Below are 144,179 nucleotides of genomic sequence, written 5' to 3'. Positions count from 1 at the left end.
GAATGAGGAGCATGCTAACAACCGGCGCTGTTAACCCCATAATGCCAGGGTCGTAATGAGGCCCAATGTGTACAGTACAGCCTCACATGAACAAGTACTGCCGCCATATGCTGAGTGCTGCCTCAAATGCATCAGGAATGCCATCTAGTACCAGTTAATGCCTTATATGCCTGGTACAGTCAACATATGTGAAGGCCTCACATGCCCATGTGCTGCCCCTCTGTTGTGCCCACAAATGCTTGCCTGCACTTATCTACAAATGGGCCATATGCCTGAGGCTCCGATATGGCTCTGATAACAGGCGCAACTGCTGCTGCTTCCACAAGCCTCTCCTCTGCTCATAGAACCAGAAATGTGTTGTTGAGACAGTGTGGTGGAAAGAGAGGTTCTCCCTCTTGCTCGCCCACCACTTTAGGAGCCAATGTGAAGCTGCTGAGGACCTAGAAGAGGGACAAGTAGTGGAAACTATAGAAAACAAGCAAAGCCATGTTTACTTTCTGTTCACAGCGCTGCCTCTGTGACCTTTAAATCAGAGGTCATAAAGGCAGCACCAGAGACACCAAGGCAGTTGTCAAGAGTTCCAAATGGTAGCTCTGGCGACCCCACAATAACATTCATGTCGTTTTAGTCCTTAGACTAATAAAATGTTTGTCACAAGGGCAGGGTCAGCCAAGGCTTGAATCCTTGGCTGAATCCCTCCCAAACTATTTAAAAGTGGAAGGCAGGAGACAGACCTCTGCAGCAATGCTCCCTTTGCTGTAAGTTTCTCTGGTAGAGAATGCGGATGGGAGTACGGGAAGTGTCAGTCGAGCAGCGGAGGACCATTTACACCTCAATGTGAAATTGTGACCTCCTGAATAGGCTGTTGCATTGTAAAGGAGGAGCCAAGTACCTCGACCGGAAGTTCCGTCCCTATTCCGCCTATATGTTGGCAACTGGATATTGCGACATTTGCAATACCAGTAAGAATTACAATACCGCGCAAAGTCTTTGAAATTAGGTATCCATTGAGAAAACCATATATGTATCCACGAAGAAATTATGATCTTCTGAAGGAAGTTCTGGAAGAAGTGTGAAAATGAAAGAAGAAAGAACTGGTGACGTCACATGAAGTTGAGGTGACGCACACAGAAGAGATATAAATTAAGTAAGAACATAAACCTTACAGAACCTGATGGCGAAGTAAGGAAGAATGTAACATTTCGCCCCTGAAATGAAGACTGCATGTGTGAAGAAGCACCAAAGAAAATGCAAAACCATTTTACAAATTTACAGACCCAGTAAGGCAAGTAGACGAAATAATCATAAGGCTGGCTACGTAGTGAATAGATTGCGGCTACGCGCCAATGTATTTACATAGGAATATATAGAATCTGGATGTTCCACAAACACACTTTAGCAAACTTGGACCCTGTGAATGGAAGAATTGGAAGTGTGGCGCAGCAGAATAATAGCTGACGTCGAGGGAAGATTCGAGAAAGGCTCGCCTGGGTCAAGAGTCAGGGCCAACGAGAGCCTTGTTGTGTACTTGAGAAGATACAAAAATGTGAAAAGCGAGCTCAGCTTCTGTTTGAGGTATAATGAAAACCATCAAGGGTGCCAAGATTTCTTCTTTTAATGCTATTAAAATACAATGAAGAGCTCGAAAAAAGTGGTCTCCAGTCACATGATCAGATGAGAATAGACTTTGGGTCGAGCTACACCGAGACCAGAAGATAAGACCATGCTTCACTCCCTTGGATTGCCAGGCGCAGTGAGCCTTTGCAAGGCCAAGTCCAAAGGTATTAATTGAATGGCAGACCGCAGGAGTGATGATGGATTTTGGGCTAATTGGGTGGGGAGGCATGACTAGTCCAAACCCCCCCAGCACCGGAGTCTCAGTTGCGTGCTGCTAGCGTGTGGAATCTTGCAGAAGGCTACAAGTGTGCCAACCAATTATAGAGGGCCACATAGCAAAGAGCTCTATAGTTTTATAAGCCAATATTATGTTGTATATTTTCATGACACGGAAGATGACTTGCCCTTGGGATGGGCTTAGTTGCCCACCTGATCTTAGAGATCCAATAACATCCTTGTATCCCATAGAAAGTATATGGAGATGTTACCTGTTGACCAACCACAACCCCTAGTAGGTTTTCTTATTTAGCCACATATCCTGACTTCACTCATGATGAATAATTTGTATAAAGGCAATGTTTTTTATGAATTATGTCAAGATAAGTCTGTGCGGGGTCCGTTGATGTCCATTGTACTCCCTGTTTTAAGGACTTGTTATTAAAACAGCTTTGACTTTTGCCAACTTCTTGAGTCGGTCTGATCATTGATGTTTGAGTAAATCCATGTCAGATACTGTTACCTCGTCTTAAAGGACCCGTGCTCAGGGGTGTTATGTGGGACCCTCCCAAGGCATACTACCCTTTTTAGATGGGTTATGGCTACGTCATGACCCGAGTGAATAAAGGAGCTTCTGCAGGCTTGCGCTGCAGAATGGCTGCAGACTCCAAAAATTGAAATGACTGAGTCCATGTTTAATTGCAGGCCTGCAGGCCCACACTATCTGAGCACAGGGTCTGCAGGCCAGGTTGCTGTGGGCCCTCTTTCCAGCAAGGTGGCCAGGGTCTGCATAGGCCTGCCCCGGTCTGCCCTGCCTCTCAGGGTCTGCCCTGCCTCTCAATAAGACTGGGTGATCCCCGGCAACCATCAGAGGCGCTGTGCCTCCAACCCAGGTGTTGCTGTCCCCAGCACCAGTGGGACTGGCTCAAGTGGCCTTGCCGGACCCCTTAACAATGGCAACGAGGTATGTGAACCCCCCACAATGTCGTGTGGCTTCCCGTTTGCCTGTTGTGCCCTGCTTGTGAATGAAGGAAATCAGAATTGGCGCCGCCACCACTGCCGTCACTGGCACCCCTGCCCAGACAAAAAAAATAAATCAGTTCTCGTCTGGAGGAGAGAATGGGTAGTGCGGCGACCAATGCCGTGTAATGGGTGGAATGTTCCCGCCCACAGAAGAAAGGAACATAAGGAAGGTGAGCGCTCCTATGGATGTGTGCCCAGCCCATTGGGGATATGACCTGCGCTCCTGTCATTAGAGCTATTGCGAGGTGTGGCTTTCTGTGCACCCCCAGCAGTGTTCCTGGAACAGTCTGTGGCGATCTTCTGGCTCCACAAAATTCATGGCTCCACGTCGGAGCGGCAGGAAAAAAAGGAAGATGGACAGTGAGTGGCAGGTCCGGCCGCCATCTTGCAAGAGGCAGCATTTTGTTTGCGTTTTCTGCCCAAGCTGGTAGTGTGAACCGGGGCGGCCAGGCGGTGACAGTTTGAAAGTAGAGCCCCTGTGCCTAGTGAAGTTCCTGGGGCCAGCTAGCGGTGAGTGATGTCCGTTCTGAGACAGAGTTTTTCAAATAAATTGAAATAATGAGAATTAGGGAATGCGGCGTAGCGCCCGCCAGCACAGTAATTTAGGCAATCTCCCACCAGAGGGGAGAAATAAAGAGGCTGTCAATGTAAAGTATGACCTGTTAGAGTAAATAAATATCTGAGACAGTGAGTAGTATGTTTGGGTTGAAAGTAGTACCCAACTCTTTATTAACAGTTTTCCTTTCTATCTTATTTTTCAGGTAAAGGATACGTCTTCAAGATGAGCCTTTTTGGTGGATTCACTGGAATGTTCAAGGTAAGTCTAACTTTCTTTAATGTTCATAAACCTGTTCCTTTCTCCCTCTACATTTCTTTTCTTCAGGCAACTTGAGTAGAACTTCAGTCTTTCTCTTTTCACTTTTCTTGCTCTTTTATTTAAGCTTCTCGATCTCTGGGGTTTCCCTTTAGGGCGGAAACATTCAGAGCAGTAGGATTAAAGTTCAAACACTTGTAATTTGGGAAATATATCCCTTTAGCAATAGGTGTCCTTTGCTTATAACTGTAAACTGATCTGGAATTTCTACTTATTCCATATACTCTTCATGTCGCCTTCACCTCCAAAGTTCTTTAATTTTCCCTTCTGGATAGGTTGGTTCCCACTTGTTGCTTAGGCCCCTCCCATTCCTTCACAATTCGTTTGCCTCTTCAACGATAGGAAAACACTCAGCTCTTAGGCTCTGGCGTCTTCAACAGTCACTCACGTCTAAATTTGTGTGCCGGCCAATGGCTGGCCAAACGGCCCTCTTCTGCGAGTAGATGAGTGTTCACACAGTGTGGTAGACGCTTTCTTTCCTCATTCACGTTATATGTTGTCACACTCAGGGCACGTAGATTAATTTGGACACTTCCGGAGCCCAACACTACTGCTACTCACAGGCTTTTACTTCTGTGCCTCCGACAGCTCGTTCCGCTTCAACTCCGCTTGGGAGCCTCACGGCGGTTTGCGGACTCCGGCCGCGTCTGGAAGTCTTCAAACGGTAGCGATTACGATCGCTCGCCTCTCTGCACAGTTCAGGGGCTACGGCCTCCTTTCAGTAATAAGCGACAACGATCGCTTGAACTTAAACAAACCACCAACTTGATTTCGCGCAACCGCGCAACTTTTTTAACTGCGAAAACTCTGCTTTCTTCCCCTTCTCAGTAAGCCCAGCTGTAACGGCTCTCCGCCTCGTTCCCCGTCTCCTGGCAACCACAAGCAGAGACAGAAAACATTAGAGGAAAGTCCATACATGTAGGACTTCCTGGATTTATACCTCGGTCACTGCAACCCTATAACATGCTTTCACATTGTCACACCCCCTCTACTAAGCCTTTACGCTCGGGAAGGGATTCAGCTCTGGACAAATAGTCAGCCTGTGTTAGTAACCTCTCAGGTTTATGGATAGTTTTAAAAGAGAAGGGCTGGAGGGAAAGGAACCACCTGAGTATTCTTTGGTTGGAGTCTTTGTTACGAGCAAGCCATACTAAGGGAGCGTGATCCGTTATTAACGTAAACTCTCTTCCAAGCAAATAATACCGTAGAGCATCAATGGCCCACTTGACTGCTAAGCACTCTTTTTCTATTGTTGGATAACTCAGCTCATGTTGTAATAACTTGCAACTTATAAAGAGATGGGCCTCTCCTCCTCTCCCTGGTTTTGGAACAACACCGCCCCAATGCCGGTACCTGAGGCATCTGTCTGAAGGAAGAATAGGGCTTCAAAATTCGGACAATGTAGAACAGCCTTAGTGGTTAGCGCCTCTTTTAGATCATTGAAAGCTTGTAGAGTCTTGTTGGTTCGCCACTCTTTCTTAGTTACCGAGGTTTTCTTGAGCAAATTTGTTAGTGGAGTGGCCAATGTAGAAAAATGAGGGATAAACCTTCTATAATAACCAACAAATCCCAAAAAGGCTCTGGCTTGCTTTGGAGACTCCGGGAACTTTAACTGCTTAATAGCTTTTACCTTCTCTTCCTGTGGTCTGACTAATCCTTGGCCCACATAGTACCCTAGATATTTGGTGTGAAAGGTGGCAACGTGGGTTTCTTTAGGATTTATGTGTAAACCAGCTTGTCTTAAGGTCTTGAGTATATTCTTTAAATGTTGTCGATGTTCTGACCAGGTCTGACTGTAAATTATGATGTCATCAAGGTAAGCTCCGACATATTGTTCATGTCCTCTTATGACGTGGTTCATTAATCTTTGAAACGTTGCTGGAGCCCCGTGTAAACCAAAGGGTAATACGGTGAACTGATACAACCCGGTAGGAGTGGCAAATGCGGTCTTCTCTTTATCTGCAGGTAACAACGGGATCTGCCAGTAACCTTTGGTCAAATCAATGGTAGTCAGGAACTTGGCTTTCCCTAGATTGTTTAATAGATCTTCGATCCTTGGCATGGGGTAAGCGTCGAATTTGGATATCTCATTCAATTTCCGGAAGTCCATGCAGAACCTCACACTGTCATCTGGTTTCGGGACTAGAACTACAGGTGAGCTCCATTCGCTATGGGATGGCTCAATAATTCCCATCTCTAACATCTCCTGAACCTCTTGGTTGAAGGCCTTTATCTTCGCTTCTGGTATTCGATATGGTCTGAGTCTTATTATACTTTCGGGTTTGGTAACAATCCGATGGTGATTAGGTTAGTCTTCCCTGGCAGGGAGGAGAATATTTCCAAAAATGTTTGTAACAAATGAGCCAACTCTTTTTTCTGGATGAACGTTAACTCTGGGTTAATGTTCAGGCCCTCTAACCCTACTTTCTCCTTGAACTTTGGAAAATGCTCTTCTGGAGGCACATCTAAACTTATCATGGCAACGGATTGAGCTATAGGGGTCCATTTCTTCAGTAGGTTTACATGATACGTTTGATATGGTATTTTTCTCCCAGGCTGTCTCACTTTATAAGTTAAAGGACCTAGAACCTCTTGTATTTCATACGGTCCCTTCCAAGTTGCCAGCATTTTGTTTTCCGACGTGGGTAGTAGTACTAACACTTGTTCTCCCACTGAAAGTTCGTAACTGTGTCTTCTGATTGTAATACCTTTCTTGGGTTATTTGAGCTTGCAAAAGATTATCTCTAGCTACCGCCTGTAATTTCTCAATTCTTTCTTGTAGCTGAGATGCATACTCTGTGAGGGTTATTTCATGCTCTGGTTTCTCCTCCCAGTTTTCCTTCAGGATATCTAGCAGAGTCCGAACCGGTCTTCCGAACAGTAATTCAAATTGTGAAAAGCCGGTTGATGACTGAGGAGTGTTCCTTAAAGTCATTAATATCCACGGCAAGATTCTATCCCAGTCTTTACTTTCAGGATTGGTAGTTTTCTTTAACATTTTCTTGATGGTTTGATTGTAGCGTTCTCCAAGCCATCTGTTTGCGGGTGGTAAACTGCTGTCTTTAGGTGTTCAATTTTCAGGGTTTTACAGACTTGCCCAAGGATATTGGACATGAAGTTTGAACCACGGTCGGTGACAATCTCATGAGTTATTCTGACTCTCCCAATAAAGGTAATCAGCGCATCACAGATCTGCTGAGTGTTTGTGCTCTTTAAAGGAAAGGCCTCTGGATATCTGGTCGCATAATCCACTATCACTATCACTAGTACATATTTATGGCCTCTCCTTGTTGGTAAAACAGAAAGTTGATGGCCGGAAGGTTTTGAATGAATCATAACCACGGGCAAAGCTCTGGGCAACCCTCCAGACCATCGTTTTTCAGCCTGCCAAGCCATTACAGAAGGGGAAAAACCATATGCAAATCAGGCTTGGTCCTACCCGAAAAGGGGCAGTCCAGCCCGAACTGCTAGGTCACATCCCTTCTGCACGAGACCACAAGCATCCCCAGACATGTTTCAGCCTTGTTGGGCGTCATCAGTGAGGAGTAGCTTGGGTCTCTAGGCCCGGCAGACTCGGGGCCCTTGTCTGGGCATACCCGTCCCACTCGGGGTGACTTTAGCAAAACAGAAAGTTGATGGCTGGAAGGTTTTGAATGAATCATAACCACGGGCAAAGCTCTGGGCAACCCTCCAGACCATCGTTTTTCAGCCTGCCAAGCCATTACAGAAGGGGAAAAACCATATGCAAATCAGGCTTGGTCCTACCCGAAAAGGGGCAGTCCAGCCCGAACTGCTAGGTCACATCCCTTCTGCACGAGACCACAAGCATCCCCAGACATGTTTCAGCCTTGCTGGGCGTCATCAGTGAGGAGTAGCTTGGGTCTCTAGGCCCGGCAGACTCGGGACCCACGTCTGGCCATACCCGTCCCACTCGGGGTGACTTTAGCAAAACAGAAAGTTGATGGCTGGAAGGTTTTGAATGAATCATAACCACGGGCAAAGCTCTGGGCAACCCTCCAGACCATCGTTTTTCAGCCTGCCAAGCCATTACAGAAGGGGAAAAACCATATGCAAATCAGGCTTGGTCCTACCCGAAAAGGGGCAGTCCAGCCCGAACTGCTAGGTCACATCCCTTCTGCACGAGACCACAAGCATCCCCAGACATGTTTCAGCCTTGTTGGGCGTCATCAGTGAGGAGTAGCTTGGGTCTCTAGCCATCACTTCTTTGTTTTTGCTTTGTCACCCCGAGTGGGACGGGTATGCCCAGACGTGGGTCCCGTGCCTGCTGGGCCTAGAGACCCAAGCTACTCCTCACTGATGAGCCCCAACAAGGGTGAAACATGTTTGGGGATGCTTGTGGTCTCGTGCAGAAGGGATGTGACCTAGCAGTTCGGGCTGGACTTCCCCTTTTGCGGTGGGGCCAAGCCTGATTTGCATATGGTCTTTCCCCTTCTGTAATGGCTTGGCAGGGGAAGAACGATGGTCTGGAGGGTTGCCCCGAGCAATGCCAGTGGTTAAGATTCAGTCTAAACCTTCCAGCCATCACCTCTTTGTTTTTGCTTTCTCTCCTTGTTGGTTCCATGGGTCCTATGATATCGATCCCTATACAGCTGAAGGGTTCTAAAACAATAGGCATCGGTTGTAGCGGTGCCTTCTTCACGTTGGCTCGATTCTTCTTTTGGCACTCCTCGCAGGATTGACAAAATGTTATCACTTGATTGTACACTCCTGGTCAATAGAACCTATCAAGTATTTTTTTAGTAGTCTTTTCCGATCCTAGATGACCCTCTCCAACTTGTATATGGGCGACTTCTAAAACAGTATTGTAGAATTTCTTCGGAATCAACAATTGCCTCAGATCTTCTCCATTCCTGGAATTGGTGACTCGATACAACAACCCATTTTCCTTCACAAAGTGGGGACCTTGTCCTGGAGGTTCTTCCGATGCTCGTTCTCGGGCGTATTGTAACAACGGGTCTATATTCTGAGCTGACCTAAAAGGTATTACCCAAATTGGTCGTTTACAATTGTTCGAATGAACAATTGACCGAATTTAAAGGGTCACAATTGACCAAATATATATATATTGGTTTGGTAATATATATATATATGGGTTTTGGGGGGTTTGGCGTTGGGTGGGGGGTTGTGGGGGGTTTCCCCCCACATATATGGTACAATTGACCTTCACAATTCGGTCAATTGTGAAAAGGTCAATTGTCATTCGAGCAGTTGTAAAACGATCAATTCGTATACAACCGACCTAAAACTATCCCCGTCCTCATCTAGTCTCCAGTCAACTGCGACAGGGCAAGCATTTTTGATTTTCCAGTTCCATTTTAGTATTCTTTTAATCTTTTTACTCTTTTGTGTTTTAAGAGGTGGGTAAAGTATTTCCTCTTCATGAAAAGGGGCCGTTTCCAACCAGCTCTTCTCAATTTCGTGGATTATCTTGGTGAACTTTGGTGCATCGGACCCAATTAATAGGGGTTTCGGCAAGACAGGTAATATGGCCACCCAGGGTCAGACTGGGACAAGAAATAGGCCCGGACAACAAAAAAAAAGTGGCCCACCCCTCGCCTCAAAAAAGTGGCCCACCCCTCGCCTCCAAAAAAGTGGCCCTCAAACCATCATCCGTGAATCGCATCAATTCATGACTTTTACAGAAAATGCTACATATTGAGGGCTCATGTGTCTGTTACATTACAACACAACTCATAAAATAACATTACTTTGCATACAGTTCTGTGACAGGGTCCGTCCACAGCTCCGAGGCGCAGGAGTGGCATGAACCAACCACCCCCACTGCGGTTTTGGGACCTGCTGCAAGTCAATGCTTATACAGGGCTCCGCAACCCCAGCAGGGAAGGAGGGTTAGGGTGACGATGGTTGGATAGGAGGGGAGGGGGGTAGGTAAACCGGAATGAGGTTTAGGGAGAGGTCAGAAAATGCTATGTATGGAGGGTTCATGTGTCTGTTACATTACAACACAACTCATAAAATAACATTACTTTGCATACAGTTCTGTGACAGGGTCCGTCCACAGCTCCGAGGCGCAGGAGTGGCATGAACCAACCACCCCCACTGCAGTTTTGGGACCTGCTGCAAGTCAATGCTTATACAGGGCTCCGCAACCCCTGCAGGGAAGGAGGGTTAGGGTAGGGTGACAATGGTTGGATAGGTGCGGGGGTAGGGAAACCGGAATGAGGTTTAGGGAGAGGTAACTTATGGATAGGTTGGGGATGTGAGGGTAAGGTTTTGATCACTGCGCATGCTTCCAGCTAGCTGTTACACTCATAGAAACACACGTCTCTGCTTCTGACTCTACACACATATACAATATCACTATAGCAGTATACAAAGGCACAACAACATAATAAACACACATGAAGCAGTGTAGCACTTAGCTTAGGTTAGTTGTCACCAGGGTGTCCCTTGTTGTCTCTTGCGATTTCATTGTGCCAGGATGTGTCGTAGTAGCTGTTCAAATGCTGCAATAAAGTGCTGCAATTAGTGCACATATCAAACACTGCCACATGTTGCTGTTCACATGCTTGTACACATGCAAGAGATTTCGAGAGGCGCCGTACGCACGTGGCTACTAAACATGCACAGTAGGGCCGCATGTGGCTCTGGTAAGTGGTGGTAAAGTGTTAGTGCATGCAGGAGTAAGCAGTAATAGTAACGCCTTAAGAAGGTGTTCTAAAATTGTGTTCACACACCTAGCAAGCCGGCCCGCTATCCAATGATTTATGGTGCTGCGCATGGCTGGGAAGCGCTGATTAGTGTTGTGCTCTGTTACGTGGCATGCAGTGTTTTACTGGTACAGTTACCTTTGCAGGAAGCAGGCGCCAGTTGTCTCTGTCTGGTGGGGCTGGCTGGGCCCCCCTGCGTGACCCCACTGCTCCCCGTGGTTATGCAGAGCGTTGCAGCACTTATCTGTGTCAGGCGAGGGGCCGGGATGTTGATCCGGTGGGGCGTGGCCCCTCGCAATGATATGAAGCCGGAGTTGCTCTGAGGCATGTCTTCTCAGCAAGAGGACTTGAGCACAAGCCCTGTGCCTTTGCTCCTGGGCACGAACGATGACGTGCCAATCCCAACGTGGCCTTCCTCTAGTTCTGGGGCCAGTTGCTCGTGCTGCTGGGAAACAGTTTGCGGGTGGTTGCCATACAAAAAGGGCAGAGAGAAGTCTTTTAAAAGTCTGGATTGTCCATTTGGGGTGCATTTTAGTTGTTGCTGTGTCTTTGGCACTATTACAATGTCTTTGGACTGACTATATATTGCTTGCTTGCCTTTCTTGCTTTTTGGGTGGCGCCTCATCTTGGCCCAAGTCCCACAAATGTCTATGAATACTACTGATATGTTCTTTACAATTACAAGCAAAAGTAATTGCAACTGTCTTGAAACTTGGCCTGGATGAAAAAAGGCTTCCCAGTTTTTTGGACACCGCTTAAGAAAGGTGTTAGGAAGAGAGGTTGAGTTAAGCTAAATACTATGCACGTATTAAGTTAGCAACCCCGCCTTGGAAACAAGACGACACGAAGCAACACAGGTTCGATCCCCGAGTCCACACTTAGAAACCTATGGGTATTAAACGCGTTATAAATACGCAACTAAGAGACATATTCCCTTAACTGCGCCTGCACCTCGATGCCCCTGGGCTGTGAGTGTGAGCGCTTTAAAAATGCAAAATAAATATTAAAAAATTATAAATAAAGCCTGAGGTACTACACCAAAAGACGCCTTCCCTGTGTTCCACATTTCCTGCAGTAGCAGAAAGTTTGGTGCCGTGTCGGCCGGGCAAGACCAAGAGGGCTGTAGCGGCAGAAGGGATCCGGATGGATCCCAAACTGTGGGCTACTGATGTGGGCTTGTATGAATTGGTTGCCCTGGTGTAATGGTTGTGCCACTGGTTTTTGCCCTTGGCACGCTATTTTAATTGTGCGCCCCAACACTTCACGTCCAATCACACTCTTCGAAGAACAACTACTGCATCTCACAGAGTAACATCAGACCCCTCCCTCCAGACAGCACCTCTACAGCCAACTTACACATCACTGCCTGTCCCTGGCCCCTTTCGGGATACCAATGCCCCTGCCCTATGCCCTCGACAAAGACACTGTGGGGTGCTTCCGAACTGCACACACTATACACCGTACACACATACGTACATACGTACATACGTACATACGTACAGTATACACAGCATACACCGCCCCGCCCTGGGCGTGGTCGACTCTATTTATTTTACAGATGTTACCTCAACCTCATGAATCCATATTGGCAAGCCACCACCAGACCTAATGTGGCAGTGTGTGTGTGTACAATGGCACACTCGTTACAATGGGGCTAAGAGGAGGGGCTGTGAGTCAGCTTCTCTGAGGCCTTCCAGGGCAAGAGCGAGGCATCGGGGAGAAAAATCATTGACACCACTCTCTGGAAGAGCAAAGGGGCTGGGCCCCAAGATAAATTCAAACGAGCAGCAAAGCCAATAGGTTTTAGTTGTTTAATGTCCATTGCAGCCTCAAATGCGGCCCCATGCACTTCATGGCATGACTTACAGCAACAATGTTCACACTTATAACAATTATTAAAGATCTTACCCAAAAATAGGTATCCAGGTGACACAGAACAAAAAAAGCAACACCCACCCAGCACTGTTTTGACAAGCTTTCGTGAAATAACAACACTCTTTCCATTACATTTACAACAGAGGCAGCCAACCACAAATAAGGGCAGGCAGTGGCACACACAGAATATTCACCTTTCAGCATATCACAAAGCCAGAGACACATACAAAGAGTCTAATGACACATTAATGATCACAACGGCAGGCTTGTATTTATGCAGATTTTACTCAAGCACTACTCATACAGATCGCATTTGCTCCACCATGAGTCATTAAAGTGACACATATGAGGCAATATTAAAAACATGTGTGTGTGTGTTTGTGAGCACAAATGCACATGTGGGTGGTATCTGGTTGGAGAGTAAATGGCCACATATCATGTAAAGCACTTCAACGTGGGGGCTCACACATCTATGTGAAGGCTGAATGGTGCATTTTGGCAGATCAAGGGGTAGGGTGGGTTGCATGGTATGCAGCATGTCTCTGGGAAATGAGTGCCAAGGGTCAATTTAAGGGAATGGGTGGGTTATTAATGACAGCAAAATATACGTTTTCCATCTAACACTTCATGCCGGATTCCTCCCACCTCTAAGTGATGTAAAATGGGCCATTATTATCACCCAATTGAATGGCGCTGTCTGAAATGTATCTATTTCAGATGGAGTCGGCTGCGCACCCCAATGTCACTCATACTGCAAAATGCACAGTACCTGAACTACAATAATACTATTAAAGCAAGAATGAGTGAGACGTACTCTATAGTACATACATGCCTACACCCCTATGATCCCTTTATGGAAGTTAAGGGAAATAAGGCACAATGAGCAAAAGTAAATTTGCTCCATATCAAACAGCGGAGAAATGAAATGTAAGCAGTAAGCACTTTCCCACTATAGCGGATTACACTTTAAACTTCAGAAAATAATACATGTTCTCTTGTTATATGGATTCAGAACCAACATACAAGAAACGACATACAATGTTTGGTGTGAAGGTGTATTTCATGGACTAGGCTAGTATAACATCAAATATCAATCTATAGTATGTTAAAAAAATTATAAAGTGAAATGGAAACAAGGTTTTCAGAAACGAAAACTCCCATCTGAAAAAAAAGAGGCAGAGTTGCCTGCACAACGATTAAACAAGCATTGGCAATGCAAACAGTTTTGGCGTTTACTGCTGTTATTTGCTTTTTGCATGTTAGGCACCAAGGTGCAAGGAGAGCACAAAGTTTGAAAGTTGCATGTGATAAGGGGTGCAGGTGTGCAATACACCGAGAAGAGGATTAGAGTAAGGGAGGAAGCCATTGATAGAGGTGCCATCGATGATGAGCAAGAGGAAATATGAGCGAGAAAAGGTATGAATGAGGGTGAGAAGTAAAGCAAGTGCGAGATGAAGGATGAGAGGGGTAAGAAGGTAGGATGGGTTGGGTGGTGGGGTAAAAAGAGAGATGGTAGGATTGAGTAGAGCAAGAGGGGGGTAGGGTGCGTAACAAGATATTGAGAGACCACCCTTAACGTGGTGAGATCCCCCCCACCCAATCAAGGTGCCACACAATCATTTATATAGTGTGTGCAGAAGGTGCGTGCAAACCACTCCCAGGAAGCAACAAGTCATGTATGCACAAGCAGGACCTAAAGCACTGTGTGCAGAAGGTGCGGGCAAACAGCTCTGAGGAAGCAACAAGGTGTGCAAGCACAAGTAGGACCTAGAGCAGCGTGTGCAGGAGGGGAACGATGTGCGTGCCTGCCAGAGGGAGTACTTGGGACCTGAAAGTATGCCCCAGGTTAGCGTGTGCAGGAGGGGAATGAGGTGTGTTGTGTTTAAATACCACTCCACCCACGGAGAGAGCGGAGGAGGGCTTATCCAATTGCAAGTTGCCCCATTTGTGGTATGAGGAGGTCTGCAAACAGCACAGTGGGAGAAGTCAGGGGGTGGAGGGATTGCAGGGTAATTACAAGCAATGAGTACAACTGCACATAGCTCTCTTACTACTGATAGTGATGCACATACAAAGTGTATTCCCCCTGACCCTGGCATACCAGAGCTCCTTCCCCAATTCTTGGAGGCAATCCCTGTGTTTGGGGCTGCAGGGCTATGGAGAAGTGCTGAAAATATGGCTATATTCTTATGTTGCGCTGTGCAGCCCACAGCGCAATAGCTTGCACTGCACCAGCAAGGGGCTGCAACCTGCAGCTCTCCAAACATTTTGGACTACGGCTTCCATAAGCCATCCCATTGAAAGTGCTGTGCTTGACAGGGCTGATGGGAGGTGGAGTCCACAGCAAGCATCTGTTCAACCAAAGGTGGCAGACCGCTACTCTAGAGTGGCAGGACCAGTCGCCACATAGTAGGTGACTTTCCGATTTTCTAATAGAAAAATGCATTGAATGTGGCACCCCTGGGGTACACTAACAGGAGCTGCAGGGCGGATCATAGAAGCAGCAAGACGCCATGCGCAGAACCCACTCATCATTTCCACAGCTACAGCCCTCCCTGACTTTACCCCAGAAGAATAACCCACGAAGCAGGGTGGGGCGGGGGAGGGGGTGGGTGTGTGTATGTGTGTGTGTGTGTGCACGTGCTGTAATAAAACCATTCATACCACACAAGTCTCCAGCTTTGTTTAATCTCAGACTATATTGTTTACTTATGACATCCGCAACATCCTCAAAACTCTGGGAGAATTTCTACAATGGTAGACTAGTGATACAGTATTGCAACCTGGACATTGCCACTGCTTGGAATGAGATCACATGATGGGGGGTTCTTATAAGAGGAGCTATTCTTATAATATTGCAATGATAGTGATAATGATGAAAGGAGGAGCATGGAGTAAAAAGAGAGACTGCAGATAAAGATGAGAGAAACGAGTGATGGGTTAAGAAATAGACAGAGACAGCAAAGGTGGAGCAAGAAAGAGTGGTCAAGGTGAGAGAGTGCTAGGGCAAGGGGGAGGGTGAGAGACGGGAGTGAGGGAGTAACAGAGAATGTAGAAAAGAGAGGGTGTGGGTAGTGAGAGAGCGAGGTACTGAGTATGAGATGGAGAGAGGGGGCAAGAGAGTGAGAATGAGAGAGGAAGGGGGAGAGATGGAAGAGGAGAGAGGGGGCGAGAGTGAGAATGAGAGAGGAAGGGGGAGATGGAAGGAAGAGGGGAGACCGAGGGGGTGGGAGTGAGCATGAGAGTGCGACAGGAATAGAAGAGAGGAGAGAGAGCGAGAGAAGAGGAAGGAATAGAGAGAGATGGAAGCAAGAGAGAGAGAAAGAGAAAGCGGGAGGAGAGAAACGAGACAAGATAGGAAGAGAAACAGAGAGTGGGAGAGAGGGGGCGAGAGAGTGAGAATGAGAGAGGAAGGGGGAGATGTAAGGAAGAGGCGACAGAGCGACAGGAATAGAAGAGTGGAGAGAGGAGAGGAAGGAAGAGAGAGAGAGAACACGACAAGATAGAAACAGTGAGCGAGAGAGAGGGGATTGCTCTCGAATGAGAGGGAGATGATAGAGAGATTGTGAGAGCGGGAGAGAGGAGAGAGCGCTCGAATGAGAGGGAGGGGGAGAGGGATAGAGAGATTGTGAGGGCGGGAGAGAGGAGAGAGCGCTCGAATGAGAGGAATAGAGATTGTGGAGCGGAAGAGAGAGAGGAGAGAGCGCTGGAATGAGAGGGAGGGGGAGAGGGATAGAGAGATTGTGAGGGCGGGAGAGAGCGCTCGGAGAGGAATAGAGATTGTGAGAGCGGAAGAGAGAGAGGAGAGGGCGCTGGAATGAGAGGGAGGGGGAGAGGGAGAGGGAGATTGTGAGGGCGAGAGGCAATGGCAAGTCGCCGCATTAACTGCGGTTGCCTTGGATTTCAAGGCTTCCCATAACTGCACAGGGCCGTGTCGGGGTGGCTGCGGGGAGGGGGGTGGCAGTCTCCGTGTGGTCGAGCAGCGCAGCCACCAGTCCCCCATAGCCACAGTCCTGCGCTTGAGACGAGGGGGGAGGAGGCTGCGGGCATCAGTGAGGCTGGAATAAGACAAGGGCCATGATTGAGTCCAATGTTCTCCAAGTGACTGCGCCTGGGCAGCGGTCCAAGGTACCCAGCCCGGCGCTGGGAGCGGGAGATGCCAAGGCCCAGGCCGGCGCTCTCACGCCTCTTCCTGTGCCCGCACGCCACTGCCGGGGGAGTCACTTATCAGCCCACCTCCCACCCCTCTAATATGGATGGAAACCACACAGTACCCGGCCCTGTGCCTCCACCCGTCTCCCCCACCCCTCCCAGCTAGTTACATATGAACCTCAAAATGCAAAGGCTTTCTGCCTACCGGTACTGCCAGTGGAGGCTGTGTAACCTATAATGCTGGCTTATGTATAACTTGCAACCTATGCCGACTCCATTATGCATAACTGGCAGACACTGCGCCAAATAGCATCTCTGCAACGACAGGCCACTGCACTTCGCGAAGCGAAAGCTAGAGCCAGCCAGAAGCAATTTAAGCAAACACTTACTTAACCGCCCGATCTACTCTGATGAGGCTTGGGGCAGCAGTAGGGCAACGTGGTAAACATTATTGTAGAGGCAATGCAATGGGTTGTGGCGCATTTTACCTCAGGACAGAGCAGAGGCTTCTCACACAGTGTGTCCGTCCAGTTACTGAACTTCGGTCTCTCTGTCTCGTCTTCTCTTCGACTTCTTCAGGCCGGGATGCTGCTGGGTGGGGTGACGGGCCGGGTCTCACTCAGGAGTCAGGACAGGTGCTCCAACTGGTGTCAGTCGTGGTGGTGACTCGTGGGCTGGCTCCACCTGGTGGCCTGCTGCCGGCGCGTCGTCAGTCACTTCACTGTGGCCAATAAATCATCAAGGGTCGGAGCCTAGGCCCAACTTATCCTCTCTCTCTCTCTCTCTCTCTCTCTTCAGAGAGTCACGTGGTAGAGTCCAATTGCGGTGACACAGAGTCTGTCAACACCGCGGCCTGACCCGCCCACATCCACATATTCCCAGGGCCCGGCAGCCCCCCAGGCACAAGTTGCTTTCAACTTTGCACAAACTTACTTCCTGCAAAGTTGAAAGCAACTTGTTGATAAGGTGCTGGGAGAGGCCAGACTGTGTGCTGTGCCCCGGGGCACAGCCCTTGAGGCTGGCCAGCCTCCAGTAGCCAGTAGGTGTTAATTTATTACATTAGCCTTTCAGAGCGAGCCAATGGTGGCCCTGGCTCTGTCTGATCTGATGCATGCTGCATAATGCATCATGCATGCATGCAACATTTGCAAATGATTTATCAAAGCAAGGTAACAACGTGTGTTGTTACCTTGCTTTGATGAATAATTTATGCAGCACTGCGTGACAGCCCCGGCGGCCCTGCCCGCCACCCTGCTGCAGACAGACCGCTTGGTGCCAGTTTCCGCTGCTACTGCCGAGGATGAGGCAGCGTCAGCGGAGACTCGGCAACACAGCAGGCCCCCCAGGCCCCAGGCCGAGTCTTCGGCTCCGACAACAAACATTTACATTACACAAAAAAAAGAAAACGGCACAGCTTGGGCCGCGGCAAGTGCCCGCGATTGACACATGTACGTACTGCAGCGCCACGCTACAGTGGCTGTCTGCCTGCGAGCTGTGACTGTGAGTTTAGTTATTATTATTATTTATAAACAAAAAACCGGCCCAGGGTGGCGTCAAGAAAAACCGGCCCCCAGGTACTCAAGGTCTATCGGCCAGTGGCCGATCGACCGACAATGCCAGTCCAACCCTGTGGCCACTCTCATGTTCATAGTTTCCCCTGCCAACTTTATTTGAACTTTCTTTGAAGGGTAAGTCTTTGAACACATCGGATAGGTATTTCCCCAGATGAGCAATATCCTTCACCTACCAGCTCAGATGTCACGGCGGTCTGTAGACTTCCCGAATCGACCAAGGCGGTGGTGGGTTTTCCATCTACCTCCGCTTCACATGTATACAGGTATTGTGGTTGCCTTCCTGGTATATGCTCATAGGTTTCACTTTCCTTCAAGACTCAAGAACACCAACATCCATTGGCTTTGTCTTTGGTTTCTTCGGGCAGAAACTGGCAAGGTGGCCCCACTCCCCGCAATCGAAACACTGGGGTCCTCGAACAGCTGTCGGAGTCTGACGACAGTTGATAGGACCTTCACTATTGGGCCTGGTGCGTATAATTTCTCCTTCAGGTTTTTTCAACATTGAGTGTGGCCATCTTGGTTGTGACATGACTTTATTCACAGTGGCATGAGCTTTAGGATTTGTTGCATAGTACAATGGTTTCCCATGTCCTGCCTTCTGATAAGCGGAGGCCACATCTACCACTTCGGACAGTGATAGGCGATGGTGTTGTCTAACCCATCTTTGGACGGAGCTGGGTAGAGCTTCAATGAACTGTTCTAGGATCACTTTCTCAGTTATTTCCGCAGGGGAAGACATAGTAGGCTGCAACCACTTCTCAGCTAATTCTTTTACTCTGTAATACAACTGCCTTGGTGTCTCCTCTCCGAGTAACTTGATATCTCTGAACTTAATTCGATACGCCTCTTCATCGTGTCCCATTCGTTCCAACACCACTTTCTTCATGTCAGCGTAATTAGTATCTTCAGTGCGGTTCGCAGCTTGCTATGCACACTGCATTTCACCGGTCATCAATGGTGCGATGTAATGACACCTTCAAAGGGATTGTGTCCTCCGATGTATTCCTTATCTTTGATAATACGTTTCCAGCTTGCTGGCCTCGGAATTTTTTTCTGTAGAGGGCGCTGCGCGTCGACGTCCGCCGAGTCGATGTCCCTCGACGGCCACGGTATCGGCGCCGACGTCACCATGCCCATAAGTAGCCATGCGCGGCGTCCGTTGCTCAGTTCCGTTTTTCCGCGCTTCGTGGGGCCTCGTAACATCGTTGCTCAGTTCAGTCAGATAATCTAATCTACATCTACTCGAATATACCAATTCATTCTCGATGGCATCTTCATCGAAACCGACAACGCCGCGATCCGGCTTCAAGAAATGTCGAGACTGCGGTAAAAAAAATGTCGATAACGGATTCACACAGGATCTGCTTGTGGTGCTTGGGAGCCGAGCACCATTGTTCGGAGTGTGAGGACTGCATGTCCATGACGGCGAAAGCCTTGAAGGAGCGCAAGGGGAAGCTCGAGAGAGGTAAGTCAGTCAAAACCTCCTCGAAAGTTTCTTCGGCTGAGCCAAGGCATTCGTCTCCTCGCCGTCGAAAACATTCCCATTCTAGATGTCGAAGTAGCTCCCACCATTCGTTGAGTTCAAGACACTCAAAGAAGAGACGTCGAAGATCCCCTTCCTCGTCGTCTTCTGTTCCCCAGAAAGGGTCTCCTGCCCCACAAAACACAGCTCTCAGGCTGAGTGGGAGAAATTCAGAAGAAAATATTAAGCGTCTTTGAGAAAGCGGCCTTGACCCCCTCAAAGACAGCTGAGGGTGATACCCCGGGTGAAAAACCCAAAAAAATAAAACGCCGCGCGTCGCAGCACCCGGCGAAACATTCCACCCGAGAGTGCCACGAGCCATCGGGTAAGAAGGCACCATCGACGCCGTTGTCGAAGGGTTCTTCGACGCATCGGTCGATCGACTCAGCGCCATCGTCGACGCCGGCATCGACGCTGATGAAAGAAAAAACCATGGCTACTCCACAGCCAACGGTGATTCCAAGAGCCTCCGGCACGACGCCGAGACCATCGTCGACATCCTCGAGTAGGATCCCGATCCTCTCGAGTTCTTCGAGGCCTCTTCCAGTTTTCTCGACGCCGTTCTCGGCGCCTTCTAAGCCTGTCACATCGGCGTCAAGGACATCAACGTTTTCTCGCCCAATAATGACGAGTTTGGCACCTTCTGCCTTAGAAATGGGTTTTATACCATTTCAGAGGTCAGAGTACCCTGGATTATCTTCAATTTATGAAGAAGGGGAAGATTCTGACCAGGAAACCTTCGGGTTGCAGAGGACCACACTACCTGTTTCAGAGGATTTCACCTCTGAGGAAAGAAGGTTGAAAGACCTACAGGAGTCATTACATGAAGCAAGTGGGCTGGACACTTCCCCAGAAGTGGATTTTGTTATGCCAGACCCAGGAGAACATGCCGAAACACCCTATAGAACCCTGATGGCAAGAATTATTGAATTCATAGGTTGGTCTGCGCCTTCGCCTGTTTTTCAACAGGATGACCTGACAGACATATTAGAGAAAGGTCCACAGGAGGATCCTGTGTTCCCCTTCCATACAGCCTTACAAAGAAAGATTGCATCTAACTGGGAAACTCCTGAAGTTATCCCTGCTGTCAATTTATTTATTTATTTATTTATTTATTTTAATTTTTGTGACGCGCCAACATGCCCGTGGGCCTCAGGGCGCACATAGAACAAAACAAGACGAGGACAAACAAGAAAGTGGAAGAGGAGAAATGAGTCAGGACATTATTCCAAGTTGAATAAGTGAGTCTTGACAGCACGTTTGAACGCGGTGTAACTCTGGATCTGCCGTATACCTGCTGGAAGTGTGTTCCACAAAAGGGGACCCTGAGCATCCAGTGTTGTGCCTCCAAATTTGGCTGTCCTGAATTTGGGATAATTGAGAGTGACCGCCAAAGAAGAACGAAGGTTCCTCACGTTGGGTTTTATGCCTACACGGGATGACAGATAGGTTGGGCTGCTAAAACTGAGGCATTTATGGGTCGTAGTAAGCATTTTATGCGTTATGCGGTGTTTAACGGGTAGCCAGTGGAGTCTTTTCCTAAAAGTAGAGATGTGTGTGCGATGTGACTGATTGAAGATGTTATGCACGGCATTGTTCTGTGCCACTTGTAAGGATTGAATATTAGAGGCTGTGGTGCCCGCCAGGAGGCTGTTACAGTAGTCCAATCTTGAATTTATCAATGCAGTGGACAATAGAGCACAGTTCTCTTCCGATATGAATGGTCGAATATATCTGATTTTCTTGTTTATAATACTACAACTAGATTTTATGCTGGAAATATGAGGTTTCATGGAGAGTAACCTCATCAAAAACTACTCCCAAGGTCTTGACTTTCTTTTGAACTGTGATGGTGTTGTTGGCAATATGAAAAGAGGCGTAGTTAGGATCCAGTTTTGCCTGGGTGTTTTTAGATGCCACAATAAGGAGTTCGGTCTTTTTGTCATTAAGGGCCAGGGAATTACAAGCCATCCAATCTTGTATGGCTTTATATATTCGGTTAATGGTTACGGAGTCACTACTGTATGAGCCACTCAACTGAATAACAACCTGAGTGTCATCAGCGTAGTTTGTATATTGCACTCCTAGTTTGTTCAAAAGATCGAGAAGGGGCCGGATGTAAAGGTTGAAGAGCAGCGGCGACAGACAGGAGCCCTGAGGGACGCCACATGTCTGAGAGATAGGGGAAGATTGTTTATCACCCACGCAGACCCTTACCATTCTGGGAACCAGAAAGGAGGCGATCCATTTGGATGCAATTGCAGAGCAGTTGGCGACCTCTCCGAGCCTTGACACTAGTAAGCTGTGATCAACTAGGTCAAAGGCTGCGGAGAGGTCCAATAGCATGAGCAGAGTAGCTTGGTTTTTGTCAGCTATGCTAGCAAGTGTAGATTTGAGATCAAGCATAGCTGTCTCAGTTCCATGACGAGCCCTATATCCCGACTGACGGGTGCCCAAGATATCGTATTTTTCAACATGGGCCTGTAGCTGTAAGTAGGCCAGTTTATTAAGTATCTTGAGAACATAGGGCACGTTAGTTATGGGTCGGTAGTTGTCATTATTGGCTGGGTCTAGGCCTTCTTTTTTCAGTAGAGGAGTGATCCATGCCGACTTAAGCAGGTCGGCCACTAGACCCTCATCAAAGGAGAGGTTAACCAGTTTGGTGATCCATGGGACCAGGGTCTCTAATGACTCCTTAAGAATACTGGTGGGGCAGTCATCTGCTGGATAAGATGTAGTTTTGTGATCCTGAATGATTTTGAATACTTCCTCTTCAGTGTAGTGCGTGAAAAAGAATGGGGGGGATCGTATTTTCACAGGTGTTGGGTGAGGTGGTGTCAGGAGTAGATTGGGTAATGACTACGTTATCAAGGGCTTTACTGATTTTTTCTTTGTGAGAATCAATCTTGAGTAGAAAGGCATCATGAATGCCCTGACACCACTTATCATCCTTGATAATGTTGTTCGTGGGAGGAGGCTGATTTTGAAATTCCGCTAAGATTTTAAATAGCTCCCCAGTGTTAGATTTAGCGTTAACTATTCTGTCATTATAGTGTGTGGCCTTAGCTTCAGTGATGAGCTTTTTATAGTTGAGGACAGATGTTTTGTATTTGGTTAGGGTGTTATCATTGGGGTCTTTCCTCCAAGCTCTTTCAAGAGCTCTTTTTTCTTGTCTAGCTGTGAGAATTTCATTATTGAACCACGTGTTCTTTGTGGTTTCAGTCTTTATTGACTTCATCTTCAGAGGGGCAAGGTCGTTTACTACTTCTTTGATGTTGGTAGACAGATGGTTAATCAATTTTGTGGGATCATCAAAGTTGTCTAGGGATTGAAGCTTGATTAACAGACGTTCAGTGAGTTTTGGTGCTGTTAGATTCTTTAGATTGCGAGACATTTTTTGAATACGTGGGTTCGTATTACGTTTGGGAGGAGGAGACGGTAGTGAGATCTTGGCTTGGATGAGAAAGTGGTCCGACCAGATGCACGGTGTAACCAGGATGTCAGAAATATTGGTATTTTGGGACAACAGCCAATCTAAGGTATGTCCCTTGCTTTGCGTGGGAGACTCCATCCACTGGGTAAGGCCAAAGGAGGTGATGGTATCCATAAGGTTGGTACCTGCTTTGTCCTGCTGGTCATTGGCCCAATAAAAGATTATCAGCCAAGTATAGGGTAGCTGCGGCTGACCTTGAATACTTATCGAAACACCCGACTCCAGAGAGCCTGGTGGTCCAAGCGGCAACTTCATCAAGCAGAAGGACCGCTTACCCAACTGTCCCACAGGATAGAGATGACAAGAGGTACGATTCTATGGCAAAGAAAGTCTTCTCTGCTTGTAGTATGGCATTGAAGTCCATCAACGCCACCTGTACGCTCGCCAGGTTCAGTCACACACTGTGGGAGTGTGCTTCATCAGCGGCTGACTCCATACCCGAAGGAGAGGAAAAGGAAGCCTTCTTTAACATTGTTAAAGATGGCAAAGATGCCATGTGCGAGTCACTTCAAACTGGCATTGATTCCACTGACAGTATCAGCAGGGCCATGGCGGCAAGTACAACAATCCGCAGGCATGCGTGGTTGCGAAAGTCTGGCTTTGCTCCAGATGTACAGGCCAAACTTTTGAATATGCCCTTTGACGGCTCTTCATTATTCGGAAAAAAGGCTGATGACAGTCGGGAAAAGTTGCAGACATCTAAAGCAGCAGCAAAATCTTTAGGAGCTGCTATCTGCCAAACACCTTTTCTCCCCTTAGGAACCTCTGGGAGAGGAAAGTCCTTTCACTATTATTCCGCATTCGGGAAAGGCAGAGGACAGCCGGCTCAAAGAGGCCAAAGGAGATCCACCCGAGGTGGATGGGTCAAAAGTACTAAGGCCGCAGCAGCAGAGGGTGCCTCTTTACCCTCGGCATCTGCATCAGCCGCCCCCAAACCACTATGAGGTCTTTCCACACAAGACACCTGTAGGGGGCATGTTAACTCACCATCTGACGGAATGGCAGGCTATAACGTCAGATGCTTGGGCATTGGAGACAGTTGCCCAGGGTTACTGCCTACCCTTTCTACACATCCCTCAGAGTCATCCACCGGGGAACAGCTCTCTAAAAGTTCCAGATCCGCTCCTCTTGCAGGAAATTATAGACCTGCTAGAGAAAGGTGCCATAGAACCGGTACCTGTAGCGGACAGGAACAAGGGCTGGTACTCCCCCTACTTTCTCATACCAAAGAAGGACGGAGGACTGAGACCCATCCTGGACTTACGAGAATTGAACAAGTTCCTCAGGAAGGACAAGTTCAAGATGGTAACTCTCTCTCAGATCCTTCAGGCCCTCCAGCTCCAGGACTGGCTGGTATCTCTGGACCTTCAGGATGCTTATTTCCATGTGCCAATCCATCTCAAACACAGGAAATACCTGAGGTTCGCAATTGGCGACTCTCATTATCAATTTCGAGTTCTGCCATTTGGGCTGACCTCCGCCCCGAGGGTCTTCACCAAGCTAATGTCAGTAGTGGCTGCGAGTCTAAGGAGGGAAGAGATCCACGTCTACCCCTACCTGGACGATTGGCTGATCAGGGCTGTATCTTCGGAACAAGCTCAGACCAGCTAGATTATGTCTGCCACTTCCTTCACAAACTGGGCTTCTCCCTCAATTTAAAGAAGTCACAGATGATACCATCACAGAGACTCCAGTTCATTGGAGCGGTCCTGGACACTTCCCTGGGAAAAGCCTCGCCACTAGAGGTGAGGGCTCAAGATATTCTGCAGATGGTCAACAAGTTTCAAAATGCCCAACGTCTCCCAGCATTCGACTTTTTGAGGTTGCTAGGCCTCATGGCATCCTGCATCTTCCTTGTGCCAGAGGCTCGCCTGAGAATGAGATCTCTTCAGTGGGCACTGAGAACTCAGTGGTCGCAATTCTCAGGGAGAATGACAGATCTCTTCCGGATTCCGGACAAAGTAGCCCGCGACCTTCTATGGTGGGCCTATCCAGAGAACATCTTGAAAGGAGAACTGTTTTGGCAACCATGGCCGGAGATAACAGTAGTGACAGACGCCTCACTCACGGGGTGGGGAGCCCATGCCAACAACTTGACCATCAGCGGTCGTTGGTCTCCATCAGAGTCCATACTACACATCAACCTATTGGAGCTGAGAGCGATCAGACTAGCGCTGAAAGCTTTCCAGGGGAGAAATGTCCTGATAATGACGGACGACACGGTGGCCATGCACTACCTCAACAAAAGAGGAGGCATAGGGTCACTGCCACTGTGCAGAGAGGCAATGCAGCTCTGGTTTTGGGCAATTCAGGAAGGAATCTCTCTATCGGCAGTCCACCTAGCCGGAGAGAAGAACTTGACAGCGGACGCTCTGAGCAGGCAGAGCACAGTCTCTCACGAGTGGGAGCTAGCTCAGGAAGTCCTTCAAGAGATCTTTGCCCTTTGGGGAACCCCTCAGGTGGATCTGTTCGCCACAAGCATCAACAGGAAGTGCGATCTTTTCTGTTCAAGGGAATTTCCCCCGAGAGGAGCTCTAGGAGACGTGTTCGTAGTGGACTGGGAGTTTCCACTCCTTTACGCGTTTCCACCAGTCCCTGTTATTCCTCAAATGATCAGGAGGTTGAGAAGATTCCGGAAAACCATGATCCTAATTGCCCCGGACTGGGCCAGGAGAACGTGGTACCTGGACCTTCTAGATATGTCCATCTGCCCTCCAATCCGTCTCCCACTCAAAGAGAATCTTCTCTCGCAGAAGGGAGGTCAGGTTCGCCATCCAGACACCAGAACCCTCAACCTTCACGCTTGGCTTCTGAAAGGGTGAGGTACAAGGATTGGGATCTCCCTGATGACGTCGTGGAGGTGTTGCTTTCGGCCAGAAAGCCAGCAACAAAGTCTTTATACCACTGCCGTTGGAACACATTTTGCAGCTGGTGTAGAGAAGGCAATATCGACCCTTTTTCATGTGGTACACCAACGGTGTTATCGTTTCTACTCTACTTGGCAAACTCAGGCCTTCAAGTTGGCACTGTAAAAGGCTATCTCGCAGCGCTTTCAATCTTCAAGCGCACTGCGGAGGAACCATCGTATTTCAAACTACCTCTAGTGATACAATTTCTCAAAGGATTAACTAATGTTTATCCTCCAAAACCATTCCAAGTTCCCTTATGGGACTTAAATTTAGTCTTAAACTTCCTAATGGGCACTCCATTCGAACCACTTCACTCTTGTTCGCTGAGATTTCTCACGCTTAAAACTGTCCTATTGGTAGCACTAACATCTGCTAGGAGGGTGAGCGAGCTACAAGCTCTCTCCTGTAAACCCCCACATACAACTTTCCACAAGGACAAAGTTGTCCTACAGGTGAAGCCTAATTTCCTCCCAAAGGTGGTTTCTGAATTCCATATTACTCAGAAAATTACCTTACCTTCGTTCTACCCTCCTCCCCATCCGGGGAAAGAGGAAGAAAGGCTACATAGGCTGGACCCAAGGCAAGCTCTAAGCTTTTACATCAGCAGAATGGCTAGGATCAGGCAAGCAGACCAACTGTTTGTAGGATACTCAGGTCACAAGTTGGGACTACCCATAACAAAACAAACCATTTCCAGGTGGATTATTTTGGCCATTCTGGAATGTTACAAACTGGCAGGGAAAGAGCCACCCCAAATTCTTAGGGCTCATTCAATCAGGGGTATCGCAGCCTCTTCGGCCCTCCAAAGAGGGGTACCAGTCAGAGACATATGTGCGGCTGCCACATGGTCATCCGCACATACATTCACAAAATTTTACAACCTGGATTCCTCCACTAGTCAAGAGACCAGATTTGGCAAGGCTGTATTACATTCGGTCCATCCCTAAAGGGATACATAACATTCTTACTCCCACCTCCAATTACATGCCACTGCTATGGGAGTCTATCAAAGATAAGAAATACGTCGGAGGACACAACCCCTTCGAAGAATAAGTTACTTCTTACCTTGTAACGTTCTTTCAACGGGATGTTCCTCCGACGTATTCCTTATCCCCCCTCCCATCCATCCCCACAGTAATACTTCCCTTGTGGTTGCAGTTTACGCTCCTTCAAGGTCAATAACCAATTCAGGCATGACTTTTCTTATGCTACAAAACGGAACTGAGCAACGGACGCCACGCGTGGCTACTTATGGGCATGGTGACGTCGGCGCCGATACGGTGGCCGTCGAGGGACATCGACTCGGCAGACAGCGCCGTCTACAGAAGATATTTCTGAGGCCAGCAAGCTGGAAACGTATTATCAAAGATAAGGAATACGTTGGAGGAACATCCCGTCAAAAGAACGTTACAAGGTAAGAAGTAACTTGTTCATCTCTCGGCGGGCCACTGTGCATTCCGAGCCACCCTTTCGAAGTTTACGAAAAATGAGCTGGGTCCTCCCAAGCCAAGTATTTTTGCAAAACAGAGGTGGGAACTTGAGGGTTGTTTCTGATATTCGTAACTTCAAGAAGTTGGGCTTGCTGCATCTGTAAGGCCAGCTGAAAGGCTAGCCTGTCAGCTTGAGCTTGTTGGTTCTGCATTTGCAAAGCTTGCTGAAGTAGTTGTTGTCCATCCGTCAATGTCTTGATAAGGTCCTCCATGGCGTTCTCAGGATCCCACTTCTGACACCAAATGTAAAGTATGACCTGTTAGAGTAAATAAATATCTGAGACAGTGAGTAGTTTGTTTGGGTTGAAAGTAGTACCCAACTCTTTATTAACAGTTTTCCTTTCTATCTTATTTTTCAGGTAAAGGATATGGCTTCAAGATGAGCCATTTTGGTGGATTCACTGGACTGTTCAAGGTAAGTCTAACTTTCTTTAATGTTCATAAACCTGTTCCTTTCTCCCTCTACATTTCTTTTCTTTAGGCAACTTGAGTAGAACTTCAGTCTTTCTCTTTTCACTTTTCTTCCTGTTTTATTTAAGCTTCTCGCTCTCTGGGGTTTCCCTTTAGGGCGGAAACATTCAGAGCAGTAGGATTAGAGTTCAAACACTTTGTAATTTGGGAAATATATCCCTTTAGCAATAGGTGTCCTTTTCTTATAACTGTAAACTGATCTGGAATTTCTACTTATTCCATATACTCTTCATGTCGCCTTCACCTCCAAAGTTCTTTAATTTTCCCTTCTGGACAGGTCGGTTCCCACTTGTTGCTTAGGCCCCTCCCATTCCTTCACAATTCGTTTGCCTCTTCAACGACAGGAAAACACTCGGCTCTTAGGCTCTGGCGTCTTCAACAGTCACCCACATCTAAATTCGTGTGCCGGCTAATGGCTGGGCAAACGGTCCTCTTCTGCGAGTAGATGAGTGTTCACACAGTGTGGTAGATGCTTTCTTTCCTCATTCACGTTATACGTTGTCACACTCAGGGCGCGTAGATTAATTCGGACACTTCCGGAGCCCAACACTACTGCTACTCACAGACTTTTACTTCTGTGCCTCCGACAGCTCGTTCTGCTTCAACTCCGCTTTGGAGCCTCACGGCGGTTTGCGGACTCCGGCCGCGTCTGGAAGTCTTCAAACGGTAGCGATTACGATCGCTCGCCTCTCTGCACAGTTCAGGGGCTACGGCCTCCTTTCAGTAATAAGCGACAACGATCGCTTGAACATAAACAAACCACCAACTTGTTTTCGCTCAACCGTGCAACATTTTTAACTGCGAAAACTCTGCTTTCTTCCCCTTCTCAGTAAGCCCAGCTGTAATGGCGCTCCTCACTCACCACCTCGTTCCTCGTCTCCTGGCAACCACAAGCAGAGACAGAAAACATTACAAGAAAGTCCATACATGTAGGACTTCCTGGATTTATACCTTGGCCACTGCAACCCTATAACATGCATTCACATTGTCACAGTCCCCGGCCGACATCATTATGTAGATACTTCCTTCCAGAAGTGAGAGAGGCAGCCCGTGCCGTGGCAGTAAGGTGAAGATTCTGACAGAGGGGGACTGAAGTGGTGCGGTATCCGCCGCTGGGGGAAACAACTAAGGATGAAGATCTCCCGCCCAGGAGAGGGATGCGAGGTCCTGCTGTGTGTGGTCCGGAAACAAAGCTCGTAAAGGTGAATGAAAAGTGCTCCTGTCATCGCAACCCTGGTGACTTTTGAAACGAAAATGCATGGCTGAAAGAAGTACACTCCTGGCAAGGACCCTGGGCCACTGGGCGATGATTTTCATGCTCCGAGTTCGGAGCTGTCAAGAAGGGGGAAACACAAATTGTGTGTGCTCAACAGTGCTGGCAGGCCCGCCCCCCCTGTAATCCTGGGCTAAGTGGCAGTGACTGTAAATGGGAAGCATCCATGATCGGGGTTTAAAAGAAAGAAAAGGAAGGCGAAGTTGCACAGCTGCCCGTACTTGTGTTCAGAGGTGTAGCCAGGAATGTCTAACAAGTGGTGCATGAAGCTAATGTAGTTGGGCCAAACGTATCTACATGAACATCTAAGAATTCTTACACAGTGCTGCTGAGTGGGCATATACAGATTTTGGATGGGCCTTGTCCGCTCAGGCCCTACCCTGTCTATGCCTCTGCTCGTGTTCTACAAACAAGCATGGTCCTTTACAGATCCTAGGATCAACAGCGATGAGGTGCATTATAATAAAACACGGGAGAAACGTGAGAAAGGAAATGCCAGCCAGCACTCTGCAGTAAGAAGACACCTTAAGAAAGAAAAGCTGGAAACAAGACTTGTATCACTCTAAGGTTGGGTGCCTTTGTGCCCGTAAGAACAGTAAATACACTGCCACACTGTCTGTAGATGGGGTCCGTCCAACCATCCCTCAGCAGAAGCAATGGTGCAATCATACTTCCACCTCACCCAGCGAGTACCTACCTCTACCAATCTGCTTGGCAAGGGCAGTGTGAAAGTGATCCTGGACTGTGTTGGAAGGTAGCGCTTAGGGGCAGACATAAGGTTTGTTTCACTAGATGCAAGGATAACTGTGACCATCTCAGATGCTGTAACAAAACGAAGCACAGAGAGTACCTGCAGCATAGCAGCTGCAGCAAATAGGGCTCATACACATCCTCTACAGTCTCATGGCGGGCAAGTGCATCTCACCAGCAGCCAAGGTCAAAGCAACCTTTCTGTCCTCAGTCAAAGGGATAGGAAAATTGAAGGGGTGCAAGATAATAAAGGGTACCACCAGATAGAGCTGAGGGAAAAATCCCGAAGCTTTACAACGTTCACGACTCACCTAGGTCTGTTCCGATATAGGAGACTTAACTTTGGCATACCTTCAGCGGCATAGATTTTCCAGGAGGAAATTGTGATGGTCATATGCCACATACCGCACTGCATCAACTATAGCGATAACATGCTTATATTCGGAAGATCACAGGAATCCCACAGCGCCATCATACTAAGAGTCTGCAAAGCGCTAAACAAGGCCAACCTCATGCCCAATAAAGAGAAGTGTGCGTTCAGTAAATCAACGCTGAAATTCTTCAGCCACATATTCTCTGAACGGGGTATAGACCCAGACCCAGACAAAATCATGGCTTTGACTGAAGACCCCCACCCATCGAATGTAGCCCAGGTTCGCTCGTTTCTAGGGCTAGCAAGCTTTTGTGGACGATACCTTCCTGACTTTGCCTCACCAGCGTGCCACTACAAACGCTAACAAAAAAGACCACAAGTTCATATGAGGACCCACACATCAAGAAGCTTCGACAAGATCAGGAGAGAAATAGCAGCAGCAGTATGCATGTCCTACTTTGGCCCCAATGTAAACACTGAGGTAACCGTTGACGCAAGCCCAGTAGGACCCAGCGCCATCCTGGCGCAACACTCAAGAAGTGACCACACCCCGAGAAAAATCATATATGCCAGCAAAAGCCTGACAGAAGCTGAACAAGGCTATTCACTAGCAGAGAAAGAAAGTCTCATCGTCGTTTGGGCATGCAAGCACTTCCACCTATTCCTCTACGACAAACCATTCACCATCATTACAGACCATTGAGATCTTGGTCAAGTTGTATCACATATGCCTTAGCCTACAACCATACATGGTCCCTGAGCTGCTGCAGATTTATTTTATTTTATTGATTTGCATTTTTAAAGCGCTCACACAGCCCCTGGGCATCGAGGCGCTGTTACAGGTATATGTCTCTTGGTAGCGTATTTATAACATGCTTAATACCCAGAGTTTTTTAAGCGCGACCAGGGGAACGAGCCTGTGTTGCTTTGTGTTGTCTTGTTTCCAAGGCGAGGTAGTTGCCACTGAGCTATCCTCCCAGGACACCATTACCCAACCAGGTCTGGGAGGAAGTGGCCATTGACTTTTTTGGGACCCTTCCATCAGGTGACTACATACTAGTAACCGTCCAGGTACCCAGAAGATGAAGTTCTACAGTCCACCGCAGTCACAGCAGTGATCCTTGCACTAAACCAAATATTTTCATCCTGTGGCATCCCGAAAGTGGTCAAATCTGAAAACGGGCCTCCGTTAACCAGTTCCAACTTCAAAGACTTTGCTCACTAGATGGTCTTTCACCCTAGAAAGGTCACCCCCTATGGCCCTAGGCGAATGCAGCAGTTGAACGATGTATGGCCAACATCAAGAGCGCGGTGAGGGTGTCCAACATAACACGTAAGTCGCCGGAGCAGATGATCTATCAACTGTAACAACACTATCGCAACACACCGCACAGCTCCACAGGAGCATGTCCCGCAGAACTGAGCTTGGGCTGCTCAGTATGGACAAGGCTTCCCCTCCACACACGCCAAGAGAGGACAGATGAGCACGATTGTGAAATCAAAACGAAAGATAAAGAAGCTAAAGAGATATCAAAGAGTATACCGACCAACATCGCAAAGCTCACACTTCCCAATTGCAGCTAGGAGATAGCATCTTAGTGAAGCAAACAGTTACATACAAGGGCATGCAACCGTTAGACCCATGACCACTAATTCTGTCAAGAATCTGGGGTGTATTTGGCAGTCAGACATGTGGTACAATCGGCAAGTGAACCAAATGGTCAAATCAGTATATTTTCTATTGAAAATGCTGAAACCACTTCTCCCCCTTATCTCAGAAGGTGATCGAGCAATGGTCGTGGGCTCACGTGTTGATGCCAGGTTGGATTACTGCAATGGCCTTCTGGTAGGATGTCCCAAATATCATTTGCGACACCTTGCAGTGGCACAGAATGCAGCAGTACGTGTAGTGTTTTCACTTCCTTGGAAAAAATCTGTTTCTGAAGTTTTAGGTAGAAACTACACTAGCTCCCTGCCCATCGATGGATCAAGTTTAAGCTACTGTGCCTGGTTTTCAAGTGCATACACAACCTCGCACCCTCTTATCTAGCTGCTAAGATTCAAACGTATACCCCGAATAGATCTTTGCGATCTACGGCTCTAAAGCAATTGGTGGTTCCCATCTCTAGGTTTGTCCATTGGGGGATAGAAGGTTTTCGGTGGCAGGCGCTTGTGCATGGAATGGCCTACCGCATCATTTAAGGAAGATAGAATCCTTGACAATTTTTAGAAAACATCTTAAAACATATTTGTTTGAGTAACATCATGTGAGTGGTGATTGATGCTTCAATGTAATATATGCAAGATCTGCGCCTAGATGTGGCTTGCGGCTTGGTTCCCCCTGGGGATTTGCGCTATATAGATCAAATCATAATGAGAGCAAATGGATACATGATCACTGTGGCGCATCCAGACAAACGTGGCGACGAGGATATGCCTCCTACTTCAGGCGAGTGAAAGATGAGCCTCAGGATGAACTGCAAGATGTTAGTGACTACAAGGAAGAAAGACGAGAGGGGTCAGGGTACACAGGAGAAGAGGTAGAATCAGCAGCGGAGGAGAATGTTGCCCACCGAGAAGAACACCCACGAGTGGATGATGGCTTTCTCAGACGATAAACCGACTGAGGAGATGGAGTGTAGAAACGGGATAGGACATTGATATTTTAGGGGGGGGGGTTGTGATGTCACATCACGGCAGTCCGTTATGTGAGGACGCGTGGAGCAGTCCTCAGTATGTGACCACAGTTCATGAGGTAAGAGGAGCTATGAATAAACGGCAGCTGATGTCAAGCCGTATATCTGTGTGGGCTCATTTCTTGCGTGCCCAAATTAGTGCTGCCCATGAGACAGGCCATTACAGGGCCAGCAATGTGTCGTGCTGGGCGAACTGAGGATGGTGGCAGATGGTGGTGTTGTTCGGGAGCAGCAAAAAAAGATGTCTTCTCTGGGTGGTGGGCCCTGTGAAGCCGCCCCAGTCTGGTTATTTATTGTGCTGGGCTTTTGCCCGCGCCTCTGTGCTTCCTCGGGTGGAGGTTTGATGGGGGCATGATGTTGATGGGACCAGCTGTGGATTTTTGACCAGATGGCAGGCTTTTCCCTTCAAGTCTGTAGGGCGCTGTTTAGCAACAGTTAGTTTCTCTGATGCTGGCACTGCTAGGCGAAGAGAGGCGCGGTGAGGCCCAAATGTTTCATGGTCGGAGCTGCAGCTAGAATTGTACTGGTAAGCACTGTGAATGGAGTGGCATGAGATCGTTTTTCACCAAAACACTGCATTGAAGACTTTTGGGGAATTACCTCTCCTTTCCTCCCGGCTCATATGGAATGCTGCAGTGTCTCTGTGACTCTTTGTGCCCCTTTTGGCCTCCGTCATAGTGGCTTCTTAACCCAATTGTTATCTTTTACTGAGGATTATTTGCAAAAGCTATGCTGCTGCTGCTACTGTGCTTGTAAACATTATTAGCACTTTAATCTTTGAACATCAAGACTTTACCTTCTCTCCCTTCTGGGCTTGTTTTCCAATTATGTACTAAAAACTCACCATTCTACATACCCTCAAACTCTGAACTAAACACAACCACGCCTCTACCGCACGCACTTCACAACACCCAACACAAAACCATACCATACACAATCATACCTCAACAGCGCACGACGGCTACCAAATGAAAACGCACCTAGGCTCATTGACCGGTGTCTCAGAACTGTAGCTGCCAGCAGCACATCAAAGCTCTCTTGCTCTTCTCCCTCCCGATCCCACTAACATATCCCTAACCCTCCTTCCATTGCAGATCTGCCAGCGCGCCAAGTGACCAAGCAAGTGGCAAGAGTGGGCGGTACAAGAACCATTCGCATTATGTGTTGCTCGCCTCGTCATTGTTCCTTCTGTTACTCCTCTATCTTCTCCCTTCTAATTTATGGTTATGGCTTATATTCAATTATTGTCTTGCACATTTCTTTATTTGCCAGACCTCTTACAGGCTGTTGGACAACCATTCCATTTTCACTTTTCTTATGGCTTCATTGTCTTCCCAACTTCTTACTACTCTACTCTATCCTGCTTTGTATTTCTCATCACTTTAATTCTTTACCATCTCATTAATTTATGTACAGCTCTGTGGCAAAATCTCTTCTCCGCAGCCCTGACTCTATTTGATATTTGAAATGTACTAAGATCATTTCCAGTCAGTCATCCCTACCTATAGAAACTCTCAACTCTACCTCTGTTCTCAAATCCCATCCAACGGCCAGATTCGCTCTTACATCTCGCTCTTGTAGTCAACTTTCCTTTCAATCGCGTTTCACGACAGATTAACAATAGGCGTTAGTACCTACATTAATGGTCCACTATTCATTGTCCTGGATGGGATGGCAGGCTGAGTTGACCCTAAAGGATTTGGACCTGTGGCTGAGCTTGCCCATATATGGCTGAAGCAAGCAGTGCCCTATCTATTTCTATCTCAATCTATCTCACGCTGCCATCTCCATCTCTTGCAGTATCTCCTACTCTCTCTTGTCTCCACTCCTGGCCGTATCTCATATTTTTCCCTCCATAACTAAACTAAACTAATAGCTGCCTTTCATCTTCTTCTCCACTTTTACCTTCTCAGCTCCTTCCATACTTCTCTTTTTGCTTCTTCCTTTCCTTCTCTTTTTAGCTCCTTTCCATTTCTTCCTTTCTCTCCTCTTTTGATTCATTGCTTATCAAAATTAAGAGGAGCATGTTTTTATCAGGACATTAGCTGACAAGAGGGAATCCCTGGATGTATGGTTTAAGAAAGAGGTGTCAGTACCCTGGTCCTTAACCCAGTAATGAGTGGAATGTATGACTCTTGTAATGAATGTCACAAAACTATGGGGTGGCAATTGGACCGTGCTGTAAATATTGCAGTAGCATGGAAATCTTTAGTTAATAAAGCTTATGCCTGGGACCGAATGCGCAATATTAAATATTTATCGGCCAAATCATTATATCTTTATACCAATCAATCCTTCCTGTACCGGCTGCCTTTCAACTATTTGATAGTAATTAGTGGACAGAATTTGAGACGTTTTATTATGAAACTGAGATTTAATGTACTCCCTTCTCTTATGGTGGTGGGAGCTCGAGTGCACATTCCTGCGGAAGATCAGAGGTGTAGAACAGGAGGGAAGGAACTAGAACCTGTCGGCATTGGCGCACACAGTTGGCCGAATGAACAGAGATGTACAGAAGAAGTTATGGGCTTTTTGTTCACCATGGAGAAGGTTTTCATGAAAATCAATACTGCTCTAATGTTATTAGTGCAACTTCGAGAGTTCTATAGAATACAGTGTTCTTGGTACGGAGGCAAATAGTATGATTGCTAATGTGGATACATGAACAACCACTGCACTACTGACCACTTGATTGGTGGGGTTAATTGTCTTTTTTAAGTGGTTTATTGCCTTAAGAATTTGTAATATTGTATATTTATTTGTGATGTTGATTATGTATTTTAACTTAGTATTTTGTGTAAAGGCTTGTTTAAAAACCAAATACACTTATAATTGTAAAAAAAAAAGATAATTCCACTACTGGAAAAAAAGTGATAGTAACGGAATTACTGCCACTTTGTTACCGCACCCCTACACTTATAATGAAGCCCACATGTCTTTTGCTCTCTGTTTGAATCTCCTGCGATCATGCTTTCTTTTTCTGTTTCGTATGTTGGTGCAAAACTAAAGATGTAATGGGACAACGTGTAGTCTACAACCCGCAACATTGCAAACTGTGCAACCAGAAAATATTCAGCCTCAGTTGAAGACAGGTATTGCATGTATGTATCTGAAACATGAGAAGGAACTGGTTGCCTGGCCTGCAGTTTACCTCTGCAGTGCATGCATTAACCCATTTTAATGCATGCACTGCAGAGGTAACCTGCAGGCCAGGCAGCCAGTTCCTGATGGCAAGGTGTCCTGTTCGACTGCCAACGCAAAAGACGTATCAATACTAACCCCCATGCTTCAATTTTGGTCCTCAAAATGTTCAGGCCAGTTGGCAGCCGGTTGTCAGCTGATATATACAAAGGGTTACCCAGGCCAGAGTACACAACTTGAGGTGAACCTGTGTTTTTAAGCAAGGGCACACGTTGGTGTTACACGTGTGGGCACCTAAAAGGGCGTTGGATATTGGATCATCATAATTCTCATACAAACATTTCTTATTGATTTTTCTTGTACAGATCCTATCAGAATCTTATAAGGTTTTACAAAAGTCCTACTTAAAACATTTTAGACGTCATAGGAATTTAATTAGAATTTGGGTACCATAGAAGTTCTTAAAAGGTTCTTAGCCGTGTTCCCAAAACCCCACTTGTTTCTCACAAGTTATCATAAGCTACTTGTGGGGGCCTCACTCACAACCTACAAAAAAAGAAAAAAATTCAATAATTGTATTTATAACGCCTGGTGTGTACACTACAAGCAGTTATCGTGCAGATATCAGTTGTGTACAGTTATAACTCACATCCCACTTTTTCAAAATTGTCCTTCAGCCCATCCCCCAAACTTTTGACACTCTCTGCCCCTGGGTTGTGCGATTAATACAATACAAAATTATGTTCTGAGGTCTTGCAGCACATTTTTGAAAAGTTGCATTTTGTGGGCGTAAGCACAAAATCACAGTCAGCTGCGAATAAGATTATCTTAATGAATGGAGTTCAAAGCTTGCACTTCACAAATGTACCTCAAATTATTGCTTGTTTATAACTTGCTGTTTATTGGCTGTAACGCTTTAAACCAATTTAGTGCTGATAAAAACGAGAGAAAAAAGAATTGTGAACAAAAAGAGTGACTATTACTGTTTTTACATGGCGTGTTTTTTGTGGGATTTATTTATGGAATAGCAATTTTGCCTCATTATGGGTTGGGCGCTGCAGGGTTAAATGTGGCGTTACCATATACTGCCGCCAGAGGCGTTGCTAGGGGGGGATTGAGGGGGCTATAGCCCCCGATAGAAGATCAGAGACTACACCAAAAGGCTATAGCTAGCCCCGAATCCAGCCAGTACGGACATTAGCTTAGCCCCTGATCTTTTCCAGACCTAGCAACACCCCTGACTGCCGCATTACTGCACCAGGATTCACCTCCACCTATGGGCTGGAAGTAAATCTGCTGACTTTCTGCCCATTTTCGGCAGAACTACCACTGTGGAATTACTGCCGCAATGGAGCTGACGACGGAAAAATCAGCTCAAGTTGGAGGAGGAGGCAGGGTAACCCCTGCGGGGTCATGCCGCCAGGACCTGGGACCCTCCCCTGGGGGTCAAAAGGCGAGGGGCGGAACGGCGCCAAAGGCCTAATGGCCAAAAAGCCCGCGAAGGGCTGAACAAAGGAAAAGGGGCGGGGCCATCAGGATTTAAGCAGGCGGGACCGGGGTGCCAGGCATCTCGCTCCTGCACTGGGACCCGGTCGCCGCCTCGCAGGTGGAAGAAATTTCGTTTTGTTTCTCGTTTGATAGCGAGGACTTCGTGGGCTCGGCTTCCCGTTCCTGTTTGATGGCGTGCTCCGGTTGCTGGTGGGTTTCCAGTTAAAGGGCTGGTCCGGCGAAGTGTTTTCAGCGCTGAAGGAACGGGGTCTCAGTGAAGAGGGAGCCACGAGCGCAGGAAAAAATGCGCGGTCAGAGGTACGTGTGGGGGAGGGGCAAGGAATAAGAAAGTTTCCTTGGCGGGTCGGGCCCTTATGGCCCTCGGGTATCACCCACCCTACCTCTGCTTACCTCACGTTAATAGGTATGGGCGCAAGGGCATTAATTTGCGGTATGGTCGCAGCTACGAGCGACAAGTGAGGGTGGAGATATGCGCTCTTGCGAGTGCGCAGCAAAGAGGTCAAGCCTTGCATGTGCGGCATGCACAGGGCATTAGGTGATAGAGGGGCCAGGAAGATCAGCGCGTGGGGGTAGCAAGCAGGATGGATTTAACCACTCGATTAGCCCAGGTGGGAAGCTTAATGGGATTAAAAACGGGGCGGGTAGGCTTCCTGCGAGTATCGCGGAAGTTTGACCGAACCGCCTTGGGTTGCAATCGGTGGAAATGTTGATTTTATGGCGGGGCTTGTCGAGGCTGCATAGAGGTTTAATTTTGGATCACGTGCATAGATAAGGGGGTTTGCGGTTGCATCGTTCTGGGTCTCCTTTCGGGCGCGTTGCACAAGTAAAAGTGTGTGGACGATAAACACGGGTGAGTCGGGATTGGCATCTCTCACCTAGGGTATGGGCACCGGTTCGAATATTACCAGCTGGTCAGGTGGCACAGGGAGTAGGGCGCTAGCTTTAACATCCGCGCAGAGCCTGCTAACGCAGGTTCGAATCCCCGCAGGGCCAAAGCACCGTGGTTAAGGTCCTGGGCTCGGCACCGAACAAATGGAGTCATTTCTAGGGGCACGTGCTAAGGCTGGTGTACCGGCCATCTTGGTATGAGTTAATAATAAGCAGCGCTTAGGTACCTGAGGTTTCGCAGCACTATATAAATGCCAAATTATTAATAGAAGGCCTCTGTTTTGTCGTGCCACAGCGAGAAGTGTGGGGTAAGAGTGGTCGTGTTGCCGGTTTTGGGCGCGACGTCTCGGTTAAAGGCAGTTCGGAGGAGTAATGCAGCCGCCGTGCGGCACTGGATTGCGGCTGCATGGATTGCATCTGAATTCTGTAACAGGCGGTACTTTCGGGTACTGCATGCATTTTGATTCCGCAATCTATGGCTGGCCAATTCCAGGGGCCTCTAAATGCATAAACAACTGGTTTGCCCTCGTTCAAGTAGTACTGTGTAATGCACCATTGGGGACACGGGTGCAGGGAAAGTATTGAAAATGTACATGATAGAGTAGTGGTAAATGCAAACAGTATTTTGTACATGGGTTAAAGAATATGGCATGGGGCATCACCAATATCGGGAAAGGTGCATGTAAAGTAGTGGTAAATGCGAGCAGTTTTGAAGAGGGGATAAGAAGGATGACTGCCTATTATAGTGTTTAGTTGTATGAACGCACACCAAACGAGAGACCTTTTAAGGGAATAGGGACAGGAGAGATCAATGCGAGCAAACAGGTATCAGGCCTGGCATATCGTTCCCGCGGGATGGGGTGACTCCAGGGAGAAGCAGCATGAGGAGGAAGGTTGGTTAATGAGTTAACACAAGTAGAGTCTGTTTTTATAGGGGTATGCGGTGCAGGTCAGAGCGAGGATCAGGGTTTATTACAGTGGCCGGAAAGCGCGCAAGATTCAGGATGAACCAATAATGTTGCAAACGCGAGCAGGTCGCACCGCCTTCCACCCTTAGCCAAAATTGTCCCTGGGGGCACTGGGGAGATAGAGGTCTGCCCTTTTGTGGGGTGTGTCACTAATAAGGGGTTAGTTGGCACAGGGGGCATTGCCGATTTGTGTTTGAGGGAGTAAACTGAAGGGGCGAAACCGGTAAATGCGCAGTTGTAACAAGATGTATCTACAGGATAGTAGGCTGGTAATTTATGTTTGCTTGGTCCTATTGCTCGACTATGGCATTTTCTCTGGTCGGCCCAGCGTTTGGTTTTCTACTGCTAAGGGGTGAAAACAAGTGTGGATTTATTTCAGAGGCGAAGAACGATGGGACGGAACGTGTAATTGAGGCTTGGTTATAGTCAGCAGGGCATGGGCTGCCAGGAATTAATAGTCGCCCTTGGGAAGCAGTTAGCAGGCTTTGGTAAACGAAGGGGGTAAGCCATGTGGATTTCTATGGTTTATTACTCCATTGTTTGCAGCGGGGGCATAAGAAATGTATTGGTAAATAAGGGCAGGAGGTGGTAGTTGGGTTGGAAAGTATGAGCAGCCGGGATGGGGTTCAGCTTGTACAGCGGCGCGCAACCCCAACCATAAGAGGCCATGGGAAAGGATGGGTAGCGAAAGCCTTGCGCGCGTGGGTAATATCACCCATCTGCTGGAATGGTAGCTGCAGACATATCGCTTGTTATGATGTTGCGCAACATTTGGGGCTCCCCTCGTTGTACTGTTGCGCTACGGCTTATTTAGAGTTTTTGAGGGCGTACACATCGTCCCATCTGGAAGGGGTAGGCCCAGGACAGGTGGACTTAACGGGCATGTTTGCCGCAGAGGTACAGGTTACGAGTTGTACCTGCGGGACGGCAATGTATTCATTGCCGCGGGCCGATGGTGCAGCTTCCGTCGTTAGCCGCAGCTTGTTAACTGAGGAGGGGTGAAGAGCAGAGTTCAGGTTGGACCCGCAGCGGGCCTAAAGCAAGCAGGCGTGGGGATGGTCTGCGGGTGGGGAATACAGCTTGGTAGCTCAAGTCTAATTGGACAAACTGTGCCCCCATACACCTCACTCGGGTGTGGAGTGGGAAGGGACCGATACTCAGAATCTCTCTACACATGGAAGGAGGGTAGATCTCCACATTGCTTTGCGGGCCGGGGCCCCCCAGTGGTGGCATTCTAGAATCAGTTGCGCTAAGGAGCCACTCGGCTGCCTGTATGGGGGCGGGACAGGATAGCCGGACACCTCAACTACCGTTCTTGGCCTCCCAATTTCAGAAAGTGGCAAGTGGAGGACACAGGCTGGTTATCAAGGTTCCAAAGGTTTAGGAACGCATGTCGCAATTGATGGGGGCACATTGTAGCTGAAAGGGGTCGGGGCTTGGCAGCATGATCACCCTTTGAGCAAGAGGAGAGGGAACAGCACACGTGCAGACACCGAATAAGCTCGGTGAAACTTCTGGGTATTAAGCATGTTAAAAATAACGCAGCATAGCAGATACCGATGGAGTTCAGTTAAGTTTCGGTTAGTGCTTTTGCGTTCAGGGCCCTTCCTTCGCTCCACCCACACCCGGGAAGGTGATAAGGGCACGGAGGTAGATGGATACCTTTTTAGGCGGCCATAGTTGAGCAGAAACTGGTGTTCTCTGTAAAGGGTATATTTTAGTTGACCAGGGGGTAAAGGCTGCGCTCTATGGTCAGACATTTTGGCGGTGGTACGGATTATTAACGCAGGGTCATCCAGCAATCTGAGGGTTTTGAGGCTCCTGTTAATGCTGAACATTGAGGTTAGGGCACGGCACATTCCAGGAGTGAAAAACACGGCCGCTGATTCTCTGCCTCGCTTACAGTGGGACCGGTTCCGAGAAAGCTTCCCCGAAGAGAGGGAGGAGATGACCCCATTCGAGGAACAGTGGCGGGGGAGGATTGGGGCGATCTGACCTCGCTGGTAGAGAATGCCCTGGATTCAGGTACAGCCAAAAGGTACAGGGCTTGTTGGGATCGTTTCATACAGTTCCAGGAAGAGGTGTTGGCAGGTGGCCGGGGGGAGAACCCGGTGAGGGCATTCATAGGCTGGTGCTGGAAGACAGGGAAGATCCGGGTGTGGGTGGGCTACCACCTGGCGGCCTTAGCATATTACGCGAAAGTAAAAAGGAAGAAGGACCCCACTAAGGAACACTACGTCTTGCTAGCCATGAGAGGCGGGGCTAGACAAACCATAGCAAAGCCAGACGAGAGGCAGCCAATCGATATTGGGAAATTGCACGGGTTGGTTAAATGTCTAGGTGCAGTGTGTAGGCAGGAGGCAGAGAGATTGCTCTTCACGGCCGCCTTCACGGTGGCGTTTTTTGGGGCTCTCAGGATCAGCGAATTGGTGCCGGAGAACAAGGCCGGCAAAGGGAAGGGGTTCTTGCGCGTCAGGGACGTCCAAGTGGGAAGCGCTCAAGTCGTCATTTATGTAAGGAGATCAAAAACGGATCAGAAAGGAAAAGGGGCGGCGTTGACCTTACAGGCAATTCAGGCAAGCAGGGTTTGCCCGGTGGCGGCGGCGGAAAACTTTATGCAGTAGCGGCGGCCATCAGGAGCAGAGGCGCTGTGGCTCACGCACAGGGATGGGTCCGCACTAAGCCACTTTCAGCTCAGGAAAGTGATGGCGCTAGGTTTGGATAACATGGGCCTGGCAGGGGGCCGGTTTGGGACGCATTCATTTCGGATAGGGGCCGCCACCTCCACGGCGGTCGGGGGGGTTAGGGGCGGAGGACATCAAGAAACTGGGGAGATGGTCTCCAGGATGTTATAAAAGTTATGTCAGACCAGAAAAAATGTAAAGATAACCATGGCGTTCCCTTCATTTCATTTCCCAGCAGTGCGCCAAAGGAAACTACGCACAGTGTGGGTAGTGGGGCATTCATTCATTTCAAGGGCAGAGGCAAGTGTCCCAGAGCTGGCCCACCCTGGTTAAGGTGGAGCAAGATGGAAAGGTGGTAGGGGCAGAAGTGTCCCCGAGCAGGCATGGCCGGAAGACATCAAAAAATTGGGGAGATGGTCTTCAGGATGTTACAAACGATATATCAGGCCCGCAAAATATAAGTTAACCATGCCGTTCCCTCCTTTTTGTCATTTCACAGCAGCACAAGGAAGGAAGAAACGTACCGGGTAGGTAGTGGGGCACTCATGCATCTCAAAGGCTAATGCGAGCTGGACTCAGCAGCAGGAGGCGCTGACGGACGGCGAGCTCAAGAGTGAGTGGCACGGGGTGCCAGGGATGAAGTGGGCTCAGCTAGAGGGGCAACTATGGAAATTGCTGAGTAGGCGGCAGAAGCCAGAGGTGTTGGTAATACACTTGGGAGGGAACGACCTGACCAGCCTGGGGAGGGGTGTCCGGCTGAGGGACATTACGAGCTCATTGCAGGAAATAGCAGCACAGTTGGGCGAAACTGAAATTGGATGGTCGGAAGGTATTCCCCGGGCGCAATGGAGGGGGGCAGAGAGCCATGCAGCAGTTGAGAAGTCAAGGAGGAAGCTGAATGGGGCCGTGGCAAAATTCTTGCGGGCAGGGGTTTCCATCAGACCAGGCATGGCTTGATTGATGGGAAAACACCCGAGTACTTCCTAAATGGACGGATGAAAACTTGTCCACGAAGGAAACAGAGCTCTTTTTCTGGGACATCTCTACCAAATTACTGGAATGGGAGAAGGAGACAGGAAGAAGGGGAGCCACAGTGGGCGAGAACCCACTCAGTGGCGTGGCGGTGTTTGGGCAACCAAGCACAAATGATAGACTCCGGACGAGCCAGAAGGAAACGGAATGGGTCTTCGCTCTGCCGGACCAGCGCCTCTTGGGGGCCTAAACGGCGGGGGCGTCTGGTAGGGACAAATAAGGCTCAGCTTCCCCCAAAAACAAACGGCGCTCTCCCCACCCACGGACACCTGCACGGGCAGGATTGGAACAGGTACAATGGGTCGGGGGAGTTGGGGGCCTACTATACCAAGTATAGGGGGAAGCAAAGGAAATCCGGCAAGCAAGCGCCACACGGACAGAATGAAGTTCACAAATGTGTACAAATAATTCTGTTGTCATGGAAATAAAACTGCGGCCAAGTTTGCCATTTGAAATTCTGTGTCATGCCAATTTGTGGGGATAAGGAGTAATGCATTGGGGTGCATGCGCAAAGAATAATTGGCAGTAAAGGCAAATGGACGGCTGCAGGGGTTATGGAGCTGACGACGGAAAAATCAGCTCAAGATGGAGGAGGCAGCAGGGTAACCCCTGCGGGGTCATGCCGCCAGGACCTGGGACCCTCCCCTGGGGGTCAAAAGGCGAGGGGCGGAACGGCGCCAAAGGCCTAATGGGCCAAAAGCCCGCGAAGGGCTGAACAAAGGAAAAGGGGCGGGGCCATCAGGATTTAAGCAGGCGGGACCGGGGTGCCAGGCATCTCCCTCCTGCACTGGGACCCGGTCGCCGCCTCGCAGGTGGAAGAAATTTCGTTTTCCACCCACCCACCCACGAAATACAAGCAAGAAGCAGGAGACCGGGGGCGTTGCTGTTGCAGGACACCCAGGCCAGGATATGACAAGTTGGCGGTGTTTGGGCAACCAAGCACAAATGATAGACTCCGGACGAGCCAGAAGGAAACGGAATGGGTCTTCGCTCTTCCGGACCAGCGCCTCTTGGGGGCCTAAACGGCGGGGGCGTCTGGTAGGGACAAATAAGGCTCAGCTTCCCCCAAAAACAAACGGCGCTCTCCCCACCCACGGACACCTGCACGGGCAGGATTGGAACAGGTACAATGGGTCGGGGGAGTTGGGGGCCTACTATACCAAGTATAGGGGGAAGCAAAGGAAATCCGGCAAGCAAGCGCCACACGGACAGAATGAAGTTCACAAATGTGTACAAATAATTCTGTTGTCATGGAAATAAAACTGCGGCCAAGTTTGCCATTTGAAATTCTGTGTCATGCCAATTTGTGGGGATAAGGAGTAATGCATTGGGGTGCATGCGCAAAGAATAATTGGCAGTAAAGGCAAATGGACGGCTGCAGGGGTTATAATTCCTCCGAAATATCCCCATTACCTGTGTGTAAAATGGGGGATTTAAACCGCCACTTGTAATCCGGCTGTAATACCGACGTAACCAAGGGGCAAGAACAGTAATACAGTTGGATGTATCTGGGTGGATTTACCAATTACCGCCCCGATAACACCAAACTCGTAATGAGGCCCTGTAGACACCCCGTGCCGTGTGTGGTATCGACCTTTCATTATATGTTTTTCAGGGCTACAATTAGACGATTCCATCCGTTGATAGCCACTCAACCACTCGTGTTTAGCTTAAATTACGGAAAGAAAAGTCATTCATACATTTTTCCCTTACATAATTATAATGTATTTTTATTGCAACATGATGCACAGGTGCGGGAATGGCCCTCGCGCTGCTGGTGTCCGCTGTGTTGTAACTGCATTTCCTCTTTGTTACAAGACGCATGACTGAACTATTAAGAACAATAGCATTTAAACCGAGACAAATGACACGTGTCACCCGTTCTTTTTGCATGACACTACTGTGATTCGAGCGAAAACGGAAGTTATCTCTTGACTCTGGCGGACTCGTAAATTCGAAACCCACGCAGGTCATCACATTATTTAACACTTGGTTGATGTGACAGGTCGCCTTGGGAGCATTGCTGGGAACAGTCGCTGCACCTGTTCTTTCCATTAGTGTAGCCTTTCATTTGTCCTGCTCTGGATTTAGCTCTTCAGGCGCGAGATACTCTTCACAGGACAAGAAAAACACACCATAGTCAGCTGCCTGACCAGCATTCTTTATAAGGAAGTGCAAGATTGAGACATGCTTTTAGTACAGAACACACGCGGGTGGATTATAAACATTTGGTAAGCATGAAGAAATGGGACCGATGTAACTGGTCTGTTCACAGGGCAGGCAGCTTGGCACTGCCCGCCACGCACAAGAATCATACTGGTAGGGGTAGTACAGATAACTGAGTGTCTGCCTCGGACCACCCAGCGTGTCCTCACAAAGATTGACATTGTCCCCACTACCGTTGCAACACCACTTCCCTCACAAAACATAAACTTTGCTTATCCTATTTTCCATCATAAAATACATTGGGCATTATTTCCAGTTTGGTGGTCATCCGGCAGTAAATCTGCCAAATTACCGCCAAACTCGGTTAATGTTACCACCACTTGGTCCTATGAATTTACAGCAGGAATGCAAGTGGTGGTGGGCCAGTGTAAGTCACAATTTTCAGAGTCAGTAGGACGCCATGGGGATTTTGGCAGAATTGCTGCCGGTGGTAACTGAACCAGTGGTAATTCTGCCGAATTTGCTATTTGGCAGTATAGTGGAGGATTTACCTCCAGCTTTTTGCTGGAGGTAAATCCTCTACCTTATCACCAATGTTGTAGTACAGCAGTGCAGTAATGCAGCAGTAATGTAATGCTGGAGGTAAATCCTCAATTGTCTAATTCCAGTGACGATCTTGGGTCCAACTTTTAACTGGCTGATTGGCTTCCATCTGTCTCTGCTGAAGATGATCATCTATCACTGGCAATTGTCTCAAACTGTGCACCGGTATTACTGTCCTCACCTTCTTACCCCAGAACGATTATGCTAGAAATACCTGAGTTCATGAGATTGGTTTTTCAGTTTGCCATGAGAATCTGCACAGTGTTGGTGTAGAGGGAGACCTAAACGTGGCCCTCGTTGCACCTAACCCACTCTCATCACGGCGGCAGAGAAACGAAAGGTGTTCATTGCTCCTGTTCCCCTATTCCCCATCTTCGATGTATCGCAGGTGTGAAAAACGCTAGTCACTCAGACAACTATTCAGACCCTAACCGGATGACAGTGCTGAAGACTGTAACCTCGAAGAAGCTGATGACGTCACGACTGACACTCAAACATAGATGCGTTAGACATGAGCCAGCACATAGGCATGAAGTTACGCAGACACGTTAGATCGATTGTTGATAGATACAAAGAACATGCTTAAGACTCGCTGAGACAAATGACCAACATGCACTTTCACAGAGCAGAAACCAATAGTCGCACAAACGTACATATAAACTGCATGCTCACGCTTAAACGCAACTAACATGGGCTGCCATGTGAGTCAAGATGGAAAGCACAAGTACATTGGAATGGATGGAAACTGCTTGCTTACGCTTAAACGCAACTAACATGGGCTGCCATGTGAGTCAAGATGGAAACCACAAGTACATTGGAATGGATGGAAGGAGCAGAATGGGCTCGAGTATACAGAAACAAACTGACAGGCGGATCTCGCTGAAATACACAGACCAGGCTCCCAGTGCAGCCAACATGCACAGCCTTGCCAAGGACACTGAGAGAAGGAAAGTTTCGAGCCACCAGAAAAGATAGTACACCTGCAAGGAATACAAGCAGAAAATCCTACTAATTGCATGCAGGATAAGTTAATTCTGTGGTCCCTACACACGTGATATGAACCTGCAAGACAGAGCCTATTCATTTGAGCCAGACTGAGGTGGCTGTTCCCATCGAACTGAATGCAAGATGATACAAAGAAATATCAGGTTCAAAGCCGAATTTCTGTCTCAAGGCCTACAAGATTGAAGATGGTAACTTGTTGGGAACATACAGCACCTTTGGGCCGTTCCCACCACCTTGGGTAGTTGCACTTGGCCTGGTAACTTTCCAAAGCTCCAAGGCTGAGAAGACCCTCTTTGCCGAATCCCTATCCACCTTCCATGTTAAGCTCATACTGTGTTGCATCCTCCAATCACCACACACTAACCTGCAACATTTGTACTCGCAACATTTAGAGGTGAACGCAGGAGGAGCCACCAGATATGTTTTACCCAATTACCCCTCTAACACCTTATAGAATATGTGTATAGTTTACTTTACAGTTGTGTATAGTTTACTTTACGAATGAACCCCTAGTCCTGTTAGGTTTTCTATGATGTAACTTGATTTTGTAATGTCACGTATTAACAAAACTGGACAGCAGTCTCAAGACCGACGAACAAGCGTGGAGAATGCTGAATTGTTCATGCTTCAATCTGTCATTAAAATTTTCAATGAACGCAGAAGAACTTTGTCCTGTTGCTGGATCTTACATTTCTTGGTGCAGGGAATTTCCTTGGCCCAGTTTCTCTTGCATGTAATTGGGGAGCTTGATAACGAAACCCCAGTGCCTGTTATTCAGGTGGTAGCAGAGGAAGGTCGCTAAGACCCCCAGCAATTAAAACCATTTCCCTGCTGCGTGCCCGAAGAGATACGCCGCAACCCGCGTGGACCGGAGTGAAAACCATGCATGGATACTGAGAGGTCATCAGGAGCCACGTCAGAGAAATTCCTGGTCACTCCCCGTAGGACACCAAGCAGACCAGACGGCACAGAGTGTAAGTATAGACACAGCCATACAGCAAATATGGGGAGGGAAATTGTTGGTTGTGATTTGTTTTGTGTTTTTGTGAAGGATCCCTGTTTTCAGCCATTTAGCTAGGTTATGGATGAATTATGTATGGATACCTGTTTCTAGGCTGTCCACTTAGTTTACAAATTGATTATCTATCGAACCCTGTGTCTAGGCACTAGTTTGGGTTACTTAGGTCGCGGAAGGTGGTTTCTTAGTTTATCTTTATAGATGTATCCCTATGCTCCCATATAGATGAAATACCACATATTTTGTTGGATTCCCCTGTGATTTGAAAAGCGGGAAGACAGCTGTATGTCATTGTGTCGTTGTGTCTTGGGGTATCATGGGATTTGAAAGTGCACTCAAAGTATTAGGGCTTTTGCCTTAGGCTTGTGACGTCACATAAAAGCTTGTTAATAGGACATGACCTGTTGATGCGGGGGTGAAGACCTGTAGTGGGCACAGATGTGTTGGTGAGAGAAGACAAAAACAAATCTGGGAGAAAACAGTGTTTTTTAACGTGACAAGGTGATGTTGAAATTGTAAAAGAGGATTGTACCTACCATTTGGGTTGGGCTCGAGGAGCATGTGGAAGGATTGTGACTTGGCCTTGAGGGTGGAGAGTATGGGCAGTGCATGTAGCACGCTCCTGTTGGTGTTGGTGAGCAAAAGAGGCCGGTGGAATATTTCAAGAGCTGGTGTGGATTTGAATTTTTTTTTTATTGCGAATTGATGATAATTGTTTGATATTTGTTTGCAAAATTGGTGAAACATGTAGAAAATCCCGACTTGAGGTCAAGTAAGTATTGTCAGTCGGAGTGATGTGCCATCATGCGGGACACTCCCCTTAAGCATTTAAGCACTTGTGCAAGTCTCTTCCGTGGTATCAAGACAAAATATGCAAGTGTAGCGTGGAATGGACTTGCGACACAGAGGCCAAAATGGTGGTGGAACACATGACCATGTATTTACATGCCGCATAGAAAGGGAATAAAATTGAGTAACCTATTTGGAGCTATGGAAAATGTTTGAGGACAGGGAAGATGACCCACCAAAGAAGGAGTGGATGCTAATCCAGCATGATGCGTGGGACGAAGCACCCAACATTCAAGTGCCTTAAGAATGCAGCACCTCGCTACTTGACAGAGAGGTTCAATAGAAGACTTATGTTCTGACCTACCAGAGCGGCCTACACCAACTGCCTGGCAGTCCCCTCCTTCAAACTGACGACAATCGGTGGCAATAGCTACCCTGTCAAAGCTGCCCAACTCTGGAACTCCCTTCCTCCCATCCTCAGGGTGGGCCAAACTTACCCACACTTCCGACTAAATATCATCAACTGGTTTAAAACTAATGATCTTTAACCTCAGACCAGCCAATTCCTTTAAACCTCTCTACTCACTGAAACAAGCTGCATTTGGTATCCTACAGTCTGCATCAAATGCTTATGGTGACCCTATTGTAACTAACATGCTGCTCTGCATTTTATCTGTGTAATATTTGTGTAATCCTGTAAGCTATGCTATATCCTGTATCGTACCTTGTAACTATGTAAGCCAAAAACCTTCCTTATCCTCGTGCCCTGATACCCTTGGGTCTGGTGCGTGTTACAAATAAATAAACAAACAAACAAACCACGGCTCTTCCTCCCTCTCCTCAAAACCCTGATCCCACGACACAAGGCCTGGATTTTGCCCCTTGAAAGAATTGAAAGCAGCAACAGGGTATTCCGCCCTGTTTATGCACAACCTGTGTATGACGTGAAGCAGGCGAATAAGAGTATAGGGGCCACAGTTGCTGAGCCCAAGAAGCGCAGCCACCTGCGAGTGAACCTGGCAGGAGATGACAAAATGGCACCGGGACTCAGTGGGGATAACGAAGTGACGAGTGGGTAGGAGGACAGATACTACTCAAATTAGACAGAAGGGCTGCAGTAGAGCACACAAACGTCGAGGAGGAAGCTCAGAAACACAAGTAGAAAGAGGAAGAGGGCAGAGAATGGGCGGAGATAGTGGAGGAAGTGAAGAGAAGAGAGGGGGACGAGAAGGAGAAACAGGAACGGTCGAGAAGGGAGGCAAAAAAAGCACAGGGAAAAGAAAGAGAAGTACGAGAGAAAAAAGGCAGTAGGAAATGGAGGAAGGGGCAAGAAGAAAGGCAGAGGAAGAAAAAGAGAGGCAGTTGCAAGTGAAGAGGGAAAGGGGTAAATTGGAAATCGAAAGGCTTGTTAAAGAGCGTCATCGTAGAGAGGAAGGGGGATACAGAGAAAAATAGGGGTACTGTATAAGTGCAGGAGGGATAGCACCTCTGTCCCTAAGGCAAGCAGGAGTATAGCAGGGTCCCGATGAGGGGGTGAGTGACTCACTGGACAGAATAACAGGGAGACGACAGGGGACATGCATGTTAAGGAAGCTCAACTTTAAAGACGACGAGGACAGTGGTGACAAGATGGGAACCATGGGGTCAGATGAAGACACAGGGAAAATGGCGAGGATGAAGGGAAGAGGCCATGTCACCACTCCAGAGAAGTTAGCCCTGAGCGGGAAACACGGGGGTGGAGAGAAAGACACTGAGAAGGGCAAGTTAGAACCCGAGGGATGCCTCGAGCATTCCAAAGGCAGATTGCTTAGCACCGACAAATTTACTCCATATGCACAGAGGTTGAGAGCATTACTGGGACGAAAAAGAGCCAGTATGACGAGAGCATTGACTACCACAAAAGACTCTGGAAAGGGTGACAGAGGAGTAGAGCTGACACAGTTTCCTTTGATAGAAAAGGATAGTGGACAACCACAATATATACTGTGGCAACACATGGGCAAGTACAATTTGAGGTGCAAGTTAACCTCATTGACTGCAGGAGCAGGGAAGTGGATATATGAGTTAGAAAGACTGACGGCAGGAATGACGTTGGTGAGCCCTCTAACTGGTATTTGTCCCAAAAAAAAGAGACACCACACAGTGGTTGTGGTATGCCAAATGCAAGCTAACACAGTTTTATTGCAATATTGACTGGGGTAAAAGCAAGATTAAAAGCCAAGCTCCAACTCATGAATTTTACACAATTCAACAGGAAACAACATGTTTTATAGGAAATATGATGTCATAGTTATGAAAAACTATTGCTCCTGGTCATTAGCTCCTTCTACTAAGCTACATATATAACCCTATATGTCCCCAACTAGTGATTGGTCGCCCTTCTCTAAGATCCCACCGATAAACATTTTTGCTACTCATCATATTTGAATATTATTGGTAGGCCCTAAATTACATCTGTGGTGAAAAAAAAAGACATGTGCTCATCGGTTAACAGGCGGTCACACTCTCCATGAACTGGCTGCATGATGACAGATGAGAGGAGAGAGAGGACATGCGTATCACCTTTGAATTTGAATTAAATCAAACAGCCCATGTTATCTCCCCTGCCATGGTCGCCGAGTCTCAAGGACTTGTTCTCGCAACAGTGGTCGCGCCATCCTGTTCTTGACACATTTATGAATAACTATTTTGTGAGTCATTCTGCTTTCACCACGTGCGCAGTAATAACTTGTCTTTTTAGTCACCTAACGTACCTCTGTCACGCATAGCTGATCACAGAGGATTTAATCTGCAAACTACTTCTGAACTTCCTGGGATGTTCAGTATGTCCCATAGACTTGAAATGGTCTGCCGTGTTATCGTAACTTAATTTACCTCGACAGCTAGATGCACACAATGGTTTCTTGTTTCTACCATGTAACACTCCCCTACAAAGCCTTGGGTTTTGACATTCCTTTGAGGCAGCTATCGTCTAGCTCGCTACAGTATTTCCCTGAATTAAATGTATTTGTTCGAGTGTGCTTAACTGATCTTTTTACGTTAAAGCTGTAGAGCTCAATTCTCCGCTGTGCTGGTGCAAAAAATGACAGCAGCCTGTCACGTTATGTTCCTCTGCGGTACACATTTGCTCTGCATTTATTTGACTATCTACCAAGTCCTGGTGCATGCCTGGCACATTATACCTCTACCTATGGGTAAGCTGCAACATAACCCTACCTATAGCCATGCTGCCCTACTTGTGTAGTGAGCCCCTATCCTGGGTACACGCCTCCCTGTCACCTAAACTATTCTATTTAAAAACACACTAATTGTTCAAGTTAATGCCTTATCGGCACCCTACTTGTGTAGCAAAACTAACTATTCTTTTGCCAGCTGCGTTTCCAGGAGGATTTAAAGTACATTTTAAAATGTGTCCTTTCTGATTTTATAATTCCGTTTCTTCTGAGGAATGCAGGGTGGCACATTCTCTCTAGTTAACAATTGCCCCACTACATTCCCCCACTGATCGAGTCATCGACCATGTCTTAATTTTCTCTCATCATATTAAAGCCATCCTTGGGCAGCCACACTCTGGTGACCCCTCCTCAAGTTACCTCGTTGTGCTGAGTATTCTGCTGGACTGCATGTCATAAGCCAGTACTCACCATTGTTGTCACGTTTCATCCAATGCACATTGTAGTTATGGGTATCTTTTGGGCAAGTTAACACTGCACCAGGTTGTCTATATGGCAGACCCAATGGGTATATGGGACAGTAAACTTCATCAGTTTGAGTGCAGTGATGTACGGTGTCAGACACATTAACCATTACTGTCATTTGGAGTGCCTTCTTGCCAGTCTTTTTACATTGGTTTATTGCTATTCTCAAGATGCAAAACGCCATTAGGACCAGTACCAAAATTGACAACAGAAATTTGAATGCATCTGTCAGCCAGGTAGGAATTCAGGAGAATAGATATCTGACCCAGCTATCATGATCAATGGCATCCACTTCCTCCTCCTATGGGCTCTGTCAAGGTCCCATTCTTCTCATCATGTACGGGTATATATATGTACAGCAACTTGGCCCTATCTTGGCACACACTCCTCCCTTCATGGCTCTGAGGAGGTCCAGAACATACCTGTTCTGTAGGGTCATCAATCTGACCGCTCTTAACTCCTCCTTGACGGCATTAAAGTCTTTTATTGTGGCATCAATAGTTTATAACAGTTCCCACCTAGCTATCTGGATCCAATGTGCATTTGCTGCTGCTTGCAGGACAGGTATTAGAAAGGATGTGAAGAATGTTATCATTTTATGACTCTCTGGGATTTCATCTAATGCAGCATTGGCTTCTTTGGATAAATAGTTTGTTCTTTTTAGGCCTATGGATCTTTTCTTCCTGGTGTGTTCCATTGAAGGAATAGTCCCAATGTCAACCTCACTTTGTGGTATTACTAATGATGGTGCATTTAGTAGCACTATTGTCCATATGCCACCCCAGATGGGTGGAAGCTGCATATAAGCTCTTGTACCGCAGGCTCAGTAATGGTCCATTAGTACATCTGTGACAACTTTCATACCTATTAAATCCATAATGTGTGTGAACCCTTCATTGTCACCAGGTTTTACTAAACCATTATTTCTAAAGCAAAACGTTGGTGCTTGTAGTTTGGTTATGGGTAGTGGTCCTGCCTCATCTTCCACCTATGTCAAAGATTTTGCAGTTTCTTTCCATTCCTCACGCATACTCTGTCTGTGTTTGTATCACTTCTATTGGTGCAGTCCATACTGCCTCTACTTTGCATCCCATTATTCTATCAACACATCCCCCTGCGGAATATACTTTCCCTTTTATTTACAATTGTGGTCTGTCGGCACAATGAGGTATCAAATTAAAATGGGCATCTGTACACCTTAATATTTGGTGATCCACTACTTCAACATCTACTCTTTTTGGACCTGATAGTATGTACTTGAGCACCTTACTTTTCATTCTTATACTCTCCATCATGTGTGCCTCTTTTACATAGTTGTCTATGTATGGGAATTCTGTTCCTGTGAGATACTTCATCATGGCTGATTGTCCGTGAAATTGTTCTCTGGTCTGAAATACTGCCAGATGTACTAAGCAGTGTGCTCTTTACTCGGGTACTTCTTGGGGTATAAATATTCGAGAGGCTGTCCTGGCAAAGGGGATAAGTGAGCAAACAAAGCAGCTTTCCCTTGATCTCTCTCCCTCTCTCTCCCCACCTTCTCCATTAACCTATACCATGAGTTTTGTTCAATATCGTTACGGAATTATCAAAATACCTTCTTATGAAACACTCATCATCTGCAATACTGCTCCTAGCCCTTACTGTCTCTGCAACTGGGGGGAATACCATTTATTGTTCTAACTGTAAATCTACTTGTTTTTTTAACTTCTTCACTAACATTATGCCATAGGGACACATGTATCTTGTCATAATCAGTTAAGTGCAGTGTGAGATAAACTAAGAAATAAAAACAACAAAACAGAAAGGAAAACAGAAGGACCACAATAGCCACAATGTCTGCCGTGTGTCGATATGTCCTGCAGCATATTGATCAGGGTTTTATGAAGATATCAGGAACATAAGGATATGAAAACATTTGTACAGTTTACTTAGTATCGGGCAATTGTAGGTTATTATTTTTCAATGGTGAGTGAGGCGAGCTGTATATACATTTTTCAAAACATTTTACAACCACTTTTCGTGACAATAATAAAAGATTTGATTGATGATTTTCAAACCGCTTCCACTATTATGTGGTTCATTGAAAAATATAAAAATAGTGCTGATAAAAAACATAAAATATAAAAATGTGGAAGAAATAGTCCCAACAAAAATGTAAAGATAGACAAGTAGAACAAATAATCTATTGTAGATGTATGCTCTTGTGAAAAATAGTATAAAAAATAGTCCCAATGCAATATAAAAATAGAAAAGTAGAAACAATTGTCTGTTATAGATGTATGTTCTTGTGAGAACTAGTGTAAAAAAATAGTCCCAATAAAATGTAAAGATAGAAAAGTAGAAAATATAGTCTCTTATAGATATATGTTCTTCTGAAAGATAGTCTTCAGCATCAACAGAAATACTGTGCTGGTGATGTATTCAAAAAGTCCTCAGCATTCCTTTCTTACTTTTTCAGTGATCGTTCAGCATCAGTGCTCCTGAAGTGGTGCAATGTGATTTATATCTTCTTTATTCTTAAGTTCTTTGTTCCTTTTATCTTCTTTCTCAGCATGCACTTGAGCGCTTGTCTTGGGTCTGGTTTCGTTCTCTTCTCCCTCGGGATCCTGGTATTTGGGCAGGGAGGCAGCACTCTTGTATCATCTTATGTTGACTATGTTGACCCACAGGAAAGTTGACGAATGCATTGGCATTCAATTCTATTTCGTCTTTTTCTCCCCGCCTTTCCTTTCCTGTCAAGAAACGAAAGAGAGGTATTTAGTTGTGGACATTAAATAGTCATGTAACTCATTTACAAACACAGTCACAGTGCTTTGGGCATCTGTCTTTGCACGAATAATACAGCTAGTCCTTATGCAGTGTGTCACTCAAACTGTTAATCTTGCTAACCCGTGGTGCCTGAGAGTTTTCTGCATTTTATAAATGTAAAATAAAAAAATAAAAAAATAAATAAATCTCCACAACACTCCGTGAAATGTTTTCACTATGTATACAGCAGTGTTGCAAGGGGATTCTGATGGCACTATAACTCCCTGCTTAATGAGCAAATGTATTGTTTCATAAACACCCTCATCTGCTTCTTTGGACATTGGATACAGTTTTATTCAAGGTGAAATTCCCCCTTTCTTTAATTTTATTTGTACTGCTCCAATTCCTTTTAACACCCCACATCATATGGACTGGTCATCCATAGTGTGCCGGGTACCCTTGCCAAATCTTCTTCCATAGATGGTGGTACCTTTTTAAACTAGCATTATTTGTTGTGGCACTTCTGTATACTCTATTTTCAATTGACATCGTATATGTACCTCAAACAATACCTTATCATCACAGTCACTGTAGTCAAACAACTCATCATCTGTCAACTGGGTCAGTCTATGTGATGCGTCAAGTGCTATTACTGTGCGCCAACTCACCCCTTCCTCATCAGTGCTATGTAAAATCACTCTATCCTCCCTCACTACAGCCATCTCTAGCTGAATTTGAACTGTTTCCCCTTCATTTATATCTGTAGGTATCTGTGTTCTGAATGAAACATCTGTGGGTAGTCTCAATAACTGTACCTCAATGCGGGGAAGCCATGCTAACATCACTTGTACTCCACAGAAAAATACTTCAGGGTCCACTGGTACTCCCCTCTATACATTCTGCTCATGAAAGGCTTGTATGTATTCTTTTGCTGTCTGGAAATATATGCCTGGTGTAGAGCATATTATGCCGTCCTCTGTGAATGATATTGACATATTGAGTTTGGCCATAAGATCTCTTCCCAACATGTTAACATGTCTTCCTGGAATACAGCAATGGGATAGCTACCGTCTGCTCTCCTACTGTCACAGTATTTTGTTGTCACATTGTCAACTATGAGGGAAAGAGTCTGGTCGCCTATAGGTACCTCCACACTCAGTTCCTGCTCAGTGTCTGTGGTTACTGATAGGACAGGGCACATTAAGCTATTCTGTGAGCTGTCTTATTGAGGATACATGTTCAGTCCTGTCCGTATAAAAGTGTACCCCCAAATGCTGTCACTCCTCCTATTCGTGGTGTCTGTGTCTGTGGCAGAATATTGGTATCCCACTGAGTCACTGCTGTCCCCCACCAAACGCGAATCCTCTCCCTCTGTGAACAAATCCTCTTCCTCCTTTGGGGTAAAAACGACTCTCCCCTCTTCCTGCAAAATAACCACCCATGCCCTGCTGTGGCATGACAACTCCCTGTCTATTATTCCTGTGTCTTGTATTTATCAATACAGCTCCTTCTACCGGCATTTTGAATAATTTCTTCTGTACCAATTTTGCCTCTTCCTTTTGCCTTTCCTCTACTTTCTGTTGATCCTTCTCCTCCTTTAACCTACAGTGATGTACGATAGTTAATTGTATCTCTGGCCATGGTCTCATTTCCATCCCCACAATCTTTTTTAACTGTCTCTGTACTTCTTCAGGTAGTACCTGACATAGAATGTGATAAAACACTGGTATATTTTTATCCCAATGGTCTTTAGTTTCCAAACGCCAACGTTCTTCAATGCCTTGAATATAGGCCGCAGGGTGCTCAGTAGGCCCCATCTTTCTAGTCATTATGGCACTCATGTCAGATTGATCTGAAAATAGCACCCTCGGTGCCTTCCATACATTAGCTCTGCAATTATTAAATTGTGACCCGTCATAATTAGTGGTGTTATGTTCTGTCACTGCAGAATAGCCTGCTAGCTTCCACACGTCCTCCTCCTTTTCACCCAATATGAATGCAAATAGGCTTTTCATGTCACCTATAGCTAATGCTATCCCAGCTGTCTCTTGCTCTAGCTTGCAGATTCACCGGCCCACCCCTGCTGTCAGTGATAGCAGCTTATCCATAAAGTAATTTTTGTCTGTCTGATTCCATGGAGTATAGTGGGGTTGCCCTAATCCCTTGTGGATCAGTGGGAATTGCATTACCCCTTTCTTGCGCAAGGGTGATGCTGCGCAAGTTCTCCTTTTCAATGTCTCTGCTACACGATGTTGCTGGCATTCTGGCAAGTTTCTTAAGAAATATGGTGATTTATGGTCTTCATTTATGGGCAGTACTGATGTGAGGGGTGGATACAGGCTTAAGTTTGGCCCCAGTAAATCTGCTATCTCTCCTATGCAAGGTCCCGAAGTATCAATTTGTGGGCCTTGCGCTGCTTCTTCTCGCCCCTCTTTCACCATCAATGTCTACCAAATCTGTCTCCCTGTCACTTTCTCCACTCTCATCATCCTCAAATATGAGATCAAAACTCACTCCCCTAGAAGGCTACCTTACATATGTTCCATTTATTATCTCTGGAAACACATCTCTGCCCCTGGTCTCTGGGGTTATTCTCCCACTCCCTTCTCCCCACAACTCTGTTATCATATTTCTGCTCATCTTTTGGCTCATCTCCTTCATCATTTTTCAATTTCTTCCTTTTCCCTTGCCATTCTCCTATTCTTCTCATTTAGCCTCTTTAAATGCTCATCCCTTTCGCCTACCTCCCTCTTCCTTCTTTGTCTTTCCTGTGCCTCACTTTGCATCTTCTCTGCTGCTTCTCCCGGTCCCCTTTCTTTCACCCTTTGTGCATTTTGCTCCATATTTTCCTGTGTCTCACTCCTAACTTCTTCTCTGGCTGCTTCCTTAATTTCTTCATACTCCACTACCTTCACATAACTATTTTCTGTGCCTTTCCCATCCAGTTTCAACAATATTTTCCTCCTTCACATAACTATTTTCTGTGCCTTTCCCATCCAGTTTCAACAATATTTTCCTCCTACCCATTTCTCTTGTTCCATCATAGTCTCTCCACTATCTCCATTACCTATGGGTACGCTTCTTGCCCTGTGACCATCTATCTGCATGCCTCTCACCCCCCGGAGCTCTTCCTTAGCTGCTCTTAGCTGCATTTCTAAGCTATACTCTTCCTCATCCCTTAACTAGGTTTCTGAGCTGCATCATACTTCATTCTCCATTTGTACTAATGGGACCTTTCCTTTTACCAATTTCACCCTTCTCAGACTAGCATCACTTTCCTCATCAGAGGATTCATACCTGGGATTACTATACCCTACAGCTGCTGCTTGTACCAGGTATATTCCTGGGATGGTTGAAGCGGGTGTGCTCTCCTCATAAGGAGGCAGTACTGCGAATTGTGTGTGGATGCCTGCCTCAGCTGGTGATGGCAGAGCTGTTGGCTGTGTGCAAGTGTTTTCCTGAGAAGGAGGAAGCGGTGGCGCTGTGGGCTGCTCGTGCTCCCCCTGCCACATATTAGGCATCCATTCCTTCTTAGGCCCCTCGGTTTGTTCCTCAAAGGCCTTCCAGAGTTCTAATACGCCTAGCCTGTTCTTGAGCTTCCTGCCCTTGTGTGTGGCGTGTAATTATGTGCACATGTGTTGGAGTACATTTTTACAGTGTGTGCCCTCTTATGGCCATGACAGGTACATCTTCCCAGCGGTCCCTTTCACACACTCAGCATGAGACTTGATTTTGGCACTATATCTAGAGAATGCTTTGCATAGGTGAATTATTGGGGTATCTGACATGGTGACAACTTTTAAGCAGCGTGCAGCTCAGCACTTACACAGAATAAACAATGCAAAATAGTGGTCAGCTTACCAATAATTAGAACAGAAATAGTCTTCGCAGTTCTCTCACACTTTTCCCTTACTCACACTTCCTCCCTACTTCAAATATACACCACCTATTCAATCGGTTTTCATTGTCTAGGGCCACGCCCCAATATCCAAATCCTACCTCTGGGTCACAACAAAATCCGCTCACAATCTAAATGTTCATACTTACCCCGTCAACCTCTATCAAACAATACTCTCTGCTAATCTCACAACACACACAAGAAAAACCACCTCTACAGGACCTGCCTCACAACACACCTAATTCCGGCAATCAACAATTTCATCAATAAAACACAATACAGCACAATAAAAGACAGCTGTCTTCTGGTTTCTTTCTTTTGCCCCGGGGTATCCTTATCTCTTTGTCTTTTTAACTCCACACTCAAAAGAAGGTTGGGCCCTTAGGGACAGCTACTGTGCAGTCTTCCAAGAACTTGTCTAGGGCTATCCTTTATCACTTTAGACTGTTTCTTAAATACCATAAAATACATTTCCCACCCCCTGTTAGCCTGCGCATAGCACACTCACTTTCTTGCGTGGACATTTGAGGATTGTGGGTCCTGGGGTAGCCTCAATTTGCCAGCTCCTCCTGTTGCTTCCAGCGGGCGGTGGGAGACCAGGCAGGGTTCCACTCCAAATTGGGCCCTGGCTGTCCTTCCTGTTAAATTGTGCACAACCGAAAAAGAAAATCTTCTCCCCTGACCAATCTGCTGTCCAAAAGGGAGGGTGGCAGGACACCTCAACATCCACAAGCTCCAACCGTCCTCTGCTACCAGATGAAAACCGGAGGGCAAAGCCATATTGCCCTCTAACTGGTATTTGTCCCAAAAAAAAAGAGACAACACAGAATAAATGTGCTAGTCATCATACTTGAATATAATTGGTAGGCCCTAAATTACTTCTGCGGTGAAGAAAAAAGACATGTGCTCATCGGTTAACAGGCGGTCACACTCTCCAGGAACTGACTGCATGATGACGTGTTTTATGTAGATGAGAGGAGAGGGAGGACAGGCGTATAGCCTTTGTATTTTAATTAAATTAAACCGCCCATGTTATTTCCCCTGCCATGGTCGTCGAGTCTCAAGGACTTGTCCGCGCAACAGTGATCGTGCCAGCCTGTCCTTGACACATTTATGAAAAACTATTTTGTGAGTCATTCTGCTTTCACCACGTGCGCAGTAATTACTTGTCTTTTTAGTCGCATCGCATTCCTCTGTCACGCCTATCGGATCGCAGAGGCATTCATCTGCCAACTACTTCTGAACTTCCCGGATGTTCAGTATGTCCCATAGACTTGAAACAGTCTGCCGTGTTATGGTAACTTAATTTACCTCAACAGCTGGATGCACACAATTGCTTCTTGTTTCCACCATGTAACACTCCTTTACAAAGCCTTGGGTTTTGACATTCCTTTGAGGCAGCTACCATCTAGCTGGCTACAGCATTTCCCTGAATTAAATGTATTTCTTTGAGCGTGCTTAACTGGGCTTTTTTCCTTAAAGCTGTAGAGCTCAATTCTCTACTGAGTCCTGGTGCATAAAATTGCACCAGCTTTTCACGTTATGTTCCTCTGCAGGACACATTTGCTCAGCATTCATTTTGCTATCTACTGAGTCCTGGTGCATGCCTGGCACATGATACCTCTACCTATGGGTAATCTGCAACATAACACTACCTATAGCCATTCTGCCCTACTTGTGTAGTGAGCCCCTCTCCTGGGTACACACCTCCCTGTCACCTAGTCTATTTTATAACACACTAATTGTGCAAGCTAATGCCTTATATGGCCCCTACTTATGTAGCGAAACAAACTATTCTTTGTGCCAGCTGCATTTCCAGGAGGATTTACAGGGTAATTCATGGAATAAATGTGCGCCGAAATTTGTGGCGCACGCTGGCACAAGCGTGAAAAAGCTAGTGCACGTGCATGCGTGCGATTCATGGAAGGCCCTGCGCGTGTTTTTCCCGGGATGTGCGCCAAATCCACGCGTGGCGTACACGTCACTGCGGCATCCCAAACGATGTGCACGACGCGCACAGCGAAAGCACACAACGTGTAGTGCACACACCAAAAAGGGGGCAGAACACGCAGAATGGGGAACAACGTGTGAAAATGAGGGCGTAACTGGGAAAGTATGCTGGGAAATACACAGAACGCCCACACGCACGCGAACAACACGTATTCATGGAATCGAATAGGGAAAATCCGTGCAAGTCAAAACACACGCACATGCACAAATACGTCCGCCACATGAAAGCAGGCGGAAGCATCCCTGCGCAGTATAAAAGTGCGCGCAAACAACAAACACGTATATACAGCTACGATGAATGTCCCATTTCTTGCAGCACTGATCCTGGGACACTGCAGGAGGAGGAGAATAGCCAGGCCCTGCATTTTTTTGACCAACACCAGACTTTTTGGGATGCCTGATGACCAGGTCTATGGCAGGTATAGGTATCCACCTCATATCATCTTAGACCTGGTCACTGAGTGGGGGAATGAACTCACATCACCCAACCTGTGCTCCCAAGCATTGAGCCCCTTGGAGAAGGTGCTCAATGTACTGCATTTTTTGGGCACTGGGTCATTACAGCGGACAACTGCCATAGTGGGGGGCGTCTCACAGCCCGCACAGCCACGTTGCCTACACCAGGTGTTGGCAATCATCACTGCATGCCCCTCAGTCCGCAGGCACACCCGCAGAAAGGCAGGCCATGGTCCTGGACTTCTATAGGGTGGCACACTACCGCAAGCACTGGCATTCCATGAACGTGCAGGTTGTATGCGATGCCAAGGGAATCATCACTTCTGTCCATGCAAACTATCCAGGGTCCACCCATGACAGTTTCATATACAGAATGTCCGCCCTGATGCGGGCCCTGGAAGCTGGGAAGCATGGCGACACATGGCTCATAGGTTAGTACAAATGCCTGTGCACATGCATGCATGTCACGCACAGACAAATACACAAACCCAACTAATGACAACCATCATGACCTCCCCAGGGGACAGTACCTACCCTCTCAGCACCCACATGATGACGCCAATACGGAACCCCACCACACCCCCCAGGTAAGATACAAATTCAGAGTGCTCAAGTCACGCCTATGCTCCCTTGACCGCTCTGGCGGCCATCTACTATATGCACCCCCAGTAGCTTGCAGGATCAATGTGGGAGCATGTGCCCTGCACAACGTTGCAACGCGGCGGGGCGTACCGGTCGACATGGTGGTTCCCCCACATTCCCAACCACATTCACAGGCGCTGCTCATGGGAGAGGAAAGGGTAGGTGGCGAGGCAGCACGGACCCAGCTTGTGGACACATTTTACACCTAAACTCCCACTCCTGCGGAGTGCACACAGGCCTGGCACATACAAGGTGATAATCGATGATGACAAAGAGACAGTCAGCTGTCACAACCTTAACACCCTGAGAATGTTTGCACAGAAGTGCTACATTGTGTGCATCCCTAGCTACTTAAACATAACCAAAAGGAACACATGCAAGGTGAATATCCCACATCCCCCCTGCAAAACAGGCCATGTAAATCACTGCTATGTCACCCAAACCCTCCCAACACCCATGACCCCTGTCCTCCATGCCATGCCATGGCATGCAACAGCTGAACAGCCAACCAAATGCACAACACATGACACAATCGTCATTAAGTGCAACGTGAGAAATGTAAACAGGCATGAGACATTCACACCTGACATGGGACCTGATGAACTCACTTGGCAAAAATCTACCACACATACAAAGGAGGTCATTATGGGTATGGCGGTACGCCATAGATGGTGCTGGTACGTCACTGGCACCGTCCATACCGTACCGCCATATTACGAGTAACCTTGGCGGATGGCGGTCTGTGTGGTGGTCGCCACAGCTACACCTGCAGCTACCACTGCCGGTGGGCCCATGTCAGCACATGTTATTTACTGTCGGGTCGCAAGGGTGCCAGGGCCTGATGCAACAGCAGCATCACCTGGAGCCGCAGGGGGTGGTGGCATGGCTGCACCAGCATGTGGCTGGAAATCCTGCCTCTGTGGTGCACCCCTGCCTCATCGCGCTCTTCGGCCACCCTGGCCACCCTGGACTCCACGTACTCCCTGGTCACCCCGGCCACGTGCCCGACCACTCCCAACACTGGCAGGACATCCAGCTGAGCCCTCCATAACCTTTGGCGGCCTCCCAACCATGGCACGGATGTACTACTGCCAATGGGAGGTGCACTGAACAATTGTCCTGGTCCATTGGGGTGAAGGGGGCAGGGTACGTGATCAGTGCTCCTGCAAGGCTGCCTGTGGACCCTGGGGATAAATGACGTTCACGCAATGCTCAGGCCCCCGAAAAATACAAGAAAAACATATACGCAACTCCTGTAGCCCACGTGCGTGTAAAAAAGAACCTCATGCAGTACGCTGTGGCACCCAGGAACACAAAAAAGCATACGCGATTAACATGCGGGCTACTATGACGTCAATAAATGGGGCATGCGACAAACAGGGACACCCGCAGTGGGAAAAATAGCGTGTACAACTCACCGTCTGCATGGAAAATAAATACGTGTAGGCACTGTAACCGCTGTGAAGTAATCGCGCATGAACCCCAAAATAGGAAAAACACCCAGGTCGGTCTCCACTGTAAGCATGTACAGCGCGCTGCAGACCCGCGCGGACCATTTACACATGCAGAAGAAAACGCCTGCGTGCATTATGTCACTTACGTGCTAAGGCCCTTTCCTCGAATTACACGCTGACGTGCTGTTTGTTCACGTTCCAATTCACTCTGCATCAAGCTGGCCACGCAACAACACACGGAAGACCATTCTCCTGCCCAGAAGGCCATTTTCCTGCCCCCCAGAGTCCCGGGGAGCCTCCTACAAGCCATCTGCTTCTGCCGGCCTGCCTGCTGCCAACAGTGCCTTGCCATTTGGTGCCTGCACATCAGCCATCTGCAGAGGACCAGTTGCTGTGACCACCCCTGCTGGAACAGAAGACTCCCGACTGGTATCCCATCGCTCCACAGCGCAGCCCCAGGACCCAGTTGCCCAACCACACCTGCCTCGGGGGTTGCCATGTCCGACACAACACCATCCGGCACCAGTGACAACCCCCCAGCAGGGAGGCAGAGGGCTGCCAGCTTCAGTGCTAATGAAGTTGGCATCCTGGTGGAGCAAGTCCTGGGGCATTATGATGCCCTCTTCACACCATCGCGGGCCGACAAGGAAGGACGGAAGAGGATCTGGAAGGACACAGTGGGTGCCATCAACGCGGAGGGAGTGGCACCCTGTGACATCAAACACGTCCAGAAGCGCTGGGAGGACTACATGTCCAGGACCCTCAAGAAGGCCTCTTGGATGCAGCGGATGCAGTGGGGCGCCGGGTGCACCTTACTACCCAGCAGATGAGGGTCCTGGACCGCATTCGCCCAGTGCTCCATTACCAGATCCTCGAGCGGTAAATGCCCATGCACTCCCGTTTTAAACAGTGCATGTTGCAGTGTGGTGGTAGTTAGCTACTTGGCTGTATGTGTGACATGGGTCATGTATGGATGTGTGTGTGCAGGGACATGATGGTGCTGCATGTGAGTCCAGTCAGGCATGAGGCACAAGGATGGTGTATGTGTTACAATGCATCATGCGGAGCGGCATGCGGAATGCACACATGTATGCATGCCTTTGTCTGTACTTGGACATGTTTGCGGTGTGAGAGATGGGTGCTGCTGTCATGGACATGCATGGTGTACATGTCTGTGCGTCTGAGTAGTGTGTGAGTGACTAGTCAATGCCATGGATGCATGTCACATGTCTGTGACGATGTGTTTATTCACTGATACAGCCTAGTCATCCTTGTATCCACTGTGTCTAGGGTTTTACAGGGCCAGATGCATGACCCTCCGGTGATGTGTGTGCATGTGATCAGCATGTGCCACAATGCATGTGAGTGTCAGCCCACCATTGGATGTTTCTACGGTGCCTTGGACATGGATGCAAATGTATGTTGCATGTGCCATGCCTGTTCCTGCATGTGTGTTGCCTGCACTGACCCATGTGTTGTGTAGGGACATGATGGAAGTGACGGTTGACAGTGCCACTCATGTGCTATTGGTTTCTGTCTAGGGGACTATTGTACAGTACCCTGATGCTTGTGTTCAATGTCTCCCTTTACACAGCAGCAAGTGAAGAAGAGGGCGGAGACGGCGCTGTGGAGGAAAGCAGCAGGGATGCCTCCACCGGCTGGCGACGCAAGGCCCAGCCACCCTCCCAGGAAATTCCATCATCCGGGAGCGAGGGGACTGGTGCCGCGTCTGCCACTACGGCTGCAGCAGAAGGGGTGGGTGAGCCCCCACAGGGGCTTGCGACGGCAGAAGATGGTGCAGAGGCATCCAGGTTGGTGGTGTGTATGGAGGAGTAGGAGGCCGCTTCAGAGCCGCACATGGGGCCTGGTGGGGGTGGTACCACTGGCGCAAGTGGTGCAGGGTAGGGGCAGGAGGCAGCACAGGTCGCCGCGGAGGGGCCTGTGCATGTCACTGTCCCTGACACTGTGACTGCATCACCATGCAGGGATGCCCCGTCCCAGGCCTGTCCGCAGGTAGGGGGGGAGATACACCTCATCTGGCACTCCTCTACCTGCGGACGTGGGGACCCGTGACCGGATTGAGTCCGTCCTGATTAGTGTCGCATTGCGTACATGTGACATTTGTGATGACGTGCGTGGTTCCTGTGAGGACCACGCATGTCATCACAAAGAGCTGTGTGGCAACATGGCCCAGTTGGGAGGGATCATGGTCGGGGGTTTCCTCCATGTGTCGGCCAGTCTTGTGGCCCTCTCCTCCTCTCTGCACACTATACGCCAGTCGTTCCCCGTGCTGTCTTCCGGCCCAGATGCCACCAGGGCCCCCTGTGGATCTGCCCCAACCAACGCAGCCAGCCTGGTGGAGATCCCATCCCTGCCACAGTCGGGAGTCGGAGGTCCAGCAGGGGTGGCCACCCCACCAACTGGACCCCAGCAGATGGAGGATGTGCCGGCCTCATTGGGCAGGGCTTGTGCACGACGGCGCCGGGGGATTCCATCAGCCCGGAGGCCATCGTGGTGGCAGAGGCAGTTGCGTTGGAGGCAGCAGCAGGCTCAGCATGGGAGGCATCATGGCTCGGGGCTATCAACACCCTGGGGGTGGGCATCGGCCAAGGGGCAGGAGGACCCCGGACAGGGAGTGTCTTCCGTGTGGCAGCGGTTGGGCCAGAAAATAGATGCAGAGAGGCGGCGGGCGGAAAGGGCACGGCTCAGGATGGTCAGGGCGGAGAACTCCATGCACCGGGCTTTGAGGTGGGCAGAGGGCCTTGAGGAAACTCGCAGGGAGTTGAGGGATTCCATGGCTACATCCCTGCGAGACCTCGAGGCCAGGGAGCAGGTCTGCCTCCGGAACATCGACGTGGAGTTCGATGATGCCCTGGCCCGGGACATCGTTAAATGAGCCATGGGACTGGCCCGCCGCCATTGTAAATAGTTGTAGGTGTAGGTTTCCTTTCTTATCGATTTTTCTTTGGGGCGCATGGACTATGCCCCGCTTTTTTGTAAATATTTATTAGGTAGGTTTTTGGTTAGGTTTCCTTTGGATTGTTGGGCTCATGGACCCTTCAATATTCATTTGTATATAGTTATGGACCTGGATTTAATTTATTTTTGGACCCATGGAGGAATGCTTTGGGTTTTTTTTGGAACTTTTTTTTTTATGGAGTGAAGCTTTGGGGCCATGCCATTTTACTTTGGATTTTATTGTTTTCAGCCTTCATTTTTTTGCTTAATTTAAGACATCAGGACTTGGATTTATTTTTTGTTTTCTTGTGTGCTTTCCTTTTATTCATTCAGGTTGGTATTTAATACATTTTTATTTTCTACTTTATTTATGTGGTCTTCTCTCATTGGTTTCGTGCATGTCACAATGTGGGTTTTCTCAGTCATGTGTCGCCATTGTGTGGGTCTGACAGACATGTATTCATGGGCATGCTGGTTATTTGGTATCTATCATGACATGGGGAATTCAATGTGGAGTGGACGGAATGCTTGGTTGGGTGTTTGGACTGGGGTGGCCTGGGGTGGGATTTGGGGGGCCATGGGCCTGGATTGTGATGACGTACTGGGTGTGGGGACATGAGTCAGGGCCTGCTGGCAGGTTGCCGTCACTGGGGATGGGGGGACATGAGTCGGGGCCTGCTGGCAGGTTGCCGTCACTGGGGATGGGGTGGGGGGGACATGAGTCGGGGCCTGCTGGCAGGTTGCCGTCACTGGGGGGGGCATGTGTCAGGGCTCCCAAGTGCATGGTGCCATGGGGCCTGCCTGTGGGGCATGCCCAGGGGTGTAGGGTGGTCCCCTGTGGTGTGGGCTGCCTGCAGAGCATGCTCTGGGGTGAAGACCCTGACCATGCCCCGCAGGCAGCCCATCCACCCTGGGCATGCCCCGCAGGCAGCCCATCACCCCAGACCATGACCCACAGGCAGCCCACACCACAGTGGGGACATTTTCCACGCAATTTGCCTGGCGCAGGCGGAGTACGCGTATTCAAGGGGGTGCGCAAGTTGATTTCCACACATTTTGGCTGCAACGAGCGGGGTGCGCGTATCGATTGGGGTGTGCAGGGAGATTTTAATGTGTTTTGGCTGCCGCGAGTGGGGTACCCATATTCAAGGGGGTGCACAAGTACATTTTCGCGTGTTTTGGCTGCTGCAAGTGGGTACCTGTATTCAAGGGGGTGCGCAAGTACATTTTCATGCTTTTTGGCTGCCGCGAGCGGGATACCCATATTCAAGGGGGTGCGCAAGTACATTTTCATGCGTTTTGGCTGCCGTGAGCGGGGTACACGTAGTTTTTCTCACGATTACAGTGTAGTGACCCTGTAAACTGGTCCAGGGTTAGCGCGGCCCTTTGCGACGTATTGGGGATTTCGATGGCTTTTCCTTGCGCAAGGGGCGTACTTGGGGGCGTAACTGGCGCTGCGGGATGTTCACTGCGCCACGGCTCAAAATGGCTTGGGAAATCCATGAATACGCGGTGCGCCAGAATGCTGTTTAGCGCACACGGCTGGCGCACGCTACCTGTCTGCGCTGAATTCTCTGAATTACCCCCTTAATGTGCAGTTTCAAATGTGTCCTTTCTGATTTTATAATTCTGTTTCTTCTGAGGAAGGCAGTGGGCACATGCTCTCTAGTTAACAATTGCCCCACTACATTGGCATTGGGAGAAATGAAGAACTTACTCTCAGCCATTCTCTGGTAGCTGACGATGTTTGGAAAAGGGCAGGGTATACCCTGGAGTGACAGCACAGAACACAGTGCACATGATGACACACGCTTCAATAACTGCAGAGCAGCCGTGTGGCAGGCTCTGAGAGTGCAGTACCCAGACACATCTGACAGAAGTGCGATTATGGCACGCAAAATGCGTGAGGATGAGGACCCACTTCAATATATTCAGGAGATATAGGAACAATGGTGTCTATAGAGGTGGAAACCGTGGGATAAAACAGTGGGCTTATTCCACCACATATTGAGCCAAGGGTTACCAGAGCAGGTACAGAAGCAATTAAAGAAATTAGTGGGGATGGAGGTGAAGCCATGGTCAGAGATTCAGTTGACTATAGTACATTATTGTCGACTGATGCAGGAAAATGCGAGAAAGAAACGCAAGGAAAGAAAACAGGAAAAAGATATCAAAGTACACAATGGAAGGGGTGATGTTGATGAGCGGAGAGGGAGTAGTTACTCAGAATATGCAAAACAGACAGCATGTGGCAGGGGGGCATTTTTGGGTAGAGAAGATGCCAACTATTGGCCAGAGTGAAGAAGAGGGGTGCTCTGGGGAAGAGAAGTTGAGTATCCAATGCAGCACGGTGGAGACGGGTTTAACAGGGGACAGCCTAGAATTATGGGAGGTCCACGACAATGTTGGATGTGCGGGAAAGTGGGCCACATATCGCAAATGTGTAGGAGCAGGAGGGGAATGCAGCAGAATGGAGGAGACCTATCAGCCAACATACCAGGCCCAGCAGCCTGACTATTATGCCCAAGATCACACGGTGTACACACAGCAGACACAAGGGTACAAAGAGCCACCACAAACAGCACAGCAAGCAAGCGAAACACGCAGACTCCATGATACAGTCTCCCATACAGAAACTAGTGTGGTGACTGTAGTGGGGGCAACCCCTTCTAGTGACGGGGTTACTTAATACCCACAATAGGACAGCCCCCAAATGGACTTGATGTGTTCAATCCTATCTGTTACATCCAACCCGAACGAGGAACCACGTGTAGGGGTAACCATAGGTGACAAGATGTTCTTTTTTCTTCTGGATATGGGGGCGACCAGATCCTGTATTAGGGAGGGGAGAAACCCGATGACAGGCATTGCCATGAATGCGCAAGGAGTCTCTGGGGCTACAGATTTGCTTCCTTTCACTGATAAACTTCCAATTTCTATAGGGGAACATGACCTTACCATGCCACTGTTATACTCTCAACAGACACCAGTTAACCTAATGGTAAGGGATATGATGAGCAAACTTAATATGACCATCTCATTCACAGAGCAGGGAATAGTGTGTTCAACCCCAGGAATTCACTACATGACAGCACAAACATTTATTCTGGTCTTTCCTGGTCAGACTGTACAGAGGCCTGTAGACCCTCAGTTGTTCCAATATGGAGTGGGAGTACTGTTGGCATGGCTTCCAAAGTTACAGGGCAAACTGCTTTGTCTGCCCAATGAGTATTTGTTCAGACCAGAGATACCCATAGACGAGAAAGAAGTGAAGGTGTTTGCACTAGAACTAGAGATGGTTATTGTAAGGGACCAAAGGATAGTATTTCATGGGACTGATAATACAGGACGTGGAGAGCAGTGGGAGAAGGGCATAGACTGACTGACTGACTTGATGGACGAAGAACTGTTCAGAGATGACTATTCGGATTTGGAGACAGTGTTCTTTATGAGCATTACTTACTGGTTGAGAATTAACTACAGGGAAGTACCGCAGAGAATGGCCCTACTGAAAAAGAGACCAGCGCGGGGAAGAACTAACACAAGTACTGAGTATTTTATGGACCAAAAGCCCATATGATGTTGCCTTATTGAAGGGAGTGGGGGCTTTAAAATCAAGTTCAAGCCAGGGGCAATTTTACCAAGGGAAAAACAATACCTTTTATCCAGGGAAGCAGATGCAGACATTTTCAAGATAATTTCCGCACTTGTGCAGCAAAGGATTTTGGTGCCATCAGAATCGCAGTGTAATACTGCTGTGTACCCAGTGAGAAAGGCGACAGGGTAATCGCAGCATTTTATTCAGGACTTGCTCCCTTTGACTTACATTGGTGAAGCAGAGTTTCCGTTAGTTCCCAATCTAGTGACAATATTATGTAGCATTCTGCCAGAAGCTACTCATTTCACAGTAATAGATTTGAAGAACACCTTCTTTTCCATCCCACTTCATGAGGAATCACAGGACCTGACCTCCTTTCTATAGAGAAATAAGAAGTGGAAACATACAAGACTCCCACAAGAGTACTGCGAATCACCTTCTACCTTCAACCAGGTACTTCAAATGGACCTAGGAAACATAGATTTGGACAGCACGGTTATTCAGTAGGTGGATGATATTTTGATATGCAGCAGGTCAGAAGAACAGTGTAATAAGGCCTCAGTATAGTTGCTGACAGTGTTAGCAGATAAGGGTTACAAGGTGGAACCTTGTCCAGAGCTACAACATTGTCAGAGCGAGGTCTTGTACATTGGACAGTTAATATCACAGGAAGGCAGGAAAGTAACCCCTAAAGGGCAGAGGTGATCTTTAGGATGCCACCACCACAGACTGCGAGGGAAATGCAGCAATTTTCTGGGTCTCTGCAACTATTGCAGGGCATAGGTGTTCCATTAAGCACATACACTAGACCTTTTACGCAGGCTTCAGGAGGCCCAGAGGGGGGACGGTAAACTGACTTGGACAAAGGAGATGACTGAAGCATTTGAAGAACTGAAAGGTGCAATCTGTACAACCCCAGTGTTAGGCATTCCCAACTACAGTGACTAATTCTACTTGTTCTCACACTCCAATGGAGTGGTGATGATGGCAGTGCTCACTCAGAAAACAATAGCATACTACAGTGGGATTTTAGTTCCAGTGATGAGGGCTCACTAGCCTTGCGAAAAAGCATTGGCTGCTGCTGCCTTTGCAGTTGAAAAGTCAGCAAATGTCACAATGGGTTGTAGGGCCATACTGTACGTGGAGCATGCCCTTTTTGCTATTCTTGAAAAGCCCAAGAGCACATAAACCATGCAGAGAGCATCTGGATACAAGGTAATTATCTCGATTCCCGCAATAAATGTAGTAAGATGCAAAGTTGTAAATCCGGCGACATTCATAGCTGAACCTGCAGAAGAAGAAGACTATGTACACAACTGTACGACATACACAGAACACTATTACAACATCCCCAGAGCAAGAGAGAATGCTCCCGGGAGAGGGGAGGTACTTTTCATTGACGTGTCCTCAACCAGTGACCAGGCGACAGTAAGATACAGGGACAGCAGTAGTAAATAGTAAAGTTGAAACCCGTTGAAATAGTGCTGAATGGGAGATTGCCCTCACATTTTTCAGCGCAATCGGCAGAATTAGTGGGTCTTATAATGGCATGAGAAGTGCATAAGGATGAGGAGAGCACTGTGTACTCCGATTCCGCATATGTGACATCAACAGTACACTCAGGACTGTCACATTGGAAAAGGAAGGGCTACTGTTGTGCTGACGGTACACCGGTGCAGCATGCATCTCTATTGGCTAGGCTCATAGACACGCTGCAACTCCCATGAAGCCGCTGACACAGAAGCAAAGCGAGCAACATATTTTACATAAATAAATGAGTTTGACACACTGCATAATAAATGCATACGGGTGCTTAGCTAATATTGCGAGAATGATGCAGTTCATTATCTATTACCCAAATAGTGGAATTTCTGGGGCGAGCACCAGTAGAGGAGAAAGAGCTATGGATATCGAGAGGGTGTTCAATATCCCCCATAGATGCACTGTGGTAACAGGAAAGTACAGGAAAGCTAGTGATTCCCTCAGCATTGCTGCAGATTGCACCCACGCAGCTGCACTGTCCTACTCATCTCAGTAAAGATGATCTTGCAACATATTTTGGGGAAGACTGATTCTGTCCCAATTTGGTGGAGTATATCGCCATCTTTATGAATAGTTGCATAGTGTGTCAAAGGTATACTGCGGGTCACACGTTGCGCGTAGTGTGAGGAGCAATACTGTGCTCTAATGAGCATTTCCACCATCTTCACATAGATTACGTGGACATGATCCAAGTTTGCAAGGGGTACAGATATATGATTATTGTAGTATGTCCCTTTTCTCGCTGTATTCAAGCTGGTCCATGCTCACACCCCAACGCCCTTAGTGCTGCAAAATTCCTCATCAAAGAGCAGGGGGTGCGAGGTCTTGCGTTCAGACAATGGACCTCACCTCGTGAACAATGTTTTTGAGCACATTACAGCCCTGCTGGCGATTAAGCATACATTTTCCTGTGTTTATCACCTGCAAGCAAATGAGGTTTGTGAAGGAATCAATGGCTTTCGCAAAGAAAACATTACCAAAATAAAAGCAACACTAAAAAAGGGATGGCTTCATTGCCTGCCCTTAGCCTTGTCCGCATTGCGTAATCAACCTGGATCTGATCACCATTTAACCCCTTATGAGGTAGTGAAAGAACGACGCATGTGACTCCTGATTGCTCCTCCCACTAGAGCTTTGACAGATGCCCAAAGTAGAGCCACTGTTCTGGTTGATGAAATACGTGAGTATCTCACTTCAATGATGGCTAGTGCTTCTTTTATCTCTCAACAGCACATGTCCTGGTAGGGGAGGTCAAAGAAGGATGAGGAAGGCTACTCACCAGTAGAACAATCTATACTGCTTAGGCAACCACCCCTTTATCCGGGAAACTGAGTGCCCTGAGGAATTTTGTTCGGTCCTGGGACAAGCCCAGGTTCCATGGGCCTTTCACCGTAGAACAAGCAACTGACAAGGCTGTGAAGTTGGTAGGGAGGAAGGCCTGGAATTACCTTGGAGATGTCATGCCGTGCAGAGGTGAGACCCCCTCGGCCCGACGCGTAGATGATTTGATGCAAGAAGAGCAAGAAGAAGAAGAAACACAGCAGCAAATTCAGACACAATCAAAGACTAGAGCTAGACAAGAGGAAATCGAAAAGCCAGATTAGGTACACTGGGCCTCATTACGAGTTTGGTGATACCTGGCTGGTAAATTGAATTACCGTTACCGCCACTTGGTCCGGCAGTATTACCGCCAGATTACAAGTGGTGGTGTAAATCCTTATTTCTGTTACTGCCAATTTTGTCCCGCTCCGCCATATTTGTACAGAGGCCCAGTCACTATCTTTTCTGTACACTAGCTAATCATCGTGAGTGTTTGGACTGACTTTGCCATATATAATTTCATACCTGCACAACAGCTGAATAGCAGTTTTACAAACTTGTAGCAGTTTCCGGACAAATGATACCACCTAAGGTGTTCCTTTATGCTTTCCTTGTCTACATAGCCTATACTTATCCAGCATTGACAAGAGAGGGCACACCGTCTTTACATTGCTCAATAGTCCAAAAGTACGCTTTGTTTGGGAGAGATTGTTTTTCGCTGCATTAGCACAATAGACAACAGGATAACCGGATTGTTCTGACCAGTAATAACAATGAACATCAAAGGGTTTTGCAGGCAGTTTTGTGGACTCCATGGACAAAACAGGGAGCATACAGCCTTACAAGATATGGATTCTGTGGCGAGAATAGTTGTATTGATATTTCTGCATTCTGCTGTCTCTACCTCTTTACCCTGTTTGCATTACAAAAGGTTGCATTATCGCATGCACACGCTGAAGTACATGTTAACACAACCCCTGTTCCTGCTATTATTGCAGCCATAACTGGGTGAGGAACCAGCGCTACCTGAGGGGTAAAAAGGCTCAGGCAAAGCGCAGACATAGATTTGGAACACGTAAATGCATATCTAGCTGATTCGGTCCACGTCTCCAACAACCTGTGGTATCAGCATATGACCAAGGTGGGGAGACAGACAACGAAGGAGAGCTGCCATGTGTGCTCTCTCATCCCCTATGCCATGAGCGCTTCCATAACGTTTATAGCCACAGAAATCCCAACTGCCATAGCTCAATGCGCAATGCCTTATGCACCTATCACTCTGCACAACAAGCGGCCGATTTCAAGGAAGATGAATCATACTAAGATGGATGTCGCAGAAGAAGTTCCTTTATGAAGATAGCTATATCAAGACTCAAGAAATTATAGATGACTATTGCAGCGCAGATAAGACAATAGAATATATTCCAGGAGGTAGAAACAAAGGAGAAGCCCGAGTAGTGGCACAAAAGGAGATACAATGCCCAACGACAGGACAAAAGGAGATAGGAGGGATGCCAGGGTGCTGACACAGACCTCAGCTGCTGGTGTATGGACACATATTCACAGGAGAGGGATAGAAGGAAGGGATGGTAGATGCAAAATCCATGTTCTTTTAACAGTTCCAGTAGAAGTGGTGCAGAAGGAATATGCTGATTGCCTCAAAGAATGGTCAGCAAGTGCAAAGCTGCTCACATAGGTGGAGAACAAAGCAGGTCCTATGCCAATCATACCGCTCGAGAATGCTTCCTTGTGTTTCTAGAACAATGGCCCGGTGAAGGTCAGAGAGAACAAAGGATAAAAACGAATATCGAAGGTACCAGGCATGAAGGTCAGCAGCGCAGTGCTAATGGATCACTATTGGGTCTGTGGGTCCAAGGCACATATGCAACTACCGTCAAACTGGGGAGGAATAATTTCTCTTTTGCAAATGAACACACCTGCATTAGTAGTTCCTCAAAAGGACATACAAGTAGATGGGTTCCCCAAAATGAACACACACCAAAGGAAGGGAGCTTACAAGAGTGAAGAGAGGAAACTATGTATCGACCAAAATGGAGGATGCATTGTACGCGGTACCAGCAGAGCACAGACTGTTCAGCAGAACTGACATTTTCTTTGTGTCAGTAGTTCCAGGAGTTCAGGCCAAAGTGAACACCAAATGGCTCCAGATCACCAGATGGGAACTTTTGCAGACAATAAATTGGACGTCAAGGGGCTCAATGCTATCAAAGAAGAGTTAAGAGCTGTCAGACTGATGACTCTACAAAACAGATCTGTTCTGGATCTCCTCACAGCTACGGAAGGAGGCGTGTGCACCAAGATCAGACCTTCTTGCTGCATATACGTGCCCTCCCACGATGGAGAAAAAGGGACACTCACTGAGGCAATCATACAATTATCAGACCTACGTGCCAAAATGGAGGCAGTGACAAACCCCATAGGAGAAGATGAAGATTGGCTGATGTACATCTTTTCCTGGATACCATCATGGATGGCTGAAGGGGCGTAGCCAGCTAAAGATGTGAGAAGGAGGTGTCCTCTCCAAGCTCCCTAAGTGATCTTATATAGATGGGCTTTCCAATTGAGAATCTGAGAATCGCTCCTGCAGAGGTCTGCAGCATTGAATAGCACCAGGAAGGGCTTCCCGATCAAGAAACGATCAACTGACGCCACTGGAGAGTTGGGGCAGAACGGAGTGTCTGCGCCTGTTGAATCCAAAATGGCAGGCCCTACCTGGGAACTCTGGAGAAGGGCAGAGAGACCTGCCGCAGAGGAGGAGCAGGAGTGACCCCAGAAGCCTGGGACTGCCCCACACCTCCAACACAGAACGAAAGGTGTCGGGAGAACAGACCCGACGACACATGGCACGAGAGTCAGGGGCCTGGCTTGGAAGAGCTGAAGAGGCAGGTGAGCATTGCGGGGAGGACAACGGGTTAAAAAGAGCAGATTGATCACAGGGAAAACAGAGGGACAGGGAGGACGCCGGAGCTGCACAGGGTGTGCAAGACATTGAGCGTGCAGATGGTAGCGTCGGGAAGTACAGCTAGAGGCAACCAAGGGGGACCGGATGTTATTAAAATCGAGATGGCCTAGGGGCAACCATCCCCCCTTTCTCTTTCAAACAGCAAGATTGCCATAGATCTGCAAGTAAACTGGGCCCTTTGCTAAAGAGGGAGCCCCCACTTAACCCCCTCAGAAACTGGGAGATTGGGAGCGAGGGCAACCAGCGCAGGGATCATCCCTAAGGTTCAGCGGAGCGGTTGGAAGATAGTAGGCTAAACAGTGGATTGCAGGCAAACGCCCACGGTCTAGGCAGTGGTGGAGGTGCTCAGTAACAAGGTGGGGGTGATATAGGCCAGGTCCCAGGAGCCCCCGAGGGCTGACTGGAGCTGGGGGCTTCATCGCTACAGAACAGAGGTGGTATATGATGGATTGGCACAATAAGGACTGTGCTATAAATACAGCTACAGGGGGTTTGGTTTTGTGTAGGAAATTACACCCGGCAAGGGCCTGGAGAGTGCACTGAGGACAGATGCCGGTGGGGAGAAAACCCCAGCAAAGCCGAGGCAGATGAAGATGGATGCGTTTGCTAAGAAGGGGGGGGGGGCAAAAACAAAATCCGAAGGACACAAAGGCACAGCCAGTGGCAGGAAACCAGGGGCTGGCGACAGAAGAAGCGAATGCTAGAATATTGGAGGCGGCTTTGAGAGCATCAATGCAGTCCTGCATTGATGAAATAAAATGCGATGTTGACTTCCTACGGCAAGATGTGCGCAACCTGGCAGGCAGGATGGGTGAAGCAGAAGTGAGAGTAGAGGAGATGTCTGCCACCACGAAGGAATTGCAGGAGTAGGTCCAAGATCTAACAATGAATGTACGGATGTTACAAGATCAGGCTGAAGATGCAGAAAGGAGAGTGAGGAGGAGTAACATTCAGATCCTAGGACTGCCTGAGGGAGAAGAAGGTAAAGACCCCAGTACATATGTAGAAAATATGTTGCTCCAATAGAATGGTCCAAGAACACTGTCACAGGAGTGTACACTAGAGGGAGCCCACAGAGCATTAATGAGGAGACCCCCATGGGGTAGCCCCCAGCTGATTATTGCCAAGATTCTAAACTTCAGAGACAAAGAGAGGATCCTGGCCTTCTCCGGGGAAGGAGGAGAGAACCGCAGAGCGTCTGGCGCGCTAGCAATTTACCTGCACTACACCTTGCAAATCCAAAGATGGAGAGGCCAGTTTGCCCCGACGAAAGAAAGATTACGGCTACAGGGTATAAAATATATGCTCCTATACCTGGCAAAGCTGAAAGTAATACTCAAAGGAAAGGCCCTGTTTTTCGATGCTCTGGAGGAAGTGAATGATTGGATGGACACTAACCGGATGAAGCCTATGGCAGAGAAGAAAAACAACACTTGATACTCTGTCAGGAGGGGAGATGTCGCAATGCATGAGAAGCTACGGATGCACGGACACCAGAGGGTATTATAGTTAAGGGTCTGGGATGAGCAGCATGTTCAGTTGGATTTGTACTTTTTTCTTGCTCTAGAACTCCGGGGACCAGCGGTTCTGAGAAGCTGGCCCACACAATCAGTCCTTGGTTTTTCTTTTCTTTCTCTTGGTAGAAATTGTGGGTACCGGGTGGTATCCAGCTGCCAAGTGACAAAAGAGGGGGTGGAATAAATGGCGGTTAAACCTCTACAGATGGGTTCTGATGGGTGGTTAGTTCAATTTCAAAGCAGTTCATTTTGGTTGCAACACAGCGTAGTTCTGTATAATAACGAGAGTCAGGGTTCACAGGGAGGATCCGGAGGAGGAAGGATGAAGGGACTCTGGTTGCCGGCAATGGGGAAGAAGGGGGTGGGGAAGGACCAAATGGTCGAAGTGCTGAAAATCTCCTCCTGGAATGTCAGGGTACTGAATAACTATGTTAAATGGGTCAGGGTGGCATCGTATTTACGTCACAAAGGAAGTAGGATAGCGCTATTACAAGAGACACACCTTCAACGGAAAAACAGGCCCAGGTCCTACAAAAATGGGGAGGGAAGGTACTTGGGTCAGCCTTTTCTAATTATGCAAAAGGAGTTCTTATCTGGGTAGCCCCACTGTGCCCTTCCGCAAGGTAGAAGTTTGCACGGATAACGAGGGGAGGATGGTGTTAGTATGCAGGTTCTCGACACTCTCCCTTGACCATAGAATGGGTAATAAGTAACTAGCCTGCCCCAGTACCCACGTGTAGACTGCGAGCAGAGACCTTGCCGGATGGGCCCTGCCAAGATGACATGGCACCACAAATAGAGGAGTATTTCAGTATCAATGAAGGGAGTGTCAGTCATAGACAGATTTTATGGGATGCTTTTAAGGTAGTGATACAGGGGGTCGCCCGACCAAAGGCTGGGGGATACAGAGGGAACTAGAGGGAAGGTTAGTGGAATCGGAGGCAAAAATTAAACAGGTGGCGGAAGCCTGCCCAAGAGAGGAGAAGGTGGAAGGGAAACTTATTAGGCTTAGTCAGGAATATTAGGAACATTGGGAAATATTAGGTAGATACAGCTTTGCAAAATACTCAGAAAAGCTACATGGGCAATGGGAACAAACTGGCCAGATTACTAGTGTGGCTGTGCCGTGGAGCAGATAGTCAGGATGGGATCACTGAGTTAGAGAATGAGTGTGGGGAATTGTGAAGGTCGCCGAGAGAAATTAATGAAGTCTTTCAGCGATTTTATCAATACTTATAGGGTTAGGGAAATAAGGCACAAGAGATTGCGGAAACACTGTCAGAGATAGGTTTACCCACCCTGAGTAAAGAACAGATGGAAGCACTAGGAGCACCGCTTACGATAGAGGAACTGAGGGCGGTGATCTGTACATTGCCCACGAGCAAGACGCCTGGAGGAGACAGCCCTCTGGCTGAGTTTTATAAGGAATTTGTGGATGAGCTGGCACCAAGACTGCTGCAGACCTTTGAGGAGGCCTATGAGGTGGGAGGACTACGCCATAGCATGAAAGAATCTGTTATCATTCCAATCCTGAAGCCATGGAAGGCGGGACAGTATTGTGAATCGTATCGCGCAATATTTTTGATTAATCAGGATAGCAAGATCCTCACGGCGGTCCTGGCAGAGGAACTGAAGAGGGTAATAGGGGCATTGATCCACCCAGTCCAGACGAGATATGTCCCACGACGGGTGATGTCTGAGAACCTGATAAGGCTACACGCAATAATAGACAGGACGCAGAGGTGGTCGGATGGGTGCGCCGTGGTGACATTGGATGCAGGTAAAGCATTCGACTCAGTTAGGTGGGACTGGTTGCATGCCTCCTTGGCAAGCTTTGGGGTAGAAGAGAGGTTTATAAGGTGGGTTTGGATGCTTTATTCCATGTTGGTAGCTAGGATGAGGACAGGCAAATAGGTACTGGGGCAATTCTCTATATGAAGAGGCATTAAATAAGGATACCCACTGTGCCCCATGCTGTATGTCTTGTCCCTGAAGCCCCTGGCAGTGTTTTTGAGGAAGGAGTTCACAGGGCTCCTGGTGGATGGGGTATACCATGGGGTCTCGTTATATGCAGACAACATGCTATTGTATGTGTGCAGCCCAGAAGATAACCTAGAGTCTTACCTAGAGGTGCTAGACAACTTCGCGATACTGTCAGGAATATCGACCAGTAGGACGAAATCCTGCATATTTCCTTTAGCAGGATGGGTTGGGGTGGAGGAATCCAGGATTCCAAATGTGGGGCTGCAGTGGAGAGCACAGACATTCAGATACCTAGGAGTTAACATTTACCATGATACAAAGATGGCTCATCAGGAGAATAAGTTATGGGCTAAAAACGGCTGAATGAGTTCTATAAAGTTTTGGGAGAAGCTACCTCTCTCTGTGATGGGCAGAATTGCACTACTGAAAATGGTCACCCTCCCCTGTCTGTTGTATAATTTCCTGAATATTCTGCATTTCATACCGAAGTCCTTCTTCAAGGAGTTGAGTACAGTAATAAGGGGCTTCCTAAGGGGATCTGGTAGGCACTGGAAGGCCCTGAACACTTTATGTAGGGACTATAAAGACTGAGGGGTACGGCTCCTGCACTTCGAATTATATTATTTAGCAGGCCAACTGCAACAAGTAGCAGGGAGGTTGGCGGACATAGAGACAGTCAAGCACACACTCCTGCGAGCGGGGACAGCGCCCTATTTACTGAAGGAGGTGCTCTGGTTGGGGGGGACAGAATTAGAGACCCCCCTCATCTCTTACAGTTGGGTAGGAAGATTTGGACCAGGACTAAGGTGCTGCTAAAATTAGGAGAACCCTACTCTACACACATACCCCTGGTGGCAATTTATGGTGGAGACACTCCGGACCTAGCAATGATCAGGTCACAATTGGAAGGCAAAGGGATAGTGACGGTTGGGGATCTGCTCTCCCCAAAGGAGCACCTTGAGTTTCAAGAGATAGAAGAATGGTTTGGATTACAGAGAGGACAGTTCCTGACATACTCCAAAATAGTACCTGAGGTACAGAGGAGATGGCAGGGCTTCCTGAGTCCCTGCAGTCACAAAGTTCTCATTTCCCCCAGATCCACGCAATTATTGGGGAAGATGGGTAGGGTGCAAGCCTGATGGGTACTGCTGCTATATGACCTGGAGCTTAGATGAACAAGTAAGATATCATGGACATCTGGGAGGAGTGGTGAAAGTATGGATCCCAAAACCGTTAGTCAAGGAAGTGTGGTTAATTTATCTACCAGAGGGTGGATTGAAGAGGGAGACCTAAACCCGGCCCTCGTTGCACCTATCTCACTCTCATCTCGGCAGCAGAGAACAAAAGGTGTACATCGTTCATGTACCCCTCCTCCCCATATTCGATGTATCGCAGGTGTGAAAAACACTACTGACTCAGACAACCATTCAGACCCTGTCCTGATGGCACTCCTGAAGAGATACAGCTGCAATCAATGGAACGGGTCGACTGACTGTAACATCGAAGAAGCTGATGACGTCATGACTGACGCTCTGACATAGATGTGTTAGACATGAAGCACATAGGCATCCCTGCATGAAGTTACTCAGACACTTTAGATCGATTGCTGATAGACACAAAGAACACGCTTATGACTCAGATAGATGACGCAGAAGCACTTTCGCTGAGCATAAGCCGCAGGTCGCACACCCGTACATACAAATTGCTTGCTGACGCTTAAACGCAACTAACATGGGCTACCATGTAAGTCAAGATGGAAACCAAAATTACATTGGAATGGATAGAAAGAGCAGAATAGACAGATCTCACTGAAACAAGCAGACCAGGCACCCAGGTCATTGAAACTTTTTAACCAGGTTACAAAAATAGCTTCAAAAGTAAGCTGGCTGTCCTTTGATGTGTTGATTGGTGTGTGGACTCAATCCATACATAAAACATTGAGCAGTGGTTTAACTCATAAGTCTGCTTTATTAGATTAGCAGATCTTTTTGTCTGTTTAGTAGACAAGCATCATTATTATTTTCAGTTCATACTTAGTGACAGGAAGGGTGTACAACATACTCTTAACACAGAAAAGATTTTGAACATGACAGGCATTGCCCCAATCTCAAGTGTGTTGTTGTGAACTCATACATATATTGCATCATATTTGACAATCACATACATATTAGAACAAAATGTTTGTTTTGAAACGAAAAAAGAATAAGAGAAGGAAACTGAAACTCCAGTGTTTCCTAAGTGCATTAGAACGTAACCAAGCTTAAGTCCTATGTGTTGTACAAGTGAATTGATGACCGCTAGTTAAGTCAGACATATTGTCTGGTTCCTAACTAGGGGGACCAGTCTTTAGGTCAGCTTAAATGCAGTTTCAGAGGACCAAACCGTAGGTCTACGCCTGGGGGTGAAGCCCCCTAGAATGGTGATGGAATTGAGAGCCCTCTGTTGGCTGTGTCCACTGGCGTTTCGGCTCCTAGTTGTTAAGCCTTCTTCTGGGCCTCTGGGATAGTCTCTCTAGATGTGAGGAAAGAAAAGAGAGAGGGAAAAAAAGGAAGCTAAGACTCTTGTGGTGATTCTGTGGTAATTGCAGAGAATATATAAGATAAAATGTAAAAACTGCTGTGAGTTAAGGAACTCTGCAGGCCAAGGGATTGTCCTATATTTGGAACAAACCATAATTAATCTAGTTTGTTGGTTTAAGAACTAAATAGGTACTGACCTGTGTTGGGTCGGGCTGGCTGGGGGGTTCCCTACATGACTGAGTCTCTCTGCCTCTGCTCTAGAGTGGAAAGCTTTTGAAATACGCAGTAGATCTCATCTCCCCATACGTTCCTTTTGTTCCAGCACTTGCACGTAGGAGCTTCCATATACAAAGCAAGAGTTGCCCACACGCCAGACCTCCTGGCCCTGTCTGAGGAACTCTACCTGATTTTTCAACAGTGAGCTACAACTGGATACAGCTACTCCCAGACATTACGGTATGACAATCTGGATAAGCTATTTTACACACACCACGACACTCTGCTAACTGAACCAATGTACTTTAGCCCCAACAACATTTACTAAGTATATATTTATTATCTTTTTGCAGACAGGCTCCAAATGGTCTCACTGTGGACACAAATTTTAAAGATTATCCACTACCCAAGGATCCATTACTACACCAACAAGGGCAACCACCGTCTACTTGCCGCGCAAGGATTGCGCGCCCCACAAGCCAGCCCCACCCGACCCAACACAGGCCAGTACCTGTTTAGTTCTTGACCCAACAAACCAGATTAATTAGGGTTTGTTCCAAATACATGACAATCCCTTGGCCTGCAGAGTTCCTTAATTCGCATCAGTTTTTACATTTTATCTTATATATTCTCTGCACAGAATCACCACAAGGGTCTTATCTTCCTCTTCTTTTTTTCCCTCTCTCTTTTCTTTCCTGTGCCTGAACTGAGCAGGTGAGTGCATCTAGCCCCTGAGCCCTTGTTTTTGCCCAAAACTTTAACTATTTACCCTCTGTGAGCCCTAGGCCTCTGTGTGCCCTCACCCGCCCTCTGCTTCCCGATTGCCAAAGTCCCGCCTCCTGAGCTCTCCGACCGCCCTGATTGATTGGCCCAATCCAGCGCTGCAGTCCAGAGACTTGCGCTTCGCTCGCCTGCCTCCTTTGTGCCCGAACTAAGCAGGTGAGTGCATCTAGCCCCTGAGCCCTCGTTTTTGCCCGAAACTTTAACTATTTCCCCTCTGTGAGCCCTAGGCCCCTGTGTGTAGAAGTGGGACCAATAGCCTCTCTGTGAAAGCTGAATTTTGAAGTGTGCCCAATAGCCCCCCTGTGAAAGTTGCATTTGGAAGTGTGCCCAGTAAATCTCTGTGCTAAACTGCATTTAGAAGTGTGCCCAACAGCCACTCTGTGAAAATTGTATTTAGAAATGTGCCCAATAGCCTCTCTGTGAAAGCTGAATATAGAAATGTACCTAATAGCCTCTCTGTGAAAGTTGAACTTGGAAGTGTGCCCAATAACATCTCTGTGCTAAACTGAATTTAGAAGTATGCCCAATAGCCTCTCTGTGTTCTGGCTGATTTTGGAAGGGTGCTTAATAGCGTGCTCTGCTGAATTTAGACGTGAACACAAAAGTTGAATGTAGAGAGTGTGGCCGGTGGCCTCTCTGTGAGGGTTGAATTTCGAAGTGTTCCCAATAGCCTCACTGTGAAAGTTGTTTTTAGAAGTGTGTCCAATAGTCTCTCTGTGAAAGTAGTTTTTAGAAGTGTGCTCAATAGACTCTCTGTGAAAGTTGCATTTAGAAGTGTCCCCAATAGCCTCTCTATGAAAGTAGTTTTTAGAAGTGTGTCCAATAGCCTCTCTGTGAAAGCTGAATTTAGAGGTGTCCCCAGTAGCCTCTCTGTGAAAGCTGAATTTAGAAGTGTGTCCAATAGCCTCTCTGTGAAAGTAGTTTTTTAGAAGTGTGCCCAATAGCCTCTCAGTGAAAGCTGAATTTAGAAGTGTGCCCAATAGCCTCTCAGTGAAAGCTGAATTTAGAAGTGTGCCCAATAGCCTCTCTGTGAAAGCTGAATTTAGAAGTGTGTTCAATAGCCTCTCTGTGAAAGTAGTTTTTAGAAGTGTGCCCAATAGCCTCTCAGTGAAAGCTGAATTTAGAAGTGTGCCCAATAGCCTCTCAGTGAAAGCTGAATTTAGAAGTGTCCAATAGCCTCTCTGTGAAAGTAGTTTTTAGAAGTGTGCCCAATAGCCTCTCAGTGAAAGCTGAATTTTGAAGTGTGCCCAATAGCCTCTCTGTGAAAGCTGAATTTAGAAGTGTGCCCAATAGCCTCTCTGTGAAAGCTGAATTTAGAGGTGTGCCCAATAGCCTCTCAGTGAAAGCTGAATTTAGAAGTGTGTCCAATAGCCTCTCTGTGAAGGTTGAATTTAGAAGTGTCCAATAGCCTCTCTGTGAAAGTAGTTTTTAGAAGTGTGCCCAATAGCCTCTCTGTGAAAGTTGAATTTAGAAGTGTGTCCAATAGCCTCTCTGTGAAAGTTGTTTTTAGATGTGTCCCCAATAGCCTCTCAGTGAAAGTTGCATTTAGAAGTATGCCCAATAGCCTCTCAGTGAAAGCTGAATTTAGAAGTGTGCCCAATAGCCTCTCTGTGAAAGCTGAATTTTGAAGTGTGCCCATTAGCCTCTCAGTGAAAGCTGAATTTAGAAGTGTGCCCAATAGCATCTCTGTGAAAGCTGAATTTTGAAGCGTGCCCAATAGCCTCTCAGTGAAAGCTGAATTTAGAAGTGTGCCCAATGGCCTCTCAGTGAAAGCTGAATTTTGAAGTGTGCCCAATAGCCTCTCTGTGAAAGCTGAATTTAGAAGTGTGCCCAATAGCCTCTCAGTGAAAGTTGAACTTGGAAGTGTGCCCAATAACATCTCTGTGAAAGCTGAATTTAGAAGTGTGCCCAATAGCCTCTCAGTGAAAGCTGAATTTTGAAGTGTGCCCAATAGCCTCTCTGTGAAAGCTGAATTTAGAAGTGTGCCCAATAGCCTCTCTGTGAAGGTTAAATTTAGAAGTGTGTCCAATAGCCTCTCTGTGAAGGTTGAATTTAGAAGTGTGTCCAATAGCCTCTCTGTGAAAGTAGTTTTTAGAAGTGTGTCCAATAGCCTCTCTGTGAAAGCTGAATTTAGAGGTGTCCCCAGTAGCCTCTCAGTGAAAGCTGAATTTAGAAGTGTGCCCAATAGCCTCTCAGTGAAAGCTGAATTTAGAAGTGTGCCCAATAGCCTCTCTGTGAAAGCTGAATTTAGAAGTGTGTCCAATAGCCTCTCTGTGAAAGTAGTTTTTAGAAGTGTGCCCAATAGCCTCTCAGTGAAAGCTGAATTTAGAAGTGTGCCCAATAGCCTCTCAGTGAAAGCTGAATTTAGAAGTGTGTCCAATAGCCTCTCTGTGAAAGTAGTTTTTAGAAGTGTGCCCAATAGCCTCTCAGTGAAAGTTGAATTTTGAAGTGTGCCCAATAGCCTCTCTGTGAAAGCTGAATTTAGAAGTGTGCCCAATAGCCTCTCAGTGAAAGCTGAATTTAAAAGTGTGTCCAATAGCCTCTCTGTGAAGGTTGAATTTAGAAGTGTGTCCAATAGCCTCTCTGTGAAAGTAGTTTTTAGAAGTGTGCCCAATAGCCTCTCTGTGAAAGTTGAATTTAGAAGTGTGTCCAATAGCCTCTCTGTGAAAGTTGTTTTTAGAAGTGTGCCCAATAGTCTCTCAGTGAAAGCTGAATTTAGAAGTGTGCCCAATAGCCTCTCTGTGAAAGTTGTTTTTAGACGTGTCCCCAATAGCCTCTCATTGAAAGTTGCAATTAGAAGTATGCCCAATAGCCTCTCAGTGAAAGCTGAATTTAGAAGTGTGCCCAATAGCCTCTCTGTGAAAGCTGAATTTTGAAGTGTGCCCATTAGCCTCTCAGTGAAAGCTGAATTTAGAAGTGTGCCCAATAGCCTCTCAGTGAAAGCTGAATTTAGAAGTGTCCAATAGCCTCTCTGTGAAAGTAGTTTTTAGAAGTGTGCCCAATAGCCTCTCAGTGAAAGCTGAATTTTGAAGTGTGCCCAATAGCCTCTCTGTGAAAGCTGAATTTAGAAGTGTGCCCAATAGCCTCTCTGTGAAAGCTGAATTTAGAGGTGTGCCCAATAGCCTCTCAGTGAAAGCTGAATTTAGAAGTGTGTCCAATAGCCTCTCTGTGAAGGTTGAATTTAGAAGTGTCCAATAGCCTCTCTGTGAAAGTAGTTTTTAGAAGTGTGCCCAATAGCCTCTCTGTGAAAGTTGAATTTAGAAGTGTGTCCAATAGCCTCTCTGTGAAAGTTGTTTTTAGATGTGTCCCCAATAGCCTCTCAGTGAAAGTTGCATTTAGAAGTATGCCCAATAGCCTCTCAGTGAAAGCTGAATTTAGAAGTGTGCCCAATAGCCTCTCTGTGAAAGCTGAATTTTGAAGTGTGCCCATTAGCCTCTCAGTGAAAGCTGAATTTAGAAGTGTGCCCAATAGCATCTCTGTGAAAGCTGAATTTTGAAGCGTGCCCAATAGCCTCTCAGTGAAAGCTGAATTTAGAAGTGTGCCCAATGGCCTCTCAGTGAAAGCTGAATTTTGAAGTGTGCCCAATAGCCTCTCTGTGAAAGCTGAATTTAGAGGTGTGCCCAATAGCCTCTCAGTGAAAGTTGAACTTGGAAGTGTGCCCAATAACATCTCTGTGAAAGCTGAATTTAGAAGTGTGCCCAATAGCCTCTCAGTGAAAGCTGAATTTTGAAGTGTGCCCAATAGCCTCTCTGTGAAAGCTGAATTTAGAAGTGTGCCCAATAGCCTCTCTGTGAAGGTTAAATTTAGAAGTGTGTCCAATAGCCTCTCTGTGAAGGTTGAATTTAGAAGTGTGTCCAATAGCCTCTCTGTGAAAGTAGTTTTTAGAAGTGTGTCCAATAGCCTCTCTGTGAAAGCTGAATTTAGAGGTGTCCCCAGTAGCCTCTCAGTGAAAGCTGAATTTAGAAGTGTGCCCAATAGCCTCTCAGTGAAAGCTGAATTTAGAAGTGTGCCCAATAGCCTCTCTGTGAAAGCTGAATTTAGAAGTGTGTCCAATAGCCTCTCTGTGAAAGTAGTTTTTAGAAGTGTGCCCAATAGCCTCTCAGTGAAAGCTGAATTTAGAAGTGTGCCCAATAGCCTCTCAGTGAAAGCTGAATTTAGAAGTGTGTCCAATAGCCTCTCTGTGAAAGTAGTTTTTAGAAGTGTGCCCAATAGCCTCTCAGTGAAAGTTGAATTTTGAAGTGTGCCCAATAGCCTCTCTGTGAAAGCTGAATTTAGAAGTGTGCCCAATAGCCTCTCAGTGAAAGCTGAATTCAAAAGTGTGTCCAATAGCCTCTCTGTGAAGGTTGAATTTAGAAGTGTGTCCAATAGCCTCTCTGTGAAAGTAGTTTTTAGAAGTGTGCCCAATAGCCTCTCTGTGAAAGTTGAATTTAGAAGTGTGTCCAATAGCCTCTCTGTGAAAGTTGTTTTTAGAAGTGTGCCCAATAGTCTCTCAGTGAAAGCTGAATTTAGAAGTGTGCCCAATAGCCTCTCTGTGAAAGTTGTTTTTAGACGTGTCCCCAATAGCCTCTCATTGAAAGTTGCAATTAGAAGTATGCCCAATAGCCTCTCAGTGAAAGCTGAATTTAGAAGTGTGCCCAATAGCCTCTCTGTGAAAGCTGAATTTTGAAGTGTGCCCATTAGCCTCTCAGTGAAAGCTGAATTTAGAAGTGTGTCCAATAGCCTCTCTGTGAAGGTTGAATTTAGAAGTGTGTCCAATAGCCTCTCTGTGAAAGTAGTTTTTAGAAGTGTGCCCAATAGCCTCTCTGTGAAAGTTGAATTTAGAAGTGTGTCCAATAGCCTCTTTGTGAAAGTTGTTTTTAGAAGTGTGCCCAATAGTCTCTCAGTGAAAGCTGAATTTAGAAGTGTGCCCAATAGCCTCTCTGTGAAAGTTGTTTTTAGACGTGTCCCCAATAGCCTCTCAGTGAAAGTTGCATTTAGAAGTATGCCCAATAGCCTCTCAGTGAAAGCTGAATTTAGAAGTGTGTCCAATAGCCTCTCTGTGAAGGTTGAATTTAGAAGTGTGTCCAATAGCCTCTCTGTGAAAGTAGTTTTTAGAAGTGTGCCCAATAGCCTCTCAGTGAAAGTTGAATTTTGAAGTGTGCCCAATAGCCTCTCTCTTAAAGCTGAATTTAGAAGTGTGCCCAATAGCCTCTCTGTGAAAGCTGAATTTAGAGGTGTGCCCAATAGCCTCTCAGTGAAAGCTGAATTTAGAAGTGTGTCCAATAGCCTCTCTGTGAAGGTTGAATTTAGAAGTGTGTCCAATAGCCTCTCTGTGAAAGTAGTTTTTAGAAGTGTGCCCAATAGCCTCTCTGTGAAAGTTGAATTTAGAAGTGTGTCCAATAGCCTCTCTGTGAAAGTTGTTTTTAGAAGTGTGCCCAATAGTCTCTCAGTGAAAGCTGAATTTAGAAGTGTGCCCAATAGCCTCTCTGTGAAAGTTGTTTTTAGACGTGTCCCCAATAGCCTCTCAGTGAAAGTTGCATTTAGAAGTATGCCCAATAGCCTCTCAGTGAAAGCTGAATTTAGAAGTGTGCCCAATAGCCTCTCTGTGAAAGCTGAATTTTGAAGTGTGCCCATTAGCCTCTCAGTGAAAGCTAAATTTAGAAGTGTGCCCAATAGCATCTCTGTGAAAGCTGAATTTTGAAGCGTGCCCAATAGCCTCTCAGTGAAAGCTGAATTTAGAAGTGTGCCCAATGGCCTCTCAGTGAAAGCTGAATTTTGAAGTGTGCCCAATAGCCTCTCTGTGAAAGCTGAATTTAGAAGTGTGCCCAATAGCCTCTCAGTGAAAGTTGAATTTAGAAGTGTGTCCAATAGTCTCTCTGTGAAAGTTGAATTTAGAAGTGTGTCCAATAGCCTCTCTGTGAAAGTAGTTTTTAAATGTGTGCCCAATAGCCTCTTTGTGAAAGCTGAATGTAGAAGTGTGCCCAATAGCCTCTCAGTGAAAGCTGAATTCAGAAGTGTTCCAATAGCCTCTCTGTGAAAGTTGAATTTAGAAGTGTGTCCAATAGTCTCTCTGTGAAAGTTGAATTTAGAAGTCTGTCCAATAGCCTCTCTGTGACAGTAGTTTTTAGAAGTGTGCCCAATAGCCTCTCTGTGAAAGCTGAATTTAGAAGTGTGACCAATAGCCTCTCAGTGAAAGCTGAATTTAGAAGTGTTCCAATAGCCTCTCTGTGAAAATTGAATTTAGAAGTGTGTCCAATAGTCTCTCTGTGAAAGTTGAATTTAGAAGTGTGTCCAATAGCCTCTCTGTGACAGTAGTTTTTAGAAGTGTGCCCAATAGCCTCCATGTGAAAGTTGAATTTAGAAGTGTGCCCAATAGCCTCTCAGTGAAAGCTGCATTTTGAAGTGTGCCCAATAGCCCCTCCCTGAAAGCTGAATTTAGAAGTGTGTCCAATAGCCTCAGTGAAAGCTGAATTTAGAAGTGTGCCTAATAGCCTCTCTGTGAAAGTTAAATTTAGAAGTGTGTCCAATAGCCTCTCTGTGAAAGTAGTTTTTAGAAGTGTGTCCAACAGCCTCTCTGTGAAAGGTGTTTTTAGAAGTGTGCCCAATAGCCTCTCAGTGAAAGCTGAATTTAGAAGTGCGCCCAATAGCCTCTCAATGAAAGCTGAACTTAGAAGTGTGCCCAATAGCCTCTCTGTGAAAGCTGAATTTTGAAGTGTGCCCAATAGCCCCTCTGTGAAAGTTGCATTTGGAAGTGTGCTCAGTAACATCTCTGTGCTAAACTGCATTTGAAGTGTGCCCAACAGCCGCTCTGTGAAAATTGTATTTAGAAATGTGCCCAATAGCCTCTCTGTGAAAGTTGAACTTAGAAGTGTGCCCAATAACATCTCTGCCCAACAGCCTCTCTGTGAAAATTGTATTTTGAAATGTGCCCAACAGCCTCTCTGTTAAAGGTGAATATAGAAATGTACCCAATAGCCCCTCTGTGAAAGTTGAACTTGGAAGTTTGCCCAATAACATCTCTGTGCTAAACTGAATTTAGAAGTGTGCCCAATAGCCTCTCTGTGCTCTGGCTGATTTTGGAAGGGTGCCTAATAGCGTGCTCTGCTGAATCTAGACGTGTACCCAAGAGTTGAATCTAGAGTGTGTGGCCGGTAGCCTCTCTGTGAGGGTTGAATTTGGAAGTGTGCCCGATAGCCCCTCTGTGGAAAGTTGAATCTAGAAATCTGCCTAATATCCTCTCTGTGAAAAGTTGCATCTAGAAGTCTGCTTAATCTCCTCTCTGTGAGGGTTGAATTTCGAAGTGTGCCCAATAGCCTCTCTGTGAAAAATTGAATCTAGAAGTCTGCCTAATATCCTCTCTGCGAAAAGTTGCATCTAGAAGTCCGCCTAATCTCCTCTATGAGGGTTGAATTTGGAAGTGTACCCAATAGCCTCTCTGTGAAAAGTTTAATCTGGAAGTCTGCCTAATAACCTCTCTGTGAAAAGTTGAAATGCAAAGTGTGCTTAATAACGTGCCCTAGTTGAACTGACTAGTGTCCCTAATAGTCTCCCTGTGCATAGTTCAATTCGGAAGTGTACCTAATAGGGTACCCTGGTGAATCTAGAATTATGGTTAGAAGTTAGAAGTGTGCCTAATAACCTGTCTGTGCAAGACCTGAAATTAGAACTGTACCTAATCTCCTCCATACAAAGTGAATCTAGAAGTGTCCCTAATATCCTCTGTGTAAAGCCGAAATTAGAACTGTGCCTAATTTCCCCTCTGTGCGAAGTTGATATTAAAAGTGTACCTAATATCCTTTGTGTGCAAAGCTAAACTCAGAAGTACACATAATAGCGCACCTTGCCTGAATTCAGAAGTATCCCTAATACCCTCTCTATGCAAATTGAACTTAGAAGTGTGCCTAATATCCTCTGCGTACATAATATCCATCTCTGTGCAATAGTGTGCCCATTAGCGTTGAGTTATTAGTTGAATATAAAAGCAGCACTAATATCCTACCTATCCAAACTCAAATTTCGAAGTAGGCCTATTATCGCCCCTTCCTTGAATCCAGAAATGTGCCTAATAGCCTGCCCTGACCGAAGTTAGAACTGCAATTGGAAAGTCCTCCTAGACTGCACTTGAGTCCACCTAAAAACATACCTGTAGCGTTGCTACATTCAATTTCTCCCTAGAAGCTTTCCTGTATTCCAGCTTACTAGAAGAAAGTCTGCCCGGCGGCGTAACTGTGCTGTAGATCCAACTAAATAGGCCACCTAGCAGCATATCCTAAGGTCTAGCCACACCTCAAAACGGCCTAATATCTGCAGCCTAGTTACAATTAGTACACTAAAACCTAGAATAAGGGAATAATATCACCCTGCTTAGCGGAACCCTGAAACCAAGACTAATCTCTCCCAGCAATATAGCCGAACGTATAAAGTCCAATAAAGTATAAATCGCACCTGAAACTACACCTAATAGCACACACTAACCATGAGTGCCCCCAATCCACCAGGGTCTACCGGAAACGACCACCGTGGACCGCCTCCACTCTCCAGCCCGCCTTGCATCCCACCCCCCCTTCCCAAATCATCCCACCCTCCTTCACATACCCTACCCTGCCCCTTTCCAAACACCAAGCCAGAGGGGCACGGTGGCGATCCAACCGCCCTAGGAGCACTGCTCCCCCAAACCCCACCACCAACCAACCTACGTTGACCATGCCTGCTCCCCTCACTATCATACCGGACACATCCCGGCCTGCAATCATGCACCCCACGCTCTTCTCACTAACACCCGCCATAATCCCCCACAGACCACACCCCTTCCCCTCCCTAAAAACTGCACGCCTAGCCCTAGCAAGAACAGAAGCCACATCCCTCTCCCCCTCTGAACCCATTACCCTCTCTCACACACCAATCGCAACAAAGACACTAAAGAGGAAACGTACCTGGTCTCCCTTAATCGCTCACCACTCATCGCCTCCCCTGTCTCGACCCACCACCTCATTCCCCCAATCACCACCATCCCCCCTCGCTTCACCCTTCCTGAAACCCCTCGCCCTCAATTTCTCACCGACTGCAACTGAAACTCCTAACCGCCCACACCCCACCTCCATATCCCCCGTGCCAAACCCAATCACCCTAACACACACATCCACCCACTCCCACCCGAAACCCTCCAACCTTGCTGCTCGCCCACTTTTCCCATCTATCATCAATCACCCCACCGCTCTCCCTCTCCAGTTTCCACCCACTCCCCCCGCACCTCCTCCAGCTGCAGCTCCGACACCAACCTCATCTACCGAAGTGAATTGCATCCTATTTAATGCCCGATCCGTAGCAAAAAACAGACACAGCATCTTTGACCTACTTGTCTCTGACAAACCAGACCTGGTTTTCATCACCAAAACTTGGTTCTCTGACGACTTCGCCCCAATTGCCTATGAAGCCTTCCCCCCTGACTACTCCCTCATCCCACTGAACCGTCCCTCTAGAGGTGGGGGAATAGCATTCGTCTTCAAGTCTCACTTCCACGCCTCAATCATCGACAATCAACTATCCATTCCTTCCTGCGAATCACTCCTCGTTAAACGATCCTTTTCCCAGTCATTCTCACACAGCTTCCTAATAATCTACAGACCACCTGGCTACGATAGACAATTCTCAAACCACCTCTGCGACTCTATTGCCACCCTTCAACTAAACCATCCCAACCTCACCCTTCTTGAAGATTTCAACATATGGCTTGGCATCCCCACCAACCCTATGACACACTCTCTGGTTGACGGTCTAGACGCAATTAACCTCCAACCCCACATAAACGGCCAGACTCACTATAAAGGACACACTCTTGATGCCATCTTTAGCTCCCACAACTGGATACATCTAAACCCCCCCACCCCTATCATCTGGTCCGATCACTTCATTGTTTCTTTCACCATTTACTCACCCGACCCGATTCCCGTACTCGAATCTGAACCCCCGAATCTATGCAAATGCTGGAAAAAACTAATAATCCTTCCTGACCTAGCCGACACACTCCTCCAGTCTCCTCCACCTACCTGCCAACCCAATAAACAACTAACCCCGAGGCCTTTGACTCATGGCTCAACACCTCACTATTGCGCCTCACGCCCTCTTGCAAACCATCAGCCCGCCATGGCATATTCCCTAGATGGTTCACACTTGACTTGAAGACCACTAAATAACTATATAAATTCTTACAACGCAAATGGCAGAAAGACAGAACCCAAGAGAGCAGAGCAACCTTGGCCCGACACCTTCATCAGTACAAAGCCGAAATCCAGAAAGCAAAAAAAGCCCACTACAACTCCCGAATCCTAAACTGCAAAAACCCCAGAAAAGAACTTCACAAAATCATCTCTGAATTCACCAAACCGGTATGCACTACCACCGTCCCGACCCCCTCACAATCACTGTGCGATTCACTCTCTCTCCACTTTTACGCCACAGCTCTCGAAAGAACAAATGCACTAACCACCAAACTAGCTCTCCTACATCCACCAGGCAACCCTCAACCCATTCCGACCAACCCCCCGCCTGCGACCAGTACGCAATCAACATTTGATTCCTTTAGTCCAATATCACCTGACCAATTTCTCAAACTTCTCTCCGCCCGCAAACCATCCGGCTCTCTGCTAGACCCTTGCCCCGCCACAACCCTCAAGGAAATTTTCGCCTCTACCTGCGCATGAGAACACGCAAGATCCATCATAAATGACTCCCTTTCCTCAGGTATTTTTCCCGACGCATTCAAAACGGTTCATGTCAAACCTCTATTAAAAAAACCTTCCCTCGACCCTCTCGAACCCAAAAACTACAGCCCCATCTCAAACACCAGATTCCTTGCCAAACTCATTGACCGAACCGCCGACTCCCAACTAAATGCCTTTGATGAAGCCAACAATCTCCTAGACCCCGCGCAATCAGGTTTCAGAGCCCGTCACGGAACCTAAACCACCCTAACTTCAATCTGGGATGACCTTAAAATCACGGCAGACTCCGCGGGATGCGCCACATTAATCCTTCTTGACCTATCTGCCGCCTTTGACACTATCAATCACTCAATCCTCCTTGACCGCCTCCACTCCCTAGGAATTTGTGGAACCACTCTCAAATGGATAGCTTCCTTCCTCAAAGATAGGTACCAAATAACGATACTATCCACCTATTCCCCCCAAGCCTGACCAGTCGACACGGGAGTCCCACAAGGAGCGTGGCTATCTGCCCTCCTGTTCAATCTCTACTTAACCACCCTCCCACCAATAATTTGTTCACACAACCCCCTGTTTTACAACTATGCGGATGACACGCAACTAATTCTAAAACTCCTGAACTCAAAACCCAACTGCCACCCTGACCTCGCTTCCTGCCTCCTTGCCATAGAGCTCTGGATGACCCAAAGCCACCTCTTGTTAAATCCCTCCAAAACTGAAATCATGGTGTGTGGCAACTCCGAAATTCTTCCACACCCACTACCCTGGCCACCCGCCATGGGCAACTCACCCACTCCCTCTAACTCAGTAAAAAACCTTGGATGCACCCTTGACTCTGACCTAACACTCTTGCGCCAAGTCAACAACGTCTCAAAGTCCTGCCACTACCACCTTAAAACTCTTAGGCGCATTTTACCATATCTCTCCTTTCCCAACAGACTCTCCGCGGTCCAATCAATTGTTATATCAAGACTGGACTAAGCAAACCCCCTCTACCTCGGAGTCCATGCTTACCAACTGAATAAATTTCAAAGGGCCCAAAACGCTGCAGCCAAACTGATACTTGCGCTTGGCCCGAGAGACCACATCTCCCCAGCCCTTAAGACTCTGCACTGGCTTCCAATGGCCCGAAGGGTGACTTTCAAAACTTTATGCATTTCTCATCGAGCATTGCATAAATCCGGACCTCAATATCTTCAAGACAAGCTAAAACCCTATCACCCTCCACGCCCCCTAAGATCAAGCTCAGCCGGCCTCCTAGTCATACCTAAAACAAACTCAGTCAGGTTAGGCGGATCATCATTTTCAGCCTTGGACCCCACGCTGTGGAACGAACTCCCACCCCACATCCACCTAAATGATGATCTAATGTCCTTCTGCAAACTACTGAAAACTTGGCTCTTCCCCTAAAACACAACCCGTACGCAATCTAACCCAAACGGAATAACAGCAGCTGAATGACACCAATCCAACCAACTCCTAGACCCTGAATAACAATAAGACAAATAACAGTACAACATCAAGATCCATGTGAGAAATCGACAACTAATAACTGCTAATGTAAACTAAAAGGACAAACAGAATAGAACGAGTAAAGTAGTCCAAAGCAGTAAAGTGGTAAAAAGGAACAAAATACACGGAAACTGTAAAGAAGTTTAAATTAATGAAATGGAGGTAATAAGCGCAATGGACAAAATGAACAAAAACGGGCAAAATGAATAGAGAGAAGAGGATGGAAAAATGAATACAAGAGACTGATGAATACACAGACAGATGACTCTGACTGTATGAGTACATGGCATAAATGGAAAGTACAGAATAGAAGATTCAGGTACTGAAAGGGGCCCCTAGGGGTCCCTCGCGTTATGGAAACAAGGCAAGTCACCTCACACGATAGATACGCCAGACACAAGGTTGTATTCCCAAAGCTAGGGTTTATTGCAAAGCAAATAGTCTCAGTTGGCCAACTCGGTCTCACGCCCCGCGACGTTCATCTCTAGACCTCGAGGGACGCAAGAGATCGAATTACGTACATCAGTTACATATATACAAAATACATATCATACAATCAGCTGTGACATGTTTAACACCCCCCTTTATTGGGTTTCTTTGAACTCGGTTTGATGATGGACACTTTCGACGAATATGATACCTTCAAATATCTATTCTAGTAACAATATGCAACCTTGCAAGTGCAGAGACATCTTTTCTTTGTTGAACAGAACACAGTGCTTCTGTTCTTGTAAGCGAGCTACATACGGGGGAAGAGTCACATTCCAGACCTGGCTATCTATGAGGTGCTATTCGTGTCCTGGGAGCCGACACGCTCTACAGGGCTCGGAAAAGGGGGGCCGTAAGAAGAGCATAATTCAAGCCTTTAGCTGCTTTATTCTAACATATTCTACCATATAACAAGACTGGCTGGCAGCTGTGAAATGATTAAATGCCCTGCGGCTCTGCTTCAAGGCTACATTCGGGAGGGAGCCGGGCATTCCTCTCCAGAGCTGCCTACGTTGTGTTTCAACAAACTCTTATTAGCCTCGCGGCCTTGCGGCCTTGTCCTTTCACGTTCAGACAACAATGTTAACAGTCGAGCAGTGTAAGCAGAAATGTGCTGTGAAGCAATTTGAACAGAAAAATATGAGCAATCGTTAGAAAACAAAATGGCGATCCTTGTTACATCAAAATGGCTGTTCATTGATCAAACTCGGAAACCTGTATTTCTATCGTTACGTACATGAGACAGTTGGCCTTCGGCCACCAAAATGCGTTTGCCATCCATCGTGAGAGGTGTCCATTTTTCCTAGACCGACAAACCCTCCTTTTGGCCGTATGCCAAATGTCTCATTCATTCATGGTATCCTCCTCTGATGACGATAAGTCTGAAGTACTATGTCGGAATTTTGCATGCTATTATAAGCATCATCATCGTCATTAATATCTATAGCCATTACTTCTTTCACTGTTTTCATTTCATTTGTGTCTCTGTCATCCCGGCCATAAGTTTGTTTTCTTTTTGTTATCATATGCATACATCACTTAGTACATCCCATCCCTCAGTTATCTCAGTGCAAACTATCGGTAGGCAGTGTATGCAACAACAGCATGTTATGAATATTCCAAACACTACTACTAATATCGCAATCAACTTCCATCCCCAAGAATGCAGTATTCCCCAAAACCAGGACTCTATTCCCCAGCCCCCTTCTTCAGTAGAGAGTTCGGAGCTTAGGACATGCATTTTTTTTATTGCTTCAAAAATCGTAGGGGAGTAGTCATCTACGAATACCAGCACGCTGATCCCACAATCTTGCAAATTCCCCCACGATCAACCAGGATTACATCGAGAGCCATTCTATTTTGCAGCGCCATTAACCTAATTCCCTTTTCTTCCAACGTCATGTTAAATAGTATATCTGTCTTTGTGTTTATCGTATCTTTTAGTATTCTGGACAGCTGCCTTATGTTATAGGAGTTCACTATCTGGGACAAGAATGGAATGAATGAATTTGCTACGTCCTTCACTATCAAAACACCTTCGCTACTCCTTTGGGTTCTAGATCTGGATAGCCTGGCCATGTCTGCTGTTTCTAAGAGGAACACTCCTGGGAACAGTAGACCTAGGTAACATGTACCTCCCCAGTTTCTGGGCAACCAAGGATATGCTTTTTCTCCACATATAAAATAGACTGGATCTCCCACATATACTGGTTCTATTTCCCATTTTAGTACCGCTGTATTCATGCATCCAGTAAATGTTCCTACTGAATAGGAGCCTTTCTTTTTTAGACAAAAAGGGACAGTTCTCGGGTTGCAATTCACCGTGTAAGAAGGGGGAATTGCATCGTTGTTCCCGTCTGTTCTTACACGAAACGTCATCACAGATGTTTTAACTGGTGGGGACAATCTATCTTGTCTATTTTGTCGTGTTATTTTTCGCATACATTTTGGCGTAGGTTCTGGATCATCACTTGTGCTTTATGGAAAATGGAACAACCCACAGGCCTCATAATTATTTCCTCAAACTCATTCATGTTTGTTCTATCTAATTCACCCGTACTACTCTTATTCCACTTCCCATAAAACATTGCACTTAAAAAGGCACTGCATGCAGAACTTAAAAGTGATGGTTGTACATACCACCCTATTCCTTTCCGCGCATGCTGCGGTAAATGGGCGCATACCCAACAATTATTTTTCTTTAGAATTGCATGCGTCATGTTCATGATGAGTAATAGCGTATTGTTCCCATACCCTTCTCTGTGTCTCTCTTCCATTGTGGACAAGGTATAAGTAATCACCTGAATCGGGCTTTCAGTAGTGGATATATTAACTATTGGTAAAAACATTCCCAATGGGTGTATAGACTCCACATACCATAACACAAAGGCTGTCGTTATTGGTGCTACCACACTCATGAAGCACATGATTATTGTCAAAGCCAGCATACAAACCATGCGTTTTCCCTAAGTTTACAGTCTTTATAACTAACTCATTCTCCTAACTCATTCTCAGCAGTGGTGCAGGAGGAGGCTGAAACGGGTCCCGACATTTTTCTCACTGTCCTTCTTCTTCCTGACAAAGTTCATCGTGGATATCTCTCTTCGTCGCACTTGTCCGGATGTCAATAAGTTCAAAGGAATTGTCAACAGTTTAGTCTGCCAGCCCTTTGCAGCCTGGTTTGCTTATTCATTCTAGGCAAGCTCACGTATCCTCTCTCATACTGCTCAGAGGACTTCTGAACAGTTCTCTATTGCCTTTGTACCATGTGTGCCCAGCTTGTCCGCTCTGGTTCAGGACACATGTACTTTTTATGATCGCACCGAGGAGCCACGAGTCTTGAATTGTCCGACTTGCACAATTCTCACGCTTCTCTCCTCTACACCTCTAGTTCCCTTCTCCGTCCATGAGCGGAACCAGAGGTTAGCATAAACACCAAAGAACTGTGGATCACTCTGTCTTTCGAGGCCGCAAATCATATCGCCTCACTCCTGGTATTGTGTGATCCGTGAACAGTGCCGGTGCACTTCCAGATCCAGGCTCAGAGTCAGCCTGCGGCGCAATGGCAGATGCTGGTGTACGCCGCAACAGTGATGCAGATTCGGTCTTTGGCTCTGGCGTAATGGCAAGTGCTGGTAGGCGCCAAAGGGGTACACGTTTAGTATCTGTCGTTATTTGCAATGCATATTTCGTGTCGGCCAACAGTGATGTAGGTTCTGCTGGGCAACGTTGGGGCACTCTTTGCCCTCCCCCCTTTTTGGCAATCTTTTCAGGCTTTGTTTCGAGTTTCACTACCCGCTCGGACAGATTTAGCGGCGGTGGACTGGCAGCAGTTTCTTTCATTTCTGGTACCGTTGTCTCTTTCCGGTCGTCCGGATTGGGCAAGTCTTTCAGTGAAGATGGGATCTTTTTGGCATGGGTGGCATGGATCCACGACTTCCTCCCATCCACCAGTATTGCCGTCTGCGTTGCCAGAAGCACTTGATAGGGGCCGCGCCACCTGGGTGCTAACGACGATTTTCTCTCAAAGTTTTTAAGCAGCACCCAGTCTCCTGGCTCCAGTGCGTGCCCCGGACCAGTATATCTTACGGGTAGAGCCTCCTGCACCTGCTGATGGATCAAACGCAATTTCTGCATTAAAAGGCCACAATAAGTGCTAAGTACAGGATGTTCCACTTCACTCAGTCGCTTTGGCTGAGGTGCGCACCAAACATTCGCCGGCCTCCCCATCACAATCTCATATGGGGAGAGCCCAGTTCTAGCCTGTACAGACGTACGCATGCACAATAGCGCTATCGTTAATGCATCCACCCAACTCAACTTGCTCCCTGCACATATCTTGCTAATTTTTTTACTTGAGGGGATTCCGTTGTGCCTCTCAACAAGACCGGCCGAACTCGGATGCCCCGAACTATGAAATCTCTTATCAATCTGAAGACCTGCACATATCTGTAATACCACTGCGCCCACAAAATGTGGACCGTTATCTGCCCATATGACACGGGGCAAGCCAAAATGGGAAAAGTATTCTTTAAGCATTACTTTTGCAGTACTCATTGCTGTGCAGTCTTTTAAGGGATATGCCTCCACCCACTTACTAAACGCACAGATCACCACTAAGACATATTTCAAGTTTTGGCACCTCTCCATCTCTATGAAATCAAAATGGATTACCTCAAAAGGCATAGAGGGCGGGCCAAAACTGCCTATTGAAGTCACTGTTCCCTTTCCTACATTGTGTTGTAAACACGTAATGCAGTTCTGCACCAACCTCTCTGCATTCTTCTTTATGTTTACATTCTGCCATACCGTAGATAGGTGTTGTATTATTTTTTTTGCACAGATGTGGGTAGGGCTGTGAGCCATCGTGACCATTGCAGTCACATAAGAATTTGGCAACATCCACTTTTTAGTTCCCTTGTCCAGCCAACAACCCTCTAAATCTAACTCAGCAGAGCCCTCTGCCCCTCTTTGTATCTCATCGGCCATGGCTTCGGCCTGCATCTCTTTGACAGTAGCAATTCCATCTTCTATCATACAGGGTACTTCCTCAGTCTGGACTGTCATCATTTTATTATTCAAATCAGTGCCATTTTGTTTCGCAATTCTGTCTGCAAATGCGTTTCTCTCTCCCACTTTGCATGTTATCTTTTTATGTGCCTCGCATTTCACTATTGCTAGGCGCTTTGTAAACGTGAGTGCAGACAGCAATCGTACAATCAAAGGGCCATGTTGAATTTTGGCCCCATACGATGTCAAGAAACCCCTCTCAGCCCAGAGTCGACCAAAGTTATGAACCACCCCAAAAGCATACTGACTATCAGTATAGATATTCACATTGACATTTTCAGAAATCTCACAGGCTCTGGTCAATGCTATTATTTCTGCGGCTTGTGCCGAGTTGTAGGGAATTCTTTTGCTTTCTACAACGCTCTCTAGGGTAGTGATAGCGTAAGTGGCAGTTGACGTGCCATCAGGTAGTTTAAAACAAGAGCCGTCACAAAATAACTCTCCATCTGGCTCCTTTTGTGGGATGACACTTAAATCAACTCTCCCCTTTGTTTCTTCCACAGTGACCATTAAGCAATCATGGCGTGGTGATTCGTTGTCACCAATTTCTTTTATGGGCAGTGGCATTAATTCTGCAGGATTCAAAGCGCTACACCTCATAATTTGGATATGGGGCGCGAACAAGATAATCTCATATCTTGTCAGTCTAGCAGAGGTGAGGTGTTGCGTCTGTGTCCTATTTAATAGTGTGTGGCACCATCAAAATTAAAGTATGCCCCAATACCATCCCTTCCGTTTGTTTCACCGATACAGCAGCCGCCGCGACAGATCGCAAACATCGTGGTAGTGCGCGCGCTACAGGGTCCAGCGCAGAAGAAAAATAGCCGCACGGCCTATTTCTTCCACCTTGTTCCTGTGTCAAAACAGCTAATGCACATCCTTCATTCTCGCATATAAACAATCTAAAAACTTTTTCATAATTCGGCATGCCCAGAACTGGAGCAGAACATAATGCAGTTTTCAATTGATCAAATGCTCTCTGATATTCTTCATTCCACTGCAAAGGCATCACCGCATCCTTCTTAGTTAATAGTACCATTGGCTTCACAATTAACGCAAAATTACCGATCCACTGCCGGCAATAAGAAGCCATGCCTATTAAGGCTCAGACTCCTTTCTGTGTCTTTGGAATAGGCATACAAGAAATACTTTCTATGCGTTCTGGTGTTAGCCTTCTCCCTTCTTTCGAAAGTAGGTAGCCCAAATAAGCTACCTCCTTTTGACTATATTGAAACTTCTTCAAACTAGCTTTATGGCCATGTGCCGCTAGGTATGACAGTAGTAATACAGTGCTCTTTTTACAAATCTCTTCTGTATCAGCAGCGATCAACAGATCATCTATGTATTGCAATAGTACACACCCCACTGGTAATTCTAGCATTTCTAGCTGCTCTTTTAACGCTCTACTGTAAATACTCGGACTTTCCGTATATCCTTGTGGAATGCGCGTGAATGTAAATGATCGTCCCCCTAATGTGAACGCGAACAAATATCTACTGTCCTTGTCCACCGGAATGCTAAGGAAAGCGTTATTTAGATCAATTACGCTAAAGTATTCTGCTGAGGCAGGTATCATTGTCAATATTGTAGTGACGTCTGGGACCAAAGGAAATTGTGGATCTACTACTTTATTTAGCGCGTGCAAATCAATTATGAAACAATATGGTACTTCATTGCCTCCTTTCTTAAACACTGGAAGAATCGGGCTGTTACATGTACTGCCTGTAATTTCTTCAATTACCCCTAATTTCACCAAATCTGAAACAATACTTTTCAATCCTTTCTCTCCGTTTGCCGAAATTTTATACTGGGGAATTCACAGCAGTGTAACTCCTTCTTTCAAAATGATCCTCACTGGCTCTATCTTCAAGCATCCTACATCGTTGTCAAGCATCGCCCATATACAGGTTGGCACTTTTCTTAACTCTCCTGGCAAGGTTTCAGATATGAATTCTGACACAGGGCATCCTGTGGCCAAATCGTCAGAAGCACACCGTCTGATGTACAATGTATAATCACACCTAGCTTTTTCAACAAGTTCAATCCCAACAAGTTCTCCCCACAATTTTCTGTTAGGAGAAAGGGACAATGTTCAGTGAATGGTCCTATAGTAACTGGGACTGGTTGGGACACTGGGTTTATGACTGGTGTACCTGCGAACTCTACGGAAACATTCTTTTACCCTGACAGTGGTATATCCGGAACCAAGTGATGGTCTATTGAACACTTTTGCGCTCCTGTATCTACAAGGAAGCGGTGCTCCTTATTCCCGATTCCCATTTCTACGTAGGGTCCTCTCTGATTCACGGGAATAGACACTGGTTCCGACCCTTGCCCTGGTCTGTCCTATTGGGGAAATAACACATCATCCGATGTGTAGTCACTACTATTTCTGTAATACGTATTTGGCTGCGTATTGAAAATGTTCCCCCACTCTGATTCCCATACTGTTGGATTTGCTGACCCTGACTCTGGTTAGGAGCACTTTGGTTTTGGGCTTGGTTTTGATTACCGTCATTATTGTGGTGCTGCTGCATACTATTCCTATTTGGTCCATTCGCTCCTTGGTGCCCTCTGTGCTGTCTTCGCTGACCAGGTCCATTTCTATTCTGTAAATGTGAACATTGCGCTCGCCAGTGTCCTTCCTCCTTACAGTATGCACACTGATTTGGTCCCAATGGCCCCCCATGCATATTCGAATTACTCCTCCCTTGTGCGTTCCCTCTTCCTCTATTATGTCCTGCTACTTGCTGCAGTAACACCCTTGTTTTCAGTATGCATTCTTTCAAGTCTTCCCCCATCTGTTTTAATAACAATAATTCGTCCACCATCGCCTTTCGCCCCGGCGATGGTAACTGTTGCCGTCGATTGTGTGGCCCTAGCACTTCCTTCCTATCTCTCCCGATATCCTTACCCCTGTACCCAGGTGCAGTAAACATTTCAGCATAATAATTATCCAATTCATTTTTAAGCTCAAAAAGTCCATACACATGTTCCCTCACTTCTTCATCTCTTTGTCTACAGCATGCTAATGCATTTAAGTCTAACAATCGCTGTGGTGGTAAATTTCCCAATTAACTGTTTCCATCTCCCCACCAAATATTCACCCACGCATTCCAACACTACCTGTCTTTCGTTGCTTCTTCGGAAGTCATACATCGAAGCCAATGCTGCCGTCCCATCGTTCCCGTCTATATACATTTCTGCCTGTTGCTGCAATTCCACCTTCCTTTCTTTGCTGATCACACTGCGAGTTACCCTCGTGCATCCACTTTGTTCAGTCCCGCCTCTTGCCCCCGTGGTTTCAACTTCAACCCCTAGAGGGACGGACAGTACCGAGTCTGTATCTAAGGCGGGAGGTGCGGATGGGACAATAGGAACGGGGAGTGTCTGCTGTGGGCCTGGTTGGCTAATAGGAAGTGTTACGTGCGTGGTCTGTGGCTGTGGGAGGGCTTGAGCTACGGGAGGGAGAGTTTGAGCTACAGGAGGGGCTTGAGCAATAGTTACTGACGTGTTTGGCCTCGCTTCTGATCTTCGGCCTTGTTTTGTATGGATCAATATGTTCTCCATCACTTCATCTGCTATGTTCAATTCTCGTTGTGGGAATATTTTTTCTATATTCAACTGGTCACGTCTACCTGACCTTCTTAGACTCTCAGTCCACTCCTCCTCCTCCTTTTCTTCCGCTACTTCACCTTTCGATTTATGCTTACGCGCATGCTTCGCTCTACTTCTAAATCGGAGCATTGCTTCCCTTCTCCAGTCCTTAACGATATCAAATGCTGCGGAACGCGCTTTCTTTCTTATCAACACCCTTTCCAAATTATCTATTTTCGCTATCTCAAAACTACAATTTATCGGCCACTGATGGTCTTGTTGCTTTCTGGTTTGCCTATGCCAAGTCTCACAGAATATTATCACTCCCACACCATACTTCACATACATCTCATACGACGGCGTTCCCCCAGGTGGTGCAATTTGGCCATCTTCCAAAGATTGTCTACCACAGCGGAAAAACCCCGCTAGGGTGGACAGTACCCCAGGCATGTTTCAACCTCCCCTCTGGTTAATCAACCTTACCTAGGGCGTTTGATTTTGCAAAGTCAACTCTCAACCAATATCAGGATTATTTTGAATCGGGGTATGACTCACCTGATAAATCAATTTGTCCTCCAGAACACAATTCCTCTGTATACTGACGCAACCAATGACGTTGTGTCTGCGTTTCTTGGCTTCTGCCTCGTTTTGGGACCCTCGCCTCCTTGTTCTCTGGCCAGATACGTCGATCAGGGATCAGATGTGTGCAGATCAGCAAAGGAATCTCTCATCACTTCTACAGGGCGCCCCGAACACCTCTTGATCCCGGCTCGATCGTTCCATCCTCGTCGTTCTCCGCCTTTACTCAATTACAATGTACACGATGGAACAAGTGGGGGAGGGTCCCTATTCGGGCGCCATCTTGAAAGGGGCCCCTAGGGGTCCCTCGTGTTATGGAAACAAGGCAAGTCTCCACACACGATAGATACGCCAGACACCAGGTTGTATTCCCAAAGCTAGGGTTTATTGCAAAGCAAATAGCCTCAGTTGGCCAACTCGGTCTCACGCCCCGCGACGTGTATCTCTAGACCTCGAGGGACGCAAGAGAGCAAATTACGTACATCAGTTACATATATACAAAATACATATCATACAATCAGCTGTGACATGTTTAACACCCCCCTTTATTGGGTTTCTTTGAACTCGGTTTGATGATGGACACTTTCGACGAATATGATACCTTCAAATATCTATTCTAGTAACAATATGCAACCTTGCAAGTGCAGAGACATCTTTTCTTTGTTGAACAGAACACAGTGCTTCTGTTCTTGTAAGCGAGCTACATATGGGGGAAGAGTCACATTCCAGACCTTGCTATCTATGAGGTGCTATTCGTGTCCTGAGAGCCGACACGCTCTACAGGGCTCGGAAAAGGGGGGCCGTAAGAAGAGCATAATTCAAGCCTTTAGCTGCTTTATTCTAACATATTCTACCATATAACGAGACTGGCTGGCAGCTGTGAAATGATTAAATGCCCTGCGGCTCTGCTTCAAGGCTACATTCGGGAGGGAGCCGGGCATTCCTCTCCGGAGCTGCCTACGTTGTGTTTCAACAAACTCTTATTAGCCTTGCGGCCTTGTCCTTTCACGTTCAGACAACAATGTTAACAGTCGAGCAGTGTAAGCAGAAATGTGCTGTGAAGCAATTTGAACAGAAAGCAATGAGCAATCATTAGAAAACAAAATGGCGATCCTTGTTACATCAAAATGGCCGTTCATTGGTCAAACTTGGAAACCTGTATTTCTATTGTTACGTACATGAGACGGTTGGCCTTCGGCCACCAAAATGCGTTTGCCGTGCATCGTGAGAGGTGTCCATTTTTCCTAGACCGACAGTACATGAGACAAGAGCAGTGCATGAAATAGATAGAGAGCACGGAACGGATCCAGTGCGTATGACAAAGAGCATGGCCTGAATCGATAATGCATAATGAATGAACAAAGTGAATGGAGCGGATGAAACCGTTAGAATGGATGAAGCGAGTGGAATGGATGAGCGCGCTGAGCGGACGAATCCGTTGAGCAGATGAGTGTGTAGAACTGATGAGTGTATAGAACGGATGAGTGTAAAGAACGGACGAGCATGTTGAGGGGATGAGCGTGTTGAGGGGATGTGTGTATAGAGCGGATGAGTGTATAGAGCGGATGAGTGTATAGAGCGGTTGTGTGTGTAGAGCAGATGAGTGTGTAGAGCGGACGACTGTGTAGAGCAGATGAGTGCGTAAGTGCGGAAGAGTGTATAGAACGCAGGAGTGCATAGAGCAGATGAAGGTGCAGAGCGAATGAGCGTAGAGCGGATGAGTGTGTAGAGTGGACGTGGGTGTAGATGAGTGCAGAGGTGGGGAGGAGTCTGTAGAACGCAGGAGCAGATGAATGTGCTGAATGAATGAGTGTATAGAGCGGATGAGTGTACAGAGCGGATGAGTGTATAGAGTGCATGAGCGCATAGAGTGGATGAGTGTTTGATGCGGATGAGTGCGTATGAGCGAACGACTTTGTAGAACTGATGAATGCATGGAAAGAACGATTGCATAGAACGGATGAGTACGTGGAGCAGATAAGTGCGTGGAGCGGATGAGTGCGCAGAGCAGATGGGTGCGCAGAGCGTAGGGGTGCGCAGAGCAGAAGAGTGCGCAGAGCAAAAGAGTGCACAGAGCGAAAGAGTGCTCAGAGCGGAACAGTGCACAGAGCGGAAGAGTGTGTAGATCAGACTAATAGGTAGAGCGGACGAGTGTATAGAGCAGACGAGTGCGAATGAGCGCGTAAGAGTGGAGGGTTGCGTAAGAGCGGGTAAATGCATAGAGCGAGCGAGTGCGTAGAGCGGATGAGTGCATAGAGCGTGCGAGGGCATAAAACGGATGAGTGCCTAGAGTGGACGAATGCCTAGAGCGCACAAGTCAATAGAGAAGACGAGCGAGTAGGGCGCATGAATGCACAGTGCGGATGAGTTGCGTAGAGCGGATGAGTTGCGTAGAGCGGATGAGTTGCGTAGAGCGGATGAGTGCGTAGAGAGGATGAGTGCGTAGAGCGGATGAGTGTGTAGAGCGGATGAGTGCGTAAAGTGGATAAATGTCAAGTGCATGTAGAGTACATTGAGCCGCTGAGTGCATAAAGCGGATGGAATGGGTGAAGTATGTGGATGGAATGGGCGACGTATATGGATTGAACGAGTGATGTATGTAAATAGAACGGGTGACGTATGTAGATGGAACAGGGTGACGTATGTGGATGGACGAGCGCGTAGAACGGATGGAGCAGGTGAGGTATGTCGATGGATTGGGGACGTATGTGGAACAGATCCGAGTGCATGGAACAGATCCGAGTGCATGAAACTGACTGTAGTGCGTGGAACGGACTGGAGTGCGTGGAACGGACTGGAGTGCGTGGAATGGTTCGGAGTGCGTGGATTGGTTCAGAGTGCGTGGATTGGTTCAGAGTGTGTGGAATGGTTCGGAGTGCGTGGAATGGTTCGGAGTGCGTGGAATGGTTCGGAGTGCATGGAATGGTTCGGAGTGCGTGGAATTGTTCAGAGTGCGTGGAATGGTTTTGGGGTGCGTGGGATGGTTCGGAGTGCGTGGGATGGTTCGGAGTGCGTGGAATGGTTCGGAGTGCGTGGAATGATTCGGAGTGCGTGGAATGATTCGAAGTGCGTGGAATGATTGGGAGTGCGTGGAATGGTTTGGAGTGCGTGGGATGGTTCGGAGTGCGTGGAATTGTTCGGAGTGTGTGGAATGGTTCGGAGTGCGTGGAATGGTTCGGAGTGCGTGGAATGATTCAGAGTGCGTGGAATGGTTCGGAGTGCGTGGAATGGTTCGGAGTGCGTGGAATGGTTCGGAGTGCGTGGAATGGTTCAGAGTGCGTGGAATGATTCGGAGTGCGCAGAATGGTTCGGAGTGCGCGGAATGGTTCGGAGTGCGCGGAATGGTTCGGAGTATACTAGAATATATGGAGCTGACTGGAATGCATGAAACAGACGGGAGCGCATGGAGCGGACAGGAATGCATGGAGCGGACTTGAGCGCGACATACATGAATGGTTTGGAATGCATGTAATGTTTGAAAGAGCATGTAAACCATCTTATCACATCACCATGCTTACTCTCCTCTTTACATCACCATTCAACTAGAACACTGAGATACTATGACACCATTCGGTATAGCTGTTCTCATACCAACATCTGCCTCATACTCCACATCACTCTGCTGGTTTCACACCCCCCAGCCAGGCGTTCTCCTCAGGCCTAACGCAGCCAGAACCGGTCTGGATAAAACCTGCCAGAACGAACACATACCCCTGATCTCTCAACCACCACACCTACCGCTATGAAGCAGCTATTACACGAATGCCACACCAGCTGCACACATATCCATGCTCACAAGCACCTTTGACTCGCTCTACTCTCTCCACTGACTTGAACTTCGGTTCCCGAGGGCGTTCAACCTACCAGGGCCTTCAGACCATACCAATGGTACATAAGGCGCTACATAAATGCAAAGTAACATAACATAACATCTAGAGAGACTATCCCAGAGGCCCAGAAGAAGGCTTAACAACTAGGAGCCGAAACGCCAGTGGACACAGCCAACAGCAGGCTCCCAAGTCCACCACCATTCTAGGGGGCTTCACCCCCAGCCGTAGACCTACGGTTTGGTCCTCTGAAACAGCATTTAAGCTGACCTAAAGACTGGTCCCCCTAGTTAGGAACCAGACAATATGTCTCACTGAGTTAGTGGTCATCAATTCACTTGTACAACACATAGGACTTAAGCTTGGTTACGTTCTAATGCACTTAGGAAACACTGGAGTTTCAGTTTCCTTCTCTTCTTCTTTTTTTTGTTTCAAAACAAAAATGCTGTTCTAATATGTATGTGATTGTCAAATATGATGCAATATTTATATGAGTTCACAACAACACACTTGAGATTGGGGCAATGCCTGTCATGTTCAAAATCTTTTCTGTGTTAAGAGTATGTTGTACACCCTTCCTGTCACTAAGTATGAACAGAAAATAATAATGATGCTCATCTACTAAACAGACAACAAGATCTGCTAACCTAATAAAGCAGACTTATGAGTTAAAGGCATGGTCTAGTAAAACATTTTATTTAAAAAATAGATAGGCAACATCAAAAAAAATACTAGCATTCTCTTTTTTAAAACTTCCTATGTAAAATGTTGAGCTATTCAAGCTCAAAATTCGCAAAAGCAAGCACATGGGTGCATCCATTTTGTGTAATGGATGCCCTCCTGTGCTGGCTTTTGCTTTTGCGGCACTAATGAAGGAAAAGCCAGCCAGCTGTAGTAAAAAAAAGCTACCGCTGGGTGGCTTTCCCTTCATTAGTGCTATACGCAGAGGACGGGGACCGGAGACCAGAGCAGGAAAGCTGCAGCTGAATCTCGGTAAGTGCTATTTATTTTTTTAAAAAATAAGCACTAGCTGGGGGTTTTTTTCTACGTTTTCCGGGCTGGAGGAGCCCAGAAAACTTAGAAATAAAACCGCAGCTTTAAAAACGTTGTATTTATGTTTGCGGTCGCTTTTGAAGCGACCGCAAACATAAATACAACGTTATTGTGTTGGAAAACGCTGCGGTTTTTCTTTCCAAGTTTCTCAGGCTCCTCTGGCTCGGAGGAGCCTGAGAAACTCGGAAAGAAAAACCGCAGCGTTTTCCAACACAACCGCGTTGTGTTTCTTCCTGAATCTGCTTCCCCATTTCCCCCACGGGGAGCGCCAGAGCCCCAAATGGGAAAGCAGATTCAGGCAGAAACAACGCAGCATTGCGGAAAACAACCGCGTTGTTTCTGCCTGAATCTGCTTTCCCATTTGGGGCTCTCGGGCTCCCCGTGGGGAGCCCGAGAGCCCCAAATGGGAAAGCATATTTAGGCAGAAACAACGCAGCATTTAGCATTTCCCATTTGGGGCTCTGCGAGAGCCCCAAATGGGAAATCAGCTGTAGGCAAAAACACTACGCAGCATGTAAGCACAACCGCGTTGTGTTTCTGCCTGCTGTGGCTTTCACTTTAGGTCTCCGGTGCTCCGGAGCACCGGAGACCCAAAGTGATAGCCACAGCAGGCAGAAACACAACGCGGTTGTGTTGGAAAACGCTGCGGTTTTTCTTTCCGAGTTTCTCAGGCTCCTCCTCCGAGCCGGAGGAGCCTGAGAAACTCGTAAAGAAAAACCGCAGCGTTTTCCAACACAATAACGTTGTATTTATGTGTGCGGTCGCTTCAAAAGCGACTGCAAACATAAATACAACGTTTTTAAAGCTGCAGTTTTATTTCTATGTTTTCCAGGCTCCTCCAGCCCGGAAAACTTAGAAAAAAAAACCCAGTTAGTGCTTATTTTTAAAAAAAAATAAATAGCACTTACCGAGATTCAGCTGCAGCTTTCCTGCTCTGGTCTCCGGTCCCCGTCCTCCGCGTACAGCACTAATGAAGTGAAAGCCACCCAGCGGTAGCTTTTGTTTACTACAGCTGGCTGGCTTTTCCTTCATTAGTGCCGCAAAAGCAAAAGCCAGCACAGGAGGGCATCCATTTCACAAAATGGATGCGCCCATGTGCTTGCTTTTGCAAATTCTGAGCTTGAATAGCTCAAAATTTTACATAGGAAGTTTTAAAAAAGAGAATGCTAGTATTTTTTTTTATGTTGCCTATCTATTTTTTAAATACATTTTTTTACTAGACCATGCCTTTAAACCACTGCTCAATGTTTTATGTATGGATTGAGACCACACACCAATCAACACGTCAAGGGACGTCCATCTTACTTTTGAAGCACTTTTTGTAACCTGGTTAAAAAGTTTCAATAGACATACAAGTAGTAATGTATTGTCATGAATTTTCCATGGGGTAGGAGCAACCCCTCTTGTTTCATAATACCTATTAGCCCTTTATCCTTCCACATCTAGGGCCATCCCTTTCATTACCAGGCTCCCAGTGCAGTCATTGTGCACAGCCTTGCCAAAGACACAGAGAGAAGGAAAGTTTCAAGTCAGCAGAAAAGGTAGGACACCTGCAAGGAATACAAGCCAGAAATCCTCATAAGTCAAGTATGTGGTCCCTACACACATGAACTGAACCTGCAAGACAGAGCCTATTCATTTGAGCCAGACTGAGGTGGCTGTTCCCACCGAAATGAATGCAAGATGATAGAAAGCAATATCAGGTTCAAAGCCGAATGTTCTGTCTCAAGACCTAGGCGATCAGAGAGGGTAACTTGTTGGGAACACACAGCACCTTTGGGCCGTTCCCACCACCTTGGGTAGTTGCACTTGGCCTGGTAAATTTCCAAAGCTCCAAGGATGAGAAGACCCTCTTTGCCCAATTCCTATCTACCTGCCACGTTAAGCGTCTACTGTATTGCATCCTCCAATCACCACACACTAACCTGTAACATTTGTACTTGCAACATTTAGAGGTGGTCGCAGGAGGAGCCACCAGATATGGTTTACCCAATTGCCTCTCTAAACCGTTGCATTGTGTATATAGTTTACCATACCAACCTATCCCGAGTCCTGTTAGGTTTTCTAGGATGTAACTTCATTTTGTGATGTCATGTACTAACAAAACTGGACGGCAGGGTCAAGACCGATGAACGAGTGTGGAGAATGTTGAATTGTTCATGCTTCAAACCCTGTGATTGACATTTTCAATAAAGCAGCAAAACGTTGTCCTATGGCTGGATATTCAGTTTATTTGGTGCTGGGGATTTCGTAGGCCCAGTTCCTTTTGCATGTAATTGGGGAGATTGATAACAATTCCGGTGTGCTGTTTTCACTGTATTTATCTCCCGAATGTCTTGCTTAGAGTTTGTATGAATCTCTCTACTTTGACATTTGCTCGGGCCAGCAGAGGGTGATGCGCCGACGATGCACCAGTGAGTGATGCCAGCACCGAAATATGGAAACTCTGTTCTTGAAATGGCTGACTGTTGAACATCCAGTAGGCCATGGTCACCGAGCAGCATTTGCTGCAATCGGCGGCATAAATTGGACATCAGGGTAGCAGGAATATTCATCCATGACAACCATAAACGGCCTTATTCCGAGTTTGGCGGATTTACCAGCCGTAAATCTGCCAAACGGAATTACTGTTACCTTTGGCATACACCCTCAAAACTGGAGGTAGATCTCTCATATTCCTATGTGGTGTTATTCCCCATTTTGGAGTCCCATAGGACTAAACTGGGTTTGGCGGCATAACCACCGGTGTTAATTCCGCAATTTTTTGGAGGTAAACTAGCCAAGTGCTGGAGATTTTTTCTGCACTTAACCTCCAAAGTCAGAATTTGGCGGTCGGGTAAAAGTTGCAGTAATTCCGTTCCTGCCACTTTTTGTTGTTGTTCACTGGCAGTTAGATGAGCAGTTGTCTGGATAAGCACCTCGTCAACAGCATTTTTCATATCCGGATTTCACAAGGGTGTCAAAGGATATAGCAATTGACATGTGTGGCAGAGGGAAGAGGTGGACATTCCCTTCTTCACATACTTCTGCTTAGATGGGTGGAGGTACAGATAGTCTGCTGGGTAATCGGCCCCACACTCTGCAAACAAGAGATACTCTGTACCATGCAGTTGGAGAAGTCACCTATCTATTCTGGTTGGGCGATGAGGTGCTGTACGACTCAGGTGGGGAAAAAGTCACTTGTGGTCAGTCAGTTCACACCCAGGCTGCCCGTAAATGTAAATATAATAGTGCGTGCATCCCAGCAGAACAGCCAGGGCTTCCCTCTCGATCGGTGTGGGAAATGGGGAGACAAACACCCTATTTGGCGATTTGCATGAAGACTGCTCCAAGTTCCATGGGTTTGGGGTTTACCAGACCCTCCGCCTGTCGAGATGGGTTAAAGAACGCCATTGTTCCTTTAGCTGTCAGTGCTTGCTTGACTCTTTCAAAGGCCAGTTGTTTGGGTGTTTTGAATTTGCTGATGCAGTATTTGCTGGGAAGCCGCCAAAGAGTTTCCGTGAGCGCGGCAAGGCCTGGAATGAATTCCCCATTGGACATCATCATCCATAGAAAGCCTCTGACTTCTGTTTGTGGTGAGGGTGAAGCGATCGAACCTAAATTCTCCACCTTTTTGGGATTAGGAGACAGCCCAGCACCCTGAAAGGTATATCCAGAGAATTAAATCTTCTTCTGCAGAAATGTGCGTTTGTTTATGTTAAGGGTCACGCCCCTTACTCTCGTGATATGTTTTTGAATGGAGTACCCATAAATCAGTACGTTGTCACTCACGCTGAGCACACCAGGTAGCCCAGCCAGCACACCTACGATGGTGTGAACAACACTGCCACTAAGGGGGGCACCAAAGCTCAGTCTTTTGGATTGGAAAGGATCAACATGAAAGGGTAAAAGTGGTGATCTACCTTGATCCATTGTGTAGAGGGACTTAGTGATACCAGTGTTTAGTTCCACTTTGCGGAAGATGATAGCTCCCTGCAGGCCTGCAACAATGCCATCAATGGTCAGGGTGGTGTTGTGTTCCCTCTTTATTGTCTTGTTTGGTAGATGCACAGCCACCCATATGTACATGGCATTGGATTGTTTAGGTGTTGTGTCCGCAACAATAGGTACTAATTACTCTACCACCATTAATCTATTATCCAGTCATGCTCCAGCTTCAATAGTTCTGCTTCCACCATCGTCCTCAAGTGGAATCGGGGCCCGCCAGTGGTGCAGTGCAACCAGTTGGATGATCTGGTCGATGTGAAGTTTCATCACCCCCCAGGTAGCCGATGCCTTTCAGGAGCTATTGAAATCCCACAGGCGATTGTCAGTGTCTGTTTCGTAAAGACTACAGGCAAAATGAATGCGACCCAGGGCATTTTCACATCACAGCTAAGGAGGGTATCCTTAGCTTCTGTTGCCATGTAACATCTTACCTTCATAGTGTCAAAGGGGTGCATTTTGACTGGGTAAGTGTTAGTATCACAAGGCTAGGTGTTAGGCTGGGGAAGACTTCCGAAGTCCCTGCGATGATTATGTCTTGGCTGCGCATACAGGCAGATCCACCTGGCACCTCTCTCCTTCTCAGAGGCATGCCCCTGAATCTGGCGATGCCTGTCTGTGGGGTGGTTGCCTCTCCCTGTGTGTCTCTCTCTCCGGTCTTCATTTTCCCTGCTCAGAACGTGGGACGCTTGTTCTGGTTTCCCTCCTTGGTTTCTCTGCTTTCCTCATGGACGGGATGAGGTGTCTCTAGACAAAAAGAGGAACACTGGCAAGAATTTGTTTGAGGCAGGGCTTGAGAGGACAGTGGACTGCTTAGAAACATGTAGGCACAAGGGGATGGGGTGGACTGGGGCCCTCTCAACTGCCCCTGTCCACCTCAGGAACAGACTGGCTCTGGATTTCTCCCTGGTAAGCCTCCTACTCCTGGGTGGGGCCGGGAGGTGGGGGGGGAGTTCCCATCCCCTCTTGACAAGGGTAGGCTATTGGCCTTGTCACAGTAGGCACACATGATGGGCTGAGAAAAGGGCATATCCTTGCACCCGATCTATAACATGTGCATGCATTGAATATGCCATTGCATATGGTGGCAATCAGTTGAGCCAGGTGACATGCTACACTTGCCATTTGTTCTTTCTTTTTTTTTTTTTAACAATGCAGTCGATGAGAGCAGACGTTGTGTATGCATTAAAAAGAAACAGAACACGTGGACACACTGCTCAGGCTCAAATGATCTCCCCTTTTTTATATTAATGTTATAGTCATGTAGTTTTAAGTTTGGATAACTACAGGTGTTTCCAGAATTTGAAACTATAAGGTATGCTCTTTCTTGCATGGGCAGGGGTGTAGGAGAGATTATTCAAATGTGGTTTTGGGTTTGTTTTTGTTTCTTTTCTTTCTTTCTTTCTTTTTCGTGTTGATCTGTTCTTAAGGTTGTAGATACTTGTTGGGGGATTGTTCTTGGCTGTTTGTACCTTTGGTGAAGAGGGGGGGGGGGGGTGAAATGTATTGGTTTATCGTTGTTCTTATGTATATTCTTGTTTTGAAAAATTCTGAATAAATTGGTTCCCAAAAAAAATCAAATGATCTCCATGTGCAATATCCCCCTGTGCAAGTTATAAACACTGTAGCAAAATAACACAGAAGCACAATTTAACGCAGCCTGCACGTGCAGCACACAGAGCAGTCTACGTGGCAGCCCTTGACACAGCACACAAGTTGGGCCGGTTGGTAAGACTCACAGCAAGTGCTGATGAAGACCTTTCACACACTGGTGTCTGCTGGGCTACTGCTGCTCCTAGTAAGCAAACACAGTAAAACACATAAGGGAGGTCCAACGTGCCGGTTTCTTTCTGCAGAGGGCATAGTAGTTCAGTGGGTCAGGGGGACACGCGCTTCTCAAGGCGTCAGACCTTGCGGGCTGCCAGGGACGCCCAGTGATTAGGCCCTGCCGGTGGTGCTCAGTCCTGTAATAATGGGTTGGCACTGTTCGGCGCTAGGCAATGTCTAGTTTGCTGTGCATTACACATACACTTGCCAGACGGCTGTCATTTCAACCGCATGCCATCCCTTTTCGCCCTGTGGTAGAGTATTGTTGCATTGGTTAGAATTATGTTCGCGGAAAAACAGATTGTAATTTGGAACTGGTTGTTATGTTGAAAAAACAATTCACAGACAACAATTCACAAACAATATATTCAGTTTCGCAATGCTCTGGAGCAGAACACTTTTTTCACTGCAGTGTCACCCAATGCGTGTTGAACGGGATTTTTAAAAAGTGTGCACCATTTTATGAAAGAAGAACTGTTGTGGCCCGGGGGAACGGGGGAACTGAGTGTGGAAGGACGGGGCGCTGCTCTGTGAGTAATGTGGGCACAGGACCCAAAAAGGAATCGAGCCAAATGGACTGCGGAATTGATGTATACCCCTCTAAAATACGTTTTCCCGGTCTCCAGTAGCCCCTCCTCTTTCTCCCCTCTTCCCTCGTGTCCCCGGTCCCTGCCTTCCCATTAAGGTTGTTCTTGTTCTCTCCCTTAAGGTGAGTCGGTAACATTTCACTCTATAACAAGCACTGATCCCAGCTGCTTCATAGCGTGGTGGGTGTCGTGTCCTCTTAAGGGTTGATGTCGTGCCCTGATCTTGGAAATTAACGTGCCTTTGCGACTGGCTCGTGCAGTTCCTAGGCGGAGCAATGATGCAGGATGAGGAGGAAATAAGGCAAAGAAGTTGAGTAATTCCCTCCACCCAGAAGGCATAACAGAGGTGCATAGCGTGATCACCAACTAAGATGAACATGGCATTGGTGTGACACCACAATAAACACACAAACCTTCTGTGCCTGCAGATATATCAACATTATTACCCTGTGCGAAATCCATAAGCCAGAGCTATCGGAGCCCATTAGACTCGTGGCTGCCCATTTACCACATGACCAGGAGGGGCACTGAAATGACCCCATCATCCGGAAAGTAGCTCGTCATCCACCAGGCCCTCGCTCTGGTAGAGTTCATTGCAGTCTAGTGAAAAGTCAAAAACGCTCCCAGCTGGCAGTCATCTTCAGTAGGCCTAGATCAGCACATCTGTCTAACCCGTGAGCCATCCTGAAGTTGGCCTGTGTATAAAGGGATACCATGTCAGTGTTCCTTATGCGATATTCATGTAGAGGATGCACCGGTTTAGCTGCGCGACACCATCAACAAAAAGGAAAAATAATAAATAGGAAGAAAAATGTAAGGACTTGAAGAGATTTGTGAGTATGCTCTAACATGCTCTCAAAGGTCCTGGTCTGGACTACAGCGCAATTATGTATGACACTGAGAAAGAGGGTATGATATCCAGGGTCGGACTGGGACAAGAAATAGGCCCGGTCACCCAAAAAAAAGTGGCCCACCCCTCGCCTCACGACCTTGACCTCTGATTACATCACCAGAAGTGGTGTCATTTGACCCCACCACAAAGTGACATCCCCGGAAACACGACCTTTCGCCCCTTGCCAAAACAGGAAGTGGCATCAAATAGCATTGTCCCTAAGTACACTAAATTACTGTGAATCCAAGCAGACGTCCAAGGCCAAATGATAATGTGTTATTGTATAGCACTTACACTTAAGATCTTTTTTTATAACAAATATGCATACAATATCGCCCAGCCTGTGTTGGTTCTCATTTATTGACCTAAGAAGGATGAAAGGCTTTTTGAAAGAAAAAAAAATGACATTTTTTTTCTCTTCCAAACCGGCCCAGGCATGGCCAGAAACCGCCCCCTCCCTCCCCACTTCCCAAGGATGATTTCCCCGACCCTCTTTATAACACGCTTGTACACAAGTGTTTCTAGGTGCGATAAAACAAGGAGGGGGAAACAAAGGGAGGACAAAATAATCTTACTAGGCCTTGTGTCAGTCAGATCGCGAAAGTGCAGAGAAGGGGAGAAATGCCAGGGGGGAGGGGAATGGGGCAGTGCAGTTAACTCACAAGTGCAGCCAGCGGGTGGCTCGTAAGTGCAGAGAGAAGGGACTGTAGGTGTAGCTGCATTGTGTCGCCCTCCTCCCCTTGACATGTCTGACCCTTATCAAAAATATCTAAACGCGCAGAACAAAAAACTCCTGAGCTGGAGAACCTCATCCGAACGCTTCTGGCTGACCAAACGGACACTTCAAACACTGCATGGCCACTTCCTGGGGAATCCATGGAAATGTTTGCAACTAGGCTACATAAATAGGTTTGCTCACTGTGACTTTCACAAATTCATGAATGAAGGAGCGATTTGGTTGAGAATCATATAGGTGGGTGCTTGTTATTCAGCTTTGGTAAAAGACTTGAAGGAATCACTTCCCCAGGCAGCTATCGGCACCATGGACCGAACTGTGGCAAGAGACGATGAACAAGCGTTCAAATGGAAGCAGGAAAGCAAGAAAAGTCTGAACTAGTGTGTACAATGTCATGCACTGCAAGAGGCAGGGGGAAGCGGAACATACCAGCCAGATGATTAAAGTCTGCAAGAACAAGCTACACGTGTGGTGAACCATTCCCTCGTGATGGTGCGTGTCCAGCAATGCGTCCAAGGTGCACCAACTGCGACCAAGAAAACCATCTGCAATTATGCTCCTACAAGACGCTCAGAGACAACTAACAGCAGAAACAGGCGGAACACCGCATGGAAGCAACACCACATCACGCCCCAGAAGAAGAGAAAGATCTTGAGATATTAGTAGGCAATCACTTTGCGAGATACCTGGTCGATACTGATGCCATACTGAACATTATGTGCATAGCCGAGTGCAAACAAATGAAAGCAATGCTTCAACTATCCCAATCTGAGCTGAAGGTGTTCCTTGGGGCTGCTAAAGGCAAGTTTACGACCCAGCTCAGTTGCAAAGGCAAATCGCTCTCGAGTGAAATTCATGTTCTGCAAAGTGAGATACCTGGAAGTATCCTTCTTGGACACCCAATGGCCAAAACAAAGGGAATACTGGCTGTAACATTTTCCATGACACAAACACATCCTACAATTACACAGTTTCTGTTGGGTGTCCAGTCAATTGGTCGAAAAAAAACTGGTCGACTGCAATTTGGTCGACGCAATTTGGTTGAAAACCAAATGGTCGAATTTTTTTTTTTATTTATATATTTATTTTTCGGGTTTTCGTTTAGTAAAAAAAGGGGTTTTTAGAGAAAAAAAGGGGGTTGGGGGGGGACCCCCCAAAAAAATTTAAAAAAAGGGTTAAAATAAAAATAAAAAAAAATTCGACCATTTGGTTTTCGATCAAATTGGTTCGACCATTTGTCTGGTCGACCAATTTTTTTCGACCAAATGTCTGGCAACCTTCTGTTGCTATTTCAAGGGATCAGGTAATTGACAGTGGATCCTGTCATATTCCACATTGAGGAATCAGTGAGACTTATCTCTTAACATCATCGTCATGTGCCCGTCCACATGGAAAGGGAAATGTTGGGGTTCCCTTAAAAGTGATATCATTGAGCGGCAACAGGTCATACTTTTCAAGTTTCACAAATTGTCACTGTCGCAAGAAAGATTCGAAAGGTGATATTTGCATATGCATTGACATGCATCAGGCAAACAAGGCAATTAAGTCATCCTGGGATGCATGTCAACAATATGAATAGTCTTCTAAATGGTGCTGCTCAAATCTTTTCTAAACTTGATTTAAACAAGGGTTAACACCAAACAGAACTTGACCAACAATCCCGCCACATAACGATATTCTGTACTAATCTTGGCCTGTGTAAATACAGATGCCTTAGCTTTAACATTTCTTTGGCAGCTGAGATCTTTCAAGAGAGTACACAGAAAGTCATCAAGCACATAGGAAACTGCTTCAATTATATTCAGTAATAGCAAGGACATTTTAGTGTTCAGGACACCATTGAATGCCATGATCACGCTGTGACACAAGTGTGCTCAGCGCTGACTGAAGCTGGGCTGACACTGAACATTAACAAGTGCAAATTCCACACCTCAAATTCTTTGCCCGGACCTTGAGAAAGTGATTGCGATCTCAAGTAGTCCTGCCCCATCACATGTGAGTGATGTCCACTTCTTCTTGGGAATGGCTAGCTATTGTAGCAGCTATATGAGGGACTTTATCCTAACCGGCACACTACCCTCAGGGAACTAACGAAGAAAAGGGGCTCTTCCGATAGGCCAAGGAATGTGACCACTCCCTCAGAAAGCTAAAATGAGAGATTTCAACGGCTGAACGCATGTCCTACTTTGGCGCATTCCTGTGCACTGAACTAACAATGGATGCAAATCTTGTCGGACAGGGAGCAATTCTTGCGCGACACATACCTGGCCAAAACTCTGTGACACATGTCATTGCACACACCAGCAGGAGCCCCTCAAGATGTCCAAAGAGCATATGCGCATATTCGCAACTGGAAAAAAGTGGTTGGCTGTTGTGTATGCTTTTGAACATTTGCGCGTATTTCTCTTTAGAAAATCATTTGCGATCATCATTGACCACTAAGCACAGGTGCCAATATATGGCCGTCCAAAACGATAGGCCTTGAGCGCCAATTGACATCTTTTAACACGCTTGTAAAGAACAAAAGTCTAAAATGAAACATCACCAAAACTAAGATACTGACTTTCCACCCCCAAAGGTGCAGGAAATTGCCCCATTGGCTTTCGGTGCCAGTTTCCGCACGCGCGACTGACTCCTTCCAGCCCTTCCCATCTTTCAGACAGAGACACAGCACCGTCTCATCCTGAACTTTGCATATGTATCGGAGGTCAGCTCAAAGAGGCAGGGCAGGAGCGTCAAGAGCGCATTGAACGGGGAAACCTATACCGCACTGAGCACACGAAAGCTGCCTCAAGGAACATTCAGAATCTTGGTGTCTGTATCTGTATGTATAATGTTTTGCGTGCATTCTTCCGCACAATCCGGTGCTCTTATATGCATATTAGGGCATATTGACTAGAGCATGATCAGGGATTAGGGACAGCAATCAAAAAGGGTGTTTTAATCTGAACTATATAATCAAACCCGTGGCATTTACTTATTCCTTTATTCTGGCATAATATCTCCCGCTAACTGCAGGTGATTTGTCTGTTGAGCCTTAAAATTAAGATTTCTTTTTTTTACTCCATTATTAGAGTGTATGAAGACATATACCATTAAGGTTGCCTGACGTTACCCACCCTAGAAGGATGCTCCAGTAAGGGTGACATGTTCCTCTGATTATTAACCATTTCATAACCTGCTCAGCCACATCTTCATCATCTTATGTCTGTGATGCACGTTGGGGTCACATTCGTCGAGTACGTGGATCGGAATCGTGTGTGCTCTGCAGGCTTCCTTTCGCTTGTCACTCAATATTATTAGAGTGCACTTCTGCATGGCTCCCGCCCCGGCGCCCTTCAGGTCACAGCACAGGAGTTATCAGCTCTTCTCTTATGCGTGGAATCAGACTCAGTCACAGGGGAACTGGGGGGGGGGGATAGCTAGGCTCAAGCACAGCGCAGACGGAACATAGCGTGCTAGCTACTCTAAAGGCGCCCCACTCGAGATGAAGAGAGGCGAGTTTGCCAACCACTGTGATGAGAGTAGACTCGCTTTAGTTCATGGAGATCTTCAAGAAGTTCTAGGAGTACGAACCTCGCGTATTTTACAGCTTCACTATAAGCAGAGGTTGTTTTTCAGACTCAATATTTCAACACGGAAATGGGCATCACTGGGTACAGCTGCGAGGAGGAAGGCACCCAGGCATGTGCGTCGGCTGCCCTTTCATTTCCAGGGCTGGCAAAGCTGAGAGGCCTTCATGGTGTGGGCATTTACGAACATGCAGAAGTGGGCACAGATTTCTTTCAAAGAGGGCCTTCACTGCCAGTGATTTAAGTGGAGTATGTTGATTTGCGTGTCGCTCACTGGTACATCTGGAGATGACCCTAGCGGGATGCCATAGAGTAGATGCCAGGCATGAAGACAGACTGCCATTAGGCAACAGCAGTGTGCACAGTAAAATGTACAATGTAGAAACGCAATGGGGGAAACACTCTGTCCTATTTTCCATCCTATACTATCCCCTTTTGTCCCGTTGCCTTCATTTCTCTCTTCCTTTTCCCCACCACATCCATTCTTTCCTCATTTTCCCTTTCTGCCTCGTCCCATATAGTCACCTTTCTGAGTCCCTTCTATCCGGCTGGGCTGAGGCTGCCCTGCTGCTATCCTGCGAGAGCGCACGCCAAAGAAAGAGGACAAGCGAAAGTGAGAGGATAAGCTGGAGAACATGAGAAGAGAGACAGAGAGGAAAAGGAAGAAAGAAGGAGAGATGGAGGCAGACAATGCAAAATAAATCAGAGGCCTATAAGATCGAAAATGAAAGTGGCCAGACTGACAGCATCCTTGAAATAATGTCCAGCGAATAAATTGAGCACTCTACTGAGGCATGGTGTCAGGCTGCAAGTAGGGTTGTAAGTAGGGTTGTAATCTCTGCATAGAAGGGTTGGGCTCATGCGCAGTGCTCGCTCGTTCAGTGAAATATGGGGCCACTTTAAAAACATTTTCCAGGGCCACTTATGGTTCCCAGTCCAGCCCTGGTCACACCGAGGTAGCGGCCGCTGCTCTCCCACTTGATGATCTTCCTTTTGAGGCTGATGTGCGGGTGCTCCTTGATCATCTTTCTGGTGAACAGCATGGCAGTTGTCTTGCTGGTGTTGAGTTCTATCCGCCAATTGCTGTACCATGTCGAGATGGCATCCAATGAAGCTTGCAGGTTCTTCACCACTTCTTTTTCACTGAACGACTGGGAGATGACTGCGACATTGTCCGCATACAGTGCCAGGTCGGTCTTGTGGATATCTGTCGGGATGTCATTGGTGAAGATGTTGACCAGGAAGAGTCCAAGGTTCGATCCCTGGGGCACGCCTGCTCAGCCAAGAGCTGGAGGTAAATCAGGCACCATACCAGCAAAAAACAGCTGGTATTACTGGTGCTGGTAATTCCAACAATCCTCCCATGGAGTCCTATGGGACTCCATGGAATGGGGATTAACCGACCCTTACTGGCACTCGGAATCTGCCGGTAATTCCAGCAGACTGAGCGCTGGTAACAGCAATTCCATTTGGTGGTATCCCGCTGGATTTACCAGTAGGATACCACCAAACACGCAATGAAGCCCATTGTTCAATTTAAATGGAAACACTTGTGCTTATTTACCTTAACTAATTTCTATGCAACTATTTCAGAAACCAGGTAACATATTCTGCACATAGGCACACATAAAGAAGAACCGGTTTTGGTGTATCTGCTCCATATGTTATCAAAGCCTAATGGCTTAGATAAGGTACTGAATGGTATCCAGTCATTTCACCGAACAAATTTCAGAGTGGTACGTTTTAACGAAGTAAAAAAAACTGAACATTTTAAATAAATATATATATTGTAGTAGGGGTAAGGGGTTAAAATGGGTCTGGAAAGCTGTTGGGTTTGGATTATAAGGATAGAAAAACGGGAGGCTTGGGGGGGGCACATTTAAAAAAAAAAAGAAAATTCAGTATTGTATTTTTTCGGTATTTTGCTTTTTGGTCGCACTGAAATGGTCCACTCTGAAATTTGCTTCGGTAATATCACATATAACTGTACTGGACTCATGTAATCCATGGCTAATAACTGACACCGTAGCTCTCTTTTGTAAGCTTGTAGCACTCTGTATTGCAATGCACCACCCATAAACATCTGTATTAAGCAATGCTAACACCCACCCAAACAGCATCTCGGCATGTGATAAACAAGTGCTGTTGGTTCGTTCCTGAATTCTTGTTACTATCCCTCAAGTTGCAGATTTTGATTTGTTTTATTGGAATAACTGAACAATCTATGCAGAAATGGAATAAAACATTATCTCACCAAGTCCCACAAGTCTCTTCATCAGATGTTGGAGAGTGAAATGATTTGTACATGAAAGCCACAGCACAGATCATTCTCACAAGAGAAAAACACGGAATGAATGAAATGTGGGCCTGGAATTACTTTGAATCTAAAATGCTATTAAAACAATTCTGGAAGTAGGGGCTCCAAGGGGTTGCATTTAACAGAAACACATTCAACCATTAAGTTAGGTGCAAGAAACAAACGTGATGCCTCCTTTTGGGCTTACTGCACTAAAACCCAGACACTCTTAAAAGTGGAAAAGGTCGCTTTAATGTGACAGGCCAAAGCTCACAAATAAACACTAACCTGGCCCCTGGCCTTACAGAGTAAATTAAACGCTTTAACATTTCGCCAAACATGAAATAAATAATTAACTCTTAAAGCCCCCAACAATTGAATGAAAAACCCCAATTTCCTCCCTACCTATCTCCATGTCCTTAGCATCCCCTAACCATCTTCTCCAGCCTTCGTCCCCGCTTTCTGCTACCCTCTCCCCGGGGCCATGCCCCTCCATCTTCCAGACCTGCTCCCCTCTCTGCAACCCCAGGGTAGCCCATTCGTGCAAACAGCACCACCCCCATCCTTACCCGCGCTATTCTCCCCATTGCTTGCCTCCCCCCTCATCCAAAGGGGCCATGCCCCCCGCCACCAGAAAAAAACCCTCCCCTGAGGTGTTCTTTTCTGCCCCACAACTGAGTTGCTCAACACTTCCAACTCTTCACCATATCCTCTACCAACAACCTTAAATCCAGAAGATAGTAGCTATTACCGTAAAGCGACAAATGAACTCCACCTTCCCTAAAAACCTCAAAGTTCTCATATATAATCTCCTTGTGCTCAAGAACTCTCACCGCTGCCAGGACACAAAACTTTATCATCTCCCTGTTTATCTTCTTCCTTGTACGCTCTACCGCGCCTTCACTCACTGCACCCCTCCACACTCTCCTCGGTAATAACTTACTCCATGCCAAACTTACCTTAGGCCAAATTTCCCTAAGCCATGCCCGGTCCCTCTTCTTTTTCTTCAACAAAGCCACTCCCGTATCCCGCACCAGATAATTCTCCCCAGCATGTATTATTAACCCATCCGGGTCCCCAAAACGCTCCTTCATCCCCGCTAGCATAGGTAGCAGCTGATCCCAGCGCAGCCCCCCAAGACCCGACCACCTCACAATCCCTATTTAATAGCTGCAGCCCAATTGCATGCCAAAAACCATCTTTTCTGCCTCTTTGTCCGCCCTCTTCACAATCGAGTGCCCGACAATCCAAATCTGCCGAGTCTTCCCCGGCCTCCTCGCCGTCTCCGAAAAAGAAATCACAGAGTCACTTACGAACCACCACCCCGCCAAAAAGATCCCCCCACACCATGAACCCGCTGCCCCTCCCAACCAGACTCTTCCCCCAGCTCCCTGATATACCCCTTATACTTTCTAGACCTCTCCACCTACCCAAACTCTTGACCTTATCCTCCGACAACCCCAAACGGTTACCCTCAGATGCCGCACCCACCCTAAATGAATGCGTACCAATAATCTCAGGCTTTTCCCCCACGACCCCCAGTGCTTTCCTCAAAACCCCCAGTACCTGCGCTGCCAACACCCCTGACCCCTCAGCATGTCTAAAAACCATCCCCGACTTTCCCCCTGATAACTTCTTCCACGCCAAACCCGACCTCAGCGGGCACAGCTCATTAATTCCCCACCCCAGCGACACCCAGCAGCCCTTCCCCTTCTGGTCAGTTTTCGACCTTCCAATCCAAATATCCAACCCCAAATCCGAAAAATTGACATTCTCCCATTGCAACCCACCCGTACCCCCTCTCGCTCCCACAAGCTCCGACATCCTGAATGCCCCAAAAACCAACCATGTAAAGCAAGCCTGAAACATAACCCCTTCCCAACCCGACCAGCAAATTACTTCCAGGGCCCGGCATAATCTGACCAACAGGGTTGCTGATATCGGTCTTCTGCTATCCTTCACCTCACCTTTTTCCCCTCGCCCAACCCTCTAACATCCTACTCGCCAACTCCCCACCATTAGGCGAAAACCCCCAAAACCATTTGTTAGAAGGCTATTCCCGCCAGTTTCCCCGCTATGGTGGCCTTCGACCAACAGTTATCCATACACCACAAAAGAAAATTAACCACATCATCCCTTCTGCGCTCCTCGGCATCCTCCCAGCCCTTCCAGCTATGAGCCCCCCTCTTTAGAAATTTTCCCCACGCCTTCCTGTACGCTGGCCTAGACGACGGTTCCAGAGAGCCCTCGACTAGCGACAGAGCTCTCAGTTTCCTAGCTTCCACAACTCCTCCGTGATCCGCTGTCCGATCTGGTCTGCTCCAGGTGCCAATACACGGAATCTCTGCCATTGAAAACGAGATAATGCATCAGCGATGCCATTATCTTTACCTGGTACGTGCGTAGCCCTGAACAGCACATTCCATTCAAGGCATCGCAACACAAACTCCCTCAATAACTTCGCCACCCTCTGGTCCCTCGCTGACTGCCTGTTGACGACATTGACCACGCACTCATTGTCCACATTGAAATTCACCTTCTTATTTGACAACTCCCTGCCCCACAGATCCAATGCCACCAACAATGGAAAGAACTCAAGGAATGCAATACTCCTCCCCTCTTCCAGCCACCTCGACGGCCACCTCTCTGCACACCATCTACCTTGCCAAAAGACTCCGAAACCCCCCGCACCTGCTGCATCCGAAAATATCTGCACCTTCCAAGCTACTGGATCCCCTTGTAGCCACATGGACACCCCATTAAAACCTTCCAAGAAACGTAGCCAGATCCTGCAATCCTCCCGCACCGTCCCTGAAACCCTCACCCGATGATGTGGGCAATTAGCTCCCACCATGGCCCTCGACATGTTCCTGAAAAAGGTACGCCCCGGGGCCACCATCTTACATGCGAAATTCAAAGTACCTACCAGCTGCTGCATCTCAAGCAAAGTCACATTCCGCGCCCCCACCACCTTCTCCAGCAAACCCACCAAACGACTCACCTTGTCGTGCGGCAAGCGTGATGTCATTGCCCTGGTATCCAGCTCAATCCCCAAAAATGGCAAAACCACCGCCGGCCCTTCTGTTTTATCCTCGGCCAAAGGCACCCCCTGCTCCTGCATCAAGGCCTGAAAAGTCTGAAGCATGTTCCTGCACTCAGATTCATCATCCGCCCTGCCGATAAAAAAAAAGTCGTCCAGGTACTGTAAAACCCCCTCCGCACCTGAACTATAAGTGAAAACCCACTGCACGAATGAACTAAAACGTTCAAACAAAGCGCAAGAAATCGTACATCCCATTGGTAGAGCCTTGTCTACATAGATGCAATCCTCAAATTGCATTCCCAGCAACCAAAAATCCTTTGGGTGCACCGGCAGCAACCTGAACGCTGCCTTGATATCACAATTGGCCAAAAATGCTCTGCGACCCACCTTCCTTATCAATTCCACTGCCTGATCCACGCTCGCATAGGACAACCCACAATCTTCCGGGGCAATGAAATCATTGACTGACCAGCCCTCCGGCCATGATAAATGATGTATCAGTCTGAATTCTCCCAGCACCTTCTTGGGAACCACCCCCAGCGGGGATATCACCAAATCGCCCGGTAAATCCACAAATGGACCAACCACCCGCCCGGCTGCCACTTCCTTGCGCAACTTCTCCTTAACCACACATCCCCCTTTTCGTTGGCTGATTTCAGATTTTCCGCCCATCTGCGCACCCTCGGACCTTGGTACCCTAACCTGAAACCGTCCCTAAAATCATCCCCCAGGATCTTCGCCCCTTCCCTGTCCGGATAAAAACTGAGCCACCTCTCCAGAACCTCTAACTTAACTGGAGTAGAAGCCTTTCCCCACAATCCCTCGTCCCGCTCCCCGCCCCCGCCCACGGTCTCCTTGCTGAAAGCACTGTGTAACCGGGTGCCGGCCTGCACATCTGGTGCACTCCTGCCTGAACCTGCACGCCGTCCGCGTGCAGCCATCCTTGTTGAAACCCCAACCCACTGCTGACTGCTGACCCCTGCCTCCTCCTACGACCCCCTCGGGAGCGGGGCGACCAAGAAGGGGCCGGTAAGGCACGGGTAAGCCACTTGCAGTGTGCACTGTCAGTGCGGGCCTTGTGGGCGCCATCCATTGCAGCCAAAGGTGCATTTCTATCTCCCCCCCAAACCGCCTGGCTATCCTCAGCCAATCTCGCCCTAAATTCCTCGTCATATCTCACCCAAGCAAAACCTCCAAAGCTCGTGAAAACCTTCCTAATGACATCCATATACCTCCACAGTGCTACACACCTCTCTGGGAATTTCTCGCATAAACACTGGCGTATATGATAAACGCTGATGTCCAATTCTCTATTGTCACCGGAACTTTCGGACGCAAAGCTAACTCCCTCTCCTCCTCCTTCGAACCCTCTTTGGCTCTGGCCGCCCTGTGTAACAGCTTGAAAACATCCACAAATTCGCCGGCCCAAATCTTATCCTTTGTCGAAGCCATCAAATGCGCTCCCAATGGTTTAGTGATGCCCATATACAGCAGCTTCATGTCTTTCACTTTACCCTCTGTCTCCTTATCTTTCGCTGCCTGCACCTCCGTTGCCCCGGGCTCCATCGCCCCGTCAGTCTGGACCTCCACTGATGACACCTTTCCCTCCCCGCAAAAAACCCCCGCAGCCTGCGTGCCCACATCTCCCCCCACCCTTTGCACCCTCACCCCCTCCCCACTTACCCCCAACCTTATGTCACCCCTCTGCCATGCAGCTGACCACTCCCTACCCTGCTCACCTCGCTCTGCCCTGCCGTCGCCAGGCTGTAGCCTTGCCTGCACTCCAACGCTCCTCATCTCCCTCCTCAATGGGCTCCTGCTGCGGGAAGAAAACATGTCAGAAGCCTCGCCTAACCAAATGTTCCCCCGGCCGCTCAGCTGTTGACCTCCATACCTTCCCACATCCCCCTCCCATCTTAACCCCTCACTCCCTCTCCCCCTCCTAGCCACCCTGTAACTCTCATCACCCCCATTGCCCCGCATACTCTTCCATCCATCATCATCCCCAATGCAGTACCAGGGCTGTTGCGAGCGCATGCTCGTTCCGGGTAGCTCCTCCTCAGGTGAACTCAGGGCGTCCGCCCCACCGCTCCTTCTCCTTCTTCTAGGCAGGGCCGTAGAAACCCCTGCCTGTTCTCCTCTTCCTGGGCGAGGGGTCCTCACCTCCACCCGATGCTCCTCCTCGCTAGGGGCCATGCTGCGCCCTCTAGGCTGCTCCCCGACATCCTGTAGAGGGGCCGTTCTCAAACCCTCCCTTGGCTGCTCCTGTCGAACTGTGGGAGCCGCCCCAAACCCTCCACCCGAAGCCCTCCTCAACGGGGAGGTCGTTCCGCACCTCTCCCTCTCCTCACTGCTGTCCGGGGACCTCTCTCTCCTTCTCCCCCTCACGCTCTTCTGTAGATACTTACCTCCTTTACCTCTCTGCGCTACCGACCCCTCCTGCGCCACCTCTCCCCCTCTCTCCTCCCCTGCTCGCTCCCCCAAGCCTCTCCTCTCCATCTCTGCCTGCATCCCCCACTTCCACAATCCTATATCCTTTACCGCCCCTCCCAACCCTTCCCGCTGCTCTCCTGGGGATCTCCCTCCTGGACCTCCTGACCCCCCCTCTAATGCTCCCCCCTTCCCGGCCGCAGGGCCACATGCGACTACCGCTGCAAGCGCTCCATCCGCCGCAGCTCGCCTCTGCGGTCTACCTCCTTCCCCCTCCTTACCCCCTGTAACCTCTGACACCGCCCCTTCAAGCTGCGCTTTGGAAGCCCTGCTGATGATCGCCAGGGCCTCCCTCAGTGCCTTGGCATCAATGAGACCGTCCTTGTTCACCTTTTGCCCACCATCTTCCTCATACCACTGCACAGCCTGTGAAACCGACCAGCGACACCACTGTTCGCTAACCCAACCAACTACCACTAGCACTCCAAAGCGCTCACTGCCCCAAGGAAGAAAAGTGGAACCGAACCCGGCACAATTCCTCGGCCCCAGAAAAAACCCCAGTCGCTGCAGCCTGACCTCAGAAAAATTGGCCTGCCGCACCCCTGCACCAGTTACTCACAAGCACTGCCAGACACTTGCACCGGACACACCACTGCCTGACCCCACCAGCTAAATGCAGTAATGCCCGCCAAGTACCGCCTGGCGCCCCAACCCCCAAGCAGTGCCACCACAGTATCCTAAGCCACTGGGGGCCCCACTGCTGGACACAATGACCCTGCAGATAAAAAGGGGGGGGGGAATAGGAGATATCCCTGCCAATCCGGTATCCCCAAACCAGAACAAAATAACTCACCCTGGAAGCAATATCCTAGTATAAATATAAATAAATAACCTGCATGTTGCTATATTTTTTTTATTATATATCCCCCACCTGCCCAAACTCCCCACACACATGGCGCAATCCACCCCCCCAACAGGCCCTGCGGTGTCGCAGCACCTGGAAACGCAGCAGCTGCTGCACAAAACCCCCCCTGCCTCTGCCCCCAACCCCTCCTGCTCCCCGGCGGCGGTCAGCCTGCATCACGCCCGCTCAACCCCAAAGGAAGGGGCCACCGAGAGGCACAGGCCTGCACCCGGCAACAAGCTGGCGAGGCCCGCCGCTCCTCTGATCACACGCACCGCCTCCGGCATTTCCCACAGCTGCGCCTGCAACAGGCTTCTGTGCTTGCGGCCAGCCGGAGCGCGCGCAATGCCTAACCCGCAAGAGCCAACACTGCTGCAGCTAAGCCCTGCAACCGCAGAGCTGCCCCCCCCACGAGCCCCTCCCAACTGCTTAACGAAGAAAAGAACGCAGGTACGCCCTGAGACTGCCTTATTTACGGCAACTCCCCTATCAGTACCTTTTGCTCCCTGCACTGCTGTTTGGTTTTTTTTTTTTAATACTAGCGAACTCACTCCCCCCACCTCCTGCTCTGCCCTAACTGCCTCCCTACAATCACCCAGGCCCCACGCAGGGAAGGCTCGAAAGCAGGCGACCTGAACAAAGACTCGCCCTCAACTGTCGCCTGCTCTCGAACCTTCCCTGCCCCTTAAATACCCCTGCCGGTGGCGCGCTACGCGCTGGCCAGCTCGCTACCCTGTGCAGCGCCCAAAACCACCCCGGGGGAAACGCTGCGAGTTCCCCCCCGGGCACCCCCCTTGTGAATCGGCCGTTTGGTTGCAATATGTACTAACATGAAGTTGTGTTAAACTGCAACTTTTTGATTGGTTAATATTTCCAAATGTCAAAGCATTGAAGCTGTTAAGACAAAAATAAATGTTCTAACTAGCGATCATCAGAACTATGAAATTTTAGGTAGTGCAAGCTCAGAAGGACATAGGGGCAGACATAATGTGGCCTCATTAGCTTTCCATTGGCACCACCTGACTCTTTCATATATGTCTCCAATATTGAAACCTAAAACACGCAAATGGATGTGTTTGAATAGCAGCAGGGTCAAGTCCTAAAAAAAAAAGTGGGGGACTCATTAACATACCAATTGAATGAGGTGTCACCAGAAAGTAGCATATTGAGGGCCCTTGTGAAAAAAAAAGTACCCTCGACTTGAGCCCTGACTATCAGTCAAACTGCACAGCTTCTACATAAATAATACATTCGGCTGAAAGGCTAAGATGTATTGAGTAATAATATAGGTTAGACGTTGGGCCTCATTACAAGTTTGTCGGTCTGGGCACTAAGGTACCGGTAAGCTTGCGGGAACCGTAGTTCCTGGACCGGAAAACTACAAGTTGTGCTCACGGCTGCCTTCCTGCCCGCCAGGTCGGACCTGGCGGGCAGAAAGGCACCCGCGAGCACAGCATATCGGATGCACCGGCAAAAAACGGTGCCGGAGCATCCGACCTCCCCATTCCCATTGAGCCCTATAGGGCTCAATGGGAATGGGGAGTAATGGATTCCGGCCCCTGGCAATGGGGACATACAGGGTCCGCCATGGTTGGAATGGCCCTGTACGTCCCCATTGCCAGGGGCCGGAAAAAAGGCAACTCCGGCAGCAGCCATGCCTGTGTGACAGGCACGGCTACCGCCAGGATTGTAATGAGGTCCATTGACCAGGGGGAGGATCATTGGTAAAACTTCAAAAAATAATCTTTTAACTCAAGGGTCTCAACTGTAACACGTGAGAGCTGAAATTAGAGGTTTTAGCTGTTAGTGTACTTGAATTTAGCAAGATCGATAAAATCGTGTAGAGAGATGTGGATGTCAGTGGGAAGGGGCCAACGATCCATTGTCTGGTTTTGCAATGAACAATTAATGTATTTTACAGAATCGAATGTTGCAGACTGACAGGGAGGCACATTGCTTCTGTTTTAAAAACACACACCTGACAAGACTGTCAGATACCCTTCCCAGTGTTTTGATAACCTCTCAACCCGTCCCTCTAAACTTGGGACACAGCGCTTCTGTCCCAAATTTAGAGGGGCCCTGTCACAAGTGTTGATGAGTGAAACCAAGATGTACCCCCTGGTTTTGATCCATCCAAAACCATTCCCTCGGGTTACACAGTCAAATAGAAATATTGGCACAAACACATTGGTGATACATAAAAGAAAGATTTTATTATAGTGAAAAATCTGGAAGACATATGTCTTTTTTCATTCTTTTAATAAGTGTGCTTGCTGGTTTTAATATTTTGAAGTTCACGTCTTTGGTATATTAAAATTGCTTATGTTCTCACAAAAAATGTGAAAAACCCATGAACATCATTTAATTCTGCAGCTATTACTGGTATTCACCTAAAATGGAGTATATTGGTCTGTCCTGAGGCAGAAGCGACACTAGGGGCAACGGACAAGTGTGCAGAGAGTGGCCCAAACGGATTGTCAACCCTTTGCTCACACAGACAGTGCACTAGGCCAGTAAGAAAAGGAAATGGGTGACTATAGGAGGGGGCAGGCTGAGGGGATATTAACCCCTCCAGCGCTGCTGCCACCGGCTGCCCTGTCTTAGATGTGAGGCCTGTTTGAGACTCACTATTGAGGGTGTGGATCCTCACCTCCTCAGGGGTGAAGGAAACCTCTGAACCCTGAGACAAGAAAAGAGGAAAATACAGAGCCAAGAAATGCTGCCAAACAATGGCTGCACTCAGTGCCCAGTGGCAGCACCGCTGCCAAGGGAGAGTCGTAAATATCCAACCTGCCCTGCGGCACCCCGGTATGCAGGGAAAGAGAGTGATGTGAGAGTGATGTGGAGTGGGGTGTAAAAACGTAAACTGCTGCCTCGGTGTGTTGAGTTCTTACGAACTCGTAACTCAATCAAACGAGTGCGGCGGTGATCAGCCCTGCGCGTAATATAATTATGAGAGCGCAAGCAGTATCAGGTAAATGAGACGCGGGAGCCGGAGTCAGGAGAAACTGCTTTCTTTAATCATGGCGCCAAACTACTGCGGAGGCGGTAACCCCGCCTCCTCATTCCCTGTCCCAACGTCACCACGTTCACTAACACAGAGAACGGACATGAAACAAAGGATAAACAAACAGGTGCATAGAAAGAGGACGCAACATCTCCCCCCCACTTAAGAGAGGAGTGCGCCTTGCTACATTTCTTCTATCCATCGAGTGGGTCGGCGAGTGGTCCTTTTGGAAAGGCTTCTCCGAGTTGTCTCCTCCCCATGCACGGGGGTGTCACTGTCGCTGTCGTCCGCATCTCGTGCTTCCACCTGGTACTCTGACTCCACATCTGAAGATTCATAGTCAGTCCTCGAATGATCGGTGATCTGTTCGGAGTGTCCCTCAAAGTTCTTAAAGAACGACGAGTTTCTTGTGATGGTCCCTTTGGGACTGGATGCTGTTATCATGGAGCCGTTGATGTGTGTCACCTCTAAGGGTTCCGGTCTGAACGCCGGGGTGTTCTTGCCTTACTAACACCACATCGCCCACTTGAATGTGACACGGCTTGGCCTGTCTCTTTTGGTCAGTGTATGCTTTTGTCATTTCTTTGCTCCGCTTGTGTCTTCGGCTGTTGCCGATGATTGGGCAAGGGGATTGTGGGGCAGTTGCGTTCGTACGACGCGCCCGAACATTAGTGTAGACGGGCACACCCCTGTGGTGCTGTGTGGAGTGTTCCGGTATTCACGCAGGAGGATGCAGATGGCCTGCATGAACGAACGATTTGTGATGGCACATACTTGGAGCGTTCTCTTGAGGGAGCTCATGAACTTCTCAGCCATTCCGTTGGCTTGTGGCCACAGTGGTGTGATTGTTCTATGCTGGAAGCCGAGGTGTTCTGCGAACATTGCGAAGTCATGACCACTGAATGGTGGGCCATTGTCTGACTTTACTATTGACGGTATGCCATAATCAGAGAAGGTCTTGTCCAAAGCGGGTATCACAGCTTGGGCACTTGTTGAGTGAATGAGATGTACCTCCGGGAACCTGGACATCTCATCTACAATTACCAGGACGTATTTCCCATTTGCAAGGGGTCCAAACATGTCCACTGCCACTCGGTCCCACACTTGCGGAGGTATCTCCGATGGTTGAAGGGGTGCTGGGAATGTTCGGGGCCCCACCGCTTGGCAGGTGAGGCATTTGCCTAACATCTGTTCCACTTGTTCATCTAGTCTAGGGAACCAGACCTTTGTTCTCAGCTGCCTCTTGGTGGACACTATTCCACGGTGTCCCGCGTGGGCTATGTCCAGTATTTGTTTTTGCAAGCTGGAGGGGATTACAAGTCTGTTCTCTTTGAGGAGCAGTCCTTCTGGGGATACAGATAAGGAGTGACGTATTAGCTTGAAAGTATGAAAATGAGCTTTTTCTGCTTCTGTTAGTTCTTTGGCATGCCACCGGCCTGTTCGCAGGTATTCCTTTACTATGGGTATCAGCATGTCCGCAGCTGTGGCGTCCACAAGTTGAGCGAGGGAGACATGCTTTGGAAGTGCATTGTTGACTAAGAAATTAACGTATTGGTTTGCTTTTATGGACTGTCTTTCTATTTGAGCTGGTAGTGGATATCTGGAAAGAAAGTCAGCAGGGTTGTTTTCTTTCCCGGGGCGGTGTATGATCTTGAAGGAGTATTCTTGTAGCCGCAGGCCCCATCTGGCAATTCGGGGTGGCATTTTGGCAGTAGGTTTGCCGTATATTGTGGTCAGGGCTTGGTGATCAGTTACGACTGTGAAAGGGCGGCCATATAGGAAAAGGTGGTAGTGCTCACACGCCCATACCACTGCGAGACTTTCCTTTTCAGGTTGTGAGTACGCGCATTCTGCCTTTGATAGGCTCCGGCTGGCATATGCTACAATACGCTTGGGTGAGTTGGGTGGTGCTCCTGGTCTGGATTGAGCTAAAATGGCACCCAGGCCTACGGGACTGGCGTCCACTGTGAGTTCCGTGTGGTAGTCGGGGTCATAGTATGCCATGGATGAAGCTGAAGATATGCGTCTTTTAATTTCCTGGAATGCTGTTTCGCACTCTGTTGTCCATTCAAATTCTTGGTTTTTGCCGGTGAGGACTCTTAGTGGTGTGCTCACTGACGCGAAGTCTTGAATATATCTCGTGCAGTAGCTCGCCATGCCCAGAAATTATCGTATGCCCGATGATGATGTGGGAGTGGGTGCATCCACCAGGGCCTGTACCTTCTCTGGATCTGGACGCATGCCCTTGTTGGAAAATATATGTCCAAAGAACTTGAGTGTGGACTTGTTGATCTCACATTTTTCCGAATTGAGCGTGAGGTTTGCATTTTCTAACGCCATGCAGACCCTTCTTAGTGTGTCATCATGGCTTTCTTGGGATGTGCCGAAGATGAGAATGTCATCACTGTAATTTAGGCAGTGTGGAATATGTTTGATTATCTGATGTATCTCATTTTGAAAAATCTCGGCCGCAGACGATACTCTGAAACTTAGTCTCTTATATCTGAAGAGTCCTAGGTGGGTCGAGAATGTGGTTATATAGCGCGATGACGGGTGAAGTTCGAGCTGATGATAGCCTTTATTCAGGTCAAGTTTCGAGAAGATGGTGGCACCATGCAGAAGATGTATCATGTCCGTCATGCGTGGAGCTAGATGTCGCTCTCTTTCAATAGCTACATTCGGGGCACGCATGTCTACGCAGATGCGTATTTTGGAGGTGCCATCTTTCTTGGGTACTGGGACTATTGGTGAAACCCATGGAGTCGGGCCTGACGCTGGTTCGATTATGTCTTGTTGGAGTAGTGAGTGAATCTCATCTTCTACTTGCCGTTGTATGTTGAGGGGAATGCCCCGGTAATGTTGTGCGATGGGTTTTATTTGTTGGTTGATATGCAGTTTGATTTGCTTGTCCTTTAGGCACCCCAATCCTTTGAAGAGTGAGGGAAATATCTTCTGTATCATGTCTTTGGCGCTGGAGGTATATGCAGACATGATCTGATACATGATGCTAATGAGACCCATTTGTATTGCCGTGCGGAAGCTTAGGATGCTCCCCCCTGGAACTTCCCCTTTGATTACGTATATATTTATTTTCTGGCTCTTCTCCTTGTATTGACAGCGAGCGTTGAACATTCCTATGCAGTCTAGTGGTCTGTTGGACCCATAAGGGTATATCAGCGTGTCAGCTTTCTTCAAGTCTTTCTTGACTTCTAGCGACTTGTATATTATGTCATTGATGACATTCACAGTGGCACCTGTGTCAATCAGAAATTCTAAATTTTGGCCGTTTAGTTGGAGTAGCAGGGTCGGACTGTATTCCGCCGCTGTAGCGTTCCCAATAGCATGTACGTATGCCCGTTTTCTGTCTCCACTGGAGGAGGATGACCTGGTTGTCTGTCTGTCGTGAGGCGAATCATCCACGTATCTGATCCTTTGTCTTGTTTTGCGGTGTGGGGAGTGGCGCCTGCTTTCTCGGTGGCCAGACGTTTCTCTCTCTCTCCTCTCTTCTCGCCTCCTCGAGGATGGCGCGTATTCCTTGGCTGAGCTGTGAGAGCGCCTCCTCTCATGCGTGGAGACTCGATGTGAGTATTTGCGCGGGCTTTCCCGCCTGGAGCGTCCACCTTCTTGTCTTCCGGCTTCTCTTGTGCTTCCTGAGCCTTGTAGGAATTTGATGTTTCGGCATACGGACTGGAAGTGGTTTTCCCCTCCGCATTTGTCACACTGATGTCCAATAGCAGGGCATGGGCCTACATGGGGAAAACGGAACCCGCAACGATAGCATTTCTTCTGTTCAGACGGGCCAACTGGCGTGCGGATGGGGCAGAGGGACGCTGGCTTGGCATTTTGCGTAATGGAGATGTTGCCCAAAGACTCGGTTTGTAGGGTTAGTGCAGCGTCTGCTCTTGCAATTTGAAGGATCTCTTCCAATGTCCTGCTCTTTTGTAACAATTTTCTGCGAAAATCCGGGGAACCGCACCCAGCAATGGCCTGCGATTTTAGTGCTTCTTCAGTGGAGTATTTGTCAAAATCGCAATATTTGGCTCTTTTCCTTAGCCTCATGATAAAATTATCCATGCTTTCGTCTTTGTCTTGTGTAGTTGTGTGGAAGACGTGTCTCTCGTAGTCGACATTCCGTAGGGGTGCGAAGTACGCATTTAATGAGTCAATTATGCCTTGAAATGAGTTGGTGTTGGCCTCGGGCATTTCGAATACGATGTCCTGCACCATGGGACCCAGGGAGTGAAGCAGGATGGCTCTCAAGCGGCGTTCTTCTCTCACGCCAGAGGCATCGACATAGATGTGGAGTTCTTGTAACCAGCGAGCCCACCGGGGTGCCAGGCTGTTGGTGTCAGTCATGTCAAAGTGCGGGACTGCTTGTAGCTGCAAAGATTCAGAGGAGTTATCTTCTGCATTGTTGGCTGCTCTCGGTGTGGAGCTGGCTTGGGGGCTCTGTAGGCCGCTATCCGTATTGTCTGCCGACATGTTTGGTGAAGCGGCTGGGCTGCGCTGTTCGTGGGTGCGTGCGGAAGCGCTGCACTGTTGTGGGTCTCTACTCACTGGAGTGTCATGTGCTGAGGGTCCACCTCCACTTCCTTCACCAATGCGGCCTCGCCGGCTGAAGTTAGGGGCTAGCGGTGACCTGGCCTGCTTGGAGCATCAATGCACGGTAGGTGGCCCTTAGCTGTCGCACTGCGGGGCTTTCTCCTGCAGCGTGTAGGGAAACGGGAGGTTTCTTTCCCCCGCCTTTGATGTTGGACGCGGTTCCGTTGATCCAGATGAAGTGCGGCCGTGTCAGCTGCTGCAGCGTATTATCACGGCCCGCACGCGACGCTGGGGCTGCCAGCGGGTGGGTCATCCTCGTCGCCAATGTTGAGTTCTTACGAACTCGTAACTCAATCAAACGAGCGAGGCGGTGATCAGCCCTGCGCGTAATATAATTATGAGAGCGCAAGCAGTATCAGGTAAATGAGACGCGGGAGCCGGAGTCAGGAGAAACTGCTTTCTTTAATCATGGCGCCAAACTACTGCGGAGGCGGTAACCCCGCCTCCTCATTCCCTGTCCCAACGTCACCACGTTCACTAACACAGAGAACGGACATGAAACAAAGGATAAACAAACAGGTGCATAGAAAGAGGACGCAACACGGTGGCCCAGGTCCTCCAAAGAAAATAAAGATGACCACATTTTCCCGCTGTGCCCCGCTGCAGTGGGGAATCATGGGTAGAGGCAATTCTCCGGACCTGGGACTCATTCTTTCTTCATCTGCTCTCAGCGTGCAGTGATAAAAATGCACACCCAAAAATAGGCAAGGAAGAAGCGGCGGCATCTTGGCCACAGCAGCGCTTCTATGGCCTATGTGCGGGGAACCGCCTGTGTGTCCCAGATCCGCAATCTGCCCACGGCCGCTCCTGAATTAGTGGAGTGCTCTTTGGCGGCCGTACATGTACAGTGACTGGAGAGACTTTGCCTCATGCATCTCATTAAGACTTGGGGAGAGTACTGGGCGTGTCTTGCACAATGGGCGTTCCCTGTTGGTGATGTGAAGGCTTTTTTGAGCAAAAACGAAAGCAAAGATGAACACACTCTCTCTCACCGCAGACTGCAGCTGTTGGTGTTCATTTATTTCTTCAGGCAGATTTTATTTGGGAAATGGAAGGTGGTGATTTCAAGTTGGATTAAGTCTTATGAAAAAGCCCCCCTGAATATCTCGAGTAGGCCTACTGTACTATCTGTAAACCAAATACCCTATTAAAGTAAGAATAGCCGATTCATGCCTGCAAGTGCCTTGTGAACATTTGTCGGCATAGGCCATTTTTGACTGCTCTAGACTAAGCGAATCTGTGATGGACTAGCCTATTTTCTCTGCACTAGCCTAGGTGAATCTATGCTGGACTAGCCTATTTTCTCTGCACTAGCCTAGGTGAATCTATGCAGGACTAGCCTACTTTTGATCTAGCACAAGTGAATGTATGTCAGACTTGCCTATCCTGCCCTAGCATTAGCTTTGCAATAGCCTGATACAACTGCCTGCACTAGCCTGGACAGACCACTACCTTATCGCATGTGAGCTCAATATGGACTTAACTCATAACAAAACATGTCCTATAGCACCCTCGTACCCCACCAGAAACAAACAGAATATTACGGCTGAGGCATTTATGCCCCTTGTAATCCCGACCCTCAGAGCACTACCTAACACAAGTGACCCTAACGTCCTGGTAGACGCTTATGACTCCTCCATGCTTAAAGCCATTTATGCAGTAGCACCTCTTAAAATGCGCAAAGGGAAACCAAGAGCCCATGTGAACTCATGGTTTACCCCTGAGCTGAAAGTGCTACGCTCTGAAAAAAGAAAACTCGAAACTCTCTGGAAACACACACCCTCACCAGAGAACAAAACCAATTTAGTTTCTATCTCCACTAAATACAAAAATGAGATCATCTGCACCAAATGCGATACCTACAACAATAGAATAAATCAAGCAGGCTCTACAACCAAAGAACTCTTCACTATCTTGCGAGAAATGGAGATGCCTAACCCACCCACAGACACATGCCTAAAAGACAAACTTTGGTGCACAAACATCCAAAATGCACTCACCAATATAATTGCTAGTCTACAGACCAAAATAGCGGACAAAAGCAGACTACTTACCGACCAAGCTACTACTAAATTCCCCACTGAAGTACAGAACCACCCATCTCCTACCCCACAGCCCCATGGCTTCAAATTCTCAAATGTATCAGTACCTGATGTACAAAAAATCATTGCCTCTCTGAAACCATCTAATTGCCAGGGTGACAGTTTCCCAGCTCAGATTACCAAGGATGCAGCCAGAAACCTGGCCCCATTCAGCACCAAACTCATCAACTCCTCTTTCTCTAGTGGTGTAGTTCCTAGTAATCTGAAGGAATCCTGGGTACTCCCACTACTCAAAAAACAAACGTTAGACCCCACCATTCCCACAAACTACAGACCAATTACCATGGTCCCATTTCTGCTAAAGATTTTTGATAGGGTTGCATATCTGCAAATCCAGGACTACCTCGAAGCCAACAAACTCTTGGGATCTCGGCAATCCGGCTTTAGACCACAGCATGGAACTGAAACCGCCCTTGTTGACATAAAAAGGCGGATTGACGACCTGAAAGACAAAGGCAGACTCGCTGTCCTGCTCCTCCTGGACCTGTCAGTGGCGTTTGACTTGGTTGACCAAAGGTACTATGTGATCACCTGGAGACAACAACCTATTTCTCCAAATCAGCCATCACATGGATACAATCGTTCCGAAACAAAAGGACTATGCGAGTCTTCTCGCCTACTGCAGTAGCTGATCCCATACCAATCACCTTTGGTGTGCCCCAAGGGTCCTGCGTTTCGTCCACTTTGTATAACATCTTTACAAAGCTGTTGTTTGATAAACTGGATCGTCTGGGTATCACCTACACTAACTATGCAGATGACACCCAGATTCTCCTACCCCTTACAGGCACTTACGACACAGATGTTCATCGCGTGAACGAAATCTATACCATCATTCAGGCATGGATGGCCGCCCATGGCCTATGCCTGAATGATGATAAAACGGAACTACTGCTAGTAGGCTCCACAACCAATCTAAACAAACTAAGCCCCAACTATAAGACATTTAACATAGATGGAAACAACATTGCAATCGCCAAAGCAGTAAAAACGCTGCGCTTCTACTTTGATGCCACGTCCAACCTCAGCAAACAAGTAAATATGATGATATGATATGATATAGCATTTATAACGGGCCTATACACAAGTGTTTCAAGGAGTGACGAGGCAAGGGAGGGGAACAAAGGGAGGACAGACAACGATCCTACTAGGCCAGGTGTCATTCGGATCACGCAAGTGCGTGGGAGGGAGGCAGGGACAGTGCAGTACATGGGAAGATAATAAGTAACGGCCAACTTGTGACAAGTGCATGGGTAAGTGCAGACATCAGGTGTCAAGGGCTGGTAGGGGGGACTGTAGGGATACAGAAACAGTCCCCAAGTGCAGGGGTTGCCAGGTGGGCAGTGAAGGTGTGTGATGCTGGTGGGGGGGACCTGGGCCTGAGATCAGAGGGTGCCCAGGTGGCCAGTGCAGTTCTGGTTACAGCTAGGAGGTCAGCACAGGAGAGGAGGAGAAAAAGCAGAAGCAAAGAGAAAGGTTTTGAGGTGCTTCCGAAACCGGAGATGGTTCTCCTCAAGTTTAAGGGAGGCAGGGAGGCTGTTCCAGAGGGAGGCACCAGCTGAAGAAAGTGATCTACCACCAACTCGTTGCTTGGAGAAGCGACTGACCCTGAGGGAGTTGGAGGCAGATGAGCGGAGAGCTCGAGAAGGAAGATATTTAGGGAGAGAGAGTTGTAGGTATTGTGGCCCCAGGCCCCAAAAGGCCTTGTGGGCGATGCAGAGGGTTTTGAACTTAATCCTTGCAGCCACTGGGAGCCAGTGCAGAGATTTCCGTCCTGGAGAGATCTGATCCCTGGGCTTGAGGCCAAGGACAAGTCTTGCAGTCCTGTTCTGGATAAGTTGCAGAGGGCGGAGAGTAGAAGCAGGCAGATTTAGAAAGAGGCTGTTGCAATAGTCCAGCCTAGAGAGAACAAGAGCTCTGGAGACAGTGCGCTTCTGGGGGAAGGAGAGGAAAGGAAGAATACCTCTGAGAAGGTGCAGCTGGTAATGTGACTTCTTAGAGGCGTCAGAGATGTGAGGGGAGAAGGAGAGTGTGGAATCGAAGATGACCCCAAGGTTTTTTGTCTTGCAGGTGGGAGCAGGAAGAGGGCCAAGAGAAGCCAGCCAGAGAGTTGCAGGAAAGAAGGGAGCAGGTGTGCCGATGAGGAGAATCTCAGTCTTACTGGCATTAAGGCAGAGGTCATTGGCGGCACACCACTCCTGGATAGCAGACAGACAGTCAGAGATAAGGCAAGGAGAGGAAGAGGCCAAGGGTAGCCTGAAAATGAGCTTGGTGTCATCCGCATAGCACTGAAAGTTGGCGCAGAGAGCGGCGATGCGATGGGCAAGGAGTGCCAGATATTGGTTGAACAGCCAGGCAGAGAGGTTAGACCACTGGGGGACACCACAGGTAGAGAAAAAGATAGCAGAGAGGAAGGGCCCAAGTTGGACCTGAGAGGGTCGGTCAGAGAGGAAAGAAGTCAGCCATGCTAGAGCCTGACCAGTGATACCCAGGTTCTCACAGAGACGGTTGAGTAGGATGGCATGGTTGACAGTGTTAAAGGCAGAAGGGAGATCAAGCAGGATGAAGACACAAGGGGTGTTAGTGTCAAGGTTGGAGAGCAAGTCTTCAAGGATGTTCAGGAGAGCAGTTTCCGTGCTTCTGGCAGCTCTGAAGCCAGACTGATGATCATAAAGACAACCAACAGATTCAGTGTGGAGATTAAGCTGGGAGATGGCCAGTTTCTCCAGGAGCTTGCCCAGGAAGGGAGCGATGGAGATTGGGTGATAGTTAGCCGGGCAGGAGGGATCAGCAGAGGGTTTCTTAAAAAGAGGGTGCACAAGGGAGTGCTTCAGGGGGATGGGAATATGACTGCCTCAGCCACTGCCTACACAGGCAAACTGATAAGAGCCTGCAGACATATGCTGTCCTCTGAAAGCTGTCTCACACAAGCCAGAGCTCTTATAGGCTCCAAATTGGACTATTGTAACAGGCTCTACTTAGGTGTCAACAAAACAGTAATCAACAAATTCAGACTCTTCAGAACAATGCTCTCAGAGCTGCCTTAAATATACCCAGAAATTAACATATTTCAGCAACTAGGAAACAACTCAAATGGCTCTCCATAAATGAAAAGATCAAACTTAAAACCTTATGTCTCACCTTCAAAGTGCTGATCCACACAGTCACCCCCTACCTCACCGAAAAATTCACCTGGAGATCCCCGACACGGATTACCAGATCTACAGATACGTCTTGCCTGACGGTCTCTAGGTACAATCTAAAAAGATCAGGCGGATCTAGTTTTCCGGTCCTGGCCTCCCAACTGTGGAACTCCCTCCCATCTGACATCAGGGCCGTACAAGTATTCGACAACTTCAGGAGAAGTGTTACCTCCTGGATACTCAGCAATAACTGAATAACTACTGTGTGCTACCTGTGTGTAGACAAATATCTATCTTCATTTGGCTTTTTTCACAGATGTATGTACTTAATCCTTTGCCAACCTGTATTACCCATTTGAATGTATGTACTTTACCCTTACCAACCTGTATTACCCATTTGAATTTATGTATTTACCCTTACCAATCTGTCTACACATTTGAAAGTATGTACTTTTTTTCGGCTGACAAACTGTTTGCCATGTTCATATAACTGTACTCTAAAGCGCCCAGATACCTCTGGATCAGGCGCACTATATTAATAAAATAAGCAAACAAACAAAGTCCACATTGCCCTGTTTAGTTTGACTAATGTTGCAGTTGTTATTAGTGTTATGGCGATGCCCCTTAAGGGGTAGCTGTTCTCGTGTATTGCCACCAGTCATGTTGGACCAGAGTGTTCGCGTTTCCGACCGTACCAAAAGATATACCCTAGCGATATGCTTAAATAAGATTGCATGCCAGTGTTGTTGAAGAAACATAGAATTCCACTGTCAGGGGTTTAGAAAAGCATCCACATGTGCTGAGTTTTAGTTTTTGCCATGCAATGCAATTTTTCTTAGTGTCCCATGTCTGGATTTCTAACAACATTTATAATTTCAGGAAGCATGTCTGCCATGTGTAACACGTGCAAGTTTCTTACTTCATTGCGCCTCGCATCATGCAGTCATAATTGCACGAAGCGTCAAGCGACACACCCGTTTGTCATGTAAAACAGCGACTCTAATGAGAAGTGCATGGCTCATGTCTCAAGGACGTCACCGACCTTGAGGGAGTCATCATCTTCAACCTTTCTCCAGGCAGAGGAATCAACGCCACTCGTTCATTATTCCGTACTACTAGCCCATTCTGTAACTTCTCAGCATGACCCATGTCCTCTCTAACTGTAAACGCATCAGAGAGCTTGAAGTCACATCTATGCACCCTCCCGCGGAAGTATGTTTGCAGTTTGATTGGCTGAGAGGATGTCAATAGGCCTCCCTCGGATAATATTTTGCAATCTCAAAGCGAGCTTCTTCTGACACTTCATTCTGTGACATGAGCGCCACCTGGAGGCATACAAGTATGGTGGAGTTTCTGACCACATTCGCTTGTTAATAACGAAGTGAAATAATATCATGCAAATCCCTCCATATTTTTTTAAACAAGAGGACCGTTTAACGTTCCAGGCGACCAACTGAGCTCGTGGACCTAAGGTCGCCAGGGACACTGCAGGAAAGACCGCCACGGCACAGCGTTAGGGTAACACAACCTCTGTATTCCTTTCCTTTCTGTAACTGAGCTTGTAGGAAACACGTCACGGGTGTTTCCTGCCAAACATATG

General features: G+C 47.5%; 1 long non-coding RNA gene across 1 annotated transcript; it reads right to left on the bottom strand.

The window, feature by feature from the left end:
- Positions 1 to 50,949: 50,949 nt before the first annotated feature.
- On the bottom strand, positions 50,950 to 143,723 carry LOC138528804 (uncharacterized). Its single transcript, XR_011284249.1, has 2 exons — positions 143,622 to 143,723; positions 50,950 to 55,233 (listed from the first exon to the last, which is right to left on the bottom strand). It is a non-coding gene; the product is annotated as an uncharacterized lncRNA (long non-coding RNA).
- Positions 143,724 to 144,179: the final 456 nt, after the last annotated feature.

This window comes from Ambystoma mexicanum, chromosome 7q (genome assembly GCF_040938575.1).
Source record: "Ambystoma mexicanum isolate Mex_15411 chromosome 7q, UKY_AmexF1_1, whole genome shotgun sequence".
NCBI classification, from domain to species: domain Eukaryota; kingdom Metazoa; phylum Chordata; class Amphibia; order Caudata; family Ambystomatidae; genus Ambystoma; species Ambystoma mexicanum.
The sequence above is the reverse complement of the archived record's forward strand: the minus strand, read 5'-3'. Positions and strand labels throughout refer to the sequence as shown.